This window comes from Melanostigma gelatinosum, assembly GCF_949748355.1.
Source record: "Melanostigma gelatinosum genome assembly, chromosome: 10".
Taxonomy (NCBI): domain Eukaryota; kingdom Metazoa; phylum Chordata; class Actinopteri; order Perciformes; family Zoarcidae; genus Melanostigma; species Melanostigma gelatinosum.
The window spans coordinates 7,434,885-7,579,063 of NC_136643.1; the positions used below are offsets into that span (position 1 = coordinate 7,434,885).

Sequence of the window (144,179 nt, forward strand, 5' to 3'; positions counted from 1 at the left end):
TTCGGAAACAATACCTATGTTAGTCAACGAGGTGAGGTGGAAAAGTTGTTTTTTTGATAAAAGCAAAAATTGACAAAGTGCAACGAAAACAGATTTAAAGAATAAATCATGGAAGGATGGAACATGCACGCAGGAGTCGCTCCCTTATAAGGATAAGGATGTCTATTGTCATTGTAAAAACATACAACGAAATTAAGTTGGCGACTCATCAGTCAGTACAGCAGCAACAGTTAAAAAGTGTATAAAAACATTAAGACAAGACGATTTAAAACAAGACATTAAATAAATATATACAATATAAAACAAGATAAAGCACATGCATCAATGGCTACTAAGTGAAAAATGTGCTAAGTTAAAGTGTCGTGTTATTGACTACATTTGTTTCACCGCAGCACTGTCCGGTGTTAGCTGGGTGGGGGGTGGCGGGTGATGGAGGAAACCGCTCTGGGGAAGAAGCTGTTCCTCAGCCTGTTAGTCCGGGTTTTGATGGTCCTGTATCTCCTTCCTGATGGTCGTGGAACAAAGAGAGACTGACCCAGGTGTGTGATGTCTGTACAGATGTTGCTGGCCTTCTTATGGAGACGGCCAGCATACACGGTGTCCAGGTCAGGCAGGGTAACTCCCACAATCCTCTGTGCTGTTTTAACCACCCAGGCCAGGTCCCTCCTGTTCTCTGCTGTGCAGCTGGCATACCACACAGTAAAGCACTGACAGAGGATGCTTTCAATCACACTTCTGTACAAGTTAACCAGAAGTGCAGGGGGCAGGCCAGCTTGTTTTAGCTTCCTCAGAAAGAAGAGCCTCTGCTGGGCTTTCTTCACCAGTTATTAATTTAACCCAAACCACAATAGTTTCCTAAACCTAGCCAAGTAGTTTTGTCATCATGTTATCCTGGATTAGCTAAACCACAGTTGTTTGACTTGTTTTCTTGTGCTGTATAATAAAACAGTGGCAGTTTGATTCACTACATGTACACTGAGTGGAAAGTAGGGGTGTGGACTTCCTTCATTTTAAAATACAGTGTATGTAACATTTAAGAAAATAGTTGACACCTACTTTTTAATGAAATGACATGTGCACAGTTTTCTTTATATGTGCTTTCAAAAGTTACACTCTTGTTCTGCATGTAACTTGTGGATTGCATTTCATTTTTTTTAAAAGATGTCTGTCCTTAAACTCCAGTCCCAAGGGAAATCTATTTTTAGTCCCACAGCAGCTGTAGGTTAAATCTCCTAGGTAACAGAAACAGACAGGACACATATTTAAACCAAGCACACAGCTCCTATGCGGGAGTGTCGACTGCGGCCAATTTATGTGACAAATGACCCATCATTTACACCCATTAATCTCTTCCTTAATGTGGCTGGCAGGTGTGCTGTCAACAGGCGCTCTGTGGGGACACGATTTGTGTTGCTCCTCATTATTTTCTCACCCAAGGCATGGTTAATGTAAATATGTACTTTTAGTTGAATCGGGGCAAGTTAAAGAGGACCTGTCCAGAATGTTGTTTGGACCTACCTGCTGTAGGTGTTGTGACCAGGACAGCCGAAGAGCTGCAGAAAATGTGATTTATAGCATTCAACAATCTCATTACCTGGCTGTGGCTGTCAGTGCGCGCGCGCGCGCGCGCGCGCACGCACGCACGCACGCACGCACGCACGCACACACACACACACACACACACACACACACACACACACACACACACACACACACACACACACACACACACACACACACACACACACACACACACACACACACACACACACACACACACACACACACACACACACACACACACACACACACACACACACACACACACACACACACACACACACACACACGTTAGTACAGCTACAGGGGGATTGTGCAGTTTGATTGTGTTTCCTCCAAAACCAGGTATAATAACGGACTGTGTGGGTGACTGGCAGATGTTGGCAGCGTGTGTGTCTGTGTGAATCTTCCTCAGCCAAGTCAAATGGGTGAATGGATGTAAGTTGTTGGATGGACTTTAACATTGTGTGCATGCATGTGGATGTAGCCCACTCCTGGCTAATTATACCCCACTGCTAGGTCAGTGAAGAGCAGAGGGATGGACTGTTACTGTACAGCATAAGTGTAGGCAACACAAGTATATCTATAATTTCCCAAAAGTTAACTGAAAACAATCAGCTGACCACTGAAATAATAAAAGAAATGACAAAAATAATGTATAACTCAAGGTCCACTTACTAGATTTGTTCTGGTGCTTTTAGCCACGGGAAAAGCATGTTCCATAGTTAAGTTTCATATCAGCCTCGCATCACGTTTGCAGTAACACACACTGACACGTGGTTAACATTGGTTGGAAAAAATGAACATGGTTTGTGTCAAAATAATACTGTAACAATGTAACTATCGTAAATAACGACAGCACTTTGTAACAATGTTGCGTAACAAACGTTTAATCCACTTAATGATTGATGGTGAAAATAATTGGCACATTAGTTGGTAATAACAGTTATTTGCAATAATAATTACAACTTAACTGAAACTTCTGTCTCGCAAAAGATCGGTCGCAAAAATACTTAAGTGAATGAAACACACAAGAAGCATTTGTTGTATTTATATTCTCTTTTAATATATCTTAAAAAATGGATATACAATCTGAGAAAGAAACGGTTGAGGATATGAAGAAGAACAAATTGTTAATCTTCTCCTCTGGCCCAAACATGGCATTAGCCCAAGCAGAGATATGGTTGCAATAGCATCCTGGGAGAAATGAACACTGCTAACTGCCAAAGTAAAGGACATATGACAAGTCAGAGTATTAGTAAGGCTAACATTAAGTACAGAGTACAGGACTACCGTATCCTGGAGGCAACTGCTACCACGACAATGAACTGCCATGGTGATAGGCAGTTACATTAGCCTTCCGGGTTTGAGTGATCCAACACCATGCTGGAAAATACCACACAACGCCCACATTCACATTTGCTTTCAACGGACCAGGTTATTTTATCGTATTGTGAGGTCCTTTATTTCAGCAGAGAGTCAGTGTTCCCTGTTATTCTGTTTACTTTCACCTAGAAAACACTAACAATTTGAGCTGCTGAACCCTGGGCCAGAATAACAGGAAGAGCAAGAGGGAACCAGAGCATGCTAACAAGTCACATGATTTCAACACGTCATACTTTAACTGTCCACACACCAAGCGCTCACAAACACGCTCAACAAGCACATGATATCAGTCTTTGCACACACACACATACCTTTGACATAACATTTCAATCTTCAACAACTAGATTTCTGACATCCTTAGTAAATGCACCACTGGTCAGATCACATAGACTTTGCCTCAGACGTGTGAACACGAAGCTGAATGGAGTGAGAACAGTATAGATGTTCAGATATACGACTCAAACTGGAGGCACAACGCTAGCTAGGACCAAGCAAAACACACGCACGCACACACACACCCTAGCATACGTAGAAAGACTAATTTAGTGACAGCCTCTCTTGCTTTCTCTATCTACCACACATACAAAATGAACACGCAGTTTATGGCCAAAATCCACAATGGCAGTGGAATAGCAGCACCTACTCAAGTTCACCAGCAAGCTAACGAGTGAGCTAGCAAGCATTGTAGCAAGCAAGCATGCCAACTGGCTACGAGTGAGCGACTTGTTTACCTTCAGTCCTCCAAACCTGTCCGGAGTGCAACACCTCCAATGTACGTACACCTTGTATGGACATCAAGAACGACACATAACTGAGGAAAAGTCAGTCCTTCACGCCGAGTGAAAGACTCTCACTTGTTAGCTAGCTAGCTAGTAAGCTCACTCTCTGGCGTGTTACCTCACTGGCCTGCTTGCTATCCTACCGCTTTTACTGTATGAACCTCTGCAATTATCTAGAGGTTCACATCCAATGACAGTTAAAACATACAGTTGATACACACACACAGAGAGAAAGGGAGAACACAGTTCTGTCCCTCCAGATGAACACACTCTACACATTAGCTTGGGAAATTCCCACAGCAACCAGAGTGAAAAGGTGCATACAATGCAGTCCCAACAGTCTTGGGATAGTAAATTGTCTTTTATTCCATATTGCAGCACGATGACAATGACATGAAATAATGACTGAGATAAAAGTGCCGGCTTTCAGCTTTAAAGAAATACTTCACCCACAAAATGACCATTTGTATATCAGGAGAAATTAAAAGTTTTCTTCAAGAATTCAAGTCCTAATTTTAGGACCATGATCGTAAATATACAGATCAATGATATCTTGTTCTTTAGCTGCTAAATGCTCCCCAGCTAGTTGCTAACTGTGTCTGTTTGCTGTGAACGGTGAGAATAAACCAAAACAGTAAAGTTTTGGGACTGTGTACAAAAAAAGGTACAATTCCTACACAGTTATCTGTTATGGATTTTAAACTCATAGTCATTGTTTCACATTAAACCCATTGAAGTACAGAGCGACCACACACCAAAAATAGTGCCATTGTCATAGTACTTTCTGATTGCACTGTAGTATGAATGAACCTCTCCATCCTCAACGGAGAGAGGTACATGTGGTTGTGTGTGTGAGAGAGTGAGAGAGACACTAGAGGGACTGAGGGAGGAAAAACAACAAAAGGGCAGCGAGGAGAGGTAACGCTGAACACAGTACAATACATTTGGCTGTGGTTTTATTGGTTGTACTTTATCCCACTGGAGCTGAACACACAAAACAGAGAGTGTGTATGTGAGTGGTGTGCGTGGGTATGCACATGCAAGGAGAATGACAGACCGGACAACGCGGTCATTCACATGCTGTGTAGTGGAGCTGGAGGCCTGTGTACATGTATGTGTTTACCTTTTACTACAGGATGTGATGCTGTGTGTGTTTATGTGAACTCATGCATTTTTCTGTTTAGTGACACAAACATAGCAGGCACTGAAACAGTGAACTGATTGCAACAGATATTCTCTCTCTTAAATTTGTTAATTTTATTTTCTTCAAATAGCTGAACGCAACTTTTTTTTTTTGAGCGCCGTTTCATCCCCACATCCCTTGCTGGTCGTTACCGTGGCTCGTCTCCGGGACTCCTCGGGGGAAGCGGCTTCAATCAGTGATTTCGCCACAATGACCGGACATTGTTGTCAGCGGGACACTCAATCTATTAGGATGATTAAAGCGTAATTTTCGTTTGTATGCAAGTCTTTACTCAAACGCATCGTTTTTGTATTTTCTTATTATGTTCTTGCAATGTGGAGTTTATTGCAATCTTGTGAACAGCAGAGCAGCAAGGGGAGAGTCAAAGAGTCAGCTGTTGATTGACACGTGTGTGTGTGTGTGTGTGGGCGGGGGGGGGGGGGTAGTTGGCCAGGATTAGCCGAGGCAAGGTAGAGCAGTTTGGTTGATTGGTGCAGGCTGACTCAGGAAGCCCATGCTTCTATCATCTGGCGTAGCGCTTGATGTAATCTTGAACCTTATTCCGAAAGTCCTCCTGGATTGGAGAAAGGTAAAGAGAGAGTATGAGAGTTAGATGGAGAAGCCAGATACCACACATTTATAGAAGGCGGATGAGAGTCAAGAGTGGAAAAACTAATATAATCCACCAGGTAAAAAAAAATAAATAAATAAAAAAGACAATAATTCATCGACATAGGCATATAGCGTGATTCATCTTTGGCCAACTCCCCAATTAGTGTGTATGACGCGTTTTGTTGCTTTAATTTAGAATTTTAAAAGCATATATACTTTTGCATATTTGACGACGTTCTTTTTAATTTAATTGCATTTTGATCATTCAGAGAACAGCTCATCTAGTGTAGGTGTCTGGTGTGAAAGAGTAGCACATTACATCTTATTTATGATGTCTGTCATTCGAGTTGACTTTCTCCTTCTGGTCGTGTCTGCCCTCTCTAACCCCCTTTCTAGGTTTTCCTCTCCTATTAATCATGCCCCTGCTGGTCGTGCTTGGCTTCTTTCCATCCCTCCGTCACTCCCTTTGACCCATCCCCCTTGGTTACATCTGGCCTGATGGCGCCCTGTGTGACCTCTCCTGGCAGCCCTCTTTCATTTCCTCGGCTCTGTCCATCATTTCAAGCCTACGTGTATTTCTTCTTCACCCACTGGTTTGTAACTTGGTTTGTTTGTGTCTACATTCTCTTCATATTTCCTGCAAACTATTCTTTGACACATCAGGCGGAATGTTTACAGTACACACACACACACACACACGATGCCATGGATTTGGTCAAAGGCTGCTATTAATTTGAGCTGCGCCACCTTTCCCCTCTGAAAGTATTTACTTTATTCCATCTGTACAGGAAAGTGCACGGCTTAGCAGAACTGCATTGTGGGTCGACACGCTGTACATCATAGGAACTGTCGTAATTGGTTGCACGCTGTCTGCGGCTACATTCTTTTTCCGGGATTAATGATGATGCAGCCGGCATTGTTTCGGCAGTGTCAATGTCAATGTCACACATAGAACTGAATTAGCTATGACTTCCAAGCAAAGACTGCTGAAACAATACACATTGCTTCTGAACGTGGCTCTGATCAGCAGTTTGATCACACTGTGTCCAATCAGATTTCGATTTCGGAAACAAAAAGGTCCCACATCTCAATTTACTCTTAACATCACCAAGATACACTTTAATATTTACCCAGTTTATTTGTGGCTAAACTAACAGTGTGCTGCATGTAGAGATATCATTTAGTTTCTGTGTTTGCATCCTCCTTCCTCAGCCTCTTTCTCGTCCTGTCTTAACTTGTTTGCCCCATCACTTCATCAGCATGAAGCGCACTCCATCAATGCGCTTCATTTTCCGCTTTTATCAATAGTTACGGTTTCTGAATATATGACACACTGCCTGTGGGGAGAATTAACATAGAAGAGTCTGTTCATTCATGCTTGTAAATTATATTCTCTCTGAACACGTTTCTCTTTTTGGAGAACGTCATGTGAGATAACCTCTCTGATTAGCGCAATTTTCCTGCTCTTGTTTCTATTTCCTCGTCTCTCCCCCGTGTGTCACGGTGTGTGTAAACCTCGCTCAGTCAGGAAACTTGTCAGAATACTCACATTTGATTGGAGGAGCTGCATCACGTGATGTGATTTACAACGCATTGGTCGGTGTCTCCTGCGCCACTGAACAAGTACCGTAACGGCTGTGTAAGATGCGCCGCTTAAAAGTAAAAACTCGCTGCCTAATATGTATGCTTCCGAAATATCGATTTTAGGTCCTGGGTCCGGATGCAACTGCGTCTGGGTCCGGATCCGGACCGCGGTCCGCCAGTTAGAGACCCCTGATCTATACCATTCCATGAAATATCCAGTAATCTCTAATACTCAAATCTGCAAATCTAATGAAATACCCATCAGACTCAGCTGTACTTTGTGTTTTTTGCTAATTAGCAAGTGTTAGGATGCTAACACCCTACACTGGTCGACATCATATCAGCTGAGCGTCAGCATAGTCTTTGTGAGCACATTAGCCCGCAGAGCGAGCACAGAAATAGATACTATCAATGTGTTATTATGGTCCAATCCAGTTTAAGTTATTTGTTCGTTGCTTCGAGGACTCTAAAATGAGATATGTTTGAGTAGTCGATCTGCTGCCTTGCACATTGCTCACAGCTTGAATTATACGCTTCGCCTCAGAGCTCTAAATTTAAAAACAATATTGAATCACTGACGTCAAACTGCAACAAATCTGATTATTAGAAGCCTCAACATGAAGGGAGCATCTCTGAGCTCCCAGTCGCATAATAATAGCCAATTTCTGAAATTCCCTTTAAGCCTAGTCGTCCCACACATTGTTTTACCAGAATAAACCAACATAGCACGAGCACGTGGCGATCCCCACGCAGTCCGTGCACCCGTAAACCCCAACCACTTTGCTCTGTTTGCTGCACTTCTGGCATTAAAATAGGGCCTCGAGGGAGAGCTCCCTCAGCGCCAAAAGGGCCAATCCATCATCCTGCTATGGACGGATACTCAAACTGCTGTCATCACTGCTGGAGTTTTTGGCGCTGGCAGCTTTTCAGCATTCCTGTCAGTCATCTGTCATGCGTCTTTTCCCCCGTCTCTCTCTCTCTCTGACTCGGTTTTTCTCACGTTCTCTGAATCTCGCCTCAAGCCCCAGCAGTGTGTGCGTGACCACCCCGCCGGAGCTGTGGTGTAAATCAGTGCACCGAAGTCTGTGTGGGACACTCGCATGAGAAATTTGACACTGGACAGCGGGGACGCGTCACATTATGACCCAGCCGTTGTATGTATATATACGTATATATATATATATATATATATATACATATATGTGATTGGACACAGTGTGATATATATATATATATATGTATATATACACACATATATATATACATACATATATATATACACATATGCATACATATATATACATACATACATATGTATATATATATCTCAAGGATCTCTCAAGAAGGATCACCAAAGGCACTAGTATTCATCGTCTGGGCACCATGAATCTTTCACAGCAATCCATCTGACATCTGACAGTTGTTGCACTTCTAATGCTTTCACATGTTGTTGGTCCTGATGGTACTTTCTGCAATATGAATAACTCATTCAAGCTAGCTTGCATCCATATGCAATATGCAGTTAAAGGAATGGTGTAATATTTCTATTTTAGAAATGCGATATCCATTCTGACTTACATTAGCAGAATGAGCTATATCTCAAGACTGACCTGTGTGGCATCATGATCAATTCAATGTTCAATGCACAGATCAGTGTCCAAAGATGAGAGAACACATTTTGTCCATCTGTCTGTGTAAAATGGACAGCACGAGTAAATATGGGATGCTTGTCACTGCTCATCTACCCGTCTGTCTCTCTGGCATCTTCAGTCGACCCAGCTGTCTCTAACGAGCTTTTGCAAACATTTGCGGGAAAATCCACGATAAACGAAGACTTAAACATAAAATGAGGGAGTAGAAGGTTTACAGGGTGCACAACCCTATTAACGCCATCGCACACAAATTTAGAGAAATTTGACTACTTTCTTACTCACCCATCCTTTTATCTTACAACAGAAATCTGGCTGAGACTGCAAATTACTCTGGCGTTCATTAGTTTGAAGACTCCAAGCACACCCTGCAGTCGATTACAAACTTTGCACAGCTTACTTTTTTTTTCTTGGCTCTATTTCACACTACAGAAGGCAATTAATTCTCCTCTCCAGCGATCTGTGCAGGTACTCAAAATATGTACCGTCATCTGAAGGGAGGGGATGCAAATTAAACCCTGTGGGTGCAAAAAGTGGGTAAATAAGCAACGGAAAGCCCCCGCATGGATCAGGTAAGCAGACTGCAAGAGAGGAAAGATGAAGGTGAGGTGTGAACGGGGAATAGAGAAGAGAGAGATGACCAGGGATGCAGAGGTGTGTGAGAACACTCAACAGTCCTGGGTGTTTTCACACTTCGGCTGGCTGAGGATTTTAGTCAAAATGTCAAAGCCCCCTCGTCACATCTGGTGTGGGTTTCATGTAAGTGAACTCCCAGTGAGGTCCGCTGGGATGTCAAAGCCTTCCGCTCCACACTCAAACGTTGAATGATGGCGTCGACTGAGCGTGTCACATCACGACTTTCTTTTAATTTTATGCAGCACTGAGGATGAAGTATAAAGAGAGGTGTAAGTGTTGAGATTATCCACACACCACTTGTGTTTGATGACGGACTAAGATTTCATGAAAACACAGATGGCATTGAGGGAAAAAAAGGCTCGATGGTGTCTTGACTGTTGACCTCTTTTATTGAAAGTATTTCCATTTTTTTCATGTATTTGCTGCTTTACAAGCCTTCATCAAGAGGACAAGAATCAATCTCAAGGTGGTGCTAACCTTAGCTCTAATGTTATCAGCTCTCTGGCACAGTTTAATACTGAACAATTCCTCAAGTAACATTTCTTTAATGGCCCACCACGTGTTCTTTAAAAGGAATACTTCAGCCACAAAATGACCATGTGTATAGAAATCGCTCGCCCCATGTTACCTTGAATTCTTGAAGAGAAACCTTGTTGCGAGTAAGCGGATTAAAAGTGCTATTGTCTCATTTATCCGGCCCTATGCACACTACTTCCTAAATGCACGCATCATCGCTAAAACCTTACTATTTAACACACTTTTCATACAAATTTGAGTCTGAAGGGTTTTTAATAGTACGTTTTTTTGCAGAGATGCATGTGTTTGGGAAGTAGACAGCATAGGACTGGATAAATATGACTTGGATTATACTGCAGAGTTCGTAAACAAATGTTTTGATATAGTTTTGCTGTTGTTGAACTCGGCCCCAATTCGTTTCAGTTCATCAAGACTTTTCGCCATTGTTTTTTTACTCTTGGTTCACTGTGGAGACATGCCAGAAATGTTTTATTTCAGAATTCAAGGCGACACAGGTTGAGTAATTGATTCACAAATGAACCATTGTGGGCGAATTATCCCTGTGAAGCTTTCAGTGTTCCTTTTTAGATTGCCTGTATATATAATAAGTAGTAGGAAGTTTGGTTTATTAAATGTATTTATAAACTAAACTGAAGAGAGAGCTGGGAAAGTGATATGGTTTGCAGGTGTACGCGTACATAAAACTTCTTTTATGAAAAGTGAGTTTGAAGTTATTCTGAAGAATGAATCCACAGGACTCTTTGGAAGTACGTTTTGGCACTGAGGGTGTTCTTTAAAGTTGTTGGTATTTTTAAAAAGCAAACTCAAGACCTACCTTTTTAGTCTGGTTTTTAAATTGAGCTTTAAATATTTATCATTCTTATTATTTATTGTATGTTATCTTTGTAGTCTGGCTTTTAATTGGGCTTCGTTTATGTATATTTATTATTTATAGTTTTTTACCATTTCAATCTGGGTTTGAATTGGGCGTTATTTCTGTATACTTTTTTCTATTTATTTAGTTTTACCTATTAGTTTGGACTTTGAATTGAGTTTTCTTTTTAAAATCTTTTTAATTATTGTATTACACCTCTTTAGTCTGTATTTCTGAGCTTCATTTATTTAAAATCATACATTTCATACGTTTCCTCACCGTAAATTGATATTTATGCCAGCTTCCTGTTTTTTCAGGGCCAGCAAAGCCTTCTCTGCTGGCCTAGACACTGACAGAATCACAAAATTATAGCTATTTTATAACTTTTCATACACTACATGTATTCTAAATATTTTCCCCATTAGCTTATTATCTCATTGTCTTCCTCAGTTGCTCTGCTTCCAGCCTGCAGCGCTGTTTCCAGCGCAGCTTGTTTTAAGTAGCGCTTTTATCCAATCAGATTTCACCCCTCTCTAGGTAAGAAGAGAGTCCCAATGCCCTCAGACTTACAAGTGAATCCCTTTGCAGTTTAAGTAAATGGGGACGATATTGTTGATTGTCAACAAAACATTTTCAGCCCTCAAACGCATTAAAACGTATTCAGGAAATACAATACTGTCTTCACATGAATCGAGAAGGACCTCTGACTGAAACTGAACCGCACCGATGTACTGTACAACCGTGGCATTGAACTCTTTATTAACACAGAAAGGAGGATGGACTTTGTCTTTAAATAGTGAACAGCAGCTTTGGTAAGTGAACTGCTTTTGTTTTTACATCTGCAGTAGCGTTACTATGTGTTAATTTTTCTATGGTGCCATTTTTATGATACGGTTAATATTGTTTCCTCTGATGCGAATAATATCTGAATGGTGCCCTTGTGTGTGGCGGAATGCATGTTTTAGCGCCGCAGTTTTGCTGGAATGTGCAGAGGCCTGTTGAATTAGGTTTGTTATTCTACCTGCTTTGTTGTCATATAAATATGTGTGACTGGTTCTTGTGAGTTTGTTCTTGTCATTGTCTTAATTACATTGATTTTGACTATATGCATTTTGCGTTAATGACGAAGCATCCCATCATGCTAGCGTCATAATGAGGTTATTAGGAGGTGGTTCAACTATAGTACAACAGCACTGAAGGCCCAGGTATAAAAATACTGCTCGAAGCAGAGAGCGACGGAGAAAGTTGCTGTGACAAGATGTGCCTCACCCTCCTCCTTATTTTGCATTCCCAATACAGTGAGCCTCGTCTTTCCAGGAAATCTATTTGCTTGAATCGTCCTCCACCTCGCAAAGTGTATTTTTGGCGGGTGTATTTTGTACCTCTCTATTCAATTGCCAGGTTCCACCGGCCGACAAGACGAATAACTTTAAATGAATCAATAAAGAAAAGAATATTCCTCTTTCTTAACTTCCACCCTCGCGGTAAGTCTGCAACTCCATCCGCAAACCGAAAGTTAGTGCAGCTGCTTTAGCACACACACGGAGCAGAGATCAGAGCTGTCAGCGTGTCCTCTGAAGACCACAGTCTTTCACTGCCTCGCTGCCACTTTGACACTGAACTGACAGAACAAGTACGCTCCATAATGAGGTGCTGCATTTGACTGTACCTTGTATGTTGACTTAGACATATAAGACAAATAATGATGAAGTAGTTTGTCTTTCTTTTGTTACATTATTTAGATGAGGTGTGTAAAACTGACATCCGAGGGAACGTTAACGGTGAAAACACGTGGTGATATTCAAACGCAACTGGTCATTGAATTTATGCATTTAAAGTAGGGGTGGGGGAAAAAATCGATACAGCATAGTATCGCAATATTTTGCGTGGCGATATTGTATCGATACACCAAGTATCGATCTTTTATTATATAAACTATTAAAACAAAACAAAAAAAAAAATCAAATCAATTGCTTTTTCAGTCCACTAGCTGGTGCCGAGTTGTCTTCTGGTGAGGTCAGCGTGATTGGTAGGAAGTTGGTCAAAACAAAGATACTGTTAGGATCTCGGTCTGACCTAGTGTGTGCTCCTCTGTTTTTCCCCCAGTCAGTGTTGTTGTTTGAAGGCCATGTGCTTATGTTTTGTTTTTGTGTCAGCCTATAGTTTCCACCTGTGAGTTCCATCTCCAACCACGCCCCTCTCCCCAGGCTCAGCTGTGGGGAATTACAGTGATCATCTCCGACGGACTTAAATACCCCAGCTGTCCTCCGGCGCGTTGTCAGTCCGTCTGGTTACCAGTCTGGTCACGTAAGTCTGAACACCGATTCAGTGAAGATCGTTACCTGTTTGTTTTCTGTTCCTTCAGTTTTGAGTGCGGTCGAGTTTCCCTCCCGACTCCGGAGGCTACCTGTCCCGGCCTCGGTTGAGCTTCCCTCCCGACTCCGGTGGAGATTATAGGAGTGACTTTAGTTTGCTGGACAGTTAGTTTTTGTTGGTTCATTCTGTGACTCCTCCTGCACCGTTAAATAAAGTCTTGGCTGGAGTAAACCTGCTGTGTGCGTGCGTTTGGGTCCACTAACTACACTACCACATAACAGATAGACATCTGGCCTCACAACGGGGTTAAATCTGCCAACAGTGGCCAGGCTCATGGGGAGAGTGCAGCGCATAACTGTCTCTCTGCCCTTGACGTCCACGCATCGCAAGTTATACTGAGTTATATAACTATTATATCCTACTTATACAAGTTATAGTTCATATACTGAGTCCACATGTTTGCATTTCGTTAAGTTGGACTTTGTAGTAATACAAACAGTTCAGTTTGTCAGGTTCATGCAACATTTATGACATTGTTAGTCTGTCTGCTTGACAATCCTATTTTGCTGCAATAAAAATGATTGAAGTGAGATGAACAGACTGAAAACATGTTGACACAGTTTTCCTTTGGGGACATAATTTGAAATTGAAAAAAGTAATAAATCGCAATATAGGCCATATGTTATCGCAATACTCAGAATATCGCAGTATCGTGATATCATATCGTGGGACCTCTGGTGATTCCCACCCCTACTTTAAAGATGACTTTTTTTTGTATTCATGAGAATTCTTGGCCACATTTATATCATCAATAAATAGCTTTGTAAATTACCCCCCAAAAAATGTTTTGATTTAATCTATCGAGCTGTTTGGCAGTAACCAAACTAGTTACTCTTCTGCTTTCTGGCAGATGAGCCTGGTGCCATTTTATAGACTTTCGACATTTAAATAATTGCAGCTGTTCGTACAAGGTTTGTTGTGAAACACACCACACACTCAAAACCTGCTTAGAATGAGCGTGTGTACTTATCCCTCCCTTGGTCTGCTCATTTTGTTAAAACATGTCAACAATTTCAAACAATATCTTCCACACATTCTTCTTATGCTACGGAGAAGCTTAATTAGCATTTATAGATTTTTTTTTTAATATAAAGGATTTCAAAGTGGCACAGGTTGTGCACGTTTCACAGTTCAGTACTCGTCAGCAGACAAAGAAGAATCCCTCGACACCACACAGAGGACATGCTCTCACCTCAAACTGACAGTCTGCAATGTCAATTGATATTTCAGGATTCTCTATGAAACACGTAAACACAGCTAATGCCGGAGCTGCAGACTCTTTCAAGCCAACTGGCAGGTTCCATTCTAGTGCCAGCTGTACCAACTGTGTTTGTAATACAGCTGTCTGCGTGCACGCTCGCACACTAAATTGTCCATGAAGATGCTTCCTTTCAGCCACTTTAACCAGCCGATGTATTCAGAGAGGAGCCACAGGAGGAGTTCCACTTCAAAAGCTTCAACACACACGAGCACCAGCATCCGCATTAGTTTGTGCGCACTGACACGCACACACTCCCACGGCTTCACCCACTCGCTGCTGAAGTTGATTACGGCAGGCGGCAACTCAGTGGGAGTGGGTCACGGATGGCCGACTTTGTGTTGTCAGTTGTTGTGACCCTGGAGAACCACAACAGCACACCGAGGCAGCGCTTTGACTCAACGTTAGAAAAAGAAAATATTTGAATTGTCTTTTTATGAGTTGTCTTCCTTTAATTTTGCAAAATGGTCATATTATGAAAACATATATCGATGAGATCTTCTATGAAATCACGGTTCAGTATTCATTTTCCAGTTTTGTGAGTGTGTTGCATTGTTTAAATTAGCAGCTAGATACCTGCCCTGTTGCCTTTGAATGCTGTAAGGCAGCGGTTCCCAAACTTTTTAGGCCGCGCACCCCCTTCTACATCCCGACCGGGTTCGCGCACCCCCCCCTTAATAAAAAAAAAAAAAAAAAGAAGCAACAGAGCCTTTTAAGCCTTCATAGCCGCATAAGAATCGGACCAATGAGAGAACAGTTTGCTCGCGCGTGGCATTTGTTTACAATATTTAGTCCGCTGTTAAATGTTTCAGTGTGAACACAAACCGAACAAAGGAGCAACTGCAACATTATATCATATTAATCCCTGAATCAGAACAAAGCAAACAAACTGAAGGTGTGAAAACGCCCTGAAACACTGCAACAAAGTTTCAATAACTTTCAGTGACACAAGGCATCACTTTTAAAGAGCAATACGGATGCGAGGACACACGCACAGGCTCAGAGGCAGATTATCACATTTCATTTACAATTAATGACCGACTAATGTAGCCAGGATGTCTTCGGACAAAGCATCGATGCGGCGCGACACAGTGTTGTTGGACACCGGGATCATGTCCAACTTTTTTGCATCTTTCTCTCCAATCATACATTCCACCATCTCTCTGACAGCTGGCAAGCACACGTCTTCGGCGATTGTGTGCGGTAGCCCCTTTCTCGCTATTCTGTAACCAGATATGAAGCCCGTAGTGCGTCATTTATAGACCCAACACATGAATGAGACTCCAGTTGTTTTTGGCTGTTTTGTAACTCCTCCAATTTCGATATAAACAATGTAAGGGGCTTTTGACTTGCACTGGCATGCTTGGTGTTCAGGTGGCGACGTAAATAAGAGGGCTTCAGACAGCTGTTAGCCAGAACCTCACTGCACACCACGCACTGTGGCTTTGGGGAATCTGCGTTGCCAATCCAAGTGAAGCCCAGACACAGATACTTTTCATCATATTTCCTCTTTTTTTCCCAGTCTGATGCTCACTCTCGTTTCCTCTTTTTTCACCTTGACTCCGCGATGGGCCGATGTGCTCCCGATTTGTCTGTGCTATCCCTTCCTCCTTTTCGGTCTCCTCCGTCTCATCTTCCTCTGACTCTGGCTCGATTTCTTCTCCCGGTCTCTCCCCAACGCACCTCTCCGTTCCCCTCGCCTCCGATTCCTCTCTCTCTCTCTCCCTCTCCTCTTTTACGACTGATAGCTTCAGATGTCCCACCTGACAGTTTTTAAATTAAAATTACATTTTTTTTTTATATTTAATATTATTACACCATCAGACCGCCAATACACTTTTCCTCTCGCGCACCCCCTAGAGGCAGCTCGCGCACCCCCTGGGGTGCGCGCACCCCACTTTGGAAATCCCTGCTGTAAGGAATTAAATGGGTACTTTCTGGAAAAATGCTACTTCACTTCGGTGACGACATCGTGCTGAAAGACTCACAAAAACTGCACAGTGGATGCATTTCACACTCAAATAAAACGGTGGGCTGTGAACATAGTACACTGTGTTGTAAATGAGGACTGATTTTGCACACGCCCGTGGTCAGAACAGCTTAAGGCACGCTTAAAGAAGGCGGTAGCTCTTGGTAACTGGAATTCACACTTTTCATCGGGGTGGTGGCAAACTGAGAAAAGGAAAGAATGGATGCATCCTAAGTAGGTGCAAAGTTCTGTAGGCATTCAAAAAGAAACTATTGTAGCGCAGAGAAATTTGTAAAAAGCTTTGGCTCACTAACAAATGAATCTGAGTTTCTAAAAACGCCATGAAGGCTCCCATTTGACAATCTTCTCCTTCATCTGGGTCCATTGACTCATCTAAACAATCATGGCCTCAAACCAGAAATGATTTATTGTGCACTCGCTCCCTCCCACAACAACTCTTTCACGTCTAATGGGGGTCACATGGCTACCATTATCACGCACTGCTGGGTGCATCCCAATGCATCATGGGAAAGGGTATGCGCAAAGTGCCAAAGGTCAAACGCTGTACATTTAAAAAAAGGCTTTCAGCTCGCCTCAACTCAGGCTCAACTAACAACTATTACTCCGGTCAGCAGGCTCCCTGCAGAGTCGCGTTAGTTCGGTCGGCAAACCAGGAAAGCAATTACTGCGAGAGAAAGACTGAGAACATCGGTTTCCCCACTTTCTGACACCGATGAAGAGCTGAGCGGAGAAGTGCAAATGGGGAGACATAGAGGGAATAGGTTCAGTATCAATTAGCCGGGTTGCCTATCTTTTTGAAACATCTTGTGTGTTTGCTTTGCTTGGGGGGGCATGTGGCTCAGGAGATGGAGCCGGTCTACCATTCGGAAAGGATCACACATTCGATGCCCGGCCATATGAAAAAAAAATCAAATATATATCACAATTTTTTTTATCAAATACCTCGATATCAATATTGCTACTATCTTATAGGGTTGACCATCGGTGCCGTTACACAATATTTACACAATGACTTGTGGATACAATGACTAAGTGGGTAAAGGCAAATAATAGAACAGATGATCACATCTTTTTACTGTAATGCAGCCTTTAAAACCAGGAAAAGACAACAGTTATGCCATATATTATCATATCCAAAATCGAACCGCATATACAGTATAGCCTCATATCACAATATCAATATAATATTGAAACATTGCCCAGCCCTGCATGTAGTGTACAGCGCTTCGAGTGGTCGGAAGACTAGAAAGGCGCAGGAGAAAGTATAACTGAAGTTACAGTTCATAAAAAACACACACACACAAACTAACAGCTTGAGTGTGCTGATTCGACTCACAGATTGTAGAGTCTGCCGTCTACTGTCGAGGCCCAGAATTAAAGTACTAATGTTAAAAAAAAATATATCTACCACAGTCACAGCCATCCTCTGCTGAGAGGCTGCTGTGTGCTCTTCAGCCCACTATACCGGATTAAAGCACTCTCAAGTGAATATCACATAATCCCACCTAAAAAAGAAAGTAGTGTAGCTTCAGCAGCAGCTGTGCGTCCTGTCCCAATATATTTTCGATGCGGGCTGAAGGTATGAATATGATTATGGAGACTACAACCATATCTGAAACGCGATGGGGAGGCTTCGCAAGTGAACCGTCTGCATGTCAATGACTGCAGTCACCGTTTGGCACTGAATTGGTGCCCGGCGATGAAACAGAATTATAGATACGATCACCCCGATTGTGCCAGTGAAGCCTCACCTTGTCTCTCAGATGATGTTCCGCTGCATCGATGTTCAAAGGGTCATCGAAGTTCAACAGGTCCTGGAGGAGGGGAGGAGAGGAGAGAGAAAAGGTACAGAGTGTGAACCCACAAGTGAACAATCATGAATAGAAGATATTTGCAAAGTTCTATACTTCTATGTGTGGGTCACATTTCCCCCCCCCCAATTTTAACAAAAGAAGAAAAAAAAAAGCTGCTAAAGGAGATATTGCCTGCCTCAGCACTATTTGCTGTCTGCAATGTCACCCCGGCTTCTGCAACTGCGGCAACAAAACAGTATAATTATGCTGAAGTGATGCCACCCACAACTAATCGCGGCAAGATGCGGAGCGCTGTTAGAGCGATAAAAGACTTTTTTTTTTTTTAAAGATGGATGACCTGAGAGGTTGTTTCCTGATTATGAGGTAAGATTTAGGGCACGACCGCACATCAATGCAGATTATCGTCCCCATTATCACCAGACACACTGAGGACCTCAGGGGAAGGGTGGATGCTTTCGAAATGCGCTCGATGATAGACTTATGCAAGCTTGCAATTAGCAGAGTGTGCATATTTTGGAGTAAACTAAATAATGTGTTTACTTTCAGCTGCTTACTCAGCTGCATCCAAAATGTTTAGTTAAACTATTGAAACTAAAACTTATATTATTGTCTAATTTAGCATATCCTCCATTCCATTTAATCAAAAACCCAGCAGCTGGGAGTGAATTTCCACAAGCATAATGTGCAATCAATTTGGTTTTTATTTTCCCTCATCACCTCAAATTGCTCTTCATACTGAGAAAGATAATTTAACTTATTACAGCTGTAAAGAGAGATGAACAACAGCCTTACATAGAGTCAGCATCAGTGTCTGTTAAAAGAGAGCTCCCTGGTCTTTTCATTATTTCCTCATTTAACAACAGGAAACTGTGTGCGCAGACACAACCATTGTTTTTTTTCCTAAAACCTGCACAGACTGTTTGTCCGGTCAGTGTGATGACAAATCAAAATGTATTTGTAGGAAGTTCAGTTTCTAACAACAAAGCAATGTTAATAAAAAACAAGCACAACTTACAGTGAACAAGGAGTTTAATCCCCAGACAATGTCCTGGAAAAAAACAAATGGAAAAATATGAATGATCAAATAGTATCACAGTTTCAATATATTCATGAAAACATACACACTTCACAGAGGAGCCCAGTACAAAGTCTTAATTGTTACTTTATTATATAGTATGGATATAGTATATCTTGTATATTATATGATTACACCAATCTTGTGAATAAACTTGGAATATATAAAGTATGAAAGAAGCGAATAAACCCTCATAATTTTGTGGGAGGGCAATTTAATATATAATATTATTATAAATTCCTTTTAGTCGTATGGTTAAAAGAAATATCTGTTCAAAGCGTAGGCACAGAAGCACCGAAGTTAAAAATCATCAAATCCCTGAATCCTGTCTGCAGGAGCCATGAGACTCTGTAATGTACCGCCATAACATGCAGGCTGTGATTCTACAGGATCTTAGACAGCTATAGGCTGAAGGGTTCTGTGTAAGGAAAAACAAACACGGCAACATAATAGCCTTTTTTTTCTTCTTTTTTTACTGTAGCTTGCGACTTTTATTATCCCCCTGCTTTCTATTTCGAGGAACAAGTGAAATCCCAGCTAAGAACAGCAGTGACATGGTGGCGGAATGTAACAGAGACCAGCTCATAAGGGCCGATGTATTTCACTGGGAGCAGCTATAAACAACAGTCAGCGGGTGCGCCGATGGAGGATTTCAAGATAATGATTTCAGGGATTCTATTCAGTTATGTTTCACTCATTCCACACACAAGTATTTATTTAATTTACATAGTGAAATTAATCTTTGAGGTAGGAAAATGTCTGTTTGCTAAGTGTGATACAAGCAAAGGAAATGTAAAATAACTCCCGACTGAACCCACCACGAAGAACAATGTATTGCTTTTTCTCTGTTCCCGTCTCCTTTGTACATTGTGATATATTTAATGAACAAACGAACAAAACAAAAAAACATTCTATTTGTTACATCCCTTGTGTACTGCAACCAAACTAATCACCAACTTTTATTACAGTCAGCGTGTTATCAGAGGCCTCATTTCTAAAAAGCTGAGGTATAATCTTCAGAAGGTAGTTTGTGAGCAGCAGTGAAACATCTCAGCCCATAAACAATCAAAAGACAACACAAGGGCTGTGAGTAAGGAGAAGTCCGCCAGCCGCCAGGCTAATTCATGCAGTGTAAAAGCGTTGAAGTGGAGGACAGTGGCGACAGGAGCGGGACATCATCACCCACTCGAAAAACTCCCACAATCCTTTCTGACTCGCAGCTTTTTGCACTTGCTATTTTTTTCCACACACTATTTGGTGCGATCACAGGGCCACTCGCTGACACGTGAGCCCGAGTCCGGCCGCTCTCAAGCTCTCAGCAGCAGTAGTAGTTAGAGCATTAATTTTTTTAACAAAAAAGCCTAATTTTGAGCTTGTTTAAATACAGTTAATCCATGAGGCTTTTATTTTGAAAGGGTGGGGCTGGGTGGGGGAGGGAGGGGGAGTGGAGACATAATCATAATGTTTGACACACATAAACAGAGGTTATTAAATGCCTGGCTTCATCACAAGCAGTTCAGTTAGAATTCACTCTCTGGGGCTTTTATTTTGAAATGGGGTGTGTGTGTGTGTGTGTGGGGGGGGGTCCTCTGAAAGTCTCTAAGACCTGAATGATTGTATGAGAGAGAGACAGACAGAGAGAGAGAGAAGAAAGAATTAGAGAGAGAGAGAGAGAGAGAGAGAATTAGTGAGTGAGAGAGAGCGAGAAGAAAGAACTAGAAAAAGCATTTCCTGCTGAAAATGCGTTGGAATGCTGAAAGCTGAAATTAATTGTGAAAAAATTGCTGAAAATTAAGAAATGGGAGACTATCTGTCTGAAAAATGTTGAAGCCCGAAAGCATTTAAACTGCACTGCTGAAAAACCTTCTAGTTGAAATGTCTAACTATGGTGTCTGTAGCTGAACGTATGAGGAAGAAGGCTTTGAAAGTTGAAGAAGTATAACAGGATTTGAAGATTTTCTCCATAGAGATCCCATTCAAAAGAAAATTGCAAAAAGCTTAATTCAAAAAGTTTAAAGATTACAAAAATGAAAAGTCAAAGCACCCCTCTCCTGAAAGAGCTGAACATTTTGATATTTGAACAATTTCTGTAGCTTAAACAAATTTCAGAAGTAGTGACATTTGTAGTAATAGGAGTAGAAGTTGTAGTAAAAGTATTATTAGGAGTAGAAGTATTAGTAGCATTAGAATAAGTAGTAGTAGTAGCAGTAGTGATATTTGTAAGCGTAGTAGTAGAAGTCGTAGTTGTAGTATCATTAGGAGTAGAAGTATTAGTATTTAGAAGTAGTAGCAGCCTAGTATCAGTACTAGTCGTAATAGCTGTAGTAGTGGTCGTAGTATTTAATATAACAGTCGTAGTAGTAGTAGTAAAAGTAATGGCAGTATTTGAAGTAGCAGTAGTAGTAGTACTAGTAGCAGTCGTTCTAATAGCTGTAGTAGTATTAGTACTGGTAGTAGCATGAATAGCAGTAGTAGCAGTTGTAGTATAAGTAATAGTAGTAGTGGTAGTAATAGCAGTAGTGGTAGTAATAATATTGATGGTAGCAGTAATAGCACGAGTAATAGTAGCAACAGCAAAAGTTGTAGTAGAAGTATTAGCAGCAGTAGTAGTAGTAATACTCGAAATATTAGCAGCAGTAGTAGTTGTCGCAGTATTTGTAAGAGCATTCATTATTTCAACAAAAAAGACTAATTTTGAGCTTAATGTTTTCATACAGTTAATCCATGGGGCTTTTATTTGGAAAGGGTGGGGCTGGGTGGGGGAGGGAGGGGAGAGGAGACATAATCATAATATTTGACACACATAAACAGAGGTTATTAAATGACAGGCTTCATCACAAGCAGTTCAGTTAGAATTCACTCTCTGGGGCTTTTATTTTGAAATGGGGTGGGGGAGAAGGGGAGAGGAGACAGAATCATGTTGTTCGATAAACACAAACTGGTTATTAAACGACAGGCTCATCACAAGCATTTCAGTTAGGATTCATTCTGTGGGGCTTTTATTTAAAAATGGCGTGTGTGGGGGGGGGGGGGGGAGGGTGGAAAGACCTCTAAAGATCCCTAAGACCTGAAAGACTGTATGAGAGAGAGACACACACAGAGAGAGAGAGAAGAAAGAATGAGTGAGAAAGAGAGCGAGAAGAAAGAGAGAGAGAGAGAGAGAGAGAAGAAAGAGAGAGCGAGAAGAAAGAATGAGAGAGAGAGAAGAATGAGAGAGAGAGAGAGAGAGAGAGAAGAAAGAATGAGTGAGAGAGAGCGAGAAGAAAGAATGAGTGAGTGAGTGAGTCAGTGAGAGAGAGAGTGAAGAAAGAATGAGAGGGAGAGAGAGAGAGAAGAAAGAGAGAGAGAGCGAGAAGAAAGAATGAGTGAGAGAGAGCGAGAAGAAAGAATAAGTGAGTGAGTGAGTGAGAGAGAGAGAGAGCGAGAGAGAGAAGAATGAGTGAGAGAGTGAGTGAGTGAGAGAGAGAAGAAAGAATGAGTGAGTGAGTGAGAGAGAGAGCGAGAGAGAGAAGAATGAGTGAGTGAGTGAGTGAGAGAGAGAAGAAAGAAAGAATGAGTGAGTGAGTGAGTGAGTGAGAGAGACACCTCTAAAGATCCCTAAGACCTGAATGACTGTATGAGAGACACAGAGAGATAGAGGGAGAGGAGTGTATGTGCACGTGTGTCTGTGAGTCTGTGTGTTTATAAACATCACTAATTGGCTCAATCGCGAACACCTGTGTGCCTGAAGCCATTTGAAAATATTCTCCATAGAGATCCTATTGAAAAAATAAAAAGCTTAATTCAAAAAGTTTAAAGGTTAGAAATATAAAAAGTCATAGCACACCTCTGGTGAAAGAGCTGAACATTTTAATAGTTGAAAGGTTTCTGTAGCTTAAAAAGTGAAGGAGGAGAAGAGGGGCACGGAAGAAATAGAAGAAGTTGAATAAAGAAACAGGATAACAATAGTTGGAATGCTTAACAGCATTCCAACAATTAGTGAGCGAGAGAGAGAGCGAGAAGAAAGAATTAGTGAGTGTTGGGGTCTGACCATATGGCTTCAACATGTGCTGTGAACAAAGAGAATCAGGCCTTCACTTTTTCAAGCAAAGGTTTCATCCTGATTTGTAGTTTGATGAGAGCAAAGGAATTTCACACGAGGGTGTGAATCCCCCCCCCCCAAAAACTATGGTTCCTGAAGTCACCTGAATGCACCGCTGCAATCTCATTGGCCGATGGCCAAGAGACCCCAGGACCCCTGTGGTTCAACCACTGTTCTACAAAACCGCCTGCAGGACACACCTCATTGCTTTTTCCCTTCGACCTCCGTCGAACAGGGAGCACACAACGCTCTCTTCGTCCTGGATACACGAGGAAGCAACGGCATTCTCCCCTCCTCAAACCCAGTCAGGTCACAAAGTCATTTCGTTGGACGAAACAGACAGTGCTCCACTTTGAGTAAGGCTCCACTCAGCCCGCGTAACGAATCCGCATCCGCGATCCGTTCTCCGCTTTTTGCTTTTCCCCCCTTTTTTGTGCACAAACCAGCACAGAGGAGCCCGACGAAGCCTCGCTCCTCTCGTGACCGAGGATTCCCGGTAAGACGTGCAGACACGCCGTCTCATCCGAAGTTAACTGTCCTCCCCGCAGCGAGTACAGATCGGACCTGCGTTTGCTCCAGAGCCACGCCAACGGACCGAAGCCGCACCAGCAAAAACCGTGCGACACACAGCGCCCGCTACAAGGCCGCGCTGCAAGCAGCCTGCTTCCTGACGAGGAAAACGGACAACTTCCCCACGAACACTTCAACGTTGCAACGAAGCATCGACAAGTAAGATTCTTGGTATCTGGGCATAGCTTAGCTTAAATTAACTTAAGTTTAATTCAGGCCATTCATTTATATGTTGATATTCCCGTGGTTTTTGTGTGTTTAGGTTACTGTCACGTGATACGGAGGTATTGCGCAATCATTATGGAGCAGAGAAGCTCCGCTGTATTTGTGTATTAACTACTATGACTGTTTGCTTGGGATTTAATTTGAGTCATTTCATTTCGTTCTGTTTATTTCTCTCTTCATTAAATCGACTCTGAGTGAACTGAGAGTCGTGCTTATCATTGCATAAAGCTGCCGGTAGTTCAACCCGACAACGGCATACTTATGCATGGTAAGGCAAGCGATACTCAGGCTGCCTACAACATCGCACGCCGAAGTGTGATGCACGTCGAGTTCTCGCTCCTTTTTCCTTTTCTTCCTCCTCTCACGTAACACGCACACACAGCTCCTATCTCTGCCCCTGGGGGAAACCCCGTTCAAACGATCGCCTCACAACACGTGTGTGCATCGGCACACGTGATTACATACAGCAGTCTCGCCGCCATTTTGTCCGAGTCACTCGACTCCGCCATCTGGTGGTAGTTTAGCTGTAGTATCTTAAGGCCCCCCCCCTTTTGTCCGCGTCACTCGACGCCGCCATCTTTGTAGTCTTTAGCAATAGCTGTAAGACTCCCCTTCCTTTTCACACACACACATACACACACACACACACAGACATACACCCTCATCCATTTTATTCATTCTTTAGTTTAGGCATATAAAATTGTATGATAACGTTTGTTGGTTGCAATATTAATTGATTTGATCATTTATTATTTTGATTTAATAAACTCTGTTATACTTTAAGGAGCAGTCGTCTGTGATTACTTGTGCATATGTATTTGATGAAACTGTATGTAGTGGCCTGTGCTCGAATTTAACCCTTCACTGTCACTGAATGTGTAGTCGCACCCGACTATTGACATTATGAGTGACTACTAATTATGAGACTTAGTTTTATCGTTTGGTTATTGGTCCCTGTTCGCAGGGTGGTGCCCCGTTGTTATTAATAATCATTAATAATTGTTACATACATTAATAATTCTATTGATGTCAAGAATTCAGTTTCTTAAATGCTGATAACCCAAACACGCTCCTTTACGTTCCCACCATGAGTGAGAGAGAGAGAGAGAAGAAAGAATTTGTGAGTGAGAGCGAGAGAGAAGAAAGAATTAGTGAGTGAGTGAGAGAGAGAGAGAGAGAGAGAGAGAGAGAGAAGAAAGACCTCTAAAGATCCCTAAGACCTGAATGACTATATGAGAGAGAGACACAGAGAGAGAGGGAGAGGAGTGTGTGTGCTCGTGTGTCTGTGAGTCTGTGTGTTTATCAACATCACTAATTGGCTCAATCGCGAACACCTGTGTGCCTGACGCCATTTCATGGAGATAAAACAGGGAAACACCTCTCAAACAAATCATCAAAAATAACCGTAGCTCCTATTGCTCCGATATTAATAATTGAGGCGAAGAATGAGTTGAAGAACAGATCCTGTAAAAATTGTGTCTGTAGTGTAAAAAATGTGGCTTAACTGGCGATCTAGAAATGGGGTACCGTGTTCTGTGGAAGATGTTTTTGAAGCAAAATTTAACATTGGTCTCTATGGAGCAGAAAGTTGGTTTTCCTCTCAATTAACGGCTTCTGTGTCAAATGTGGAAATCTGTGGGATTCTACAGTAATTTTTCTACGACAAGGACAATATTAGCTACTTCTACATCCAGAAATTATGCATGAAGAGTGAAGATTGTGGACACAGTGGCAAAACACAAATGTTTTTTCACAAGAATCTCAAGCTGCTCTTCACTCTAGCAGTTTGAAAGTTGAAATGGTGTCTGTAGCTGAAAGTATGAGGAAGTTGAAGGATTTGAAAGTTGAAGAAGTTGAAGAGGATTTGTAAATATTCTCAATAGAGATCCCATTCAAAAAAAAGTTGCTAAAAGCTTAATAATTCAAAAGGTTTTAAGGTTAGAAATAGAAAAAGTCATAGCAGAGATGAGCTGAAGGAGCTGAACATTTTGATAGTTGAATGGTTTCTGTAGCTTAAAAAATGAAGAAGAAGAAGCGTTGCGACGAAACGGGGGACGGAAGAAATAGTGGAACTAGAAAAAGCATTTCCTGCTGAAAATGCGTTGGAATGCTGAAAACTGAAATTAATGGCAAAAACATTGTTGAAAATAGATATCCAATTCAAAAACAAATTGCAAAAACCTTAATAATTCAAAAAGTTGAAAGATTACAAATATGAAGTTATATCACTCCTCTCCTGAAAGAGCTGAACATTTTGATATTCGAACGGTTTCTGTAGCTTAAAATAAATCCAGCGGAAGTAATATTTGTTGTAGTAGTAGTAGAAGTTGTCGTAGAAGTATTCTTGGCAGTATAAGTATTAGTGGCATTTGAATAAGTACTAGCTGTAGCAGTAGTGATATTTGTGCAATAGTAGTAGAAGTTGTAGTCGAAGTATTAGTAATTAGAAGAAGTAGTAGAAGTAGTAGTATCAGTAGTCATAGTAATAGCTGTAGTAGTGGTCGTAGTATTTTATATAACAGTAGTAGTAGTATAATAAGTAGTAGTAGTAGTAATAGTAAAGTCAGTTTTTGAAGTAGCAGTAGTAGTAGTACTAGTAGCAGTCATACTAATAGCTGTAGTAGTATTAGTACTGGTAGTAGCAGGAATAGCAGTATTAGCAGTTGTGGTATAAGTAATAATAGTAGTGGTAGTAATAGCAGTAGTGGTAGTTATAATATTTATGGTAGCAGTAATAGCAGTAGCAGTAGTAGTAATAGTAGCAACAGCAAAAGTTGAAGTCGTAGTAGTAGTAGCCATAGTAATACTAGAAATATTAGCAGTAGTAGTAGTTGTCACAGTATTACTAAGAGCATTCATTATTTCAACAAAAAAGCCTAATTTTGAGCTAAACGTTTAAATACAGTTAATCCATGGGGCTTTTATTTTGAAAGGGTGGGGCTGGGTGGGGGAGGGAGGGGGAGAGGAGACATAATCATCATGTCTGACACACATAAACAGAGGTTATTAAATGATGAGGGAGGAAAGACCTCTAAAGATCCCTAAGACCTGAATGACTGTATGAGAGACACAGAGCGATAGAGGGAGAGGAGTGTATGTGCGCGTGTGTCTGTGAGTCTGTGTTTATAAACATCACTAATTGGCTCAATCGCGAACACCTGTGTGCCTGAAGCCATTTGAAAATATTCTCCATAGAGATCCTATTGAAAAAATAAAAAGATTAATAATTCAAAAAGTTTAAAGGTTAGAAATATAAAAAGTCATAGCACACCTCTGGTGAAAGAGCTTAACATTTTAATAGTTGAACGGTTTCTGTAGCTTAAAAAGTGAAGGAGGAGAAGAGGGGCACGGAAGAAATAGAAGTTGAATAAAGAAACAGGATAACAATAGTTGGAATGCTTAACAGCATTCCAACAATAAGCGGCACACGGAAGAGGAAGTCTTGGCCCGGATATCCGCTGGATACACCGAAGAACCCTTGAAACATAGCCGAAGAGTTCCTATTGCTTTTTCTTTAATAAAGATACATTCTCTTGAATAAATACAATTCTTTTACCTGTAAAGTTCTAGTGGGGGCCCAGCCTGTGCCATCAATAGAGTGCTCCCGCAATAAGCTGAAATAAAATAAAAAAGAAATAGTGTCAATACTTATTATCAAAGTCACTTTGTGGCAGCTTGTCGTCGTACGTTGTTGCAACGCCAAAGGTTACAAACTGAAAGACCACTGTATGTAAAAGCTGTGACACAGCTGTATCTGGGTGAGAAGGGATGTCTAGCTTAGGGAATACTGTATATTTACGGTTTCCATCCACTTCTTAGCAGGAAGAACAATAACGTAACATAAAATAAAACATGTGTAGGAAGCATTACCTCAAGCAGATCTCTCCAGTCTCTGTGATGTTAGGATGCCATATTCTGGTCAGACATCTCACTTTTGGAGGCTGAAACACGAGCAAGAAATGGGAGCGACATTTTTAATGTATGGATTTTTTCATAGCTTTGCGCCGCCAAAGTCGGATGCGTGTTAGAAAACATGAGCCCACACCTGTGCTCGCTACTGGATTGGTCATTACCAGCCATGACGTCTCTGTCCCTGATTCGTCACACTCACTATCACGTGACCCGTACCCGGAAAAAAACAAACAGGCAGGGCGACCAGTAATTCATTTCAACATGGATAACTAATTTCAAGCATTGCTGCTAGCACAACAGCTAGCAGCTGTTGTGCAGTAAAAGTCTGCATTTCTGTGGAGGAATCAGCTGTTATTGGAGCGATTAGCGAGTGCCGTGACCAGCGGCGTCATCAGCCCTATTAAGCGGCCAAGCCAGTTAGCCGTAAATGCTATTCAGAGCTACGAGTTACAACAACAACAGTTATTGCCTCGTTGCTTTTAGATTCTAATGAGAAGACACGCTGCTTTGTTTTACTTCTTCCGTTTGGTAGCCTTGAGAGACCTTAGTCTGTAAGTATGTCTGTATGAAGCATGAAAAGATGTACGAAGATATATTATATTCGCCAATGCTAATCGCGGTTAGCATTTCCCCATTGGCTGTAATGTTAAAATTTGCTTAGAAGCTAGCGAGTCGGACATGTTATGATGTTCAGAGAAGAAGACAACTTTAGTACTGTTAAAAGCATCTTGCCATTCAACTGGGACACCTGCGGCTTATAGACAAGTGCGGCTTATCTAAGTACACATTGTTTTTTTATTTTGGTGATTGGCAGGCGCGGCCTATATACAGATGCGCTCTATAGCCCGGGAAGTACGGTACACGTTTTCATCATTATGGAAGTATGATGTAGTGATGTATAAAGTTATTTTTCTTCTACTATAACACAGTTATATAATTACCACTTCAATGATTTGGGGTTTTGTGAGCTATTTTGATATGAAACCGAGGTAAGATCCTCAATGACTTTTCTTTTCTAGGTACATAATGTGCAAAATGTTCGCCAAACCAATTGATTGGTATTGTCAACCATGTAGACACACAAATAGACATTTGGCCAAGAAGAGGCAACAAGGCCATAAACTAAAGAAATTAAAGAAACTACAGGAGTTGCCTCTGGTGATGTGGTTTAAATATTTCCTGTAAAAAGTGTATTTTCCCATTTTCTCTGTTTTTGAGAGATTCTTAAATCGTGAGCAGTCAACTAAAGCAGCCTTCAAAACTCAGGCCAGTGTCCACACATGGTGTATCACTGTTGTTGGTCAACATGGACACTTCTGTGCCTTCTGAGTCTGCATACGCTCCATGTCCCACTGTGCTTTTGGGGTTTAAACTTTTAGTTAGACAATTTTCAAATAGGGGAAGGCAGACTTGCATGTTTCAAAATATCTACATTTAGAATAAACTGTACTTTTTGACTTTTTACAAATCTGAGAAGACATCCAGTATGACTGCTCTCATAAGGTTAAACAATAACATCTTTGAATATTAGCGTTGCATACTGCAATAGCAGAAACATAAAAGTAATTTTTCCTGATTAGTATAAGCCACACAAGCTGTTGTAAAATGACTATGTTGGAACTTCACCATGTGGCTGAAACAAAGGAAGAGGCCTGTTATTGTTAATATATGTTAACAATCCTATTGATATTAATACTTGTATTGATATCAATGATTTAGTTTTCATACTTGTTAATAACCACACTTGCCAGATCCCAACAACTACAATCATGGAATGGTTTTTCATTGTCTTGGTCACACTGAAGCTGTGGCAATGATGGCGAAAGGAGGATGCAAATAATAATACCGAGAGAGCTCAGGAAAAGCCGTGAAGAACAGGTCGTATCGATTGCCTCCATACACACCAACGCCTCTTTACTGCAATGTAGTATTTTCTTATTGTTCACACTCAATTACCAGTGGTGGGCCGTCAGGGCCTGCAAGGCCTTCTCTGCTGGCCTAAACAGAATCACAGAGCTATATCTATTTTATAATTTCATAATTTTTCTGAAATACACTACATGCATTATAATTTATAAAAATATTTTTCTCATTATCTTATTTTCTCATTGCACAGCTACGGTCTTAGTCAGTTGCTCTGCTTCCAGTGCAGCTTGTTTTAAGTAGAGCTTTTATCCAATCAGATTTCACCCCTGTGTCTCAAGGTAAGAACAGAGGCCCCAGGCCTGCAGACTCTGAAGTGCATCCCTTTGCAGTCTAAAGGTGCGTTCACACCGCACGCATCGATTTTTTGACGCGCGTCGAGATTACATACAAAGTCTATGCACACGATGCGATGAGACTGGCGCGCCGCGATTTTGCGATGGTGCGGCGCGTCCAGCGCGTCCACCGCGCCGCAAACTCACGCTCGCTTTAACTGGCTCGGGATATAGAGAGCTGCAGGGATGACGTATTGTAGGCCAATCTGGAAGTTAGCATCACAGTGGTTCCCTCGACATAAAGCCGACGGAAAAGCCAATTTCCATTGGATTTTGGATCATTGCAGAAAATTATCTCTGGCAAACACACGTTCACGTCTTGTTCAGCGAGATAATCTCCACAAATATACACTACTTTAATGATTTTTGAAGGGTGAACGCAATTAGTAGAACTAAAAAGCTAACGTTAGGCTATAAATGAACTACACCACAGTCACATGAGCGTAAGTACACAGTACAAGGCTGTAACCAGTGTTTGGTGAGATGCTGTTTAGGAGTCTCCGTTAGCGACTTCAGTTAGCAACAACCGTTTTTAAAGACATGTCAAAGCTTCTCAATTCCCGAGAGAGAGTGGTATTTAGCGGCTGATTTTATTTCGTAAAACAAAGCGTTAAAATCTCTAAACTTGTGTTGCCACAGACCTTATTTCCGGCATCTAACTAAAAACCCATTGACTTCAAGACGAGGGAGCCGAAAGCGCAAAAATGCTGCCTCCTATCCAGGATTTAGGACTCATTCCTTCCACATACTATATTTTTGTGCAGTGTAGCCACATTATTACATCTAACATCATGTTAATAAGCGGTAATAGGCCTACCGATGAGGAATGCTGCTGAACATTTCTGTCTGGGCACATTGCTCTTCCCACAGGAGCAATTCTCCACTTGAATGCCGCTAGGCCTTCCTTCATGAATCAATTAACCTTTCATGATTGAATGCTTATTATTTATCATTCTGTGGCAGGCGCCATAAAACGTCAACAGGTGGCTGCATGTAGAGGAAACAGTGTGTGATGAAAGACAAAGATACAAAGCAGACGTACATGTGCAGGGATACATAGAGATACCAACAAAAGACAGACACGCACACGCACACAGTGAGTTAAGCCTGTGTAGTAAGAATTAACAGGCTAACAGATAAAGAAAAAGGTGAACAGAGGATATTCAACCTGTGAAGGTCAGGTGGAAAAATGATGCAGTATATTCTGCAGAGCTTCCACGAAGAGAATAGAAAAATCTATTGCTCGGTACCCTGATATTCCTGTATGAACTTTAATGAAAGGAAATGGGATTTTTAGAACACCATGCACATATTTTTAGTTCATTATTTGAACTGACTTCATGCCCAAATCAGCATGACAGAACATAACAGACCACATCCGACGGCAAATCTGGAGTCGTTATTTTCATGGGCCAAAACAGGAAGCTGCCGACTGATGCTGATGACACAGATACACAGGTGGGCATGCAGACATACAAACACACAAGCAGACACGCAAATGAGAAATAACTGGAATGCTCACCACCATGTTGTAGGCTTCGGGGACGTCTATTTCAAACTGAAACCTTCCACTTTGGTAGTAACCCTCATCTGGAAGAAGACGGAGGGAGACAGACAGAGGACAAAGGTTTTCAATAATCTATACACATTACAGGTTACGTTTAATGACACTCCAATTTATACATTTCTGTAGAAACAGGGCCTTCAATTGTTGTCATACACTGCTGATCAGGGTTTAAAACATGTGTCGGAGACCTTCTGAAATAAGTATCATGCAGTGAAAAAGAAAAAGATAAAAAAAACCTTAAGAGCTAATCTTTAACACAAAGACCTCAAGCCAAAAGAGAATAGTTGTTCAAAACAGCCTGAGATTTGCTTGTAAAACTGGAAAATAGCCAAAGGAGCAGATGAGTCGATAGATAAGTAGATTTTCATGTTTCCCACACGTTCAAAAACACTGCAGTTTAGAGTGCACAGGTTCTTTTGGCAATGAGGACAACCCAGAAAATGCATCTTTAAATGGCAAAGTATCATATTTTCTTCAATGAGAAGCAAAAGCGGAAATTATGAACCGGTTTGGGTAGAAGATTGAAGTCCATTCTTCAAACGATAAATGACAAAGGGTCTGTGTAGCTGTGCTGCTAAAAGTAACGGTGAGCAGATGAAAAATTATCCTCGAAGTCCAGTTTGAATATTAACAATCCATCTCTACATTTTCAAGATTAATATTAGAATAAAGTCACAAAGTAATCTATTTAGATTGAGAACAAGCTCGTATTTGATTTGCCAAATTGGTCTCCCTGAAATGGAGGTTGCGTCTCTCTCGACCAGCTCAACCAAGATCAAATATGTGTGTGACAGGAGAGTAAATGAGGGCACCTGCAGGTCAAAACACAACGCTGGCTTAATCCTCCGTTTCCATCTCGCAATGGCCGACGACGTTTCACGCAGACACACCTAATACCCTACACTAGTGGACGAGGACAGATGCAGAGAGGGCCACATGCAAGTGGAGAGCATGTACGATCATTCGTGTACGCACCTCGTAAATTTTGATATTTCTTCGTCGATTTGCTGCGACCGTTGTTTGACCAGTTTATATATCTGGCTGCAGCGCTTTCGGGGATCAGAGGACAAGTTGGAGATCAGATTTGGACAGAAAGAAGAAGAAAAAAATAACTGCCTGTTAGAGCTCACACAGGTAGACCGATACTCTTGGCAACTTCTGATTGAACATAAGAAATTGAGAGAGATAATGAGCCGTGTGTAGTCTCTAAATAAGTAGCTTGCTCAGCTGTCGAACATGGACCACATAGCAAAATACACATCTGTGCTATATTTCAAACCGTCTCATTCACATATGTGGAGAGACAAACGTCTGATTTACACCTTAAAATAATATGCAATTCAAATTTACAAAAAGATAAAGATACCACAGTCCTTTCAATGCTGCTGACACGGTATTAGTAACACTTAAAACTGTGTTTCAGAGCAAACGGTTTCAATTCAAAACTGGCATGAAGGCAGCAGGACCCCGCTCTAACCACCCGCCCCCCACCCCTTTCTTACTCAAACACAGGGCAATTTGAGATAAGGCTATCAAAACCTCACCCAGATTCCATTCAGGGCAACAAAGACAGGGGTCCAATTTATTTAGACTGCACAGACAGCCTCCCCTGTATTATAAATGAGACGAGGGAGGACAACACTGTGAGAAATAGAGATACAGCTTCAACAAACTTTCAAGTCCAAAAGAGGATGAAGAAAGAATCAGTGACGCGTCAACAACCAAGCGACGGGCGGACAGAAAAAGGGACAAAAGAGAGCAACAAACTGAAAGAAAGGAGAGCATCTACTGACTAACAGAGGCAGTCAGAGGTCATAAATAATTCACGAGTGTCTTCAGTAAACTGGAACAATCAGTCTTTTCTGTCATAAGACACTGCAAACGGTACACACACACATATTCAAACAACTAAACTCCAACTCTTCAGGGAAAATAGATTCTAGACATAATATGTTCGGGAGCCCAAAGGTTCAAACAGAAAGACGCAACTTAGTTGGTAAAAGGAACTGTGTGTCGCCAGAGTTTACTAACAATAAGAATGTTTTTTTGAGAGTATAATCACCTGAAAATAAGTATGGTTGGTTTTTTGTTACCCTAAAATGAGCTGTTTATATCTAGACACAGAGCGAGTCCTCGACATGGAGCCAGCCGCCACGTTTCTACAGTAGCCCAGAAGGGACAAACCACACGCCGGCTTGCTATCGGAAACGTCACCGCTAGATGGCGCCAAATCCAACACACTTTAATGGAAGGAAACTCTTACAAGATGCTTATAGGCGGCTGTGGCTCAGTGGTAGAGCAGGGTCGTCCTTCACCGATCGGCGGTTCGATCCCCGGCTCCGTTAGTCCGTTTCGATGTGTCCTTGGGCAACAGGTGTGAATGATTAGTTAGCGTCCTGATGGGCAGGTGGCACCTTGAATGGTAGCTCCTGCCATCAGTGTATGAATGGGTGAATGACATGTAGTGTTAGAACGCTTTGAGTGGTCGAAAGACTAGAAAGGTACAGTCCATTTACCCTGAAGGGACAAACCAAACGCTGGCTTGCTATTGGCAAACGCTAGATGGCGCCAAATCTAGAAGGAAACTCTCACAAGATGCTTATTTACTTCTGCTGATGCTTATCGGGTAACAATGGTAATCATGTTAAATGATTTAGCATAACATATGTTATGCTAAATAATCCATCCTTCAACGCAGTCTGAAAACACCCATTCCTTAAAATGTAAACTGAGAACTTGTCCGGATCAACAATTTTGACGACCTAACCGCATCGAAGAAAACCTCCCGTGAGGAAGAAATCAGCCATCATACCCGGATTAATTGGCATAATTGGGATTTACCCCTGTAGGAAGGAAGAGTGAAGCGGAGTTTACAGGTACAGGGGCATGACTGGTGTTGACAGTGTAATGATAAAAAATGTTTTAACCTCCTCATCATATTTTCTGTGAGATATGTTGCTGTTAGGAAGTTCATTTGTCTGGATGTCTGAACACATTGACCTATTTGGTCTAGTACAAGGGTCACTTTTCTATCTTGGTCGGGACAAACAACCGACATGTTCTTTCTCTAATCAACTGCTTCTTGTTAGACTACACATTTCTACCTTAGTCTCCGGTGTGTTATCTGTCTCCTCTGTGCCGGCCGGTATAAATACCTTGTTTTGATTCTGCGTCTCTAGAGCATATTCACAGTTCACTGCAATACGTGTTTGTGTTCTCTGTTTGCAAACATTAAATTTACTTTTTGAAACTTTGATCATTCATCAAGACTCAGTTTTTATGTTAAACACTTTGGATAAAACCAACTTCACTCCTAAACTTTGAAAAGAAATATTCCACAACAATTTGGCGTCACGAACAGGATACGCTGACCGTTGGTCAGGCTCCAGAGGACCGTCCGGAGGAAGGGCCCTTCCCAGGACAACACAACCAGTTTCCTGTCTCATACCTCCTTAGACCAGAGAGAAAGAACCGGCGGAAACCGGGGAGACCTGATTGACGGAACGCGTATCCAACGGAAAGAATTAATTTCTTCAAATCGGGTAAGAAGTTGAAATTCCAATTGTAAACAGTAAACGGTAAATTGTAAAGACGTAAAACGTAGCAGACACAGATGAGTGATCAAGTAGTCATTATTATTTGGGGAATACAGCTGGTTTTGACATTTGTATGGTTGGTTTATGAGTTCTTCATGTGACTCCACCTAGGTTTCTGACGTATTATTTCATGTGATTTTATGAAGAGAACGAAGTGACATTTTACGATAACGATTTTAACTCAAAATAATGAAGCTTTTTGAGATCGTAACATTGATCGTGTCTGTCAAAAGAGAGGGTATTGTGAGTGTTCTAAGAATAAAGAAACTCAAAAAGGTTTTTCTAGAGTTTTTCGCCTAAGGATAAAATAAACTAAAAAGAGGTTTTTCTAAAGTTTTCTCCTATGAATAAAAACAAAGGTTTTACAGTTTTCACCCACGGATAAAAGAAACGAGGGTATTGTGAGCATTCTCCTATGAATAAAGAAACTCACCTTTGCAGTGACGATTGCATTGTACTAAGTAGCGTCGACGTCCACACCAGATGAAAATGGGTGGCAAAACTTCACATTCACCGGAGCCAGAAGGTTGATGGTTGATTTAATGAGACAGAAACACGGGGAGTCATGTCTGGAATGCCTCCCATAATGGTCAAGGGAATTTGGGTTTCCAGCAAATGGATCATTAAGTTCCGCTAAACTTAAAATGTTACGAGGGGATTTAGAAATTAAAATAAAAGGAATGAAGAGTGGCAAAAAGGTTCGAGTTAAAGATTTAGATATGATTGTGAAAAATCGGACTTGCCTGAAAATATGGGAAAGAGTGTCAAAATAGGGAGAGAAAACAGATGATGAAACAAATGACGTGTTTAAAAGAAGAAAAGAAAAGCGTGGACACAAGCGTGGACACTCCACACACACACACGCTCAAATAACCCATTTCTTTTTTCTTCTTCCATGTATCCGAGCCTCACGGGTGCAGGCGGTCCGCTCCTCGACGTGTGTCCTCGACCTTCCCCGCAACCCGTCGTCCAACTCGACCCCAGACCTCAGCCTCCTCCTCCTCCTCCTCCTCATCCAGAACACGGACCCAAAGCCGCCCAGCCCGACACACGCCAGCTCCGCGAACGACAACAAGTGGCTGTATACAGTAACGTGGCCTACCAACAGGACCCAACTTCTCCACCTTCAGACTCTGACCCATTCCCAGACCAGCCACAACATGGCTCTGCAGGACCCCCGAACGTGAAACCTGAGGATGAATTCATTTTCAGTGCCCCGATGATTCAAGTACCAGGAGTGGACGGTACTCCAGGGCTCGTGTTCAGAGCCTGGACACAAACTGACATTCTGCAAGCCTCATCACATCTGCCAAACATCCACAACGGTACAGCGTTTGCAAAAGATTTCCTGATATTCTGTAAAGAATTCATGCCCACAGGTTCAGAGGTCCATAGACTGCTGGTTAAACATGTTGGCCCGACTGACTTCAGCAAAATCAGAACTGTCGTCACAGGAAATGGCTGCGATTCCAGATTGATAAAACTCGACTGGAGCGACAACGAGAACGGACCCTACAGAACCTTCATCGAGGCTGTCTGCGCTGAGATCGCCCTCAGATTTCCATCCAAAGTCAACATGGCTCTCATAAACTCCACCAAACAAGGTAAAACCGAAGATGTTACTTCCTATCATCAACGTTTGATGTCTGCATTCCAAACGCACAGCGGTCTTGAGGAGCCAGGGGACAAAGCCATCATGACTGTATGGGAGACACATCTCAAAAACGCCTTGGTCAACGGACTGCTGCCCGACATCAAAGCCGCCACCGAACGCTCTGTGATCGGCCTAGAAGACGCCCGACTCGACGAAGTGGTAAAACATTCACGCCACAATTACAAAATGTTTAATGACAATCAGACACGCCAGGACAAGCACAACAAACAAGCTGGAGAAAAGGCTCAACTTGCCATGCTTCAAGCTGTCCAGCAGATGACGCTAGGCGCAGAGGGACGGAAACCAACTCCTCCTTTCCAGCCACGTAATAACTATAGGAGGGGCAGACAGAGAAACAGAGGAAGGGGGATGAACCGTGGTGGAGGGCGTTTCCAAAATGGCCGCCAAAGTGGAGTTTTTCGGCAGACTCAACCAAACGAATGTTTCCGCTGTGGCGAAACTGGTCACTGGTATAATGACTGTCCTCACCACGTCAACCAGGGAGATCCTCGTTTTCAAAGCACAGGAGAGGAGGGGGGACGTGACTCATTCGGCACCTACTGACGTGATGCGGGGGAGGGAGACGACGCCCGGACGGGGGGAGCGGCTTCCGGCCCCAGGCCTCCGATGCAGGGAAGTGATATACACACACACATGCACGACACACTCAAACATACATGAGCTCGCAATGAAGATCTGCTTCGCACGCTCAGTGACACATGCACACACACATGCACGACACACTCAAACAATCATTCCTCCTTTCCCCTGACACACACACACACACACACACACATACTGCAGAACAGGCTGCTCTCCTATGCGCCATTTCACATTTGGAGCAACAGCGCTTGCTCTCATCCCAACGACACACGAAACACATATATGCAATGTTTTCATCACAATCATTCAAAAACATGCCGACTACTGTTGTTGTTGTTGAGGGAAAGGAGTTAGAGTTTTTGGTAGATTCAGGGGCCACTCACTCAGTAATTCAACAGAAACATTTTCCTCATCAGAAGATGAGCGGGCGGTATGTTTATTCACAAGGGGCTTCTGGTTTAACAGTAACTGAGAAATTTAGCAGTCCGATGAAGAGTGTGCACACTGACCTGACTGACGAAAAACCTGACATTAGAGTGAAACATTCGTTTTTACTTTCGCCACTCTGTCCCATTAATCTGATGGGCAGAGACCTGATGTGCGCTTATGGCATCTGTTTGACATCATCCCCTGACGGACTGAAAGTGACTAGACACAGAGCCATACAACACATGATGCAGATGGCTGCTCCTGTTCCACTTCATGTTTATCAGTGGTGGATTCCTGTGAAGGAAGCCACACGACTGGTTCAAGAAGTTGACACTCGTGTCTCGCCTCATGCAGAACGCATGAATCCAGAACATCTCCACTGCACCTCCTATGTCTCTGAGGGTGCAGATGAATCCTATGAGGATACGTTTTTTGAAGGCATCAATGATGCGATTGTTTGTACTACCTTATTTTGGTCAACATACAAATCTGCTGTTTCTGTGTCTCTCTCTCCCACACAGAAAGAACTATTTCGAGTGGCAGAATCGTCTCCTCACATCTCGCTGTCCAAGGGTCGAAATGACCAATGGCGAGATCTGGGACCGTTCGTGGCACAATGCGAAGCGCTCACTGACTGGGAATCAACAAATGATCCACTCGTGTTACGCTCAAAGTCGACTGGGTACCATCGTGGTTTTTGTGTTCTCCTGACGGCAGCTTCACGTTCTGTCTGTTTTTTATGAACATAACAACAAAGCTAAAACGTTAGTCTCTAACGCTGTCTCTATTTCTCCCGCTCTTGCCTCTGTTCCACAGACACTCTGGGCGGCGCACAAATATGACGTGGGTTTGATCAACAACTGCCAACCGGTCGTCATTACTCCACGCTCTGACTTCAGACCCCACAAACACCAATATCCTCTGCGATAGGAGGCCATTGACGGTATTACACCAGTGTTTGAATCATTCCTGAAAGCGGGAGTGATCGTTCCATGTCCGGATTCGCCAGTAAGAACACCGATTTTTTCCTGTGAAAAAGATCAGAGACAAAGACAAACCCACTGAGTGGCGTTTTTGTGCAGGATCTGAAAGCGGTAAACGCTTCAGTGTGCATAATCCATATACTATTCTAGCTCAGATTCCACCTGACGCTAAATGGTTTTCTGTTGTTGACCTGTCAAATGCTTTTTTCAGTGTCCCAGTCGACAAAGATTCTCAATTTTGGTTCGCCTTTAACTTCAATGGGAAACCTTACACCTTCACATGGCTGTGTCAGGGGTATACAGAATCACCAACAATCTACAATGACGCTCTTAGGGAAAGTTTAGAAAGTCTAACTCTCTCACCAGGCTCTGCCCTACTTCAGTATGTCGACGACTGCCTTATCGCAGCTCCTACTCAGGCACAGTGTCAGAAAGATACATTAAAGCTGCTACAGGCACAGGAAGGCCACAAGGCCAGTCTCTCAAAGTTACAGTTTGTAACACAAAACGTTCATTTTCTTGGCCATGACATTTCAGGAGAAGGTAAGACTCTCTCCCCCAAAAGAATCGCTTCAATTGTTCCTACTAAAATATCAAGTGACAACGGTTCTCATTTTGTAAACCAGGCCATTACAGAACTAAGCGCCTATTTGGGTATCGACTTAAGAACACACTGTGCTTACCATCCTGCCAGTGGTGGCGCTGTTGAACGAGAGAATGGTACCCTCAAAACAAAGTTAGCTAAATGTTGTGCTGACACTGGGTTACCATGGACAAAAGCCCTGCCTCTAGTGCTGATGTACATGCGTATGAGGAAACGAACACGCAGCAATCTGAGTCCTTTTGAGATATTGTTTGGTTTTCCTCCTCATGTAGGCACGGAAGCACCCAAGGCACCGCTCCCATCAACCGCCTTATGCGAACATGAAATGTTAAGATATTGTGCACAACTGTCCTCTGCTCTATCTAACATACGACAACAGGTGGCAGCTGCCCTCCCGAGGCCAGGGGAGGGGCCGCTCCACAAGCTGAAACCCGGTGACTTCGTAGTGGTGAAAGATTTCAGACGAAAGAACTGGAGAGCACAACGCTGGTTGGGCCCGTTCCAGATCCTCCTCATCACCCACACGGCAGTAAAGGTAGCTGAGAGAGCAACTTGGGTCCACGCGTCACACTGCAAAAAGGTTCCAGACCCAGGAGAAGCTTCAGGTGAGCAAACACCTGCATCAAGTGTCAGCCAACGGGCACCACCGAAAGAACCATCGCAGGAGGACAAGCAGTGATTCGCGGACGGGATCACAACGGGCAGTGGCCGACAGACACGTCATGATCTGTGCTAACTGTCTACAACTCATCAATACCACGAGGGAAAAGACAAGGACAACCTCAACGTGTTCCTGAGAAGTAGGGGCTCGTAACGGAGCACACCCAGGGCCCCTTCATCAGGAAGCATGATCTAGCTAGGAACAGACCTCTCAAGACAGAGGCAGAATAATCCTCTGGGGTCTGTTGAGACAAAGGCAGTCCACCCTTTGTTCTCTAGTTAGTATTTTAACATTTTTTTATTATGTTTAATTGTGGTTATGGTATAACCAAAAGAGTGGAGTGTACTGATAAAAAATGTTTTAACCTCCTCATCATATTTTCTGTGAGATATGTTGCTGTTAGGAAGTTCATTTGTCTGGATGTCTGAACACATTGACCTATTTGGTCTAGTACAAAGGTCACTTTTCTATCTTGGTCGGGACAAACAACCGACGTGTTCTTTCTCTAATCAACTGCTTCTTGTTAGACTAAACATTTCTGCCTTAGTCTCCGGTGTGTTATCTGTCTCCTCTGTGCCGGCCGGTATAAATACCTTGTTTTGATTCTGCGTCTCTAGAGCATATTCACAGTTCACTGCAATACGTGGTTGTGTTTGTGTTCTCTGTTTGCAAACATTAAATTTACTTTTTGAAACTTTGATCATTCATCAAGACTCTGTTTTTATGTTAAACACTTTGGATAAAACCAACTTCACTCCTAAACTTTGAAAAGAAATATTCCACAACAACAGATAATTACACGTCCATTAAATGTGAGCACAATAAAGAGTGACAGCTTATCTGAAAGAACGTTTTACGGTTAAAAGGGGACACTGAAAACATATGAGGCGACGCAGTAACAAGAATGTTGATTCACATTTGATCGGGGGCTTCGCTAGCAGTGATTCACAGCTGCGGAAGAGACTCCTCTGATTTGTTTGTTTTTCTTTGGGGTCGAGTTGGTGTTTAATGCCATTAGGAACACCAAGAGGAGGCGGAAGGACTTGATTTTATTTTTTTTTTACAGATTACCAAGTGTTGCTTTGACAGAAGATTGATTCCCACCAGATATGCATGTATATACTGTATATGTTGTACATATTATTTGTCTCAATAATAAAAAAAGGTTGAACGTGACTAAACTATACTTTTTGCTATTATGTACTTTTTTTTCAACACACACACACAAGGACCTGTTGCTGACCCTTACATATGGCTGCTCTCCAAAAGAGTATTGCTAATGTATCAAACTTTGCAGGTTTCTGTAGGAATGTGCACAATACGTCAATTATTCGTACGCAAATGGAGCAGGAAAAAAAGTTCCCATGTGAAACACAAAGACGACGCAATTTTCCTTCATTATTGCATTTCTAATAATCCAAACAGTGACATGCGAGGATGTGTTCACCCCAGAGTGTTGCTGCTGTCCCCATTCCTCAGAGACACAGGGGTCCGGCGCAGCGGTTGCATGGGAAAAGGAAAGGAAACTAAAGAGGCATTCCAACTGGTCAGAGCTCGAAAAACATCACTGATTCCCCCACACATTTTCAGTTGTTTTTTTGTAGCAAAATAAAAAATTGAGTAATGATTCATGACTACTGTTCATCCAAAGTAAACAGAGGAACTGCAGTTCTCGTGAGAAACGTGGAGAACGAAAAGAGAAGGAAACACAAAAGAAAAAAGGAAGAAGCACTTACGTGAGCCTTGAGCTGTAAACTCTCCCCGTGAGTCGAGATGACTTTACCTTACATTACATGGTTTGGATATGAGAGATATTTGACAATCTGCATCCTGAGGGCAAGTTCCCTTTGCAATTGTTATTTTCCTGACCACTTCCCCGCAGTGCAAATGAATGCTTCTGTGTGTGTAATGCCTAGTTACCAAACTGCAAATGAAATTTGACAGCACAGTATGAAGACGGCAGAAAAAACGAGACACCTTGCACATTGCATCTACTACAACTACAGAGACACACCGAGATGACTTGAGGTGCTATTTTTCTTCTATTAATATACTTCCATTACATTTATTTTGTTTCTCCTGTAAAATATATAAAATGTACTTGATGGATTTGTGTTAATACTTTACTACCAGCTGGTAGAAAAGGGGAGAAATCAGACAGGTCTACCGAAAAATATATTCAGACTTTCCCTCTCACGGGTCACACTGAGGCCTCTACGTGAGCATTGTTGTCCTGTATTTGGTCTGAGAAAAGAGCAAGAGAAAGGAAGTAAAGGGTAGGAAGAGGGGAGGGGGGGAGACGGAGGTCATGAATAATTGAGGAAGACTTTCTCTGAGAACTCAATCTCCTTATCAACTCCCCTTCAAGAACATGACACCAAAATCTTCTCTCTAATTGCTGAAATTTTCTCTGCTAGATTTTGCTGACAAAGACCTTTGTGAAAACTTAGCTGGCGACGCAGAGCCTATTGGGGTGGCAGGGAGACAGATGACAAACACACACACACGGCCAGAAAGCATTCAATTAATTCACCACTGACTTAAACATCAAGATATCCTAACATCTTAGTGTCCAGAAAATGGATGCAGTGACGTCTGTAAACTCTCTTGTTACAAATGTAATAGACAAAATAAGACGCACCAGATAAAAAAGACCAATGACAAAATTCGGTGACCAGATCTCTTCAACCACACAGAACATTTTGTAATATTAGCCTAGTCATCTTACGAAAAGTGATTCTTCATATTTTCTTGCATCTTTTTATGAATGTCCAGCAACACGTGTCAATTTATGCTCGTCAATGTGCACAAAGTCTTTTCAGAATACACTTCCTTCGTCTCAGGGAACAACTTAGTTTTTAGGTTTAGGCGACAAAACTACTCTTTTAGGTTTCAGAAAAGATCGTGGCCTGGGTTCAAAATAACTGCAGAAGTGGCATTACAAATGAATCGACGTTGTGACTGCTGGTCTCCTGGACTAAAGTGCAGCGTTTTGTTGCGTTTTGACACTTCCTTGTTTTGTGATTAAGTGGAATAAATTTAAAAAATGTATTTTGTGGGATATGTACAAACAGTGCATTACTTTTATTGCTGAATTAGACTGAATTTAATGGTAAATGGACTCGTACTTTTATAGCTCCTTTCTAGTCTTACGACCACTCAAAGCGCTCCTACGGGAGCAATTTGGGGTCAAGTGTCTCGCCCAAGGACACATCAACATGAACTGGAGGAGCCGGGGGTCTGACCGCCGATCTTCTAATTGAAGGATAACCCCCCCACACACACACACAGTTGTGTGCACACATTTCTGTTGTTACAAGGGATTACTAACAGGATTATTACTTTCAGTTGTAACCTCCAAATAAAGTAGTTCAGATAGTCTGGTACAACGTTGCCAAAACCTACAAACTAGATTTAGATGAATTCATTTGAGATTAGTCAACAATGTGTCAGGTGTCTGATTCTGAATATGGTCCAAAAAGTGTTTGACAATAACGTGTGACTCTATTACCGGTCTCTTTCTAAGTCCCTCTCTTTCCATTGCTCACGTCGCTCACACACAAACACAGAGCCATGTTTGTCTCAGTCTCTTGTGCGGCTTGTGTCCTCGTTGAAGTGAGAAGGTGACATTGGGCTCGAGGACGGAGAGAGAGAGTGTGTCTGACGAACACAGAGCAGGTAAGAGGAGACTCGTGGTAATCCCACACCAGCATGCTGAGTGTGTCCAGTATTTCACAGGTGGCCCATTTTGCGTGGAACACTGCTGAGCAAGCAGGCTGCACTCGAGGAATAACGACGGTGCGGCAGTCGAAGTACAGAGAGGACTGGAGTGCCCGTTTCAAGAGAAGACTTCAAGACACACATGGACCAACCAACATGTGTGGTCTCCCACCACATCGCACACAACATACTTCCCCCAAAACCACTCAAACCCTGCATCATGTACGAAATGAGAAAGCAGTGGATATGGCTGTTGGCGGCTCAGAGTGCTTTCACATTTAAACTTTTCGGTTTGGTAAATAAAGAAACTCAGGTTAGTACGGTTCGTTTTGGCTGATGGGAAAGCTGTCGATCCAACACCGGTGCGTCCCAAAACAACCGCGACCGAGGCAGCTTGAAAAAGTTTTATTATTAACAGACCACAGGATTCTTCAATCGCTAGAATACTAACGAATCCATCTGCTGGTCATGAAATCCATTCAGGAAGCGATCTTATAATTGATCTACAATTAATGAATGCTAATCAGCGCAGGTGTTTTTTCCTCATTAATAGGTCGAAAGCTATTAAAACTGATGTGCTTGTATCTGACTCAGTGTACCTTTTCAGTTCATTAAGTCCAGACAGTGATCCCGCAGCAATAAGCCGGCCATCTGAGAGCGCTCAAAGGGGGCTTTTGTACACTCCTGTCTCAGCCTGTTATGAGTCATTATTCATGACATGCAGTCGATTTGCAGTCTAATAATACACGGCAAGTTTAAGGGGGTTTTCTGGACCTGTTTGCATCCTGCACTTTTCCTGAGCTTTGATACGGGGGTTAATTCAATTGCAACCCTAATTAAAAACGCTACACCAGCAGACTTGATCGGTGCTCGCCTTTTACTTCAGATATTTGAGTCTGATTGAAAATGCGTTTGATTCTGAGACAAGATCAAATTCAGAGCCCGCCAATATAATGAGCAACCAACAACGCTGCTGCATGACGTCAACAGAGCAGTTATGAAATGATTGCAGCAGTTAAAAAAATAGTTGATTTTTCTCTTACCGGGAGACACTGCCAGCTGAAAATGATGCAGCTTGTCCTCATCTGGGAAACTGGCTTTGCATGTACCTGGACGAGAACAAATAAGGGGGGGGGGTTAGTTATTAGGGTCAAAGGTGAAAGCCAGGAGCAGCTGTGTGACGGTCTATCATTAGTTTTGATTATTTGACTGTGTGTCAAATAGAGGCATTAACATCAGTGATATATTGTATCTGTATTAAATCCTTCCTGAGCCTCAGTGTGTTCACACAGACTGCAGGATTTATGCCTTGGGACTCCGTGTGGCACCACATTCCCCCCTGGTGTTCAAGGACGTGTACTGTACCGTGTACCGTGTGTGTAAAACATATTGTTTGTGCCGATGAGTGTAATGAATGCGCAGGAAACACTGAATGAAAAAGTGAATCCGCTTTTTAGTCTGGCAGTAAAACACAGCACTCTACAAGCAGCTGAAGATAATTTTATCACAGCTGAAAGATTATCATGTTCCCCAGCAATCATCAGCCGTATCAAATAGCATTATGCAGGATTTAAAGCATGAATTAAAAATCAAAGGAAAATAATGTGTATGTGTTGATGTGTCAAGGTCTGTGGTAACGTAGGAGGGATGATATTATCGCAGAATATCAATGTTTATTTGATTTATATACAGTTTTTTCTGCAACATAGACATGCTTAAACTCCAAACTCATTTAGCTTAAGGCGTCTTCTTCTGCAGTGGAAAAGGACCGACTATCTGTACATGACTCCTATGACAGGTCTGTAACATTCGTCCAGTCTTAGTGTCCATATAGAGTGAACCCTGATTTGCATCCTGCACCTTTCTGAAAGGTTCAGAGACGTTCAACTTGCAGCCACTCAAAGAAGTTGGTGGCTCTGAGAAAAGAGGCTGGGTGCAGAGCTTTTTCTCTATGCGAGCTCGAGCGGCCGCATACTCTCCTCATTTGGAACAATTGTAAACAAAAGACCCTGGTACAGAGAAGAAAAAACGCTATATGCGTAAAATCTTCTCAAAATCGATTGGACAAATATGTTCAGACGAGTCGTTGGTTTCTTCTCTGTGTTTTGAAAGCACCACTGCTCACTCAGAGAACTCGAGAAAACAGCTTCTCTCTTTTCTTTTTCCTGAGCTCCTGTCTGCCCAGAACGGTGAAAGTCCTTCAGTGTCGTACGGCAAGTCCACATCCACGGCACAAAGCACGAGCGTTGAAGCCTCATGAAAATCAATACTTTCCACAGGACCATATTTCATCACTATTGCTGGTAATGGAGAACAAATCGGGATGAGCATTACAGTCAAGGAGAGCAGGATCAACATTCAGCGCTCACGCATGACAATAAACAGATAAGTGAGGAATGAAGATCTGATATACTGTCATTTAAATTCCAAATAATAGCCAGAACTAAATAGTAGTTTAGGGGGTTGGAGTCTGTCTGTAGAAATAAATCCTGAGGCCAGAACGTATAACAAGCATGAAACACGTCCAAGGCTCACAACGCATTTGATTATATACACACAAGCGTGGCTCATTTCACTCATTTATGTGGGTGTGCTAGACGATCTGGTTTAATAAATACTTTATTAAATACTTTTGATTTCAAAAACAGTATCAGACCTATTCATTCATAAACAGAATTAACTGTTTTGAGACATTTACGGTGAAAAAAATAATCGTAGTCTGACTGAATAGCTTCATGCCACTGCAATGCAGTTGAAAGTATTGTTAGAAATGACCTACACCTAGAAGCATTAAAGCAAAATGTTAGAAAATTGAGTGCATCTTTGGGGTTGGTTTTGTCTTCGTGCCTTATCTGAAACATTTGCAGAATTGTTTTAATATCCCAAAACACAAAATGTATTAATAATGATCAACCAAGTCTGAAACAATAAATCAAGCCACCTTAATCGCCATTAATTGACATCGTAACATAAAGAATTTTTTTTTTTTTCCTGAGTTGAGAAGATTTAATAACCTGGAGGACACTATTTACTTTACGTCAGCTGTTTATTTTATATTTCTGTCCCTTTTAGTCAGTTATTCAGCTCTCACATTCAGATGTGGGGCTGCTGAACAAACACAAATGCAAACATGGGGAGGAATGCAAAGTCAGAGGGAGTCTGACTGAACTGAGAGCGTTGTGGGTGTGGAAGTGGAAAGCATACTCACGCGGGAGATTGGCTTCAAGTTCTGCAACTTCTATTGAGAGAAAAGAAAAAGAGTCATGAACTAGAAAATGCATTTCCTGCTGAAAATGCGTTTGAATGCTGAAAGCTGAAATGAATCTCAAAAACATTGCTGAAAATAGATATCCAATTTTAAAAAAATTGCAAAAAGCTTAATAATTCAAAAAGTTGAAAGATTACAAATATGAAGTCATATCACCCCTCTCCTGAAAGAGCTGAACATTTTGATATTCGAACGGTTTCTGTAGCTTAAAAGAATTCCAGCGGTAGTGATATTTGTTGTAGTAGTAGTAGAAGTTGTAGTATAAGTATTATTAGCAGTATAAGTATTAGTAGCATTTGAATAAGTACTAGCTGTAGCAGTAGTGATATTTGTAGTAGCAGTAGTAGTAGAAGTTTTAGTCGAAGTATTCGTAATTAGAAGAAGTAGTAGAAGTAGTAGTATCAGCAGTCGTAGTAATAGCTGTAGTAGTGGTCGTAGTATTTTATATAACAGTAGTAGTAGTATAGTAAGTAGTAGTAGTAGTAATAGTAAAGTCAGTTTTTGAAGTAGCAGTAGTAGTACTAGTAGCAGTCGTACTAATAGCTGTAGTAGTATTAGTACTGGTTATTAGTACTGGTAGTAGCAGGAATAGCAGTATTAGCAGTTGTGGTATAAGTAATAATAGTAGTGGTAGTGGTAGTAATAATATTTATGGTAGCAGTAATAGCAGTAGCAGTAGTAGTAATAGTAGCAACAGCAAAAGTTGAAGTAGTAGTAGTAGTAGTAATACTAGAAATATTAGCAGTAGTCGCAGTATTAGTAAAAGCATTCATTATTTCAACAAAAAAGCCAAATTTTGAGCTTAATGTTTAAATACAGTTTATCCATGAGGCTTTTATTTTGAAAGGGTGGGGCTGGGTGGGGGAGGGAGGGGGAGAGGAGACATAATCATAATGTTTGACACACAAACAGAGGTTATTAAATGACAGGCTTCATCACAAGCAGTTCAGTTAGAATTCACTCTCTGGGGCTTTTATTTTGAAATGGGGTGTGGGGGAGAAGGGGAGAGGAGACAGAATCATATGTTAGATAAACACAAACCGGTTATTAAATGACAGGCTCATCACAAGCATTTCAGTTAGGATTCATTCTGTGGGGCTTTTATTTTAAAATGGCGTGTGTGTGTGGGGGGGGGGGGTGGAAGAGGGTGTAAAGACCTCTAAAGATCCCTAAGACCTGAATGACTGTATGAGAGAGACACACAGAGAGAGAGAGAGGGAGAGGAGTGTATGTGCGCGTGTCTGTGAGTCTGTGTGTTTATCAACATCACTAATTGGCTCAATCGCGAACACCTGTGTGCCTGAAGCCATTTGAAAATATTCTCCATAGAGATCCCATTGAAAATAAAAAGCTTAATAATTCAAAACGTTTAAAGGTTAGAAATATGAAAAGTCATAGCACCCCTCTGGTGAAAGAGCTGAACATTTTGATAGTTGAATGGTTTCTGTAGCTTAAAAAATGAAGGAGAAGAGGTGCGACGGAAGAAATAGAAGAAGTTGAATAAAGATTTGAAGAACAATTGTTGGAATGCTGTTAAGCATTCCAACAATAAAGAAACAGGATAACAATAGTTGGAATGCTTCACAGCATTCCAACAATAAGGGAGGAGAGAAGAGGGTAAAGACAGAGAGCCACGCGCACACCTGCACGCACACACACACACACAGATTTGAGATCCTCACACGACAGCCGACAGTGTCAGGAAATTTGCTCTGCATAAAAGCATAATGTCTAATATGCAAGTTGTAAAATGCGTGACACAACACAATGCTACAGAGGAACAACAGTGATTGGCTGGTAACAGAAGGGAGGAGGAAAAAACTAAAAGAGAGGAAGGAAACGACAAGTGAGGAGCAGAGGGAGCAGGGACGTGCTTGGTCTCTCTGTTGTTGCTTGCATGAATGCTGAGGATTTACCAATGTTATTTTTCCAAACATTGTCATGCATTCAGATCATTAACAGATTGTTTCAGTGGTTCTCAGCTGTGTAGCGTTAACACTGGTGTGCCTCACAGTGATATCGACCGCTTTAGTTTTTGTCTGTAAACTCCCAGTAATAGATGTGTTGTTAGACAATCACTGAACTACTTTTCTCACATTTAGTTATTTTGCATGGCCACTGAAGCTCTTTGAAGAGTAATGATCGGTACCGGGGCTGCACCAATAGCGACATCGGGCCGATACTGACTCAAACAGCTGGATGGGGTGTCGATGACAACGGGGCTAATCTATTCAGTTCAACTCCATGTACTACATACATTAATAGTACACTATACGGATACTATACGGAATTTTAATTTCTGTTTTGACCAATTTGTTGCTACATTAAAAAGGTTGGTGTAAGATATATTATTTTAATAATAAATAATTAAATAAATTTATATGCATCTATTTATTTGCTGCATTTTGTTTTACAAAGTTAAGCTAAGAGAGCCAGAAAAGCAAGTCCCTCTGATGTCGCACTGGAGGGCATTAGACAGGTGCTTGTGAGATTACATCCACCCACACAAGGGTAGGAATTTGACATATTTTTAGGGGGCAATTTTTGCCCCACTAACTGAAATCCAGGGGCATTTAAAAAAAAAATGGGGGCACTTTTTGAATCTTGTAAAATAACATTTAACCTTTGTTCAAAATAATAAATATACTTATTTAGGCTTACAGTATATGAGCAATTGTCATCAAATGGCAATAATAAGACTATTAGGTCGTAGTCTACAGATTCAAAGTGTTTTCTTAGATTTTTTGAACAAAAACCAAACGGAAAACATAAATCAGCCAATCATATTCAATTTTATTCTTATTTCTTTGTGGTTATTTATTGTTTTTATTACATTTTTTTAAAGAACTATTAACAATTATTAAGTCAACGATGCCTTGATTACATCAGTCATTCTATGGAATTATTGAGAAAAATATGTTTGTAGGGCCTCAAATATTGTGATATTACCCATTTTTGTCCTGAATATACCGTCATTGTGTGGAAAATGTGCCATTAGAAGTAAATTCATAATAATCCAACTCTCATCAATACATTCAGTTCAGAGTTTTTACTGAGTAAAATATCTTAATTGACTGTATTATTCATTTCCAGCAACCCTCAAATCAAAGAATAAAGACACTTTACGCACAATGTAGGTGTATTTTCCCTTTAACTCACGAGATGCAGGTAGCATGTTTTATACTTAATGTGAATATAATTTATTTAATCTAATTTACATTATGCAATATGTATACTTTGTTGTCATCTTATTCTGAAAACCGGATGTTGTCTCACGCTAATCTTTCCGCTAACTTTCAAAGTCCTTCGCTCGCTCCCGATCTGTGCCGTTTGAATGAGTTTACTGTAAATTTCAGCATATAGGTGCACTACAATTTAAGTGTCTGCTGAGTTGACCGCAGTCTCGCAGTCACAGGTCTGATTAAGAAGCTCTCCATTTATTTATTTGTTTAGAACGTTCGGTTCTTCACGCACAAGCAACATCAGTCAAGGCGAAAATCTAAAACATTCTATGGCAACTAGACCGGGTCATATAGGCCACGATGTTTTTGACAAGTTCATTAAATTATCATTATTATTAGAGGAAATTATGGGGGCATTTTTTGCCCTCTCTCTAGTGATATCAGGGGCAAAATTATATTTCTTAGGGGCAGTTTTGCCCTTTGCCCTCGTGTATTTCCGACGCTGACCCACACTTATATAGTACTATATACTATATGATATTGGACGAACACTGGACAAACCACTTTTGAATCTACTCTACACGAAATGATAGCCTTTGTTTCACCGGTCATAGTGATTGGGTATAATAATACCATCAAGTATATGTATGGACTAAAGCAAAGACAGGTGAGAACCCAGAGAGGTAAAAACATGATGGGAAATGGTAGGACACAAGGAGGACAGCCGCTTGAAATTTAGAGGAGGAGAGAGGAGACAGGTGCCTGGAAGCTGCATCTCAAGGCAGCGAGAGAGGTACCCATAAATAAAACCCAGGCAGAGACATGGTCAGAGAGAAAGAAGAGGAATAAAGAGACAGAGGTAGAAACAGAAAAAAGAAACAGAAGGAGAAGCCCAAACATCCGTGGAGGAAGCGGAGCATGAATTTATATTTCTGTATTGAAATAAACCAGAAAACAGTCAAGAAACAACTTTGTTAGGGCCTACAGTGTCTGTCTATAAGTATTTAGCTCGTCATGAGTCTGTATAAAAGAAAACGATGCGACAAAGTGATGGACAAAGCGGATGGCGACCTGGGTACCTTTGGTAAGGAGGCGGTCCCTGATGGAGACCCTGTGGGCGGAGTCGGAGGCTCCCGAGGCACGGCCCGTCTTTCCCCCGTCGTCCCTCTTCAGCTTACTGGCCAACGTAAGCATGGCTGCTGTGATCTGCCTCGGTCTGCCCCACGCCTGCACCGCTACGCTGCTCAATAAGCCTGACAATCACACAGACCGTGAAGAAGAAATGAGACAATATAGAATTGAGGAGGGAGAAAAAAAGTGCTTAAAATATTCAACTATAAAGTCACACTGGTTTTCTCTCACAGGACAAAAGACGCGCACGCGAGGTGAACTGGCAACTTTAAAATCGCTTGCCGGTTGTGAATGTGAATGGCAGTCTGTCTAGATGTTTCAGTCCTGTGATAGACCGGCGACCTGTTCAGGTCCAATGAGTTGGAATAGGCTCCACCCCCGCACACAACACTCCACAACAAGTGGATATACGTAATAAATAGGCTGAATAAGTCAAAAACAATACCGATGAGGACCTTTCAAGTTACTTTCTATCCAAGGCCAAAGCTCAGTTCTGCTCAGAAATGACAGACCTTGAGATCTTTTCACATCATGCGAGTGCTAGTTAAGTCAAGTGCCTCCTATAGTTCCTATAGAAATAAACTAACAACTATGACACCATTCCCTTCCAGTTGAATAATGGAGTTTAGACTCTCTGTTGTGATAAGACATGTGGGGCCACAAGCTGTCAAACACAAGTGTTGAGTCTTGTTGTAGGAGAATGCCTGAAACTGGCGTAAATCTCTTGAACGTTTCTAAACACAAATACCTACTCTCTACAAGAAATTAAACATATGCCGTATAATCCGAAGGAGTGGAATCCTGTCTATCTGCTCTTAACATTCATGACTATACCTTTACTGCTGTGGTATCCGTGGTTATTCAGTAATAGGACCGTTGCACGCCAACGTGGAACTCAGAAGTTCATATCAACATGATAAGAAGTAACTTATCGATGGCACACTGTTTTAATTATCTAAGAAAAGGTGATTGTACCAGACAGAGGGGAGCCTACAGAGACGAGCATCACCAATCAGCTGATAGCACGACGGCCTTTTGACTTGCTGAATGATATTTAACAGACTCACTTCAACGTCATGCTCCTGCCAACGTCTCTATGAATGCCGCAGCAGGAAGCCGATATCTATGGCACGACGGTGTTAAACTCAGAGGTTAAAGCATTCGCTCTTTGTAAACACGTCTCACTGTAACTAGTGACGCATGAGTCGGTCTCTGCCTTTGCTGTTGTTTACTTATTCCCCTGTGAGTGTTTTCTTCTTGTGCATTCATTGTGTATATGCACTTGTAAAAGGAAAAATATCTGTAATGGATTAACATATTTCAAATCATGAAAAAGGCAGCTTAGTCCTGGCAAAGAGAACATTTCAAAATACGTATCCATATATTATCAAATTACCTAAAAACTGAATTACTCTAAAATGTTTACAAGTAGGAAGTGATGTTTTGCACACTTTAAGAAACAAACAGAATACATTATGACATCTGAAACGATTCTAAGCAACTTCCCAAAAAAAAAGTCAAACTTTCAAAAGACATCTGCAGTCACCTCTCCCGGTAAAGTATCATCCACACAGCCCACCCTTGATAACACACTCGCATCGCTGACTAAAGGGAACAGAACTCAGTCTCAGCTGATCCCTTCTGTTGTTTTGGAAATTGTTCTGCTCCCACTAGTTTTCTGCTGAAGCCCACTGTTACTCCTTTACTAGTAGTACAACTCTGCAGGGGGTGCAGAGGATTGTTAACCTCTCTAGGGAGCGTGTTCAGTCTGAGCTCATTTGGGGAGCAGCAATAGCAGAGGGTATCAGGTATCAGTGTCACCCAGTCGGACTCAGTGCCCACCTGCCTCGGCTGTCAGTCACTGCACCCTAAGGCTGCTCACTCACATGGACTACCTGGATGTTAGTCGAAGAGCTGCATGGGGTGGATTCATAATAACGCAGTAGGGAGTGGGGGGGGGGGGGGGGACTGCACACAGGTTAACACAACTAACGTTAGCTAGCAGAAAAACACACACCTGCACTGATGGAAAATGTATCGTCTTTACTTTAAATTGGTAGATTATGGAGTAAGTTCACAGAAAGGTGTGTAGTCTCAGTCTGTCTTTGATGTTAGGGACTAAATGAGTCCAGCTAACTTGGTATCAAACACAAGGAAGTGAGTCTCCCTCGAGACAAAACCTCTCGAACTGAAACCAAGATTAATGCTAATGTAACGTAAACACTTTTAGAAGTTAAGTTACCGCCTCGTCACTGTACTTTTAGCTTGTTAACTAGTGGTCATAACAAGCGGCTAACACCGCTAATCACAGCTAGCTAGATGCAATGTTCGAGCTTAAAACCAGTCTCAGCTCTGGCTTATTCCTCGCGCATGTGCTTGAGTGCAAGAATAAATGTCACTCGTTTTAATTAGTGAAAGGCGCATGCAAGTTGTTAATGAACTATCTCTGCTAGCAAGTGTTAGCTTGTGTGTTGCCTTTTTTTACCTGCTTTCTCAGAGCTAGCGCTCCGTGCTACACCATAATCAGCCGCCCTCCTCTGTTGAAGGCGCTGTCTGCAACCCCAGCCGGAGGTTATAGGAGGCACGTCCGACGGTAAATAACTTCAAAAGTGATTATTTCGGGGGCTCGTAGTGGATATAAACTGATTGGAGAATCAGCTGTCAGAACTTCGCTCCGGTGTCATGGGCAACGGAAGCGCAGTACGGGCCGTTTGTTATTGTTGTCCGTGTAGACATGGCGGCAGATAAACAGTTCCGCAAGATCAGAGGACGAGTTCGACTCGGTTCTTGTAGGTATGAAAATGGAAATACAGTCGCTGAACCTGCCGGTACTGAATGGAATTTTTTGCTGTCGTGATATATAATGCATAAATATGATTATTTAAGGTATTCATTTCTTATTAATACGCTAGAAAACACTGTTCATTAGCCCAGAATAGATAGATCCCCTTCCCTTCCCATCTTTTTCTCATATAGCCAACTGTTTGGTTTTTTAACCAAAGTTCAAAATGAGCTCGCTATAATCAGATGAGATGAGAGAATATATTTACGGAATAAGAAGCAGCATCTATATTATAACAGTCTTATTATTTGTGGGTGTTATATTCTGACCAACTGTTAGGGTTCAAGATGATACTAGCTTGCAGCATTTTTATACTTTATATTCATTTTCTTTACTATTGGATATTATTTAATTATTTATTCATTGATGTATTTTTGCTGTGTTAATTACCCCCAAATTGAACTGGTTGATGACATCTTCTAAACTTCACAATAACAGCACATTTGAAAAACATAAAACATACACACACACACACACACACACACACACACACACACACAGTACACATGCCCTGAGCAGAGCACCATTTGCAAAATGGAAAGCTGAGACTCACTGTTTGACAGAACAGCTCATTCGCTTTGGAGCGAACCCATTTCACCCTAAAGTATTTGGACAAAGCTGTGATTCACTCAGCCAGTTGTTACGGACCCAGGGACAAGAGGGCTGTCACTGTAAACAAGAACATGCTCTCGACTGAGCTGCCTGGTTCGATAAAGCTTTTTAAAGAAAGGAGTCTATTAATCTTGGAGCAGATGATTATATTGTATTTCACCTAAATCTGTTTGGACAGATGTTGGCCATCAGGCTTTCTGCGATGCAGATACCAAAGTAAGTATACTCACCCCTCTTCGCATGGTGTGCTTCACACAATGCTTTTGTTATTCAATGGTGCCGACTGAGGACAAAGCATACATCTGTAGTTATTCATGAGAGTGATATTACTATGTTGTAGAGTTGTAACAAAATGGAAGAAAACTACTAAAAAACACTTTTATCACCTGAATACTGAAAAACATGATGCAGATTGACATCCAAACAATGAAAAGATACAAATCAGCACAAAAGCTACAGTTGGTAACCTTGATAAAAATAAGTTTTTGTTCGTGTTTGCTCAAATTTGTGAGGATTTATGTCGATCTCTGCTGGAGGAATTAAAGGACAGGCTTGCTGTTCTGGAGGAGGCGAGGACGCTGGAAGACCTGATCACTCTCACCATCCGACTGGATACTCGGATGCAGGAACGTCGGAGAGCGCGTAACAACAGGTTCCCAGCTCCGGTTCGTCAGCCAGTAACCACTTCCGGTCACTGGGTCCCAGCTCCTCCTCGCCACCGCATCCCAGGCCACCAGCACTCGCCTGCTCCGGCACCTCCCGAGGATCGGGATGAACCCATGCAGTTGGGACGGTTCCATCTGTCTCAGGGAGAGAGGGAGCGACGAATCCGTTCAGGAGCCTGCCTCTACTGCGGCGAGCCGGGTCACCGTATCCCTGTCTGTCCGGTGCGACCAAAAGAGAGGGCTCGCCAGTAGGAGTGGGAGTGCTGGCGAGCGACTCCACCCGATTTCCCCGGTCCAAGTCCAGTCTCACACTACCAGCTAAGTTATGCCTGCCGTCCGGTGCTCTACCAGTCTTGGCCCTCATTGACTCTGGAGCAGAACAGAGTTTCTTGGACTCCTCCTTGGCCTTCGCTCATGGGATTCCCTTGGAGGAGTTGGAATGCCCTCTTCCGGCGACCGCCCTGGATGGAAGTCGTTTGACCAATGTCACGCACCGGACTTGCCCTGTTACCCTGCTTGTATCAGGAAACCATCAACATGAGATCTGTTTCTACATCTTCTCTACGCCCCTGACACCTCTGGTTCTGGGCCATCCTTGGCTCCGGGACCACAACCCACAGATAGACTGGGCAGGAAACAGAATCATCGGGTGGAGCCCTAGATGTCTTTCGAGGTGCCTCAAGTCCGCCATTCCCCGGCAGACCTCTTCTCTCCACACCCCTACAACTGGAACTGATCTCAACTCGGTCCCCTTGGAGTATGCAGATCTCGGCGAGGCATTCAACAAGGAACGAGCCCTTTCTCTGCCACCCCACCGACCCTACGATTGCGCCATTGAACTATTCCCCGGCGCCACCCTGCCCTCCAGCGGACTATACAACCTTTCCCGACCGGAACGCGAGGCAATGGAGACATATCACAGACTCCCTCGCTGCTGGAATTATCCGCCCATCATCCTCCCCGGTGGGAGCGGGGTCCTTCTTCGTGGCCAAGAAGGACAAGAGTCTCCGTCCTTGCATCGACTACCGAGGGTTAAACCAGATCACCACGCGGAACAAGTATCCGCTACCTCTACTCGACTCTGCTTTTGAGTCCCTACCCGGAGCCACGATCTTCACCAAGCTAGACCTCCGCAATGCCTACCACTTGGTTCGGATACGGGAGGGGGACGAGTGGAAGACCGCTTTCAACACTCCCCTGGGACATACCCTGGAGTACCTGGTCATGCCATTCGGACTTACAAATGCACCAGCTGTTTTCCAGGCTTTGGTGAATGACTTGCTCAGGGATTTTCTCAACCGGTTTGTGTTTGTCTACATCGACGACATTCTGATTTGCTCCTCGAACCTACAAGAACATTGCCACCATGTCCGTCAGGTCCTTCAGCGCTTACTGGAGAACCAACTCTTCATCAAGGCCGAGAAGTGTGAATTCCATGTCACCTCCGTACAGTTTCTTGGGTTCATCATTGAGGAGGGTCAGATTCGCAAGGACCCGGAGAAGGTTAAGGCGGTCACCGAGTGGCCGGTCCCCTCTATCCGGAAGTAGCTCCAACAGTTCCTGGGGTTTGCAAACTTCTACCGCCGGTTCATTCGGAACTACAGTCAGACGGCGTCACCCCTAACCAAACTCACCTCCTCTAAGGTGGATTTTTCCTGGTCCCCTGAGGCCAACCGAGCGTTTAACATCCTCAAGGAACGATTCACCTCAGCCCCCATCCTAGTGCAGCCAGATGAGAGCCGCCAGTTCGTGGTCGAGGTGGACGCCTCCGACACCGGAGTAGGCGCAGTATTGTCTCAGCGCTCAACCACTGACTCTAAGCTCCGCCCGTGTGCTTTTTTCTCTCGCCGCCTTTCCCCGGCCGAGTGTAACTATGACGTGGGCAACCGGGAGTTACTGGCCGTCAAGCTGGCTCTGGAGGAGTGGAGACATTGGTTGGAAGGGTCAGTCCACCCGTTCATTGTATGGACCGACCACCGAAATCTGGAATACATCCATTCTGCCCGGCGACTGAACTCCCGCCAAGCCCGCTGGGCTTTGTTCTTTGCCCGTTTCCACTTCACCATCACCTTCCGCCCAGGGAGTAGGAACATCAAGCCCGATGCCCTCTCTCGTCAGTTTTCCCCAGACGGGGCTGACCCAGCGCTAGACACAATTGTTCCACCCGCCTGTGTCCTAGGGGTCCTCACCTGGGCGATAGAGTCTGCAGTGCGGGAGGCTCAGCAGACCCAGCCAGACCCAGGAGGTGGTCCTCCAGGGCGCCTGTTCGTTCCCCTTTCTGTCCGTTCCCGGGTCCTACAATGGGCTCATGACTCCCGTCTCTCCGGCCACCCTGGGATAAGACGTACGATCAACTGGCTCCGGCGCTCCTTCTGGTGGCCATCTTTGGACAATGACACCCGAGCTTACGTTTTAGCCTGTACCACCTGTGCGCGCAACAAGGCCTCGCACAGACCCCCTGTCGGACTATTACGACCTCTGCCGGTGCCCCACAGGCCTTGGTCGCATATGGCATTGGACTTTGTCACCGGATTTACCCCCTCCGAGAGCAACACGGTCATCCTGACCATCGTGGACCGGTTTTCCAAGTCGGCTCACTTTATTCCCCTTCCCAAGCTCCCGTCGGCCCGCGAGACCGCAGACTTGTTGGTTCAACATGTCTTTAGACTCCACGGCATCCCTATGGATATTGTGTCTGATCGGGGTCCTCAGTTCTCCTCCCAAGTTTGGAAGGCGTTCTGCGCAGCCTTGGTGCCACTGCTAGCCTCTCCTCCGGCTTTCACCCCCAGACCAATGGGCAGACCGAGAGGCTGAACCAGGAGCTAGAAGCCATGCTCCGATGTGTAGCGGCGGCAAATCCATCTTCCTGGAGTCGTCACTTGGCCTGGATAGAGTACGCACACAACAGCCATACCTCCACGGCATCAGGTCTCTCCCCCTTCAAGGCCTCCATTGGCTACCAACCTCCCCTTCTACCCAGCCAAGAGGTCGAGATTTCCGTCCCGTCTGTCCAAATCAACCAGCGCCGATGCAGAAGAGTCTGGAGAGAGACTCGTGCCGCCCTACTCCGTTCTTCCGAACACAACAAGCGTCCGGCTGATCGCCGCCGCACACCCGCCCCCACCTATCTTCCCGGCCAACAGGTCTGGCTTTCCACCAAGGACATACCCCTACGCACTGAATCCAAGAAGCTATCTCCCAGCTTCATTGGCCCGTTCCCCATTGTCTCCGTTATCAACCCGGTCACGGTCAAGCTCAAGCTCCCGCAATCCATGAGGATCCACCCTGTTTTCCATGTGTCTCTGCTCAAGCCCGTTCACTCCAGTCCTCTGAACCCTCTGTCCGAACCCCCTCCACCCCCCGACTCATCGAAGGCGGTCCGGTTTACACGGTCAACCGTCTCCTGGATGTCCGCCGACGAGGTAGGGGTTACCAATACCTCATGGATTGGGAGGGGTATGGTGTGGAGGAACGATGCTGGGTTCCTCGCTCCCAGATTATGGATCCAGAGCTACTCCGCACATACCATCGCCTGCACCCCGATAAGCCTGGCGGTTCGCCGGGAGGCTCCCGTTGAGGGGGGGGTACTGTGAGGATTTATGTCGATCTCTGCTGTGTTTCCCTCAGTAGTGTCCTCCTAAGAGTCCCGCCCACTGCCGCGCCTCTCTCCGTAGGCACAGCTGTGCCTCATCTCCGGTGATCGCCTCCAGCTGACATAAATACTCCTGTCACTCTCAACCCAGTTGTCAGTCCGTCCGTTTACCTACCTGGTATTCCGACCCGTGAGTAGTCCATTTGTTACTCTCTGAAGATCTGAAACTAACATTGCCTCTCGTTTTTTCGACCTGCCTGCCGTACAGTGTCGAGCCTCGGGTTTTCACCTGTACGAGGAAGCCTTCCAGTTCGTTCCTCGGAGATCAACTGTTTAGTCTTGGCGTTCCTGTGTCGAGCCTCGGGTGTCACACAGACGATCCAGCCTGTCTGCCAGCCGCGGACGCGGACCGGCCACTTCCCGGCTAAGATCCGAGCGGAGCGCGAGGACGCGCCTCCGTATTGACGTTGACAGTATTCCTGTCTACTTCGTCTGCCGCTCCGCAGGATTAGCCACTTTCCGGCTTGGAATCGGCCGGAGGCGTGAAGACGCCTCCTATTGACTTTGTCCATTTCCTGTTTTTTCCCTTGACTGAGAGAAATAAACGAACCTTGGTTTTGAAATAGAACTTTGCTGTCTGAGTCTGCATTTGGGTCCGTGAAACACCCCACATCATAACAAAATTGTCACTATATCCTGACAGTATTACACAAGGCTGTGAAAAATCTGGTTTCTCTGCCTCCTTTTAGTGCTCCTAATTTGCAAGATTCCACGGCGTCTTAAGGAAAACAACCAATCAGAGCTGAGAAGTCTCTAACGCAGCTGTCAATCACTGCTCTGAAACTCATGAACTCCAATCAAACTGTCAAAGGCAGCACTGATCAAATATGAATTTAGATTTTTGCTACGGCATTGGCTTTTTCTCACCTCAAATGTTTTCAAAAAACACATTTTAGTGCACCGTTTAGCTGTTTAGCTGGGAGGTGCTTTGTTTTGGCTCTAGTGTCTTACACATGATGTCCGGGTCACAGTTTTATAAAAGTTACCAACTGTAGCTTTAAGCGAGGAGAGGTGAAGCCTTGTCAGGAGGAAGAGATTGAGAACAGAAGGTCGGAGATGGGATCAAGAATTCTAAAGAGGGAGGTCTCTTTTCTGAACTCACTGAAGATTCCAACAAATGAAACTCTCTACCCTCTCCTCAGACGACCCATTGAAGAGACAATTCAGTCCAGAAGATGAAGGCATTCACTTTGAAATAAAATATTTCTGTCACTTCTAACTCTTCGAGCTCAACAACGACGTAAAGAGGGGGATAAGAAAAGTTTGTTGTGCTTCTCTAACCGAAGGGCGTAATTAAGTGATGCGGATGCCCCCTAAGTAATTCCAGAATTCTGTTTATTTTTTACGACAGTTTTTGAAAACTGAAATGTTAACTGAGCTTCAGACTTTATTTTTTTCAACATTATCTTTACTGGTTTCATAACACAACAGCCCTCAGAATAATGCAACAACGTACAGGAATGTAATCTCATAACTGCCAAATCAGCCCACCTCTCCCTCCCTTCATAGCCCACACAAATCCAACCCATCCCTTCAGGTCCTACCGCTAATTTAGCTTTTAACTTTGATGTCTGCAGAACAACGTTCCGCTCAACTAAAAAAAGACATCTGTTGTTTGCGTGCCGGATACAAAAATATTAGGATTCGTCTCCTGCTGCTCTGTTGCGAACAATCCAGGGTTTGGGTCATCTCGAGGGCAATAAACTGGTCTCACCTCACGCCCATGACTGAGATTAGTTTATTTCAGTGATGTTTCAGTTATGCACTGAACAGGTCATGCAATATTTATTGTACAACACAAAAACAATCTGGGGTTGATGGGAATGTCATCAAGTTTGCAGGTATTTTGTCAAACCAAAGTACTGGACAAATTAAAATTTCAACCTAAAGATGGCCCTGGATTAAAGTTACTGTGAGGAATTTAACTGATTATGAAATTGTCTCAATTTTAAAGTGATGCCTCTACATGACCTACATAAGTATCATAAGACCATCAGCAAGAGGTCTGGCTATTTAAATATAGCTCCTTTTAATGCCTGTCATCTGTGCCACCGGGTTGGATTCCGCCCAAAGTCGGATGAAATCATGCAGGTTCATCAAAAACTCCTTTAGCTCAGACTCCAGCACGGCCTCAGCCAGCGACCAGCCTGTCGAGGACAGACCCGGATCCAGCTTCGCTGCCGCCTTTGACCTGAAGCTGGAGTCCAAGCGAGAGGTGGAGAGCTCAGCACCCGGCAGCAATGTCTTCTTGCCTCGCCGGAAAACACTGCTCGAAACCAAGGCCGTATTGCTGGGAGGAACGGGAGAACCAGAACCAGCAATTCGTGGGGCAGACTCTCAGACCACGCTGAAGTCAAATTAAAGGTGTTCTAAAGGGAATCTGGTGCTCGGAAACACTACAACTTTCATCCACAGGGACCGCACTACCAATTGCATTGTGAGGGACCGCACTACAACTTTCATCCACAGGGACCGCACTACAACTTTCATCCACAGGGACCGCACTACCAATTTCATCCACAGGGGCCGCACTACCAATTTCATCCACAGGGACCGCACTACCAATTTCATCGTCAGGGACCGCACTACCACTTTCATCCACAGGGGCTGCCAGATTCAACACAAAATTAAAGTTTATTGTAGTAACTTTAAAGCTCAGGGGAACACCAACATCAGGAGGATTCATCCTCAGGGCACCATCAATCTTCATACAAACTTTCAAGACAATCCATCCAAAGGATTCCGGGACCTATAGCTCAACTGAGAATTTTTTTCTTTTAACTTCCACAAAGAATTGAGCTGTCACCTTTTTCACTTACAACGCTCCTATTTTCATAAATAATCAGTGTTATAGCCACCAGTTTCTCTGCTTGTACATTAAACTGAGATCTGCCCGTCATTTAAATCCGACTGTGACTGCAGTGGCAGTAGCCCCAGTGGCTCTGATCTTAATCATGTAAAAACAAAGTGTTACACCGGGGGCTTTGCTCTCCCTGCTGGACCACATGACCCAGATGTGAGTGTAGTGTCTACTCAGTTTAAGGGGAAAACAAAACTCTGCAACAACATGACAAATGCACATGTCACAAATCCTATTTTATGCTGCGTGCAGCAGACACCCCAGACGTGCTCACCGTTTGACAGAACAGCTCTGAAGTCGATCTGACTCACGCTGCACGTGTTTGCAACACGTTCTCGTTCCCACTCGTCACATGCTGCCGCTTTGTCAGACAACTTGGCGTCATTTTCTAACGCACTGGGTAGCCACGAGCACGGTCGCAGTAAACACATGGTTAACGTCGTGAAGTCAAGCAAAAACACTCGCTTATGTTCAGGCGGCAAAACCACTTAGTTAGGAGAAACATCATAGTTGGGCTTAAAATAAGTAAGTCAATCAAGTAACGCGAAAACAATGAAACATAAGCACGGAAAATGCATCACAAACACTGAAACACGCACACAGGTCTCCTGGTTTAGATGTCCTGTGTCTGGACTTTACACTTCGTCATAACAATCCTGAAGCCTTTTCTCTGCAACGTCTAATGATAACGCAAATGATTTTACGTTGTAGTTTCCTCAAAGCCTGGTGCATGTCATACAGAAGCTAATGGCTACCTTGTGAGTCTCCTGTCACAGAAACAAATTATGGAAATTCTTTCTCTCTCTCTTAGACACACACACTAGGACACCTTGATTTGAATATGGGAGGATGAAGAAAGGTGTTTCTCATGACTAATACAAATGAGTATGCAAATAAGATATAACTCATATTTGAATATTCAAACATGAGGCTTGAAAAGTAGTTTTGTTTGATAGTCCTTTGGGGTGGACTTTAGGTTGTGATTGACTCCTGAAGTATCCCTTTCATAACATTGCATGTCATGAATACTCTATTTAAACCTATAAGGATGATGGCCAAAGGTGTGTGTGTGTGTGTGTGTGTGTGTGTGTGTGTGTGTGTGTGTGTGTGTGTGTGTGTGTGTGTGTGTGTGTGTGTGTGTGTGTGTGTGTGTGTGTGTAAAAGCGAAGTCTGTGGCAGACACTGATGCCCTGTATTATAGAAGGGAGGATGATATGATGAAAAGACATATTTCAAAAATAGATCAACAAAAACATTTCACTTAAAGCTGAGCGTGTGGGGAGAAAAGATCGTATTTCACAGGATGGAGAGGTTTTCCATCAATAATAGCACCATGTTCGTAAGAGATCTGAGAGGAACTTTGTGCTCATACAGCTGCAACAACAGATAGAGAAGAAGTCTCAGATTCACCAGATGGTGCCATGTTTTTTTTTGGGCCTGTTGCATGATGCTGGGGTGCCTGACGTTAGCTTTTCACATCTGCCGAATGCAAATACTTGAGTTTGCCACAGAGCTTATTTTCTGCAATAATTTAGTAATAGTTTTTGTTGAACCACTGGAACCAGTGTGACGCTAACTTCCGGGGCTGCCCTACAACAATATATCATCCCTGCAGCACTCTACAGTATATACTCACTTTCCCTTTGTTATGACTCAAGAATCAAACACAGAGTGATTAACATTGTGATTCACCTTCTTTTGATCAATGATACTTTCTATTTCACAAAGAAATAAACTCACACATACACACGCTTACAGTAGGACTGTGTGGTGTGACTACAAATGCTTTACGGCAGAGGGAGGCCAAAGTCAGATGCTGAAATAGCTCAAGGCTAGAATATAAAAAACGTACAACTTGCCGTCACTGTGGTACCAGGTGCAGACCATTCAAATGTGTCCGCTCACAAAACCTGCATCGATCAGTCGGACCACGGCCTCAAGTCACGCCGGCGGCTACCGGCATAGCACAACTGAAGGCTGAACACTTCTGCACTGTGCTACACTTTCTGTCTGTAACAAATGTCTTCAGTACAGATTCAAACACCTAAATAAGGCCAGCCCTCACAAGTTAGGGCATCTGGGATGTTTGGTGTTTGTAGGAATGTGAGTAAAGAAAAAAAACAAGTGCAGGATTCTGTCAGAGCAGATCTGCCAGTGGTGGAAAAAAGTTGCTGAGAGCGTTTTCCACAGTTTCCACGGTTGGCAGAGCGCTTCCGCTCCAGTTAATAGAGTGGCGCGCTAACGAGAGCGTAGAATTACGCTGTCGGCCCGCCCTTCACAGTGTTACGGCTATCACAGTTAGCGTGTTCCTGCTCAGGCAAACTTGGTGAGACACTAGTTCGACTAGATCAGCATTGGCGTTGTGTCCATTGAGATTTAATCTTTACATCTGACGTAATTCGCAGTTAGCAGTGTCTTCACTCAGGCTAACTTGGTGAGATGCTAGCTACCCCGCTCAGGTTAACTCAGTGGGAAGCTAGCTAAACAAAGCTGATACTGGGGCTGTGTCCATCAACTTTGTAGCCTCACGGCTGTCACAGTTAACACAGCGTCCCCGCTCAGGTTACCTCAGTGGGAAACTAGCTAAACAAAGCTGATACTGGGGCTGTGGCCATCAACTTTGTAGCATTACAACTATCACAGTTAGCAGAGTGTTTTCGCTCAGGCTAACTCGGTGAATGCTATATATACTAAATCAACATTGATGTTGTGCCCATTGATGCTTTTACGCATTACGGCTGTCGCAGCTGGCAGTGGCCTCACTCAGGCTAACCTGGTGGGACACTAACTAGACTAAGTTAATGCTGGATTGTGTCCATTGATTGCTGTAAACTTTACGCCATATCAGTTAGCAGAGCGTTCGCTCCGGCTAACTAGACTAAGCTAATGCTCGGATTGTGTCCATTGATTGTTGTAAACATTATGGCCATATCAGCAGCGGATATCAGTGAGCAGAGTGCCCTCGCTCAGGCTAACTGGTAGCACATCAAGAGTTACAGCAACTGTCCAAGTGAAGAGAGTGTCCTCGCTCCCCTCTCACTGTAAGGACTGTGTTCTTTTTGTGCATTATTCACAGTAGCAGAGTGCTCTCGCTCAAGCTAACTGGTGGGACACCAATATCTGCAGCAACTATCCTAGTGAAGAGAGTGTCCTCACTCCCCTCTCACTGTAAGGACTGTGTTCTTTTTGTCCGTTTTTCACAGTAGCAGAGTGCTCTCGCTCAAGCTAACTGGTGGGACACCAATATCTGCAGCAACTATCCTAGTGAAGAGAGTGTCCTCACTCCCCTCTCACTGTAAGGACTGTGTTCTTTTTGTCCGTTTTTCACAGTAGCAGAGTGCTCTCGCTCAAGCTAACTGGTGGGACACCAATATCTGCAGCAACTATCCTAGTGAAGAGAGTGTCCTCGCTCCCCTCTCACTATAAGGACTGTTTTCCTGACCTGTTTCCACAGTGGCAGAGTGCTCTCGCTCAGGCTAACTGGTAGCACACCAAGAGTTACAGCAACTGTCCAAGTGAAGAGAGTGTCCTCGCTCCCCTCTCACTGTAAGGACTGTGTTCTTTTTGTCCGTTTTTCACAGTGGCAGAGTGCTCTCGCTCAAGCTAACTGGTGGGACACCAATATCTGCAGCAACTATCCAAGTGAAGAGAGTGTCCTCGCTCCCCTCTCACTGTAAGGACTGTGTTCTTTTTGTCCGTTTTTCACAGTAGCAGAGTGCTCTCGCTCAAGCTAACTGGTGGGACACCAATATCTGCAGCAACTATCCTAGTGAAGAGAGTGTCCTCGCTCCCCTCTCACGACCAGGACTTTGCCTGACCTGTTTCCACAGTGGCAGAGTGCTCTCGCTCAAGCTAACTGGTGGGACACCAATATCTGCAGCAACTATCTTAGCGCTCCCCTCTCACTGTAAGGACTGTTTTCTTTGGATCTGTTTCCACAGTAGCCAATATCCGTAGCGGCTGTCCAAGTGAAGAGTGTCTGAAGGATCACTCTCCTCTGACTGCCCCCTGCCTGTTCTCTCAACATTCAGCAGAGCGCTCCCGCTCAGACTGATTTGGAATTCCGCATCAACTAGTGGGACAAGGGTTCCACCTGAATCGCGGCCATGTTAAACTCTCCCGGCTGTAGGACCTGTATAGCTCTGACCTCTTGCCTTAGCCTCGAGCTTCTGAGGCAGGGCCTCTCGGAGAACCCAGGCAGGACCTGCGGCATCACGCTTTGAGCAGTAAATCCAGCCCAACCTACCCTGGTCATTTGTATGGCGCTGGCACGCCTGGCATACACAGCAGCTGGAACATCCACCTGTGAGTGCCTTCTTCAGGTGCCTTCCCGCCCTCACCACCTTTTCTGTTCCTCCCTCCGAGGAATATCTGAGGGAGTTGCATGCATGCTGGAGACACCAGGGCTCTCTCCCGCCTTACATCAGACCATGCAGGAGGTGGCAAATCTGGCCTTGCACGTATGCCAGCCAGTTAGACGACTATTGCGTCCATCATAGTTTCCCCTGAGGAGACTCTGAGGCCCGATGCCAGGTGCCGTCGACCCAATGTCGGGTCAAGGATGACCTGCTATCCAGGGCTTATGACACAGCAGCGCTGTGCACCGTAGCGACAACTCCCTCTCCCACCTCATGCTTTCCCTCGCAGATTCTCTGCAGCAGGCTACTTTGACGCTTCCGCTCAGTGATGCTTCATTGCAGGCGTTTGCGCTCATGGCGAGGGAACTTGGATGTATGATGTCCACCCTGGTTCAGACTCGCTGCCAGGTTTGGCTGGCGCAGTCACCCCTATCTGAGACATGTAGGAGGACCCTCCGTACTGTCCCAGTGGAACCTGGTGAGCTGTTCGAGTCAGCTGCTATACAGGCGCTTCAGCGAACTGTTAGAGCTAGCCAGACCAGGCAGCAGCTCTCTGGTCTTTGCAGGGACATGCCTGCACCCCCAGACCTAGGGGTCCCACTTTGGCCCCACAAGGCCGTTTTCTCAGCCTCCAGCTTACCCTAGTAGCCACCACAGGCCTCGGCGTCCTGCTGAGAGGCCTGACCGCTACCTATACAACCCTACCTACGTCCCCGTCCCCCCGGCAGGGGTGCCAGGAGATGATATGTCTCCAGGCCGGCTGTCGGGGTTCTTTCTCCCAGCAGCGGATTTCCAAGGGTTCATGTCTATCGACGCCTATTCCCATGTTCCCATGGTGCATCACCACAGCTTTCAGTCCTGGGTGCTTCCATTCGGACTCTCCCATCTCCCTATGGGTGTTCATAGGGTGTGTTACTGCTGTCCTTTCCCCTGCAATCGCAGGGCGTGAACATACTGCCGTACTTAGACCACTGGCTGACCTAGGCGCCATCCCGGCTTCAGGCGCCACAGGACACTGCTCGCCTTCTCTTACGTGGCCCGGTGGGCCTCAAGGTGAACATGGAGAGGAGCTACCTGAGCCCTTCTCAGAGCATAACCTTCATTAGTGTGGCCCTATGAGGGCCTGTCTGTCGCCCCAGCATGTGGACAACAACCCCCACAACCTCTCCCCCTTCCGAGGGGGTAGACGGTTGCCCTACATCCTTTTCTCCGACTATTGGGTAAACTGACAGCTGCCTCAACTGTCGTTCCCTTGGGTTTGCGGATGGCTGAACAGCCTTCACTTGGATGCCAAGTGGCACAGATACAGGGCAATAATATTATCGAAACAGTGCCTATTCACTATCCCCATGGAGGGAGTGCATATCTGGCAAACAGTGTCCCAGGAACCGAGCCCCAGGGGCTCGGTTGCATTCCACCAGGAGATTGTCACAACAGATACCTGCCTCTCAAGGTGGGGTGCAGTGTGACAGAACAGGACAGCCTGGGGGCAGTTGTATGTTGAAAGACCGCAGGGGCAGGTCCAGGTTCTAGAGCTAGCGCTCAAGCACATCCTTCCATATTTGAAGGGAGAGCATGTGCTTGTCCGGTTGGACAACACCTCTGCTGTGATTTCCCATAAACTATCAAGGGGGCAACAGATCTGCAGAAGTTGCTACGGGGATCACCGTGGCCTTCTGACTTGGGAGGCCCCTCGCCTGACCAGCCTGTGGGCAATGTACCCACCAGGAGAACGAAACCAGGTTGTGGTTTTCCTGTTCCGTCACAAGCCTCCACTGTGAGAGTGGCGGCTGCATCCAGACGTGTCGACCCACTGCCCCCACTGGGTCTCCCTGACGGAGAGGACCAGCCCTCTGGGTCAAGATGCCCTGGCTCACACGTAGCCAGAGGATCTTCTTTATGCCTTTCCACCATTCTCTTTGATTTTGCTACAAGCTTGTCAGAGTTCTTCCCCGACAGGGGGGATCTCCTGTCGCAACTAGAAGGTCGGATTTGGCATTCCAATCCCTGCCGCCTTCAACTATGGGTCACGGGAGGGCCTGACCGGATGCTGAGTGGCTGCATAGAACCAGTCTGACTGACTATTCTGAATGCCAGTGCACGGTATACCTGCCTGCAGTACAAAAAATAGGTGGAAGCTGTTCTCCGACTGGTGTGCGGCTCAGAACAAGGTCCCAGTACAGCGCCCCGTGCCTACTGTACTGAGTTTCTACAGTCCCTCCTGGATAAGGCCCAGTCTTCCCTGCATGGGACCTACCCTTGGTACTGGACACCTTATGCTTGTCTCCTTTTGAACCCCTGGCACAGGCGGAGCTGAGATGCTATCGGCAAGACGGTTTTCTCCTTGCCGTCAATTCAGCTCAATGTGGGGGCGAGCTGCATGCCCTGTCAGTGGGAAAATCATGTCTGAGGTGGAACTCAGATGGCTTGGGTGTCACTTTGTGGCCTAATACAGTGTTTCTCCCAAGGGTGTTGATACGTTCACATATAAACCGGCCTATCCAGCTGGCAAAGTTGACCCCCCCCCCCTCCCCCATCGGGAGAGGAGAGGTCAAGGCTGCTGTGCCCAGTGTGGGCCCTCAGAGCTTATGTGGAAGCTACCGCCTGCATACGGCGTCGGAGCAGCTCTTTGTCGGTTATGGTGAGCCTAAGAAGGGCTGTGCTCCTTTTAAAAAAAAAAAACAGCACCTGTCCCACTGGATAGTGGAGGCCATTGCCTATACATACAAGGTGAGCGGCTGCGCTCGGCCATCCGGGGTGAAGGGTCACTACCAAGAGTGTCTCCACACCAAGGGCAGGCCTGAGAGGTGTGCCTGTGGAGGATATATGTGCTGCGGCCTCATGGGCATCACCGAGCACATTCACCAAACACTACAGAGTTAACGTTGCCACGTTCTTTGGCCAATTTTGCCACGTTCTTTGGCCAATTTTCTCTGCCGGAGCTATATGAGGTAGTTACTGTGCTTCCTCGTGACTCTTTTGGTATAAGTCATCCAGTGTGAAGCACTGCCTCTGGCGGTCAGTAAGGATGAAATAGAACGAAAGTTACGAATGTAACTACGGTTCTATGAATCCTGGATGACCGCCAGAGTTCTTGGTCACTCGGAATCCCGTGAACTCGCGAGAAGATTCCATAGGACTGAACTCAGGATGACACCGGAACGTATAGACGACGGGGGTCATCCGAGGTCACACGTGACTTTGTTGATATAAATATTCGACCTGCGCATGCGCGAGACGGAAGATATCCAGTGTGAAGCACTGCCTCTGGTGGTCATCCAGGATTCATAGAACCGTAGTTACATTCGTAACTTTCGTTTGTCATACTTTCTACATATATTATTTCCTGAAAGAGATGCAAACAGTTAAATAGTTATATCCAGTTTGTATGTATGAAGAAAAACTATTGCCATCGGGTAAGTGCCTTCTCAAAATCACAGCCAAGTAGTCCAAAATGACGCGGTGCCGGCTGTCATATCAGTTCAAAATGTATCAGGTAAGAGGTTGTGCATAAGCGAAAACTACAAATAATCACGGGCACGGCACATAGTCACGATTCAAATTGTACCCGCATTCGCAAGCTTTTTTGTTCGGAAAGATGCAACGCGGGAGCTGCAGGCAGCTGACCCTCCAGTCTATTGGTGTCATTTGGTGATGGTGGCTTCTCTGTGCTCCGGTTAGCCTTGTGTATAATGCGAATGCACAGGCAGGCTACTTTGACGAAGCACAGTAATTAAATACGGTTCCCTTTCGAGAGCAGATTAACATAGATTGATCGGCAAACATTTAGACTACTGGTGCAAAGGGAGTCTCAGTCAGGTGTTTCAAGATGGCAAGACTCTTAGGAATCAGCCTTAAAAAATATAAACTCAAGGCTGACTATAAAGCAGCTCAGGTTCAAGGAGACCTTCAAGCCTGGCACGAGAGTCTGAAGATGTCTCAGAATGATGACAATTCATTCTCTGTCTGACTTTTCACTTGTGCAGAAAGGAGCAGACTTGTCTCAGCTCTGACACTATATCTATAACTATATATGTATATAAAATATATATATATATAGAGAGTTATATATATATATTATGGTGTCTCACATGAAGACAGTGCCAATCATCACTTTTGATCCCATGTCTCCCTCTAGTGGTACATGGTACAACCTCTGAAATACTTGTCTTCTATACTTGGTTCACAGGGGGTGAGCCATAGAAAGTGCACTGTTGTGCACTGAGTAGATCGTTTACAAGATCCAAGTGTTGCTAATGCATAAGAAGGCTTCACACAAAGATCATCTGTGTACTTTCGCAAATCACAAAATGTTCAAATAAAATGTGTGTGCATGTTGTTTTTTTTAAGAAACAGCTGATCATCTGTACAACTTCCTTGGTGAAATTCAAAAGCAATATTTCAGAAAGCTGAGAGTTAGATGACAAAATGTATTTCACTCTCATGAAAGTGAATAGTAGTATTACCAAAACTTTCAAGCAATTCCTTTAAAATAATTGGTAGGGGTGTCACGGATCACAAACCTCACGGTTCGGTTCGGATCACGGTTCAGGAGTCACGGTTCGGATCATTTTTCGGATCAACAAAGAAAAGGGGAGGAGACAAATATAACTTTGCCTTCCATTTATTAAAGAACTTCAAGAACACTTAAAGCAAAGAACTTTGGGCGATAGTCTTACATGAAAACAAAAATATTGAAGATGTCCAATTTGAAACAAAATGAAATAAATAAATAAAAATAATACATTCAAGAATTCTAAGAAAGAAGTTTAAGTGCAACATGAGTTATGTTGATATCTTCGTCCTTTGATCAATACTGAAAGAAAGAAACAGCCAGTGAGCTAGCGTCCACCATTTACACTGAACTGAACTGCTCGGCAACAACTTGGGTCTGTTTACTCAGGTCAGGTCATTCAAATACACAATAATGTTACATTACTGTGACCTTATTTTCAAAAAGATGAGAATATCTCCATTGTCTGGGGAGAGGGTCGACCTTTCTGTGGTGACTGGAATATTATTGGGCCTGTCTAGCTTCACTCTGACACTTCTGTCAGCACCTGAACCAGGTGTGTGTGTGTGTGACTCTCACAGAGGGGGCGTGTCTACAGCACCTGCCCCAGGTGTGTGTGTGTGTGACTCTCACAGAGGGGGCGTGTCTGCAGCACCGGACTAAGAATCACTCCGCTGTGGTGAAAGCAGTCTCTGCAGTCTTTTCCTTTTCATAGAGGTCTGGAACAGCTTCACACTGAAGTGGGTGCGTAAGTGGATTTCATAGCGTGGCTCAAGCATTTTAACCAGATTTAGAAATCCTTTGTTTTCTACACCGGAGTGTCCCCGTCGCTCTTCATATGTGTGGACATGCCGATGTTTTGCCGTTGTCGTGTGTCTTTCTCTTTAAATAACGCCTACATACCGTAACGCTTTGTCCACCGCTTTGTCCATCCGTCATTATACGTTACAGGGAAGACAAAATGTTCCCAAACTTGCGATTTAAATGACGCCGCGGCTTCTGACGTTCCTCCGTGTTAAGAATGAAGATCGAGTGAACAGACTGAGATCGAGGCGTTTAGCTCAATTCAAGCAATAACATTTATTTGTGACAGAAGTATTATGTCCAGCAGTTAAATGTGCACGGACCAAAAGGTGCAAAAGTGAAACCTAAGAGCGCTTATACAGAGTATGCAGGCGTGTCATCTGGTTCTCCTTGTGGAGCCATTGGTCAAAATCAAAGCAGAGGCGGATTTGTTTCTAGCATTCAAATGGCCTGATGGAGCACTGGGCAACGTCACCCACAATGGCTCACGTCCGGGACCCGCCTTCTCTGGAACGTCAGTGTGTGTGAAATGTTGATGTACAGCATATTGTTAACACTTAAGGTGCAGAAAAAGGGTGCAGTTCTAAACTATTTCGAAGTCTCTGTGTGAATAGATAAAAAGAGCTCTTCTCCTACTCTAAGATGGCAGTTTCCGCCCTAATCTGGTGGTTTAAGCAAGTGTTACTTTCAGGGCCACTGTATCTGTTTCTATCGTACGAACGGGTGACGGAATGCCCCATTCGGCGTTTTTGACCTACTTACAGTGACCTCACAACTCCGCAATATAAGCTTTACAAGTATAGCGCATATTATTTAACAGTGAATGAATATATTTTATTTACATCCGCTCGCCACGACTTCACCGTTAAATGCTTCTAAGCTGCTCCGTTCACGTGAACACACTACTGCTTTATATCTGTTCACTGACACTCTGCAGTCTGCATTGATATTCGGGGACTTGTTACTTGAAAAGGAACAGCAGCAGTAGAACTTTATTACACACTATGATGATTACAATGTAAAAAAAAAAAAAAATACTCTATTGATCCGCGGTTCACAAGTGATCCGAACCGTGAGGGGTGATCCGAACCGTGAGGGGTGATCCGAACCGTGAGGGGTGATCCCTGACACCACTAATAATTGGCATTTGTGGGCAAAAACAGAGCTTTTACATATGTAGCAAACATCTAACAAACTAACTTGTCCTGTATATAGATGTCTAGGAGAAAACATTCACTCAGAAAAGTTGAGAAAAGACTGGGGGGTAGCGTAAGGTTCTTCATGACTTCGTTGAAACTGCGAGCACTGGCAGGAGTCAGGCTTCCTGCGGTTTGCAGGCCAGGAGGTAAAAATACTTCACAGCCACCACCACCTCCGTCTCCACAGAGGTCACCCTCATTATGGACATCAACCTGGGGAGACAAGGTGTCATCATTCAGTCAGCGGGTGTAGTTTCACTTACCTCTCCAATATGCCAGTTTTTACGGACCAATTAAACATCCGTGTAATAATGTCATCTGTTGAAAGGATGTTTTGCTCCAGAATGTAGATAAATGTAAAAAAATGAATTCATAGGTCAGCAATGCTTATCATTTTTATAGAGCATTGTCAAACGTGTGTGATACTGTGTGTGTATACTGTACTGTATGGATGATTATGCATTTTACCTTTGACGGATGTCTTGAGAGAGTGCGGTGGCTTTCTGTGTGTCGTCTTTTAGCAGCGCCTGATAGCTGGAGAAAGACTCCACCAACCCCATGTAACTGGACAGAGGCATAGGCCTTTCCACCCATACGCACTCGTGCCTGTAACACATAAAACAACACAGTCAATGTGTGTACTGCACATTCACATACATATCCCTCACTGACATTTTTTTTCTTCTAAACCAGCCATGGTATTTGCAGAAATTGACCAAATGGAAAGCATGCTCTCACCACTCCTTGTCAGGGTAAGGGATGGATTCATAGGCCTCCCGGTAAATCTCAATAGAGCTGGGACCGAGGTGGGCACTGCGGTAAGGCTGCAAGGCTGCATAAAACTGGTGAAACCAAGAGACAGGGAGTCATGAGGTTGTTCACCACTGTAATAATAACGATATATATATATATGTATATATATATATATATATATATATATATATATATATATATATATATATATATATGTATGTATGTATGTATGTATGTATGTATGTATATATATATATATATATATATGTATGTATGTATGTATGTATGTATGTATGTATGTATGTATGTATGTATGTATGTATGTATGTATGTATATATATATATATATATATATATATATATACATACCATGAACCGGATATGTTTTCCTCTCTGATGTGTTTTAAGCTATTTAACAATAACTTTAGTACACAGCTATATGTGTTTGATAGATAGTGTATATTTTTGCTCGTTATTATTAATATTTTAATGGTGTCTGACACCAATTTATATTCCACATTGCAATTAACTGCTAACTGTGCCCCTCAGGAAAGCTTCATTGACTAAAAACATCCACAAGATGATGCTGTTGTTCATTTTTGATTAAGACACCTCAGAAGCATAGGGGGAAACCTTTTTTTAGATACCACCACTGAACTTCTATCATCCAAGTATTTATAACCCTATTATACCCTTTCAGAATCAACTGTCAATTCAACTGATTCCTTCATCAAGTAAAATAATAAAAGAAAGCACAGGCTGTTTTATGAGATCATGTTTCTCAGATAGCAAGCTGTAATAATAAACATAAGTATTACACAGAAATGTCACTTTCGTAGTTCTACGGGAGGAAAACAGTCAGACAAACAAGTCTGATGTGCAGGATCGGCTTTTTAGAAGAACAACATGCGTTGTGCCGGGTGCCTTGTGATTCAAAGCAGTCAGTGAAATTGAGGTTATTTGGAACGTCAAGGTCTGTCAGAGGGATGACGTCTGGTGTACTTATATATATATATATATATATATATATATATATATATATATATATATATATATCTTCATGGTGCAAGACATATTTCCAGGAAATGTAATCTTTGAACACCTTAGTGTAGGACAAGTTGGTGTACCACATTAAACAGTGGGATAGTGTAATGTCGAAGATGTTTTGGATCTTTGGCACACTCTGCTGATGTGTGTCATTGGTACAAGCATGGACTGTGGTCGTGTTTTAAGCACATCACAAAAAAGTAGTTGTGCAGCTGGACTGTGAGCTTAGCATAGTGTTTTCTAAAATTATAACCTAATAAAATATAAATAATATTTGTTGTTGCAGTTCTTACATTCCCTAATGTCAGTTAAAAACGAATTCAAATACTGTATTTAAATGATCTAATATCGAGGGCCAGCTCATCACATCATCATGTTGTCACAGGAATTCAATTTTGTGTAAAAGAGATAAAATGTTCAAAATATTCATACTAATTGTATTTAAGTGGTGTTATTATTTGCTTTGATGATCCATCAAGATTGTTATGACCAGCTAAAGAAAGTATGGCTAATTTAGTGGGCTAATTTAGCTTAACAATAGAAGAATTGAAGTGGCAGTTGTCTGGGCTCATAATACATTTTAATAATAACAATAATCCATTATCCATTCATCATGTTTAAATTGCACCAGATTAGGCCCAACACTTTCTCTGCAGAGGTCGCTAATGTCTGCAATACTTGAACATCATAAGTGAGGGATATTTCTGTTGATAAATAAATAAACAGCAGCCTGAAAAATCTGCTTGCTCAGTCGCAGCATCAGCTGCAGCATTTCCTGTTGAAATGGGATCAGAAGCGTCAGAGTGAGCATCACATTTCATAACACAAACATTTTTAAGGAGCAATATGGCTTCTAGCAAGTCGGCCACGAGACGGTGGTGAGAAATGGCTTTGCAGGATGATTTCCAAAAGCTCCTGTGTTTCCACAAGGTGCCAAAGTGGTGCACTACACCAAAGGCATAGCAGGAGTCTGTGTAGATGTTAACTATTTTGTCAGCAGTAAGCTTACAGGCTTCTGTAAGAGCCACCGTATCTGCAGCTTGAGCAGAAAAGTGTGCTGGCAACTTATCATATGATGTGTCATATGAGTATCATATGATGAGACTACAGCAAACCCAACCAACCCTTCTCCCGTGTCCGGCGAGCGGGATGCCAAACCGTCCACTAACAGTTGTAAATCAGCATTCGGTGGGCGTGTCTGTGAGGTCAGGTCTCGGTGTGCAGACCTGTTCAGGAGAAACAACAGTTATGTGGCTCTCCATCTGCTGCAGTAGGAAAAAGAGTAGCAGGATTAAAATCTTTGTCATTAAAGGCATCAGTTGAGCGGTCGGTCCAGGTCAGTTTGTCATGCGCATAAAGATCTTTACCATGAACCATGGATTGGAGAAAGCCTCTGTTTCTGAGGGGTTTGGGATCCACTGTCATACTGTGACGTCATTCCTAAAGAGCTCATCATTTGTTTCTCAGTTTGTGGTTTAGGCACAGTTTAATTGCCTGTGTTTTCTTGGGAGGGAGGGTTCTGCCCTCTGCTGTGATCACATGTCCCAGATATGAAACTTTATCGAGAGCAAATTGCAATTTGGACAGTTAGCCTTGTGACCTTATGCAGCCAAAGTTTGAGGTGCTCGTGGATGCACCGATACATTAACTGCTTGTAAATCTTAGACAATCATCACTCAGGTGGTTCCCTCAAGTCTCGAATTTTCTTTACCAGGAAAAATTTAGTGCGTGCACCGGTGTATCATCACATTAGATTATTATACCAACCTTCATTAAAGACTCAAGAATGGGTGTAATATCATTAATATCTCGATTGAGTAGATATTGCTTCTTGCATGGGTGGAAATAAAATTTTGAAATTGGGCAGATCACGATTTTGGGTGAACACTAGCACCCCTCACCTGTCTTACATCACACATTTGAAACCATGGTGTGTGTTTTCTTATCAAACATAAGTACAATTTTTCCTTTCACTGTTGACATTGATGTACTTCTTGTTTTGTATACGTCACCCTTATTACTGTAGAGTTTACCAGGATCCTCTGTGTTTCTGAAGTCAGTGAGTGTGGGTCTGACTGTGCAGCCAGTCAGACATTCTCTCCATTCCTGGGCATCATGCCAAGGACACCCATGTGATCTCCCCGTTAAACACTCGTACTGCTTGGGAGACAGAGAAACAGATACAGCAGCAGTATTTTCTGTCCAACAAATGTCCTTTATACCATTATACGTAACTTCTCCACTTCTCTCCCTTCTCTAAATAGTACTTCCTCAAATATTTTATCTAATCCATGTAATCAGCCTGCATGTGACATTCTGAACATTTTTACCTTTAATGGTGTTTGTCTTGTGGTAACTTTCTAAAACCTTAATTTGTTTTTAAACAAACAAAACAGAGTTCGGCAGTATATTTTCCTTTTTATTTAATCAATTTTATCTGTTATTGGTCCCTGTTTTTTCTAATTTGTCTTTCTGACCTTTATTTCTTAATCTCTCTCTTTCTCCCTTAGACATTATTACATATATTTCTGCTTCCTCTTTCTCCTTTTGCTTTAAACAAGTTTTGAGTTAATAACATTTTTGTAGGCTGAAACTGCCTTTTTCAGGGAACCCATTTGATCCATTCTTTCAATTGTTTGGCAGTCTGATTATCTTTGTCCCGCATATATTTTATTATTGAAGGTAAGACCTTGGCATCAAGCTGCTCAGGCTCACTGACTTTTACCCATTTTATCTAATTTGTCGTTTACAGTATCTTTAAAACACTCGTGTCAAGACTTAGGTCAACTTGAATGGATACACCAAACCTTTCAATACTACACGTTAACCAGGACACATCTGTCCAACACCCTTACGGAACTTAAGTGCGAGATTACAAGTTTATCACTTCAAAGTGTCTGTTATATCAAAAATTATTTTTCACGAGTGGAATTCTTTTTTCCAGTTCCAGGATCAGAGCGGCAATCTGGAACCCCGTCTGAGGACAGCCTCTCACCTTCTGGGAGGAATCAGCTATTATTTGCACGCTTCTGTCGTCCAACAGAGTTCAGATTACTCGTCTAATCTAAGTTACAATTGTGCTGTTACTTCTGATACATTATTGGATAGTTTTTATTATCCTTGAAATGGTATTGTATGATAAATATTTTAACCATGTCTACGTAGTTCATGACTAAGTGTTTGAACGGCTCTTTTGGGACCGGGATGTGTCCCACTGGTGTTTTGATTTTCCGCACATTGTTCTGAGCACAGGTAATTTTTAACCGAGTGTTGAGAAGAAAACTCGGTTTAATGCAGCTGCATATTGTTATGTCCGACCGACTAGATATGCTGGGTGCCTTCTCTTTATCTCTAAGACGGCACAGGCAGTTGAATCTAGTTTTCTGTAGACTATGTGGCATTTAACTGTTGCATAAGCTATCTCTCGGAGTCTAGTACTTTTCCACTGTGTTCAGGCGAGCGCTAGAGTGCCCCGCCCGGAGTATTTGACCTTCGTGTACTAGAGCTCGCATATCCGCATATAAGCTGTGTTTAACATTGAATGTACATATTTTATTTACACTAGAACACAATAATTAGCTTATCCAAATACCTATACTGAATATCTCTCTCTGAGATACACGAGAAAAGTTAGATGACAGAAGAACTACAGTTCACCACTCAATCCCCCTCTCTTAGACAGAGAAAAAGGAAGAATTGCCTTAAGCTGTACAACTACACAACACTGTGACACTAATGCTACAAACTCTATATGCTTTAAGTGACAATTTTAACTGCAATGTTTGGACGTTTGTGTACTGCCAAAGATTCTCTTTGTACTAGAACAAATTAATAAACTCACGAAGAACTGCCAAGACCACAACTCACTTATTTGCTATACGCACTTTGTACAATGATGTATATTTCTGATGAGGGATTTCACATAGGCTCGATTGAACATTTGCAAAAGCGTTATCACTGGAAGAGCATGCCAAAAACAAGCCAATAGCTCATACTCATGCAAAGCCACCCGGGTGTATATCGCATCAAAAGTCAGCGGTCTCAAGTCTGTCAGTCAGCTTTTTGTTCAGGTGGTTGTTTTTTTATCTTCTTTTTCTAATGTCAGACTTTGACTATGTGTAAGCTTTATTTTTAATTGCTTGGACTCTTTTTGTCTCGTTTTGTCTCTTCCCTTTGTCACATAAGGATCTCTCCTTTATAGTATTACTTTATCAGTAATGTCAATAAGTTACAGTCGTGTGCACACCTTTTCAAACTGTACTATTCATTTTATTGTCTAGTTAAGATATTACTTTTCCTGCTCACCTAGATTTCTGCACAAGATTTCTGAGTCTCGTCAGCGTAGTGTCCTGCCATAAACAGAAACCACTCTTAACAGACCCACATTATAGTTATACTATGTAAATCTAAGCCAGACGACTCCCCTGTACTGCTTTTCACAGATCACTCTTATAGTCAAAATTCACGCCTCTTTTGCTGTGCTCACCTCTCAAGAATGTTGTTTGGTTGGTGCCCCCGTGTCTGCTCCTAATCTCTTCTTAAGAATGTTGTTTGATTGGCGCCCCTGTGTCTGCCCCTAATCTCTTCTCAAGAATGTTGTTTGGTACCAGAATATGTGTTACATATTAACTGTTTACTTGTGATATGAGGTTTTACGTCTCAAATGATTCTGGATATTTTGACATAAGAGGAACACTCATGTTTACTGCAATCATGGAAGTTAAGATTGTAACAACAGTTGGATTCACAAGTTATATGATGGTTTTCTTCAACATTTTCTTCCCACTAGTTTGAAAGAACACGTTATATTAGCAAAATATCCCAAAATCTCAAAATTGACCAGTGCGTGTCCTGCCTGGTTTTTGCCTTCCCCTTGAAGGCCATTAATTGTTCTGGAAAGACATGTCTAATAAAGATGACTGAGAGTATGTCTCCTACACCTGCAGAACTGCAAAAAATAGGCAGGCATATGAGCCAGGTGGTGATTCTGGTACAACACCCCAGCTAAGCCAAAGGGGAGAAACAATAACGGTATAGGCATGCTTTTGTCTCTGTGTTTTCCACTAAAAAGTGTCCTGTTATACTTCTCTGCAATATATAAAAATATAATACCTGTTTTTTTCATATTTTCTACAATAAATAATACATCTCAATTGCAAGCATTTTCCACAGCAGACATGTCACAGTAGAAAACACACAGGTGTAAGTAATAAAATGAATGATGGCAGTTTCAGGGTCCTGGTATTGCTAACACTAGCTCACATTCACTGAGACACTCGGGACCAGGGCAGAGCCATCGTTGATATTATTAGCGACACCTGTGCTGTATTTACAAACAGCCTTACATGCACATTTACAATAACTTCTCTCAGGTGAATGTTCTTGTTAGCACCTCTTTGCAGACTTGGTTGAGTGTATATGAGCAGCAGTCATTGTAGCTGAGCTGCATGTCAATGGTGTAGTTGAGCAGAGCCAAGCAGCCACAGGGCTTCAAGACTCTGTGGGCCTCCTGGAGAAACCGAGGTCGGTCAAACCAGTGGAAGGCAGACATGGCCGTCATCAAGTCCACTGAGCTGTCAGCCAACGGCTGCTCCTCGGCCACACACTGTCTAAAGACAGAACAGTATAGCCGAATGAAACTTCTGACCACTGCCGATAGGATGAAAGGGAGAAGGTTTGCAGGTAACAGCTCTTGAATTGTCAAACCACTTTTTAAATTATTTTTAATCCAATTCCTATTCCTATTCATATCTTGTATCAAATGACATATCAATTACAAATCAATCATTTGATCTAGCTCTGTGACAGCCAACAAAGCTCATTTTACGGCACCTCGCATATCGACACAAGACCTTTTTTTTAATCCTCTTTAAAATTCTGTCAGTGATGAGCCTATTTTGGCATTGCAATTGACTGCTAAGATAACTGTGCGCCTCAGGAAAGCTTCATTGACTGAAAACATCCACAAGATGATGCTGTTTCACTTGCTGCCTTCACATTATAATCTGCACAAAGGATCCAATTTATGTGTGGCAGCAATACAATTTTCAGCAACAAAATGTAAAGCATTACTATTGAAATGTTAAATAACGTTGTAAATTGCATTAGGAAGTTGGTCTTTCATTTAGTTAAAAAAAATATATATATATATATGTATATATATATATATGCAAAATAGTTATAAAATCAATTAAAAGGAAGATTTTTTCTCCATATACTGTACCCACCAACCTTGTGTGACAAGCCACATATCTTGAGAGGATTTCACTGTCCTGTGCTGACAGCACATTTCTTCTATTGTCTGGGCCTTACTGCATGACCGACTTTCACCAGACAAGGGTCACATTGTTCTTGCTTTGGCTTAGATTCAATGAAATAGCTTACAAGATTTTCAGAGCTGCAACTAATGATGTGATGTTAATGTTACAGTTGTTGATTTTAACTTAACATGATTTACATTATTAGGCTTGCTTGATTTCACACTCTTTAGCCAGGGAAACAATTATGGCAAAGATACATTATCTACAGGAGACACAAGTTGCATTCAGAGTGCATTGATGTAATTTGAGTTATACGAAAAGGTGATTTGGTCCATACTTACCTATAAGTGATGTTTGGCTCTTTGGCATACTGCAAAGCCATTTCCAGCTGGGCAGGACTAACATCTGTCCCCACCACGGAGGCAAAGTGTTTGGCCAGCAGCAGTGTTCCCTGACCTGAGCCGCAACCGACATCCACTGCCAGCTCAAAGGGATGATCCATCTGACGAAATACTTTGCAAGTTATATGAAATTCCTGTAATGTTAGTTTTGCTATTATTCAATGACAGTGGTAATGATCCTTCTTCAAATACATTTTTCCATGTGCACTACCTGTTTTTCCAGGAAGTTAAGCACTTTTTGTATCAGATGATCTGATGGAGAGATCCTGTACTTCCAGTAGGATGAAGCATGTTCCCTTCCTTCATACAGACGGTAAGCCATAGCTAGGTGATCCCCTCTCTCAACAGCTAATCCAGCATACGTTTAAAAAAGAGAATAAAGTTATGTATTTTGTCTTGTGTTTTGTTATTGGATAAGAGGAACAAACTTCCACATTGAAAATACTGTTTAGTCCCTTCTGCCGGCAGCCACACTCTCTTTCTCTCTCTCTCTCTCTCTCTCTCTCTCTCACACACACACACACACACACACACACAAAAGGGGGAAACGGGTGCATGGGAAAGGGAGGTCCCCCTACTTTCACTGGTATGTGGCATGTTTGACAATGAACTCCATTAAAGGGACAGTTCCAAGACTTTTTTTTTCATGATGTGGCATCAGTGTTTTACATTTTTTTCTGTGCATGATCCTTAAACAATGATATGTTTTGAATGTAATCCATGATAATTATGTTATAATGGAAATCAAAGTCAAGCACAAAGGTCTGTTGGAGTGTAGATCAGATCATGTGATAGTATTAATTTCTGTCAGCAGCAATCAAAACCACTTGGAGATGATGAGGGTGATGTACGAGTGGTATGTGGAAGAGTGTTACAATAACATCCTGTGTGCAACTCTCATCTGTCTGAATCTCTCAGAATCAGAAACGATTTATTACCAAGTTTGTCTACTTGAAAAAGGGAACTTGACTCTGTGATTAGTGCATAACAATAGACAGAGTAAAGACATCATTAAAAATACAAATGTGCAAATTTCTCATCAACATACAAATATGTCTTTTATTAAAGTGTCTGTTTTAAACATGTATAGTTGTGCAAGGATGTGTAAATGATTGTCCAGAGGGTGTAAGAGTCCGAGCAGCCTGGTCAATGTGGACTGTATTCTTGTATTTCATAATGTCAAGTTGCTATTTAACGAGGGCTCTTCGTTATTCATTGTCAGTGTTGTAGAAATGTGACACCCTGGTGTAGTTGTCAACAGAATTCAAGTCAGTCTGTTTCTTAGGTGTAAAAAGCAGTAAACTCAAAGACATTCCGACAATGGTTTTATTGTTCAACCATATGCATCTCCATGCAATTTACCTTTTTCTAAGCCCCATCCCCCGCTCCAACTCTGTCAATCTGTCAGAGCTACCATGGAGCCCACACTGTCACAAACTGCACTCCCTGAAGAAATATTTTAAATATCTAATTCATGTAAAAACAAAAATGCAATTTCAGAGAGAAGCAGACAGAAGGGTATACAGGGTCTACAATATGAGTTTGAAGAATGTATCCAGGATGTCAAACTGATTCAGCCGTGAAAACAGGTTAAAAAGATAAAGATAGAAGCTAAAGCCTACAGATCACAGTGTGAAAGCCTTTTCCCTTTATTTAGTGTTTCAACCATGAAAAAACAAAAGCAGCATGTGCATTAATATAACAACATTTTCAGTTAGCTTAGAATAGATGTACTAAAGATGTGCTAAAGCACTCTGCTAATGTTAGCTCCACAGATTTTTTCATAGAAATGTAATGTATTGGAAACATATCTTTTTCCAACCTCTCCGGGTGACCAGTATCCCAGTTACATAACGTTTTACCATGACTAGCTCCAAATACACGAAACCAGCCAAGCCCGATAGATGTTGGCCCCTGGACAGAGCTGGCCAAAGCTACGCTATGATTGGCCTGCAGTCCATGGGTGGGTCATAGTGAAAGGTCAATTGTGATCCGTAATCATTATAAAGGTCAGTTACTTTTAAAGGTTAACATTAGCTTCAGTTAGACTCACAATCTCACTCTGGTCAAAACTTTAATTATATGACTATATCGCAATTATTTTCCTATTGCAAGTTAACTTACTTAGAGTGAGAATATATAACTTTTGCTAAACTGTCATAGTGTCTCTTTAAAATGTGTATAACTCACCCCTTATGGTGTAAGGAACAATGGGTTCATGCACAAGCCATTATAGGTGGTTTTTGTTACCATTACCCTTTTTAAGTCACTTTTGGACACTGAATCTTTACTATTGCACATGTTATGCTAATTTATACGCTCGATAATATACCCGTACTATCCAATGATGCCGATAATCTTGCTGTTTTATTTTAACACCACAACTTGGATTTGGTGAATGCCATTAGTTTCCCAAGGACAACTATTGCTGTTTGCGTACAGTATATACATTCATGTGCACGTTCTATCTCTCATTACTTGTTATTAAAAAGATAATTACTGTACATTTTTAGGACAGATTTGTTTGCATTCTGTTTGTTTGTGAAAAGCTGTAGCATGAACCCAAGTTACTTCAGCTTCATTCGCAGTGCACAAAGCAGGTACAACCTCTCCAAGCTGTCTTCTACCCCTCTGTGAAAGAACAGAGAATAAAGAGAGCACCAAAGTAGTAACAACAAATGAATGGACCACCAACCATGCCATGTTGTCAAGAGCTTTACAAAAAAAAACTTGACGAAGCACCCCGTCTGTGAAACAACAGTGGTATGTTATGCTTCTAAATAATCTCCAGTTGTGTAACCTCTCACTTTGCTTCAAGGGATCAGTTGTTTCCTTTGGGAAACTATTTGAGAGGTGCAAAATGAAACTTTAAGAGAAGCAAAATACAGTTTGTCATATGTAAACTGGTCTAAACAGTGTGAAGGATTATATAGCATAAATCTGGTCAAAGGTATTCATCAGCTGATTGATTTTTCACTTGCGTTACACAATCACTGGGAAAACAAGAGTTGTACTCAGAAAAAAAGGGTTTATTTAGAAATGTCCCCGTTCAACAAATGCAGTCAATAATTGGACAGTTTTCAAGTTAATAAATTGCAGATTGCGAAGACTAAGACTCACAAACTCACTCTCAAAACACACGCAATGCCATGCTGTTGATTATCCCGCTTTTGATGCCAGGACGCAGAAATATTCCATTTCCTGCTCTATTTCAGTGTCAGGAGACATGACTCCCATCTCCTCCAGAAACCTGTGAAGCAGTGCAGTGATTGATTATTCACCTCAGTACTCAGTGGAGCTCCACAGAAAAACATTCAGACAGTTGAAGTTTACAAAAAAAGGATCATTATAATAGCAGACATGTACAATTCATGTATGTGTGTGTGTGTGTGTGTGTGTGTGTGTGTGTGTGTGTGTGTGTGTGTGTGTGTGTGTGTGTGTGTGTGTGTGTGTGTGTGTGTGTGTGGATAGATGACCTCTTTTGAGTCTTAAGCAGCAGTTCGTCAGCAGCCTTTGGATCTTTTTTCTTGTAAATTTGGAACATGGACCAGGTCTCAATGAAACCCACCAGGTTCCTCACCGAGATTGACGACTTCACCTGAACACTCTCAATCCTGTTGTATCATTATTTTTGATGTATTATTACATATAAAGACAATTAAACAATACTGGGACATAAAAACACTTATTTTTCATTTAACTGTGCATTTAGCATTAATTCTAGGCAACAATAATAACTGCATTTCTGTGTCACGGATTAAGTTAAGATCGTGATTTCAGTGCTGAACCAGTTTGTTAACAACTTAAATCTGTCAGCAGAAAATGGTATTGTATTTAGCTGTTGCAGAGGTGTGTTTAGGTTTGTGTGGCGATTACCTCTCTTTGTCAGGAAAAGGGATGGCAGAGTAGAGCTCTTCCAGCTTACCCTCACTTACAGTTACTCGATTGCTAGTGTATGGCAACAGCACCTGCCTCACCTGGAAGTGGATGCATATGAATGTTTAACCATCCCATTTTGTATTGAATTTGTGTAGCATGAATACTGTGTCTGTCTCCCTGTATGAATAACCAATAAACAAAGTAATAATACATTTAATAATATGATGGAAAATTAGTTTGTGGTCTGACTACTGGACTGTCGACACAGAAAAAAACTGACTCAGACCACTGGGTTGGACTGCAATCAGGACAAGCAAACGGAGAGCATAGTTTTCTTTTCATTCGCTTCTTTCATTATTGTAGATGACGAATACAAGTCAAACAGGTGGTAGAAGGCTACAGTAATTGCAATCGTAATCTTTGCAGATGTTGTGCTACTGTTTCATTCATTTATTTGTCAAAAAAGACTAGAACGTACTTTTGAAAGAGTATTGAAAGTGTGCTGGTACCGAGAACTGACACTATTCGTGACATAATTTCCCTCAGAAATGTTTAACACGACTCCCATGATAGAGTCTTCACCCACCTCTTCATATATCTGATTGAGTCTTTCTCCACAGTCCTGGTAGTGAAGTCTAGTGTTAAGGTCGCTGAAGCCCAGCAGAGCCACGCAACCCCGGGGTTTCAAAACCCGACTTGCCTCGGCCAGGAACCTCGACTGATCGAACCAGTGGGCCGCCGACGCTGCCGTCAGCAAGTCTACAGAGCAGTCTGGAAAAGGAAGATCCTCTGCTGTCCCCCTCCTGCAAGTGCAGGAGACAGGTCACACTAAGTAATACTTCTGAAACATTAGCATTTCAACATCATTCTTTATTGCCAAAGATTAACTACGTCCACATGAATAGAGCGACTCACACACTCCTACCTGTATGTGATGTTAGGGTACCCTGGCACGGCCCTGGCCTCCTCCAGTTGACACTCACTGATGTCGATACCCACCACTTCCTGGAAGTGCGGCGCCAGTGGATGCGAGTTTTGACCCGTACCACATCCCAGATCCACTGCCAGCACATGTGGCTGTCCCTTCTGAGGATGTTAACAGATGTGCAGAATTTGTTGAACAGTGGCGGCTGGTGGAAAATTTTCTAGGTAGGTCTGTGCCACATCCAATCAATTTCAGCAAACATCCCAGTATGATTTAATGCAAAAAAAATGAAGGTATCAAACTACTAATTTGCAGTTAAATATTTGACCTTTATTCCAACATGAAAAAAAGCAGTAAATAACACTTCAGGACAAACACGTCAGGACATCTCATTTTTGTCACCCTCACAGGCAATTCAGTATCATATAATAATATATATATCATATAATAATATTCTGTACAATATAATAATATATATATCATATAACAATATATATCATATAATAATATTCACTATAATATAAAACACACACACATATCAGTATTCATTTATATTATTTATATTATCTGTCCCGGTTGTTTTAAAAAGCTAAATAAGTTATTAGCATGACTGCATCCAGCTAGCCAAACCTGTCTGGTGTACAGCTAACAGAGAAGCTTCGTATGTACTGCTTCCTAATCTGCTGTCTGATTGTGAGGTCAGGCTGATCTGGGATCAGCTCTTTGGCCTGCAGAATCTCCGCCAAATTTCTCCTCTCAAACGCTGGCGCTCACCTGTAGAGACTAGTCCGGACGGGAACGCGCAGATTCTGCCCCAAACTGAATCTATTTGAGGACGCTGATTGGCTAAATTGTATGTCACACATTTATATCTTGAATCAGCAATTGGCTAAACTGCTTCATAGACCCGCCACTTTTGGGCAGTTTAGCCAGCGCCCCAGCCAGCTGAGACGTGCACACGCGGAGAGGACGTGCAGGAAAAGCATATATTGACCGCAGATATCATATTTTACACATATTACTGGGTGATCCCATATTTCAAAACCACAAATATTGACAGTTTGTATAGTTTATGATTATTATTATTTATTTTATTTGTTGTGGCTCAAGGTGGGGCGGCGCCCTAGCGCCCCCTATTGACCAGCCGCCTCTGTTGTTGAATATCGCAAAATAGAAAAACTACTCTTGTTTTGTGGATCAAGTGGGCAGAATAAATGCACTATGATACCCGAACGGATCTTATGATCAGTTTATTTGGCCATGGCATACCTTTTTAGAGAGGTATTGAAGAATGATGTTGTTGAGCTCCTCTGGAGGTGTAAAGCGATACTTTTGGTAGGCGGAGGCATGATCCTTCCCCTCAAACAGCCGGTGTGTCATTGTGTTTTTTTACTCTTCTCTTTCTGTGCTGTTGCCAATTTTGCCCTCTCTGACCTCTGCTCCGAAAAAGTCTCCTTTGTTCGTTCTTCCCGTCTTCTTTGCCTTTGTTTCGTTTCCTTGCTTTCAGCCTCTTTAACCTGTCATGTACCTCTATTCCTGCTGCTGTTCTCTGTCTACACTTTCACACGCTCTGCACTACTTCACCCACTGAAGCTGCTGATTAGAAAACAATGCCTAACAGAGACAACCCCTTTGTCTTAACCCTTTACTGGCCAGAGCATTTCTGTAGATTGTATATTGACAGCTGCATATTGATACAATGAGTGGAAAACACATCGGATCTTAGTTGCCACACTTCTGCAAGCGCACCAATGTATCTGCATCTGCTCACATGTACTTTTTGCAAGTGAAAACTCAGTCTCTGTCTTTTGCTTCGATACACACTTTTATAAAACTGCTTAGTTTCTTATCTAAGTGCATGCATTTTAGGCAACAGACCGGTGTGGAAGTTGCATTCACAATCTCTCATGTGCGCTCCTCAAGATAGATCCTTATCTAAGTATTTAAACTTGAACTATATTTTTTATTATCATTTATAGATACGTACATAAAATGTTGACCCTGCATTTAACCCATCCTAACTTTTAAGAGTAATGGTCTGCTGTGAGGTGCCAAGGGAGCTACTTGGGAATCAGTGTCTCCCTCAAGGACATGCGGAAGGAAAATGCATTTAAAGAGAGGTAATGAAGGAGAATATTGTTGAATTAATCTTGCACGACCTGCCCATATATGTTGCAGTGTTTGACTAGGTTTTTTAATCTGCCAGTTCATTCATCACAATTGCCGCATGGTGCCGGCAGTGTGTCTAGAAAATCATGTCACTTTTAGTACAAAGTACATTGAATGAAAGTACCATAAAAAGTGTGACTTCTGTCATAACCCACATGATCTCCCACGAATGCGGGAAATGACGGGTTGAATGTCCTGTGCCTCCTCTCCCACCTGACGTAGTCTTTCTCACAGTTCGTACTAAGTCACAAGCTCTGAGGCTTGTACATTCACGTGGATACGTTTTTATTCGTGTGTCCACCACGAAAAAAGAATCCTAATTTTCATTGCTTTCATCGTTTCTCACCACCATGTAACGTGCTGTTAAGAGATCCTGGTCATTTCACATACTTCTGTGTGGTCAGGCTGGTCATCAGAGTCAAACATGTGCGAGGTCACAAGGTCAGTCATTTCTGTTTTTCCAAAACCAAGGTTACACTTGTGTGTTCGTTCTCTTGACCATTTGCCAAACTGAAAAACACATTTGTTTTGGTTTGGTTACCCAGGGTGGCACTCCAGGGTAGCCAGGCATGTTTTAATTGCTCTCCAGGGATATTGGAGATAATGGCCTGTTGGCCATTTCCAATTTACCGTAGTCACTCTACATTAATAACCTTTGAAAAATAAAACATACAGTGTACCGTCCCATGGGCTCTCATTAATGTTGACATCATCAAACCCATTATTCATCATATCATATCTTGTTGGACTGCATTATACAAAACATAATCAACAGATTACATCACATGTGTTCCATAATAATTTGGTTCCCTCTGATCCTTAGTAACTCAGATTGGTACACTTGTTTGTTTACAGGTCTAAGCAATTATTTGACAATCATTTCTAAAGATAAATCGTTCTAAATACAATCCTTGCACACTACTATAAATCATAAAGTTCAAAAGTACTTGCTGAAAACCTCAGAGCTAGTTTGGCTCAATGAGACATTTTTATCAGTATTTGTTTATCTGTGTTTAAAGCATTTAAATATCAGAGATTAATGCACAACCAACTGGACTTGTACATTTGTTTCCTCATTTATTTGCTTTTGTTAGGGTTTGAACAAAGGATGAGAGACTGCAGGCCGCAGGGAGATTTCTGCTGCGAGCTTCTTACTGCGCACGCGCATCAGAAAAACGGACTGGATCCTGTTCAGAATTAAAGCAATATTTAATGTACTACACAAAGTTCACTTACAAACTGAATTAACTATCAATCGTAATGTTCTCGAGAACAGAGACCACATGCACGCGTCCTCCTCACAGGTCTGAATTCAGGTACTGAAAAAGAGGGGCGGAAGTGGTCTGAGGAATGCTCTCTAAACAGTCTTTTATATGCCTTTTTACCCCGAAGAAGAAGAGACACAGGAAGAAGGAGCGATCCCCCATTCCCGCTGGGCTGCAGCAATCCCCCGTTCCCGCTGGGCCACAGCTAACTCCAGCTCCCCGTGTCCTGTCGGCGGTCCGGCCGACTCTCCGTGTCCTGTCGGCGGTCCGGCCGACTCCAGCCGCCGCCTCAGAGCTGCAGCTATCCCCTGACCCGGCTGCCGTCGCCTCAGAGCCACTCCCAGTCCCTGCCGCCGCCGTCTCCGAGCCGCAGCCGTTCCCAGTCCCTGCCGCCGCAGTCTGCAAGCCGCTCCAAGTCCCTGCCGCTGCCAAACGCCAGCGATCTCCTGCTGCCGCTGCCTCCGAGCCGCTGCGACCCCGAGCCCCTTACTCCACTGGGCCGTCACTCCATTCCCCTGAGCCCCAGTTTATGGACTTCTGTCCTCCAAAGCCCCAGTGTCCCTGGTCCGGTGTCCCCCAGATCCCGTGTTCCCAGTCCGGTCCCCCCAAGATCCCGGGTCCTGAGCAACTTCGGCAGTCCGGTCCCCCTAAGATCCCGGGTCCTGAGCAACTTCGGCAGTCCGGCTGCCCCAAGATCCCGGGTCCTGAGCAACTTCTGCAGTCCGGCCGTCCCCCCGAGCTCCTGTGCCCGGAGCAACTCCGGCAGTCCGGCCGTCCCACCGGGCTCCTGGGCTCGGAGCAACTCCGACAGTCCGGCCGTCCCCCCGAGCTCCTGGGCTCGGAGGCAGTCCGGCCCCGAGGTCCCGTGTCCAGATCCCTCCTTCCCGTCCGACCACCCTCCTGCCCGTCCCCCAGAGCCCTGTGGCAGGTTGAATCCAGCCACATAATACTGAATACTGAAACAAGAAACATTGAGGAAAGAAATTTTTTAAGTATATATTCTCTGGCCAGAGAAGGCTTCACCGTCATACTGACTGCAACACAGTATGCAGAGGAATAAGCCAAGAGTTCAGTTTGTCTCCTGCTCTTAACCATCTCAGCACACAGTAGGGGGAACATCAGGTATTTACATTACAACAATTGATCAGCAGTTTCAAGCTCCCCATTGCAGTCACCCCTTCATCTTCTGAGCCTTGTCACACAAAGACATGTGTCTTTATTACCTTTAATTATCCCTGGGAATCTTCACACCTAAACATTCTCTGGTTAAACTGCAACCCCCATTTGGTTACTTCCCCTTACCAAAGCAAAGGCAGAGATAACCCATATGGTCCTATCACCACTCTCCTCAGTACACACTAATATGTCACATATAGTTTTGTTCGTGAGTAAGGCACATAAACTAAATCACAGTAGAAATGTACTAGCACACTAAAATGTTCTATCACAGTACTGCCTCAGTAATATCAAAACGAAAAAAGAATCCTAATTTTCATTGCTTTCATCGTTTCCCACCACCACGTAACGTGCTGTTAAGAGATCCTGGTCATTTCACATACTTCTGTGTGGTCAGGCTGGTCATCACAGTCAAACATGTGCGAGGTCACAAGGTCAGTCATTTCTGTTTTGACAGTAATGTCAAAACCAACCCTTAACTAAACAGGTAACAAGGAGTTTCAGCTGCATTGTAACTGTCGAAAGGATCCAGCTGTAGAATTATCTTTATTCATCAAATCGATCTCTGCTGCTGTCTACAGGCTAAATAGAACAGTACTTTCCCCCTGTATTTTAACCTTACCATGATCTACATTACATAAAAGGTGACCGGAAATAAAGCCAGTTATTATGAATAGATACAATATCAAATAAATAACATTTAAAAAATATATATTGTTGAGAGTTTTAAAGTTGTTTATGATTTTCTAACAAGTTAATCGTTATATTAATGAATGAATGCAACTTTATTATAGTCGTCATATACATTCGGTACATATGAAATGTAACTTCTGGGTCTCGAAATATTTTTTCCCATAAGTTTTGCATGAGTAGACTGTGCCACTTTGCATGCAAGTAATACTTTGAAGGGATAGGGGAACAAAATGAAGTGTAAATAACTGAAGAAAATAACAGCCATGTACACTTTTTATGATTACTATTTAAACTATTATTCTGCTGCTGTAAACTTCTGGCCAAATCCCACAACTTTGGTGTCCTCAAACAAACCTCATGACAGAATATCAGGTGATACATTGTTTATACAGACAGTGAAGTCAGTTGGGTCTTCCTCCATGTGACCACGTACTCGGGGACTGGGAGGACATCGTCCATCTGACGTGCGGTGAGGTTCGTGGCTGATGAGGCACTGACTCTTTAAGAGTCAGATTTAGAAATATATGAACCCAATAGAGTAGCTTAAATCACCATTCAATTGGCAGATTGCACATTGACTACTGGTTGTTTTTCATATGTATAACAAGCAAGAACGTTCAATTTATAGCGGCTCAGAGAAAGAGCGCATTTCCTCTGCACCCTCCGTGTGCTTTTAATTTGCCATCACAATTCCACAATTCATACTGTTAGATCCTGGGATACTTCTGGCCCGATACGGGGCTACTTACTGACTCAGCTCTCTATTAAAAGATTGTCGAGCTGGTGTTCTGGCGAGGGAACTCGCCTGGCTCCGCTGACTGCCGTTACTCCCGACGTCTACCCTGCTTCCTCCGGTCTGAGCGCGCTCGGCCGAGAGACCAGTCCTGGCCCCGGGCGCTCCCACCAGTCGCGTCGGTTATGGCAGCTTCCCTCTTATGGATCCGTGGTCTTGGTAAATGCCAGGTTAGGTTTTAACGGCTAGGATTACTTCTTTCTAAAACCGTAAGGGGTTGTTAAGTGGATTCGGTCTCTAGGATAACCTTTCAGAACTCAGTTGTTAGACATACAATGGCTTTAACTTTTTACTACTTGAGCAAATGAATGCACTTGAGAAATTTACTTTAAATGCAGATTAGATATTTATTGCAGGTTATATTTTAGTTAGTTTGCAAGGGTTAAGCTACAGCTCACATAAAACGTTACTACACTTGATTCGTTACTTTAATTTTCTTCTTCGATTATATTCATTAGTTTTAGATGCCGAGACGGCTCGGTTGGAGCTGGATGTCCAATGGTGCGATGAAAAGGTTATTTTGGAGTTGTTAGGAGCGAAGGTCGGGCCAGACCCTCGGACTCCTCCTGCTCTCGCAGCGAAGTCCGTTCAACAGTCCTCAAAACTCAGTACAAAGTCTTTCTAGGGCTGCTGCGTCTTCTCCGTTGTCCAGTTGTTAAGAATCGAGCAGTGGGGAGAAGAAAACCTCCGTCTTTGAATCTTATTGTCCACGAACAGCGGTCTTCTTTCCGTGAACAGAGACGAAGTCCTCAATACATCAGTTGCGATCGTCCGTATCTCCTCATCAGCGCACTTGGACGGCGCCCGTGTCGAAATCCCAGTTTGCTGTTTGCAAGTCACTCCTTTTATCCATCATTTGGGCTGTCGGCCCCCTCCTGTCCAATACATGATCTCATCTCCCCACCCACTTGAGTGGGCGTTTGGTCCTGAACATGTCCGGACAAGTCCAGGCTTTATCCTATATTATGCCTCTATGACTCATCTCTTGCAACAGTCTTTTCCTAACCCCACCCAATAACATCTGTTCCTATTTCACTCTTTTTGCTAACTCATCCTGACAAAACACTTTTCTTACATCTCGGCTCCGGTCACACAGAACATTTGTTAATCAGCTTTTACATTTGTTAAATCACTCTATGCATTAAACATTCGTTACATATTGATTAAACATTTTGTTATATAATGATCATACACTTTATCTCTTGATTACACTTTATTCTGAGTATATACTTTGTGCTTTTATATCCTAACTCCCCCTTGAATGTGCAAGCATGTTACCGAGGCAGCTCTGTGGGCTCAACTCTTCTTGACAATACTCATTCAATACAAATAAAAAATAAGTTAGTGCAGCGTATGCATGGTCTTACCTTTACTTGTAAATGAAGTCCATTCATCTATCCTTCTGGACAAAAATCTCTGTGACTTTGTTGTAAAAGTCCTCCTTATCTTCTTTCAGTTTTAGAAGTCTCTCCGTCTCAATGGAGATCATTGCCAGGGATGAAAGTCGTCCTTGGTCAGTCCGATTCCGACTGTATGTTTTGAGTCTTTTCAAAGCAGAGAATGACCTTTCCACAGACATTGTTGTAGCCGGTATAGTGAGCACCAGCTGGAGTAACTTTGTTGCCGCAGAAACAGTCTGCATCAGATCGTTGTGGGCCAAAAAGCTGAGAAGCTGTCCAGGGGATTTACATCCATCCCTCACTGTTTGTGAGCTATATAGTCTGATGAGATCAGCCTTTAGTCTCACAAAGTCAAAGAACCTGGCATATTTTGACAGGCTCTGCAGTTTGGTGTCATCAAAATGTTGTGACATTTTATTAAATTTTGTACAATCGACCAAACCAAGGAAAGCTAGCTCACCAAAATGATCAAACCTAGCTTTCAGTTGAACACTTACATTGTCCAGAATGTTATAAAACATTAGTTTCCTCTCATCTCTGACTGAGTTTTGACTTCGGACAATATCTGTCGTCCCGAGAGCGGCGCATTTCTGCTCAAATCGCTCATAGAAACTGTTAAACTCTTGTCTCTGGCATTCCACAAATCCAATTGTGTCGCGGATTCGTGCACAACAAAATCCAATGTCCATGACTTTGTTTTGCAGCACTCTGAAGAGTGCATCGGTTGCACTGAAAATGTCCTCATATGCCATAATGAAAAAGCACGTTGATGCCTTTGACAGCCACCGCTCATATCCAGCGGCCATCATTAGGGTGTCATTATCCCAACTATCTGGATTTTCTCTCACAATACGGAATACAGCACGCAGCTCAGTTTGGTACATGCTTATTGTCTGCAACAGTCTTGAATTTGAGCTCCATAACGTGGGTGCTGCTCTTGGTAAACGTCGCTTCCCAACATCATCCAAAAAGTGGGTGCGCTTCGTGGACTTACTGAAAAATGCCGCTCGTCCCTCAATGGTTTTAAAAAAAGTTATACACTCAGGCATGCATTTTGCTGAATGCAAGAGCACCAGGTTCAATTTGTGTGCGTAACAGTGAGTAAACATGGCCTCCGGCAGCTTTTCTTTAACCCTGGCCTGCACTCCATTAAGCTCCGATGACATCACAGCTGCTCCGTTATAGGTCTGAGCTACCAGCTTTTCGACACACTTGTATTTCTCCAACACTCCCAAGACATACTCGGCTATAGCAGGGGCTCGTCTGTCATCACTCATCACTCACATCATCAAATCCCAAAAACACCTCCCTCAGTTCACAGGCCACCTCACTTTTAGCCACATAGCGCAAAAAGACAGAGATCTCGGCTTTGCTTGTGACATCCGTTGTGTCGTCTACTTCTACAGCAACAAATGTGGCTGCATTAATCTCCTTTTTGATATAATTTCTAATCACCTCACCAACTGCTTCGATTAAATCGTTCTGTATTCAGTTTGACAAGCCAGAAAACATTGGATGTCTCCAAATGTCAAGCTAATCTTTCATCTTTCTCAGCAAAGGCATGTAATAGTTCTACATAGTTGCCTCGATTAGAAGAGCTTGAACTCTCATCGTTACCACGAAATGCCAGTTCCTGTTTGGCTAGGAAGCAGGTTGCATTAATGAGGTCTTTTAAAATCTCTCGGTTTTCCTTTACCTTAGCGTTGTGGATGCTAATATTTAGTCTCTGCTGTTCATCCAAAGCCAAATCTATTCTCGAGGTTCCAAAAGTTTTCAAAGCAATTTGGCTTTGAATGTGAGTGGTTGATCTTTCATGTTTGCTGAGGCTTCTTGTTAGATTTTTCAAGTCACAAAATCCTGATTTAGTCCAGACATTGTCACACGTTGAGAACAGAAGACAGGGAAAGCAGTAAAGGCGGTTTGTTGTAGCACAGCCACACAGCCAGTCTTTTCGATCATACCACTCCATTTGAAAAGAGCGAGTTATCTTCTGTTCCGTCGTTTGAAGCAAATCTTTTAGCTCCGGTATTGGTCTCCCATCATTTATCACTTCACGTTTCGATTGAAAGTCCAGTTTAAAAATGTTTAAGCTAAGCTATAGATTCTTCCATTATTGCGGTCAAAGCTAAATATACGACGAAGAAGAAGAGTGTGTGGGCTCTTGCACGCCCACTTCATTGAGGCAGAGGTACTGTGCCTCCCCTCTGTGCTTTTTCACTGCGGTTTCTGTCAGATCAGCAAGACTAAATATGTTCTACACATTCGTGAAATTCATGAATACATGACCTATTCTATGGAAAGAAATGACATATAATAAAAGTGCATACAAAACAAACAATGAAAAGCAAAAGGCACGCGCTCAACCCAGTTTGTCTCCTCTCTGTTTGAACAGGAAATGCACAAATTCAGAGATTTTGATTATAAAAATGCTTGAAATTATGGGAATCATACAGAAATTACATTTATAGCACAGATCAGTAGATAAATATACATTTTCATTTTATTCTATCATTTGTTTTTTACTTTTATTTTTTTTATGTTACACTGAACACAAAATGCGACAAAACATCGTTAATGACACAAAAAAACATACAAACAAATAGACATAAAAGTGGAAAAAAGGAAAAAAAGAAAAGAAAAGTAAAGTAAGAAAAAATAGAAAAAAAATAAAATAGAGGGGGGGGCGTCACCATTCATTATTAACAGACATTGATCTAATCTTTTCAGATCACCTGAGAACACTACTCATCTTTACTCTTGTAAACAGTCCATTTCCTGCAGCGTTGTTCATGGGTCCCTGGTTTGATCCTTAGAGAAAAAGTAAATTTCTCCAGAGAGTATATTTCCTCCACTATGTCCAGCCACTGTCCTGGGCTTGGAGGGTCACTTTTCAACCAGCTCCTTGTGATGGCCTTTTAACTGGCGAGTGTCAGGATTTTAAAGAGGTAGAAGTCCTTTTTTGAATTATGTCGCCAGGTATCAATCCCATGAACACAATCAGGGGGTCCCTGGGAATCTTGTAACATAGAATCTCCTCCAGAGTCTGAATAACCCTGTCCCAGAATGCTTGTATTTTTATACATGTCCAGAAAATGTGTGAGTGGTTAGCATTCATCTGCCCACACTGTCTCCAGCATGGCTGCTCTTTATCCAACTGTTTATATTTTATGTGGGGTGTAATAAAAAAGCGGATTAAGTTCTTCCAACCGAATTCCCTCCATCTTCTAGAGCTAGTGGATATTTGTTGCGTTCTACACATGGAGTGCCAATCACTCCTCGACAGTTCAACCTTCAGTTCTACTTCCCATTTCAGTTTTACATAGTGTGTTTCTTCTGTTTCGTTTTTGTAAACTGCTGTACAGTTTGGAAACCAACTTTGAGGGGGTTTCTTTGTACGCACCTGTCAGCACTTCAATCACTTCATTACCTTCTGATGAAATTCCTTTTTCAATTTCTGTATCATAGAAATGTCTTAGCTGTAAATATCTGAACAGGTCCCCATTTTCTAAATTAAATTCTCTTTTGAGTTTTTGAAAAGTTTTGAAAGTTTTTCCTTTTATGGAGTGTACATATCACTATTATCCCTTTTTCTCTCCAGCGTACAAAAGTATTATCTATCTGTCCAGTTCTAAAGTTGGGGGTCTGAGAAGGCCAAATCAGTAGTTTGCTGTCTCCTTCCAGTTTCTATTTTTAATTTTTAATTTTTTATGGAAAGACACGAGACAATATTAAGACAATACATAGACATAACAACAAGAGGATGACAAGAACAGTGGGATAAAAGCCAGCAAATATCATATAGTCAGTGTGTGTGTATGTGTATGTGTGCGTGTGTGTGTGTGTGTGTGAGAATGTCCTTGAGCCTTTTGAGATGGAGGGAAATAAATATAAAAAAAATAAATAAATAAATAAAAGAAAACCAAAACAAAATGAAAAAATGAAAAACAGATAAGTATGTGTGCATATGGATGTTCATGTATGCATGTACGTGGGTTTCAATTGGTTGTCCGGCAAGAAAAACAAAACAGAAATCAACAATCGTAAAAAATACACAAAAAATATATATATATCCCGGTATATATACTATACAAATTTCAATATTAATAGAATGGGTTGTGTCACGTTTGCAGAAACATAGTGAGGGATGACCAGGTGGAATGGTGTTCTGTTGTATTGTATATGATGGATGAGGTTAGATTTTCCATTGAAATATACTTATATATTATATATTATATTATATATATATATATATATATAATATATTATATATTGAAATATATAATATTGCTCCTGCCCAGATAAACCGGGATATCTGTTTGTCCCATGCTGCTGTAAACTGAGATTCTGGGATTTTGACTGGTAATGATAAGAAGAGGTAAAGCAACCTTGGCAGTACATTCATTTTCACCACCTCAATTCTTGAACTAAAATCCAGTACTAGTGTTGACCATTTTGTTAAATCTTTCTGTATCCTATCGTTTATTATATTGTACTTTGTTTCATATATTTTGTTCATTTCCTGAGTGAGTAGCACTCCCAAGTATTTTATTGATTTTTCTTCCCACTTCAGTTTATATTTCTGCCTAATTACATTACTTGGTATGTAGTTAAGAGAGAGTACCTGTGTTTTTGTGATGTTCAGTTTATAGCCCGACATCTGACCATATTCTGCCAAAATTGTCATAAATTTGGGAATTGTTGAGTTGGGATGTTGGAGATAGGTAATAATGTCATCTGCAAACAGTCCTATTATATGTTCCTCCTTTGCTATATTGATCCCTTTCAGCTCTTTGTTTTGTCTGATAGCCTGAGCCAGAGGCTCTATAAATATTGCAAAAAGGGAGGGGATAAGGCAGCAACCCTGGCAAGTGCCTCTAAACAGCGTAAAACTACCTGTCAGATGGCCATTGATCTTTATTCTAGCAGTTGGGTCTCTATATAAATATTGTATGCACCTAATGAATTGGTTATTAAAAACCAGCCTCTCTAGCACTCTGTACAGAAAAGACCAGCTGACTCTATCAAACGCCTTTTCCGCATCGAGACTGACCAGAGCTGCACTTAGATGTTGTTTATTAGCCTGTTCTATAATATGTAAGGTTCGTCTGATGTTATCCTGTGTTTGTCGACCTTTTATAAACCCTGTCTGATCTTCATTTATTAATTTGGGGAGAAAGTATTCAATTATTTTTGAGATTATATATGTAAACAGTTTATAATCTACATTCAATACAGAAATTGAACGGTAAGATGCACAACAGTCTTTATTTTTACCTTCTTTTGGGATGACTGATATCACGGCCTCTTTCCATGATGGTGGTGCTTCAGCTTTACTGAGTGTCCAATTTAAGGATTCTAGCAATAAAGGGGCGAGGTCTTCTTTAAAGATTTTGTACCATTCATTCGGAAAACCGTCACTCCCTGGGCATTTATTTGTTTTCAATTTACTAATTGCCAAGTCCAATTATTTTTTGTGATGGGGGCAGTTAATTTGTTGTTTTGTATTTTTCCTATGGAAGGCAGATATAAAGATAACAAGTATTGTTTAATGTTATCTTCATTAACAATCTTAGGCTGTAAGTATAGGGTTTCGTAGTAATCTTTAAAAGTTTGATGAATTTCTTCTGGTTCGCAGGTTATCTTATTAGTTAAAGGGTCTGTGATCTTGTGTATTAATTAATAAATCATTTTAATGAATAATTTGTTGTTTCTTGAGGCGTGCTGCTAAAATTTTTGTTGCTTTCAGGCCCGATTCATAAAAAGTTTGTTTTGTGAATCTCAATTTCTTTTCTAGTTCATCATTCAAGATGTTCTCTATTTGTTTTTTTAGTTCTTTTATCTGGTTTGGCAATCCTTTGTCCCCATCTTTTTGTTGTTGTTTCTCTAGTTTTCTCAATGTTTTCTCTAATTCATCGTATTTTGTCCTCTTCATCTTATTTAAGTATGCCGTTCTTGAAATTAGTCTCCCTCTCATTATTGCTTTAACCGTGTCCCATACAATGGTTGGGCCTACCAAGCCATTCTTGTTATCTTTTATGTAGTCACTCATTTCTTTCTTAATCTCATTTAGAGCAGTCTCATTATTTAAAATGCTAATATTTAGTCTCCATAATGTACTCTTCGGTCTGTTGTTCAAGTAAATAGTTAAATAGATTGCATTATGATCTGATACAGCTGCTGATCCTATTGAGCACTCCTTCACCCTGTGTCTATCTGTAGTGTTCATTCGGAAATATTCTAATCTGGAGTGCACCTGATGAGTCGCTGAATAGTGAGTGAAGTCTTTTTCTAGTGCGTGAAGGTTCCTCCAAACGTCGAACATACCTATCTCTTTAATTATAATATTGAGGTCTTTTGACCGATGGGATTTATGTCTTTTTGTACTTGTCGTATCGATAGAGTAGTTTAGAATTGTGTTCCAATCTCCAGCACAGACTAAAATTCCTTCACTTTCAGCAATGATTGTATCAAATAGTAATTTAAAGAATTGTCGATCACTTTCTGGAGGGGCATATATATTAACAAATGTGACCCGAACGTTATCCATCCTTCCTTTGACAATTATATATCTGCCCTCTTTGTCTCCCTTTTTCTTAATCAGTTCAAAGTTAAGAGAGTTGGAAATCAGACTAGCTACTCCTCTTCTTTGACTATTTTTACAAGAGCTGAAATACGAGTTTAAATACCCAAACCTTTTTAGCTTATTATGTTCTTGTTTCGACATGTGTGTCTCTTGTAGAAATATGACTTGTGTATTATCCTTTTTCATTTTTGCTAGCACTCTACTCCTCTTGACTGGATTACTCAGACCATTCACATTTAAGGAGATAATTCTTAAGTTATGTGATCCTATCATTCCTATACCAAATAATAAATGAGATTGTTGCCCCACAAAACAAAATACGAAAGAAAATATCAACTATGAAACACGAAAGTAAACAAACCTCCAAACGAAAAGGAGGCTCATTCTCCTCCTCAACTGTGTTGGTGGGTCGAGGGTGATGCCTCTCATTAAGAGAGGGCCCTGCATTAGGGATGGCTAGCGAGTCAAAAAGCGGTAACTCTACCATCCTGTGAGTCCAACGTAACCCATGAAAAAAAATGAACCCGTCACTCCCAGACACAGTGATCAATATAAAGCCAAAGTGCAAGTCTATCATAATCCTGTTAAGAGTCTCAGAATTGTAACAGTCATACCGGGTCGTGCAGCTTGCGTCTCTGTTCATGTTTGCTCGATGCCTCCCCTCTGGAACTCCTGGAGTTTATCCCTTGCTCTCTGGGCCGCAGCTGGTCCTCTCTCCCGACGACCCGATGCCTGCTGCCATCCCAATAGATCAGCGGTTCCCAAACTTTTTAGGCCGCGCACCCCCTTCTACATCCCGACCGGGTTCGCGCACCCCCCCCCCCCCCCCCTTAATAAAAAAAAAAAGAAAGAAGCAACAGAGCCTTTTAAGCCTTCATAGCCGCATAAGAATCGGTCCAATGAGAGAACAGTTTGCTCACGCGTGGCATTTGTTTACAAGATTTAGTCCGCTGTTAAATGTTGCAGTGTGAACACAAACCGAACAAAGGAGCAACTGCAACAAAGCAAACGAACTGAAGGTGTGAAAACGCCCTGAAACACTGCAACAAAGTTTCAATAACTTTCAGTTACACAAGGCGTCACTTTTAAAGAGCAATACGGATGCGAGGACACACGCACAGGCTCAGAGGCAGATTATCACATTTAATTTACAATTAATGAGCGACTAATGTAGCCAGGATGTCTTCGGACAAAGCATCGATGCGGCGCGACACAGTGTTGTTGGACACCGGGATCATGTCCAACTTTTTTGCTTCTTTCTCCCCAACCATACATTCCACCATCTCTCTGGCAGCTGGCAAGCTCACGTCTTCGGCGATTGTGTGCGGTAGCCCCTTTCTCGCTATTCTGGAACCAGATATGAAGCCCGTAGTCATTTATAGACCAACACATGAATGACACTCCAGTTGTTTTTGGCTGTTTTGTAACTCCTCCAATTTCGATATAAACAATGTAAGGGGCTTTTGACTTGCACTGGCATGCTTGGTGTTCAGGTGGCGACGTAAATAAGAGCTTCAGACTGTTAGCCAGAACCTCACTGCACACCACGCACTGTGGCTTTGGGGAATCTGCGTTGCCAATCCAAGTGAAGCCCAGACACAGATACTTTTCATCATATTCCCTCTTTTTTTTCACAGTCTGATGCTCTCTCTCATTTCTTCTTTTTTCACCTTGACTCCGCGATGGGCCGATGTGCTCCCAATTTGTCTGTGCTATCCCTTCCTCCTTTTCGGTCTCCTCCGCCTCATCTTCCTCTGACTCTGGCTCGATTTCTTCTCCCGGTCTCTCCCCAACGCACCTCTCCGTTCCCCTCGCCTCCGATTCCTCTCTCTCTCTCTCTCTCTCGCTCTCGCTCTGTCTCTCTCTCTCTCTGTCCCTCTCTGTCCCTCTCTCTCTCTCTGTCCCTCTCTCTCTCTCTCTCTCTCTGTCCCTCTCCTCTTTTACGACTGATAGCTTCAGATGTCCCACCTGACAGTTTTTAAATTAAAATTACATTTTTTTTAATATTTAATATTATTACACCATCAGACCGGCATTACACTTTTCCTCTCGCGCACCCCCTAGAGGCAGCTCGCGCACCCCCAGGGGTGCGCGCACCCCACTTTGGGAATCCCTGCAATAGATCATGAAGCCGTGTTTCCTGGTTGCTCTCTCCTTTGGTGGTCTCCCGCTCTTCCACGGGAAAACCGCGTCTCTTCAGCTCCCGCTGCGCTTCTTGTGCACTAGTGTATGTTCGGGTCCCCGTGTCCCAGTGAATCCGTAAATTCGTGTATGGTGTTTGGAAACGAATCCCCTTTTCCTTTAACGCTTTTTTTATCCCATTGTATTCCCTGCGTTTCTTGACTATCTCAGTCGCATAGTCGTGGTCGAAATATAGAGTTCTGTTGCCCAATTGCATTTTTCCCTTTTTCCAAGCTTCTCTCAGTACCGTGTCCTTGGTTGTGAACTCCTGGAAATTGATAATAATAGGTCTCGGTGAGGCTTCGGGACGGAGTTTCTGCGCCCCGGACCGATGAGCCCTCTGTATTTTCAAATCCAATTATTGTGGTAATGGCAGCTCGCTTCTGAGGAGTTTAACAATGAACTGTGGTACAGAGTTTCCCTCCTCTCCCTCTGCCACTCCAAAGAGGCGCATGTTGTTTCTCCTGGACCGGGACTCTAAGTCCGTTAGTTTTTGCGGCAGGATTCTTTGCTGTTCCAGGCAGGTGCGGATCGCCTCCAACGCCCAACCCTCCACCTGTTCCACACAGGTCTCCACTTCCCCAACTCGGTTGGACAGACTCTGCATTTCCGTCATCAGATTGTCAAGTTTGCTGTTAATTTCTTGTCCCATGTGATTCATTTTCTGTCTCAGGCAGTCATTGTCCCCCTTGAGATCAGTTTTTAGCTCCTTAATCGCACTAAGTATGTCACCGTAATCTATGCTCGTTCCGGGGTTCCTCCGGCCTTCAGCTGCTTCACTTTGATTGCCAGCTTGATCTGCTTCGATGTTGATAGCTTTCGCCGCCGAGGAGCCTTTATCTTGAGTTTTTGGCATTTTTTCTTCTCTTTTATGGCTTCTGGTGATTATTTTCTCATCTACAACTTTCACTGATGAATATAGAATATTTGAGTTTATCCATGGATATATTTAGATATATCTGGGAGCGCGGTTTCACTCTGCGTCTAACTACTCCATGGGCATGCCGGAAGAATTTTTTACTTTTCATGATGACAGGTGAGGCTCTGCCTCCCCTGACCGCACGTCCCTGTCCATCTGTTTGCCCTGCTCTGCTCTCCTCTCATAGTGTAAGGATTTTGCAGAAAAGAAACGGCTGGACCCAAATGCAGGGAGACTCGGGAAACGGAGGGTTGGATAATTGTGGGTTTAATTGTAACAAAAAAGTATTCAACACAAAAACGTGTGAATCACAAGTCCATGAAAATAAAACATCCAAAGAAACAGGGAACACGGCAACGGGGAGCAGACACTAAACGTACGAGGGGGCAATGGCAGGCAGATAGTGATGTGACCTTTCGTGACGAGGCTTCGAAGCTTGTGTCGAGTAATCCAGGAAGATTGTTACGAAGCGCGTATCGAGGCTTATGTGGTGACGTTCGAAGCCTCGCGAACCAGCCGTACCACGTGACTGATTCAGGAATGTTAAAACCTTCGGAACCCGCCATCCGAACTTCATATGAACTTTATTAATTTCATTTCCAATGTTCCTTTAGGTTTTATGTATTTTATGCATTGCTCATACAGTAGATTGCAGCACGCTGGAACAAGGAGGAAACCTATTTCTAAACGTTGATTGGCTGGTTTGAATTCCCAGCTCATGTGTGACTGCAGTAAGACAAGATATTACTAACTGTAAGATGAGGGAGCAAACACTCTGTTAAGGATGGATGTACACAACACAGGGCAAAAAGCAATTTTCTAACCATGATGCATAATGTTTCTCATGTAAGGTTGTTTTTTCTTTCAGGTTTAAGTGAAACAATGAACTACAGAGTTGCTCTCTTCTCTCTCACTTTACTGTGTTACTGTTTCATTGTGCTGGTAAATGTTGCTCTTATTGTGACCATCATCTTGGATAAGAACATGCATGAACCAATGTATATTCTATTGTGCACTTTCTGCATGAATGGACTTTATGGGACAACAGGTTTCTTCCCCAAGATTCTGTGGGATCTGTTGTCTCCCGTTCATGTTATCTCTTATACTGGATGCCTTGTTCAGACTCTAGTGATATACTCGTTTGTCTGCAGTGATATGTCTATTCTTGCAGTCATGGCATATGACAGATATGTGGCTATATGTCGACCCCTGGTGTACCATTCTATCATGTCAAAGTCAAGACTCTTACTGTTGGTGTGTTTCTCCTGGTTGACACCTTTTTGCATTATAGGCACAAATATTATCCTCACATCTAGATTAAAGCTATGCAGCCCATATATGGAGTGGTCTCACCTACGTCACGATCTCCTTAGTTACGAGGTCGGTCGGCCATGTTGGAGTACATACAGATCCTACATGGCGGCGCGTAAACAAGGAAGTACGGCGAAAATACAATACTTTGAATCACTGGATAGTGCATCAAAGGTTCGCTACCTGGCCAAATTGAAGGTTATTGGTAACTTGGATCCCTATACGATGAGTGCAGATCGTTTCAGTGCCGAGCCTACTTATCTTCCATCGGTAAACTACGCCAACATCTACACGTATCTCGTGAACACCCCCAGTCCTTACACGAAAGACGAGTTGGAGTGCTACAAAGGGCTCGACGCTTATAATCAGTTTGTCAGTGGATGGGTCCGAGACGTCAAAGCAACGGTCGTCGAGAATTCTCATCTCGTCATTGGAAGAGTAAATATATACAGATCTGGTCCGATATTTAGCAATATTCAATGTTTACTCAGCGCAAACAGACACGTGTGTTTGTTTACATTGTACGTGCACGTCATTGTGTGCGTGTGTGTAGGAATTCACTTTCAACTAACTCCTAACTTCACCCCCCCCCCACACATATATATATATATATACATATATATATACATATATATATATATGATCTGACGTTAAACTCATATCAAGCAATGCTGAGGCTGCATCTATGTGTTCCGCCTGTTGTACACGCTCGACACGTCTCTGGTACCGACTGCTGTCACGGGCCGATGAAGCTTCGGTAACCTTCTCATGTCCAAGTTTAATTTATATTTCCTTTATTAAAAACTGTTCACAAACGAATTTGTAAATAAAATCACTGACCACTTATAAAGTGATCCGCACATACTCTAGTGTACGCCAAATTCCATTCCTTTATATCTCGAGAGATGCGTGACAGCCATTTCTCGCGACGTCGCTTGGATAGCTCCTTCGTGTCATTTCCTTGATGTGTAATGGCCGCTGGCAAACGAAAGAATGATTTCTTGTCTCTATCAGCTCTGCTGCCACAACCAAAGACAGCACAAAAGTTCACCACCGATAGGTTATGCGACTCAGCCGTGCATGCCAGTGGCTTTGTGTGTACTCCAACATGGCCGACAGCTAAACTGTGACGTCACACGAGACCACTCCATTGACAGACTTTGTTGTGTGAATTGGATTATTGTGAAACTTGCTTGTTTCCCAGCTGACACTATTGTGAACAGCATAGTTGCATACATTACAATAATCATTTACGTATGTCATGGTTTTTTCATATTTTGGTCCTACGTGTGTTGTGAAAAAATGTTGTAGCTGTCTTTCACACTTAGAGCAGGTTTAAGAATGAAACAGAAGCTCTCAGAGGCGTATAGTTAAATCAAAGCAATAGATTTATTTATCAACAGAGTCATTCAGCCCAGCTATCAAAAACAAGCTTGGGTGCTAATGGATGAACTTCGCAGAGATTCACCATGAGACACGCTTAAACACATCAGCGTGAAACTTAATATAGGGGTTCCGCCCCTTGATACACATTGGCCAAAGTCAAAGATGCAGGCGTGGCACGTTTTTACGTTATGACACCTGGTTGGAAGCCGTGAATGTCCATTCACCTTGGCCCCTCCCAATAGGCGTTGGTTTCCATCAGTGTGAGTGAGGTGTTCCATGCGAGAGGTCCTAAGAAAGAGTGTGTGAAGAAGCCGGGCTCAGCTGGGGCGTTGGCCCTCGCTTGAATCTCACTGTCTTATCTATCTGAAAGATGGCTGCCTGTTCCTTGTGACGCAGTTAAATAAGTAACCTTTCACCTGCTTCTCTCTGGCCTTAGTGTATGCTGTGAGCACTGTATAAGTGGTTAATAGAGCTGCATAAGCTAATGGTTATTAAAACTTACAAATATGCTAGTGATTAATTAAACTGTATATAAGTCAATTGCTACTTAAAGCTGTATATAAGCTAGCTGTTAATTAAACTGTATATAAGCTAGTTGCTACTTAAAGCTGCATATAAACTAGCTGCTGATTAAGCTGTATATAAGCTAATTGCTGATTAAAGCTGTATATAAGCTAATTTTCTCAACAAATCCCTCTCTTGACGTCTGAAGGACGTCACTTTCTTTACCTTTCTGCCCTGTTCACACGCTGGTGTCTTCCTCTGCCTCTCCTGACCCTACCAGGCTGTTCTGCTCTTCCCCTATTGGGTAAGCTCCATAAGGAGGGGGTGGTAATGGTTCCTTGGAGAGGGCAGTGGTGATAGGACGGCCAACCAAAGAACGAATACAGGGTATTATACAACATCCACATGAGACCAGTATTGCAATGAACACACCCACTGACACTGCTATTGACAAGATCAGGTGCTTCCATTTTCCAAACATGTTTTCCATCCAATCTCCAAATGGATTATTCACACCTGATGCTTCCTGCATTTCTTTTGACAGTGCCTTCAGACTATTCAGTGCTTTTGTGACTGAACCGTCCGGCGCAGTGTTGTTGGGGACGACAGTGCAACACAGGTCTCCAAACATTGAGCAAACGCTCCAAAGCCATTTTGTTTTGCATAGAAATCAAAGAAGTGGGGCCAGCTGCTCAGCCAGACCCTCTATTGCATCCCTAGTATGATTAGCCAAACGAAGAACATTGTAATGCACATAATTGATACGATCAACATTTTTATTCACAGTTATCCATGGAATAATACTTGCGATACTCTCAAAACCTACTGCAATTTGATATACCAATTTGTATTGATTAGGCACTCCTCTGGTTCACTCCGATTGTATCTATGTAGGTTGGACCTTTGTCCAGACTGAACTATCCTACTGCAGTTGCGTTATCAATTGGTGGAAATATGGATGCCAGAGTCATGCAATTTGATGGAGTAGCCATTTTAGTCATATTTGTCATGCATGCGTATCCTGTTGGGTCAGATTCAGGATATAGTGGTGCTGGTTCGGTGAACCTAGCTGGTCTAGCTGCAGCACAAGCTATACAGCCACCCATTTTGTTTTTTATAGCATTATCAACAATTCAATTTAACCAAACATTGTCGTTTCCATGTCCTGTAGCTAATTGGATCACCTGTTGGTGGTTGCTGAAAAGTCAAATTACAAATTACAAAACAAATTATGCATTTTGCGTCAGATTACCTCGGACCTCTGCTAGAGGTCTGGACGGCTCAGATGCTGGGGCACAGTGTGACAGGTGGTGCCAAGGTGCTCCTGCTTTACCTATGACTTGGACCGAGTGTGAAGTAACCTCCTTCACTTCGTACGGCCCTGTCCACCTGGGGTCAGTCCACTTTTCTTATGAACTTTGACCCTGACCCAGTCACCCTCTCGGATGAGATTTTTTACCTTTTCCTGGTCAGCTGCACTGGTTCGCTGGACCTGTTTGGAGAGAGCCTCCGTGAGAATGATTAATGCAGTCACATATGCCTTCATTTCAACTTGCTGCACATCTAGGTATATGTACATCTATGTATCTATGTATATCTATGTATATGACTACCGTCTCTTGGAGGACCAGGCATTTGCCTCCCTGTCATTAACTCATGTGGTGAAAGATGCGTCTTATTTCCTTGTGCGCTCCTCATTGCCATTAGAGCTAATGGTAAAATTTTAACCCATGTCAGCTTTGATGCTACACATGTCTTTGCTATTTTTGATTTTAGCGTCTGATTTTCCCTCTCTACCAGTCCTTGTGACTGTGGATGATACACTGATCCAGATCTACTTCCTGCAAATGCTTATTACTGAAATGTGAACCATTATCGGAGTATCAGCTCTGTCTGCAGCCACTTCATTACTGTCTCTGCGTCTTCTCTTTTAGTTGGGATTGCCTCCACCCACTTTGAGAATCTGTCCACCATTACCAAGATGAGTAAAGTCCATGCTGATGTCTTGGAAGCAGGCTGATGGTACAGGATAAGAGCCCATAGGTGTTTTGTACGGTTTCTTCACATTGTGATCCCCACAGGTGGTGCATTCGTCGCAGAAGAGGCACAGTGCTTGCATTCTTTTTGAATTTTCGATTTTCTTGCAGCTCCGAATGTGAATTTTTCGCTTAGGAAGATTCTTTGATGCAGCTCCTTCTCCCCCTTTTTTCTGATACAAAACTGCATTAACATCCCTCTTTTTGTTCAGAAACATCTAGGTGGAAAAGGGAATGAATAGTCAATTCTTGAAGTGCCGATGCATGTGACAGAGTCTGCGTGAGAATGGTGAACACATCTTCTGCTTCTTGTGTTCAAACTAGGGGCTGAGGTGTTTCATGATGGAGGATGCTTTGTCTGTGGGCTGTGGGCTGCGGGTTGTTAAGGGAATATGTGGATCTGGAACTGGATATGACACAGGTATTGTGGCTAATAGTTGCAGCAGTGTCTCTGTTGTTGCCAGATATGTGAAAGATATTGCTGTTCAGCTTGATTCTGGCTTCTTGGATGCTGATTGCCTGTCTCTCTCTGATAATTTCCTCTTCTTCCATGTGGTGAGCCTTGTTGTTGTTGACCACGCGTGCGGCAGTCACGTGAATAGTGTCCTGGTTTTCCACAGTTGTAGCAGTAGAAAGTTCTTCCGTGCTGTTTCTTTTTGTCTTTAGCAGGCTTAGGAGCCACGTCAAGCTTTGCCAGCTGTATTGACACTTTTAGTGCTTCGAGCTCCATATCTGTTCTTTCCACAGCAGCTCTGTATTCATCATAAGTGTGTTCTTCGCTTATTTGTTGCAGATTCTCTTCAGTGAGAGGACAGTTCAGCAGTTCCCCATCCCAAATGTCTTTATCTTTCCATCTCTTTATCATTCTTTTGTACGCTTGTTGTTCCACCGGCCAATGTTTGATTCTTCCATTCATCCTGCTCTGATCCTGGACATCATTCTCCAAGTTGCACAGACAAGAGGAGTATTTCTCAGCCATGATGTGTGTTTCTGTAATATGCAATAAAAGTCTGAAATCAGTATTCCCAAATGTCCACACGATGGAGCCAAAGCTCCTATCCACTGTTCCTGTTGCAGTTCTTTAAGAGGCCACAGAAAAGCCAAATTGCATGTCAAATGTTTTTTTTTTTTTTTTTTTTTCTTCCCAGGTTGTGAAGTGCCAGCAGAGGGAGCCAAACCTCCTCTTATGCCTTCAATTGACATGTTTGCTCTCTGAATTCACACTGGCCCACGTTCACAACCGTGCTTTCTCTGGAATGTGTGTGTGTGAAATGCTGATCTATTTTATTATTAACACTTATGGTGAAGAGGACGAAATCAGTAATGTTCTAAACATATTTCGAAGTCTCTGTGTGGATAGATAAGCAGAACACTCTGTTCCTGCGTTAAGATGGCAGTTTTCTGCCCTAATCTGATGGGTTTAAGCAAGCGTTACTTTCAGGGTTACTGTTATCTGTTCCTGTCGTACGAAAGGATGACGGAATGCTCCTTTCGGCGTTTTTGACCTTCATACAGTGACCTCACAACTCCGCAATATAGCTTTACAAGTATAACGCATATTATTTAACATTGTATGAATATATATTATTTACAAATCCCCCTTTTTACCCCTGCTAGGTGTGAACGTCTATGTTTTAATTACACATGCAATGGATGTAACTAAATGTTTTATAAGGCCTCTAGTGTGCACCAAGCCCCCACCTTTTTAATTGTCTTCTCTCTGTCCTTGCAGTGGACACAATCTAAGGCCGCACTGTTCTTTCTTATCAGGAAAGCTTTTTCCTCCCTTATTTTCTCAGCGTCTGTTTGACTGAATGAATAGAAGCTTTGTTTCAGCTTTAAACCTTGGACATTCCTAATTTTTAGCGTCTGTCTGGCTGGATGAATAGAAGCTGTGTATCAGCTTTAAAACTTTTTTTTTTTTTTTCTGGTTGCATGAGTGACTGCTGTGTTTCCGCATTGCACTTTGCTAACAGTCCCTGGGGAACCCAATTTTCCAATAAATCAGTAGTTTTTTAACTACGCCAGTAAAACTGACACTTATATTAACCCTCAGCTGTCTCTCAGCATATTCTAGTGATTTATGTGTGTGTGTGAGTGCAACGTCTGTGTCTAATGCGTGTTTTTTTCTGCTCAACTGACCATCAACTTTGAAATCACACACGAACATCTGCAGCACCACAACTCAAAACCTCAGCATATGGTGTGATAAGCACACGAACATCTGAAACAACTTGACTGTAGCTTTCAGCTCTCTCTCTCTCTCATATGTACGCTTCAAACATTCACTTACATTCAAACAAAATTGCAACACACTGCCATTTTTAAATGCGCACAGATCACAAATACGGTAAAGGAATATTTTTAGAAATACAGTCAACCAAATAAACAAAAGTTAAAACGTACTCCTCAGCGGCTCAGCTGTCAGCTCGCTCATGTATGCGCCAAATAGTTCCACTCATTCAAACAAACTTGAATCAATACTCTGCCGTCACAACACGGTCTCAGAATGAAGTGAAGAGTTTTACAAACGCTGTTAAATGATGAACAAAAGTGAAAACGTACAGCTCAGCAAATAGTCACACGCATTCATACTAAATAATCAAAGTCACACGCTGCCGTCTCTTTAAGCATAAATCAGTCACAAGCTCTTTTTACACACTCATCACATTCCATCAGCAAGTTTCTTTTTTCTCAAACTAAACAAACAGACACCTCTTGGCCCGCACAAATGACAAACTGCTTCTCAGCAAACAAACACAGTCAAATGATAAACACAAATTAAAACCAAATCTGAAATGCGCACACTTCACAATTACGGTCTAAAAGGAAATTAATATCTTTACAAATGCAGTGAAACAATGAACACAAATTAGAACATACACGGCTGTCTCTTTAAATATAAATCAGTCAAATTATAAAGGATTCTTTCCCTCTCTTGCACACAAAAGAAAACAGCGCTATATTAATGCATCACAGCGACCGCTGCGTATCATAAAACACAAGTACAATATCTGCTTTGGCTGGGCCGCGATCACGGCCCTTCCGCATGGAAGTCCGCGGTGCTACCAACCACACCACCAACGCAATACATCAAACAACACAATTTAATACACTTTTAAGTAACCTAGGACTCTGCGGGTCCTTTTCGCTTTAGGTTACTTTATTACACAACGTCCGTTATCAACGACACATCAATTAACGTAAATTTTGTGCTCTCGCCCAGAAACTCCGTCGAGGATACTCTAAGCAGAGATATCATGGTTTTCCACTAAACGCCGCACACAAATCTAGATCCGGAGATTTGATGATCTCAATAAGGTAATTTTCTCTTGGTCCGCTATCAATGATACATCGGTTAACTTAAAACTTGTGCTCCCGTGCAGAAACTATCTAAGAGTTACTCTAAGCAGAGTTAACTTGGTTTTTACACCACACGTAACACACTCGATGCCTTGATACGAATATTTCACGGTCAATTCTCTCAATACAATTTACCAATGACATCAATAACATATACATATATCCCCGTCATATTATACAATTTCTTCGTAGCCCAAGACGTCCCATAATTACGTTAAAGATTACGCTTTATTTGTGGCAGGATTTGAGCGCCGCGTCTCACACTACTTCACTCTACGCTGCCACAAAAAACATAATTTTTCGCCTTTTATCTAACGTCTTCTGCTGGACTCATTCACACATATGTACAAAAACCCCAAATGCTGGGCTGAACAACCCTGCCGCTGTGTGATTACTCTCTACAATACTTTTATGACTACGCAATACTTACAGTTCGGACAGTCGGATCTAATTTAGTTCATGTCTATCATACAATATGCAGAATTCAGTTAAATAGGCGTCTGCTCACCTTGAGATGTGCCGGCACAATCAGACTGTCTCCCGAACTGCAAGCTCGCTCCGATGGCAATTATCGGTTCCCAGCCTCAGGGAGAGATGTGCCGTTATCTGGAATCAAAAGGAGAGGTCTGTTAACATTCCAACCCGAAGCTCTGTATCATATAAATCACGTCGGGGTCACCAAATTGTTGTGAAAAAATGTTGTAGCTGTCTTTCACACTTAGAGCAGGTTTAAGAATGAAACAGAAGCTCTCAGAGGCGTATATTTAAATCAAAGCAATAGATTTATTTATCAACAGAGTCATTCAGCCCAGCTATCAAAAACAAGCTTGGGTGCTAATGGATGAACTTCGCAGAGATTCACCATGAGACACGCTTAAACACATCAGCGTGAAACTTAATATAGGGGTTCCGCCCCTTGATACACATTGGCCAAAGTCAAAGATGCAGGCGTGGCACGTTTTTACGTTATGACACCTGGTTGGAAGCCGTGAATGTCCATTCACCTTGGCCCCTCCCAATAGGCGTTGGTTTCCATCAGTGTGAGTGAGGTGTTCCATGCGAGAGGTCCTAAGAAAGAGTGTGTGAAGAAGCCGGGCTCAGCTGGGGCGTTGGCCCTCGCTTGAATCTCACTGTCTTATCTATCTGAAAGATGGCTGCCTGTTCCTTGTGACGCAGTTAAATAAGTAACCTTTCACCTGCTTCTCTCTGGCCTTAGTGTATGCTGTGAGCACTGTATAAGTGGTTAATAGAGCTGCATAAGCTAATGGTTATTAAAACTTACAAATATGCTAGTGATTAATTAAACTGTATATAAGTCAATTGCTACTTAAAGCTGTATATAAGCTAGCTGTTAATTAAACTGTATATAAGCTAGTTGCTACTTAAAGCTGCATATAAACTAGCTGCTGATTAAGCTGTATATAAGCTAATTGCTGATTAAAGCTGTATATAAGCTAATTTTCTCAACACGTGTATGTCATCAAAACTTGTGTGAATTCTTTAGAAAACAGAGCCAAGTTCATGCAGACATGTGTGCCACATTTAACCTCCTTGCTCATTTTCCTTGTGACTATACTGTTTGATATCATGCATATAAGATTCGGGTCAACAGAATTACCTCAAGCACTTGACAACTTTATTGCATTAGAATATCTTGTCATACCTCCAATTATGAATCCTCTCATTTATGGTTTTAAATTGACAAAAATTCGGAACAGAATTCTGGGTGGTTTTACTTTTAAAATGAAACTACTTAGATGATAAGGAAACTGATGAGGCCTACAATAATGCATTCTTTATACATAAATTATTGTACTTTGTCACATTATCTGCTTTTAGCTAATGGGTTACTGTACAGTGTTTTAAAATTATTTGTCGTGACTTGTGTGAATTCCATAGAAAACAGGGCAACATTCATGTAAACACGTTTGCCAAATTGAACCTCCTTACTTACTTTTCTTGTCACAATAGTTTTTGATGTCATGAATATGCACTTTTTGGCTCAAAATATTTTCCTCAAACCTTTCAAAATGTTGTCTCAATAGAACTTCTTGTCATTCTCAAATATGGTTTTAATGTAACCAAAATGTGAAACAGAAATTTCAGTTTTTACTTTTGAAAAACAATGCTAGGATTCATCTAAAAATAATTATAATTTAAACATGCACTGCTTAACCGGCTGTTGCCTGCATGTTTTCCTGGAATAATATTATTAGACTGCAGGTTTTGCACAGTTAGCAAATATTAGCTCAGTATTTCTTGAAAGATTACTTTTTTTAATGAAAATTTGCATTTTATTACCTTGGATTGCATTCATTTGTATAGAATGTTGTTGTTTCTCATGATTTAGGGTGCTGAATCTTATGCCTTTTTTAATCAGCTAGTAATTTTAAAATAATGATGATACAGTAAAATATCTACTTTCTATATGTATTATCTTTTGTTTATCTACATTGATCTCATTTAGCTGAGTCTAGTCATTTGTTCAGTGCTTTATATTGTTGAACATGTGTGTGCACAGATAAAGAAAATGCTTTGCTCTATTAATTCACAAGATCCAGTGGCCATTTCACTGTTTGTCTTATTTGTATTTCGGAATAAAATGAAATAGAATAAAATCTGAAATATATATGATTTCTTTACATAAATGTAAATGCTTGTTATTTAACATTCACAACTGAAACACAATGAAATAAAAGACAAAATGAGGCAAATATTACAAAAAGTTTGTCAGAACTTTTAAACAACAAATGACCACTGAACCGGTCTAACTAAGACCCAGATTAACGGGGAATATTAATGAATGAACTTGTTTTTTGATAAATAACAGGTAACTATATCAGTCTTGAGCAGTCTAATTATCTGTTGAACGAACAGAGCAAATCATGCCCAAGATGTGAATAATTCTGCTTCTGGCGGGATTCTGCATGTATCCCCCTTTTTTTAAGAATCCCAACAGATCTGATGTTCAGAAAAAAATGTAGCTGTCAAATCATTATAAATTGTCACTCACTGAAAAATATTGCAAATTTCACTGTAACGTGCATGAGCTTTCTACTGTAACAATTACATTTTTTCCAATAAACCATGTTCAACAAAACACACACTATCTGCAATTACTTTCTAAGTATTAGGACTGATATGTTCAGTTTCATTGTCAGCAAGGGCATCATTTCATCCAAATTATCCAAATAACAAAATAGTTGTACAAACATAAAAATAATAGTAGATCAAACTTAAAGTGCACTCTCAAATGTTTTGAGAGTGACGTATAAATGAATTCCATTGCCCTCCATAATTAATTAAAAATAAATATATATTTTTAAATAAATTATTAAATTCATATTTTAATAATTGGATTTCAAGAAAAACTTGATTAAACTTTCGGGCTCAGATATTCCAATACTAACTGTAACCAATGGTATCAAAAATGTAATCACTGCCATGACCTGAATGTTCCAATTTTCATTGAGAACCACACAATGGTGGCTTACAACAGTTTCTATGTCCCATAATGGTTTTATTATTGAGATATATTATTGTTGTTTCCTCTTTGGCTGAGTTTCCGTCTAGCATTTTTTTTAATCAGCGCCAGCGTCTTTTATAATTGTAGTCAATAAGGTGAGGTTTTATGCTGCCGTCAGAAGAACTCCGATTTTTTTTGTGCAGACGCTCAAAGCACTTGTCGTTGAAAATCTCTGAACTTTTCAGAAAGGCACTGGAGTCACCAATTGAAACTCTACAAACCCCAGCACCAATGCAGGTTGATTCTGGTAAGAAATCAAGCCTCTGTGGCCCATTCTTTCTTAAGGTAGAATATTTTCAATCTCCAGCCTTTGTTTGCTGTGACTGAACTGTGTGACAAGATTGGGATAGACCTGCTGTGCATGAGGTAAAAAGTTGTACTGTGACACACAAGTGTTGAAGATAAAGAGTGTGCTGTGTGGATAAGTGGCCTTAATGTTAAGAATATTAGCCTTGGTGTTGTGTGTGCAGAGCTTGTATAGCCTAGGTGATTGCCTTGGCTTGCATCCATGAAACCTTGTAGGGTATATTGGTACTGAGTGTGGGTAACACTACACGCTGTAGAGTATGCACTGTATACACTGTGCGGCTTTGTTTGGTGGACTGAGTGTTGAGGATATATTTATGGCGGCAGTGTGGTAGACGCCTTGTCCATTTCTAGAGTTTTACCTCTTGGACATGATGGGCTCCTTTACAGGGTCTTTGTTCACTGGAATGACGCAGGACTGGTGAAAAGGTTGGGTGTGTGTCGGTTATGTAGCACCTGACCCTCCCTTTGGACTTGATTCACCTAGATGTCCCTATGCTTGTTGAAGACCCAGGGAATGTGGTGTGCCGGGTGTCTACCGCTTGTCTTTTTTCACCTCTCTAGGGTTAGGCCTTGGCTTTACCCAGTTCTGTTGCACACAACCTGGATTGGCTGGGCCCCCCTACTTTTCTACTGTAGCATAGTTTACAACAAAGTAGGTGGGCAAACTAACTTTTATTGGGTCTCAATCAGTTTGGTTGGGTCGATGATGTGTCGTGGCAGGGAATGCATTTACCGGGGTCCACCTGATGTTTTATTGGAGGCAAACCATTTAGAAAGCTACAACAGATATATTATTGTGAGGTAGCATTGGTATGGGGTATTTGGAAACTAAGTAAATTAAAGACCTGTCTATCCACTTCACGATCTTGATTGTGTTTGGACAAAGCACTGTCAAAATATGATTCAGACAAACCCAGAAATGCTTTGTTTCATATAATGTATAAGAATAGACCTCGTCAGATTTTCAAATATAGAGTATACCCCTTACTTTAATTCAAGTAAAGATGTTGTTAGCACAGAAACACGAAATGCCCCAATGTTACTGCTGAACTATCAAGAAAAGATAAGTGGAATAAGATTTTAAAAATTCATCTCATCAGTGTTCTGCAGGCAACATACAGTTGTGACAGAATGGAGGTTTAATCAGCTAAGATTCGGTAGAGTAACTGGGCTAAAGTCTCGGTTGTACTCCCAAATCAAGGTGTACTTGGACAACTGCGGACACCACGGATGTGTAGTAATTCTGCTTGAACTGTTCATTTGGAGGACGTGTTAAACATATGCGTAGTAGATTGCTATGCTACCACTTGTAGCATAGTGTGACGACCCCTCCCTCCCACTAGGGGTCTGTGTCCTGGTTGCTGCCTTCTGTCTTTCAGGATGTTGATCAGCAGCTAATGAGCCACACCTGAGCCTGATGGGGTGATGGATATATAAATCCACAGCTCAACAAGGATCGACCGCTCCTCTCCTCCCTGCCTCCTGTTTGGAGGACTTGCAGTGGCAGTCAGCTCCTGTCGGATCATTGCGCAACCCCCATACGGACATCTCAACACGGGGAAGCGGGAGTCGCTATGGAGCCGGACTGAGAGTAAAAATGAAACAGTAAAACCCACAGTAGTATGCCTCAACCTAACAAAACTAAAGTTAACACCTACCAAAGAATTGCATGTGACGGGCACAACCTGTCGCACCAGGTATCAGAGGGGAAAGACACAGCTCGTCGATACGGCTTATATAGTCAACCAAACAACTTGGGAACAAGGAAGTATGAATGAAATTGAAAGTTGCAGGCAGAGCATTCCAGAGCCTCGGCGCCACTGCCTCAAAGGCTGAGTCACCACGTGTCTTAAATCGTGTGCGTGGGACTGACAGAAGACCTAGAGCGTTTGACCTGAGAGTGCGGGCGGGTGAATATGGGTGAAGTAGATCAGCTACACAAGTAGGGGCCTGACCGTGAAGTGCTCTGTAAGTGATGGTGAGAATTTTGAAGTGTATCCTAAATGCTACAGGGAGCCAGTGGAGAGATCGGAGTACGGGGGTGATGTGAGACCGTCGATTTGTCCTGGTGAGCAATCTGGCGGCAGCGTTTTGGATAAGACGGTTAAGATAAGATAAGATAAGATAATCCTTTATTAGTCCCTCAGTGGGGAAATTACAGGATTACAGCAGCATCACAAGTAAAAAATAAAGATAAAAATCAAGTAATATAATAAACTAAACAGTAAACAGTAAACAGTAAAACAGTACTGCTGGCCTTCCTCACCAGTTTGTCCAGTCTCCTCCTGTCAGCTGCCGCGATGCTGCTGCTCCAGAAGACCACTCCATAGAAGATGGCTGATGCCACCACGGAGTCGAAGAAGGTCTTCAGGAGTGCTCCCTGCACCCCAAAAGACCTCAGTCTCCTCAGCAGAAAGAGTCTGCTCTGTCCTTTTTTATAAAGAGCGTGAGCGTGGTCAGTCCAGTCCAGTTTATTGTTCAATTGAACACCCAGGTACTTATACGACTTCACGACCTCAATGTCCAGTCCCTGGATGCTCACCGGTGTCGGAGGAGGGCGTTTGCCCTGGCGGAAGTCCACCACCAGCTCCTTGGTCTTGCTGGAGTTGATGTGGAGGCGGTTCCACTGGCACCATCCTAAAAAGTCCTGGTTTAGTTCCCTGTATTCTCTGTCATCATTGGCGGAGATGAGACCGACAGAGTCATCAGAGAACTTTTGCAGGTGGCAGTTGGCAGAGTTATGTTTGAAGTCCGAGGTGTAAATGGAGAAGAGGAATGGAGCCAGAACGGTTCCCTGTGGGGCCCCTGTGCTGCAGGACACCCGATCTGACTCACACTCTCGTATCCGCACATACTGTGGACGGTTGGTGAGGTAGTCCAGGATCCATGCAGTGAGGTGGTGGTCCACCCCGGTCTGCTCCAGCTTGTCCCTCAGAAGCAAAGGCTGGATGGTGTTGAAGGCACTGGAGAAGTCGTAGAACATGACTCTCACAGTGCTTCCAGCCTTTTCCAGGTGAGAGAGGCATCTCTGCAGCAGGAAGAAGGAAGAATAGAGCAGCTACACTGAGTGATGTGAAAAGTGAGTTACAGTAGTCAATGCGAGAAGAGATAAATGTGTGTATGATCATCTCTAAATCAGGTGTTGATACTACAGATCTTAGTTTACTGATATTTCTTAGATGGAAGAAACATGATCTGGACAGCTGCTTAACATGGGGGTCAAACGACATGGATCGATCAAAGAAAATCCCTATCTTGCGCAGGTTGAAATGGGCAGCAGAGGAGAGTGGACCACTCCATAGAAGATGGAGTGGTCTGCCTGATCATGGGGACAAACTCATCTGGAGCAATAACTAGGACCTCCGTCTTAGTGTCGTTGAGTTGTAAGCAGTTTTCTGCCGTCCAGTCTCTGATGGCATTGACACAGTGCAGGAGCCTAGTTAATGTGAAGGCCTCGCTGGGTTTGAATGACAGATGGAGTTGGATATCATCTGCATATAAATGATAGGACACATTATAACTTTTTATAATCAGTCCCAAAGGCAAAAGATAAAGGGAAAATAACAGAGGCCCCAGAACCGAGCCCTGCGGTACGCCACATGACAGTGGAGAGGTAACAGACACAAAATCACCCACAGAGACATTGAAACTTCTGTCATTGATATGCCAACCCAATCACGTAGCCTCTTAATCAGGATGTTATGGTCAACTGTGTCAAATGCAGAACTGAGGTCCAGAAGAACTAACACAGAGCAGTCACCTGCATCAGAACACATGAGAATGTCATTTGAAACCCTTAGGAGAGCGGTTTCAGTGGAGTGTTGTCTGTGAAACCCAGACTGGAACTTGTCATACATGTGCCTCTCCAGTGCAGCAGTAAGTTGTTTGGCCACCACTTTCTCTAAAATTTTGGACAGGAAAGGCAGTTTTGATATGGGCTTGTAGTTCATGGGCAAAGCTGGATCTAAGTTTGGTTTCTTTAATATGGGCTGGATCGTGGCATGTTTGAAATAGGAAGGGACAATTCCTGTAGACAATGAGGAACTGATAATGGATGTTACTGCAGGGCCAATAATTAGCAGAACTTCCTTCAACAGAGATGTTGGTATTATATCCAGAGGGCAAGATGATGGTTTTGTTAATTAAGTCCATCAGGTCTTGAAGGCTGATAGGCTGGAAAGAGTCCAGAACAGCAGGAGATTGCGAGGAGCTACATGTAGATGAACAAATCCCAGGCTGAATGCCAGACCTAATACCTGTTACCTTGTCATTAAATAGGTAAGGAATTAGTTGCAATTGTCAACAGAACAGCATAGCAATGTAGAGACGGACGGTGAAACAATTCTCTTAATTGTGTCAAACAAAATCTTGGGATTTCTCTTTGAGGAAGAGATTAAGTTGGCAAAATAAGTAGTTCTAGCTTCCTTTACTCCAGTATTAAAGGAAACTCTGAGGTCTTTGAGATATGAGCGATGCACTTCTAGCCCAGTGGCTTTCCAGAGCCGCACTGTCCTGCGACACTTCCGTCTCAGGCTGCAGACAGCATCTGTCATCCACGGAGAAGTGTTGTAGGCAGCCCTGGTCCTTTCCTTAAGAGGTGCCACTTTATCCAGCAAAGTGGTGCAATGTTCATTGCACCACATTTCAAACATCATTGAGATTTGTGTTAATATCACAGAAAACGTGCATAGAGAACTGATCAGCTGTACTCTGAGTAATAATGCGGTTGAGGAATGTTTGTTTCAGACACAAGGGGTCAGCATTGACAGAAAGATCAAAGAAAATACATTTATGGTCACTGATCAGTAGGTCCTCACAATGGGTATTATCAATAGCAAGACCCAGAGAGAACACAAGGTCCAAGGTGTGACCACCCCTGTGAGTGGCCCCAGAAACATGTTGAAATTAAAATATTCAGGGATATTGAGAAACTCAGTGGCACTGCAGTCTGTGGTATCATTGATATGCAGATTAAAATCACCAACCTGAAGCACTTTGTCGAGCTTGATAATAGAGGTCAGAAAGTCTGTGAACTCTGATAAAAACTGACCTGCAGGACCTGGAATTCGGTAAATAAAAAAACAGTAAAGCGGCTTTAGCCGGCCCACTTCAGTCTGCTGTAGTTCAAAAGTAGCATAGGATTCTGTGCTCCCCAAGTGGCAGGAAAACTGATTCTTCCAGACCACGGCGAGACCTCCACCGCAGCCTGTCAGACGCGGTGTCCCCACATAAGAACAGTCCACAGGGCAGAGTTCATTGAAATGGATGCATTCCATATTCTGTTGCCAGGTCTCGGTCAGAAATAAAAAAGCCAAATTATGACTTGTGAACAAGTCATTTAAAATGTGAGCCTTGTTTGTTACAGAGCATGCATTAATCAGACACATTTTGATGGGGGAAGATACTGTGTCGTCATCAGCACAGGAAGCTTTGGGGGTATGTGCAATAGGACGGATCACTCGTGCAGCACCTCGAACCCGACCATAACTAGGGTGTGAGCGCGAATCTGTGATTCTCACGGGAATGTTCATGGGTCGTGGAGTAGAGGTTACGGTAGAGGCAAGGGAAAGAGTAGTAGGAGACCCTCCATGCCGCCAGGGGGAGCTGGTGTTTCTTGTAGGGGATGAATGTGGCTGATGAATGAACGTAGAGGAAGAGTGACAGCGGACAGGGGATCCAGGATCATGCGTGCCAGGTGTAAACAGTCAATCGTGTGGATAGGAGTGAACAGGGTATTGAATATTGGCTGTTCGTACTTCAGCGCTAGTTTTGTTCAAGTGTAAACCGTCTCTTGCGTAGAGGCTGGGACGATTCCAAAAGAAGTTAAAGTTATCAATTAAACCCACATTGTGAGCCCTGCAAGCGGCCTGGAGCCAGGTGTTGAGTGTGCGGATCCTGCTAAAACGAACGGACCTGCGGCCAAGAGTCGGAATGGGGCCAGATAGAAACACTTCCTTTCCTGATTTTCCAAGAAACTCCAGAAGATGGTTAAAGTCCTTTTTTGTCAGTTCAGAGTGTTGTCTGGTTGTGTCATTAGTTCCAATGTGCACGGTGAGTCTGTTTACTGAAGAGGGGAGCTTTGCCAGAAGTGATTGGAGATTCGCCAGAATGTCTGGAACAGTCGAACCGGGAAAGCAGCAAGTGTCCGCGTTAAAAAAGCAAACGCCTCTAATCACAGAGTCACCAACAATGAGGGTTGCAGGAGGGAAGAGCGGGCAAATGGATGGTAACTGAGGGCAGAGGTGAAGGGGCAACGAATGTTGTATTTGTGGCCCGGTCTGCGGTGCTTCAGTCCGGGTAGTTGTTGGCTTGGACCGGGAAGTGGGACTTGACCCACTGGGTGCCTTCTCTGCCGAAAAACAATGGACACCACTGGACCGTCGCAAAACTGCCTCTTTTAGAAGTTGTATCCTGGAGGAAGAGGATGAGGACTGGAACCGCATGTCAAGCAAAGCAGGTTTGTCTGGGTGTTTCTCACCGCCACGGACCACTTCAGCCCAGCTTCTCCTAGATGGCGTAGAACTGTGCACCGGCTCCTGAAATCCGGCTCCCCCGTCCACCCACCTGGTATCAAGCTGGAGAGGTAAGGGCTCCAGCGTATTGGCACCAGTCACCGATATCACAGCCGTATTCGTTGCACCGGGGCCGGGAGGAATCACATCAAGTCCGGGTTCCTCCGACTGGGTGTATTCAGCGGCAGCGGTGCACAGAGAGCCAACCCCAGACCAAGGGAGCGTGGTTGCAGTGTCAGATATTGCGGCCTGTGACCCGATCTCTGAGGCAGATGACTGGATGTGGGAAATGTGTTTTGCCTGAGTTGATGCCACCGACATAAGATCCACAAGGAGCTTGTTCTTATTTTGGAGCTCAGATTTCAGGCTACGGATGGAATCCTCCAGACGTGAATAAGTCATTTTGCAGTCCTTACATACAGCCATGTTCACTGCTGCTCTGCTCTGCTCACTGTTGCGCTGTGTTGTTCGGCTACTTCCTGCTCACATGCTAAATTAGCTCCGTAGGACACCAGGAGACAATCCGGACGTTTTAAATGAAGCGAGACAACACAGAGTTGAGGTGGACTTTGTGAGTCGATGAAAAACACAGTTTAGTTCCTGTCGAACAGAGACTCCGACTAGCGCTGTGTAGATCCGTCTCCGTCTATTTCCTGCTAGCACGCTACGCTGGCTTCATGACGTGTTCAAGGACTGTCGGATCACTCAGCTCCAAAATATGATCTCATAGAACAGTAACATAGATGTGAGTGAAGCTCTGCTGCTGGATGTAACTGACATTTCTGTAGTGAGAGGGCTTCATGGGTGTTAGCCACTGTCACTTCCAATGACCGCCATGCAGAAACTGGAGTTTGTGGTAGCTGCAAAGGTGGATGTTACAAGTGAGGCTTGGTTACCATTTGCCCCTCACTGACGGGGTGGGGATCCTTCTTGGTAGAGTTGTCGGTGATGTGTGGCCCCCAACAGGCAGTGTTCTTGGTCCTCCAACACTTTTGGCCCCTGATACAGTGAAGGTATATGTTGGTGAGGACCGACAACCACACCATGGTGGCTCACACCAACAGTTTCCATGTCCTGTTGTAATGATCGCCAAAGTCTGCCTTTGTGTACGGCAATTGTGAATGGGGAACCTATTGGTTATTATTTTCCTTCACATATTTAAAGTGCTGTACTTATGAATGTTATCAGTTGACTATATAGGGTCTGTTATTGTTATTATTTTATTTTGCCTGGCTTGTATAAATTGGTACGGGGGGAAGTGACAAGAGAGGAGATTGTGCGCGTAGACAGGGGGAAGCAGTCGGTGTTTAGTGCACTCAGAGAGCACGATTTTTCCGGCGACTGCTCAGCAAAAGAATCCGAAGAAAACATTTCATGGATTACAAGCGAGAGACTTCAATGGAAAATGGCACAGAGGACCACCAGCTAAACAGGTTGTGGTAAGGTAGTGCGAGTTCTGTGGGCTAAGGAATGGCGGCATCTCACCACGCTTCCACCTGTTGTTGACTTTGTTTTGGGTATTTATTTGTCATCGGACTCTTTTGTGTTACATTAAGGACCTTTGGAACTGTTGGGACACGGGGTTTAAGCGATAATTTGTAAATGTTTCGTTTATTGTGCCGGAGTACAGCGGGAGCCTCACGGTTATTGTTTGCTTGATGCAACCCGTATTCCGACTGAATTTGATTTATATTAACAGATTATATTTAACTGGTGGTGTGGTTTCATTTGGGTCTGATTTGGTCTTTCAGCATGTTTTGTGTTTTCAACCATATTATGCAGTCAGATTGATGTGTCTGTATACCACCAATTCAGAACCGACCGTGCCCTTACATTTTCCCTTTTTAGGTCTACATAATAAGGTGAATTGTTAGAGAGTGGTGGCCAGTATGGGGACGTGAAGGATTAAATAATAATTTTGATATTGGTGGTATTAACCTGGAGGGCAAGATTTCTTTTGAGTTTTTCGTTTCACACTGAAACAGCCCAGGCAATATTTGAGTTGGAAACTTATCCCAGTTGTAGTTAGTTGTATTGTGGCCATGGGTCATGTGGTACCGGGCCGCACAGAAAGAATAAAGATTATATTATTTCCGTTTTATTGATTATCAGATTCTGAAAGAAGTTTTATTTTGAAAAATGACCGGGATTCTCTCGTAATTTCATCCATCTGTGGCTCTTGACACGTCAAGACGCTTGTCTCGGTCACGTGATACATTACCTCAAAAAGTCAGCCTGCAAACTAGCAAAATTTGTAATAACTTTTGGAGAGCTTCTTTGCAAAGGGGAAAGGCCCACTAAGGAGACAGAAGAAGAGCCGACAACTTCCAAGAAAATGAAAGCTTCATTTAACAGACAATATCAGGAGTCTGATTAAATATCAGGAGTAATTCTGACGCGCCAAACCCGCTCTGCAGAATATGTAGCGACAGAAGATCAGCTGCTGGAGATTGTAAATGACGGTGGCCTTAAAAGTATGTTTGAGACAACAACTCTGCTGGTTTTTGGATTCAAATCAAGGCTGAATATCCTGAGATCGCCACTAAAGCACTGAAAACCCTGCTTCCATTTCACAAATCCTCTTTGTGAGGCGGGATGTTCTGCAGTGACAGCAATCGAAACAAAATTACGGAGTAGACTGGACATAAGGAACACACTTACCTCCCATTACCCTCAAATGGGACAGTCTCGTTGCAGAGACACAAGCTCAGGGCTCCCACTGATTCAGCGTTATTGTGAGTTGTATTTATTTATGCATTTTATATTTGTTTTCATGCCGATCGTATCATTTTATTTAGTCGTGTTTATCCACCACACCTTGAAGGCCGGTCCGCGAAAATATTGTCTTACATGAAACCGGTCTGTGGTGCAAAAAAGGTTGGGGACCTTGCTGTAGGTGATGGTAGCTAGGTGGTACAGTTTTCACAGCCAACACACAACATACACCCTCAGGCCTACATTGCATACATATTCCCATATTGCATAACTATACCTGCACACCAAAATGTCAACCATAAACCAGCAGAGGGCAGCCGTGGATAATGGAACATATTGAGTTTTATAAACTTAGTTCAGGAACGGGGACCACACCCCGGACACACCTAATTTCCTCTGCACAAGTATTTAAGCACAACAAACCTGTTCACTTCCTCTTTCGACTCAGTTTCAACATGACGTGCAATTCCCGAGCCCTCAACCGTACTTCACAACATGGACCCGTACAGTACATTATCTGCTTTTAGCTAATGGTTGAATGTATATTTTTAAATTAAATGTGTGCATAACTTATGATCCTTGTACAGGAGATCAATCTGCTTGCCCTTAATATCCATGCACTTTTCATTAAATGCATTTTGGACATTTACTTGCCTGTTTAAAAGTTCTTCAGTGTATCATTTCATCAGTGAAACTCATGTCCTAATGAGCAGGAAAATAGAGGAATACAGGAAAGGGCATTTCTACCTTTCAAATCTAAGCTGACTTTTCTTTGTAAAACTTTGTTGACTCACTTAAGGCGGTCATTTTTCAATATTGAAATTGATGTTGATATTTTAAATTTGCATTACTTATTTTCAGCACAATTAAAAGAAGCAACACATTGTATTGTCTACTTTACAAAACACAACTATAAGCATTATTGTATCTTTAATTGGGATTATTTACCATAACTCCCATGCTTTAAAATCTTTTAATGTTTATTTTACATTTTCAAAAACGGCTCTGTTACACGCCTTGCTTGTGTTCGTGAGGCCTTGTTAAATTCAACTTTCAGTGAATTCAGAAGGATTGTGTGACATAATTGTGGCACATATACAACTCGATAATGTTTTCACAACATTGACAGTGACACCTTTCTCTTTATTTCTTTAACATAAAAATACAATAATAGAAATATTTTTGTCAAAAGGTTAATACATCCTTCTTTTGCTAACCACCTAACCTTAAGTAGTCTTCCAGTTCAGTATTTGTAGTTTGGTCTCTTATGTGCAGCAGAGTTGAAGAAAAGTAAATTGTGATTTGGAGGGGAACGACCCTTCTTCCTCGTGTTAATGGCCGGCACTGTTGGTGGACAAGGAGGTTTAATATTGCTCTACATCAGCAGTTACAACACATACTATCTAACACTCTCTGAATCAGCTGATAGGGTGTCTTCATCCCCCTCAGTGGGGAAATTCAGCCCAGTTTTTTTAACTGGTGCATTTGATGTTGCTGAGCTGTGAGGTGGAAGTGTAAAGTCTGCCCCTAGCACTTCATTTTCAATCACCAATATCACCATGCTAGTTTTTAAGAAGGAAAGCTTGGATTGGTTGAGGTCCACTGTGTAGTCTGCCATGTCCGTAGGCCAAGAATCTTTGACACTATGATCATCAAATATTACACAGTGATCAACGCAAAAAGCAAAACATATTGTGGACAGTATTCTGACAGTAGTCTCACAGTAACCAAATGTTTGCCAAAATTAGGCTTACTGCAATGGCCTAGGAGGCATAAATCATAGGCTTATAGGCAAAATATGTCTTACCTGTTTGAAATACGTTTTTGTTTGTTATCTTCACTTAATGCCATATTCATTTTGTCTTTGTCAAATTATAGATACAAAACATATCGGCTAAATATATATATATATATATATATATATATATATATATGGAACCCAATTGCAACACACAGGAGACCAGAAAGAGTCGGGAATGAATTTTAATGCCAAACTCAGTAGAGCATCGCAGCGTCTGAGTTGTCCATCTTTGCCTCCTCCTCAGCATCATGGGGTGATTCATCCTTGCCTTCCTCGCTGTCGAAGCCACGGAGGAAAGAGAGAAAAGAGCTTCCAGGATGGCGCCCCATTGGGTATGGAGGTCTTGGATGGCTGGTCAGAATGGCGGTGGAACTCCCTGATGAGTCGGGCGAAACCCAGCACCTCTCTTCTGGACCATACCCTTCGCAGTCAACCAATTATTACTTCTATGGTGGCGGGAATGTAGCAGGCAGAAAACAATGTAGGCAAGGACGTCCATCAATGAACCGGGGTGGTAGTGGAGGCGGAGTAGAAGGAACCAGTGTTCTTTGTTGAACCGGCCTGAAGTATTTGACTTGCAGCAGCTGCTGTTTTGCTAGACCTGGTGTGATGGTTACATACAGGGCAGGAGTTGACAAACTCTCTAGTGTCCTCCTCTAGGGATGGCCACCTGAACCGTCGCTGCAGAACCTCCCTGGTGCACTGGAGTCCTCCTTCACCACCAAGTGGGAAAGGGTGTCAGGCTTGACGTTTAGGGAACCGGGCCTGTAAAAGAGGGGAAAATTAAACTTCGTAAAGAATAGCGACTATCTGGCTTGTCGTTAGTTCGGTCTTTTGGTGTACTGGATATATTCAACATTTTTGTGATCTGTCCCCTTCTTTTCCCCCAACGTCGGAGGCATCCACCTCCATAACAAACTGTCTCTAAGAGTCAGGAACTTGAAGAATGGGGGCCTTGAGGTTCTGAAAGACCTCCTCGGCCAAGCAAGACCACTGGAACGGCACCTTAAAGGATGTAAGGGCCGTAAGTGACACGGCCACAGGGCTGTAGCTCTAGAGCAGGGGTCATCAACCTTTTTTAAACTGAGAGCTACTTCAAGGGTACCGAGTAGTACGAAGGGCTACTTATTTGATACAAACTTCCTGAATAACAAAGTTGCACAGATCACCTTTTAATAATAATAATATATGTGAAGAGATTGTTTGATCACATGTCAGTTAATTATTCCTCACAATAATTATTAATAATGATTTCCACAACAATGATGGTGTAGCTACACATATATATTTAAACATGCAACTTTTATTTCTGTTAATCTATTTCAACATTTGAAAGTCAGAGGTGTCACATCTCTGATATTTTTGTATCATCACATGATAAAAGCCGGTTACTTTTGCACATAGTGCCTGCTGGTGAATGATCCAGTGGTAATGTAGAAATTTTGCGAAGTCTGGGTCACCTTTGCATTGCGCAATGAAGCCTGCATGCCGGCCCGTCATCGCGGGAGCCCCGTCTGTTATCACCGACACCAGCTTTTCCAATGGTACCTTTTTCTCCATGAAGAAACTAGCAAAACGTCTCGTCTATAGCCGAGCGGGGGATCCAACCCTCCCATGCGCGCGAGCGTCTTTGGGCGCCCGCGTTCAAACCTCTAGTCTGGGCCTTTTCGGTCGGATTGTGTTGCCTCGCCTCTACCCCCGCCACCCCTGAGTTGTTGCCCCACGGCCTGCTCCGAGGATTTACGGACCTGACGACGGGGTGAGCTTGCCGCACGCGTCTGGCGCCAACGGGAAGCGCCCGCCATTCGGAACCTGAAAACGTAGTGCGGCGGCCTCGTCCTGGCTGTCCACCATGCGCCTCTGGGTACCCAACTCTCTTATGACAAGAAATATTGTCATTTTAAAATCTACACTAATGCAAAATGCAAGCGTTTTTGATTAAAAAAGAACAGCAACTACAATTTTAGACGGAGCTCCATGGTGACTAGTGCTATTTTTAGAACATGCCTTGCGGGTGATTCACGTGGTCCCTGCGGGTGACAGGGTGCCCGCGGGCACTGTGTTGGCTACCTCTGCCCTAGAGGAACCTCTGGTAAAAGTTGGCGAACCCCAGGAACCGTTGCAACCATTTCCGTGACTCAGGAAGAGGCCAGGAATTGACAGGCTATACCAAATACTCATAATGTCCAATGGGCTTGTTGAAAGCCTTCTACCACTCGTCGCCCTCACAGATCCGGTGATAGGCATTGTCACAGACATGTTCAGGGCAAGGAAGAACTGCAGTGTAGGATTTTTTAAAAGACGATATGTCCGGCAGGGGACCCTCCAGATGGGACCCTTAACCTCCGATGCCATCAGAAATGAAATCATTGTGACGTAATGAATTTCAGCATGGGCACTTTTTCTTGGATGCTGTCGCTGACGACAACCCTGAGAAAGGGCACCGTATGTCTGTTACTATGCATGGATGTTTTCTTCCACACTTCGAGCTAGGTGTGCTGGAGAGAGGCCTTCCACCTAAGATAAACTGGAAAAGACAAACAAGACCAGCTGGGTGATTTTGGGGAGATGTTACATTGCAATCTTTCTAATTCAATGATCTGCCTCTAAACAAGAAGTGAGAGCTGCCAATGAGCCGCTGTAGCAGGATAGCTGCTCAGCAGGCAGCCAGCACAGCAGAGAAATACAGTGAGGAAAACAGCGTGCAATGCCGGAAGAGTGGAAAGTGTGGAAGTTTGAGTCTGTTCCACAGCGAGGAGGCCAGAGCACGTGTCCGGCTGCTTTGTACAGTCGACACACTGCAACAATAAATCTACCAAAACTGGTTTAGCATGCACTGGGGAATGTATTCCTTCAGGGGATTACATTTACTATCAGAAGTGATTGGACATCCACAAAAATGAAGGCAAATTTCCCTTTTAAAATGGTGGAGGGGTTTGCGCACCATCATGACCCTGGGAGCTTTGTTGTTGGGGACAATACTGGCAGGGTTGCCCAATGCGAATTGGTCCTCGGCGCATCATGATCTATTCTGCTCTGAGTTTATGTTTTTTTTGTATCTCATCATTATTTCATAGTTTCCTGTATCATTTTGATACAGTTACCTTTTTCTAATTTCCGAGAACTTTTGCTTCCTGCCTCAATTTGTTTCACGTCTGTGTGAATTCCCCACCCTAATGGTGTTCTGTGTTAGCGGTTTGCCTGCTACCTGCCTGTGTGTGGTAAACCTGCATGGTTTCATCTGATTCTTCACAGAACCTGACCCAGTGGCCCTGATGACAAGCATTGAGAATCTATATAGAAATAGACATTCATCTGTGCATGGGCTCTTCCGGGATGCTCTGACCTTGATGAGAGAGTGTAGTTGCTTTGCTGCTTGCTCTTGCCTCTGCTTGCATTTGCTTGCTTCAATTTGCCAGATATATCACATATATCACTCTTCAACATTTGAGTGAAGACAAATCCAGAAATTCGTCGCGCTATTTGGGTTGTTAGCTAATGCTAACTAGCAGCTAAGCTGAAGCTAAGTAGCAGCAAGATGCCTCCCTTCTCCACGGATGACTCATACAAACTCCTGCAGAAGATTGCAGTCTTGGAAACAAAAATCCACGACTAGACGTAAACGTGGAGGTAAATGGACTGTGTGGGAATGATACCACTTTACCATGGACTCAAAACACTGGACACTTTACCATGGACTCAAAACACTGGACAAACGCAAGCTAAGACACAGCTAACTAGCACCACCACCACATGCTGCTTCCTGTCCGACAGGTGTCCATCTGGTGGAGATGAGTCTGCCTACAGGTGGGAGACTGACCATCTGGTGACCTGGTGCGGCCTGAACAACCTAGAGCTCAACGCTCTAAAGACAGTGGAGATGGTTGTGGATTTCAGGAAGAACGTAGCCCCACCTGCCCCAATCATCCTGTGTGAATCCCCCGTCAACGTGGTAGACTCATTCCGTTTCCTGGGCTCCATCATTACCCAGGACCTCAAGTGGGAGCTTGATCACCAAGAAGGCTCAGCAGAGGATGTACTTCTTGAGGCAGCTGAAGAAATTCAACCTGCCAAAGACAATGATGGTGCATTTCTACACTGCCATCATCGAGTCCATCCCCTGCTCCTCCATCACAGTCTGGCACGCTGCAGCCACCGCCAAGGACAAGGGCAGGCTGCAGCGCATCATCCGCTCTGCTGAGAGGGTGATTGGCTGCAATCTGCCGTCCCTCCAGGACCTGTTCGCCTCAAGGACCCTGAAGCGAACATTAAAGATTGTAGCCGACCCCTCTCACCCTGGACATGATCTGTTTGTGCCCCTTCCATCTGGCAGGAGGCTGCGGTCCATCAGAACCAAGACCTCACGCCACACAAACAGTTTATTCCCGTCCGCAGTCGGCTCATTAACAGAGCCCGGGACCCCCACTGACTCTGTCATCCCCAGGACATTTCCTTCTGGTCTCTCCCCTGCACATCCCTGTTTCTTTATTTAAACACACTCATCACTTTTAACTTTCCACAACACTTCACTTGTTTTACAGTCCTGTTATCTGTTTTGTTGTGCACTTTATTCTAGATTTTATATTTTATTGTAAATTTTAATATGTTTCTATTTCGTGCACTGTGCTGATTGTGATAGTTTAATGTTATTGTTTACTGTTAAATGTTATGCACCACCCCGCCACGACAAATTCCTTGTAGTTGCAAACTTGCTTGGCAATAAACGATTCTGATTCTGAAGAAACAGGAGGAGAGAGCAGATTATAAATCTTCAAATGGTAGTCCTCCCTGGAACTCTCTCGGTGCAAAGCCGAAGAGCGAATCATACCCTCAGGATGTGGGAGGACGACTGGCAGGCAGAGCCCAGCACCCTGAGATTTGTGATGCGACTGGCTGGCCTGCACTACCACACAGCCAGAGCTCCTCCTCAACCCCTGCACTCTGACGGACAAAGCCAAGGACAGCTGAGAAAAGTAAAACCTGCAAAAAACCTCCACAACAACCAAGCCTACAACTTCAATACAGATTTGCTCTATTGTCGCAGGATCCTAAATCTCCATCTGATGACCTGGATAAGCAGCTATCTCCTCAAAGCAGGGTAAGAACTGAGAGTAAATGTGAGAGTAAAAGGCCGCAGGCAAAGCTAATGACTGGGCCTCAGACTCTGATTGTTGGTGACTATGCTGTAAGATGTCAGAACACTGTGCAGCAAGAATACCAAAATACTCTGCTTTCCGAAAGATATGGTCTCTAACATGAGAGACAAAATCAGTGGCTGACTATCCCACGGTGAAAAACATCATCGTGCATACAGGAAGCTGTGATATTGTGAAACAACAGTCTGAAGTTCTGAAGCGAGACTTTATTGATCTGTTAAACACAGTCAGCTCTGTCAAGGCTGAGGTGTTTATCAGTGGCCCTCTTCCACCAGTCAGAGGAGGAGATGAAGGATTCAGCAGGCTGTTTGCACTGAACGAATGGCTGTCAACTGTATTTACTGACCATTCAGTACATTTTTTTCAACAAGTTCTACCTTTTCTGGGAGCTCAGACATCTTTTAAGGTACATGGAGTTTGCTTGAACAAGTCAGGGGTAAAACTGTTTACCTCGAACCTATTTTTCTCCCTGCATCACCCGTCTGTCCCTACTGCCAAGGACAAGACACAAGAGGAGTCTAAACAAGAGATAACCACACAACATCGCCATGGAGACCTTACGGGAAGGATGCCCCCGCCTAACGACAGCCAAAAGGAGGAGTCTCCAACCTCATCATCAGGGACCGCCTCTGATCTCCCACTTTCCCCACCCTTCCGAGACGAGGAGTCTTTACCTCCCTCCCCAGCACCTACTTCCACCCCCCAAACTCCATCCAGGTCCCTTTCCTCTCTCACACTCTCCCCATCCTCCCCCCACCTGGAGTTCACTGACCACATGAAAGAGCTGGTCATTGCTGGAACCAAACACACTCCTCGCCCCACTCCTCGACGTACAGCTCCAGCCCCACCCCCGAAACTGGCTCCAAGTCCTCAGCCAGTTTTGACACAATCGGCGAAGTTAAAGTGCCCTGCCCTTCCACCACCTCCACCTCCAGCTCGGCTCCACAACCATCCTCTGTCTCCCCTACCTGATAAAGGGAGGGCAAGGCAGGCCGGTGCAGAGGACTCGGAGCTGGAGTGATGTGATCCACTATCTTGGAGGCTATAATTGATATCTTCTGGGTCCAGGCTACAAGGCTGATGACACCAATGACACTCTCCAGGAAAAGTCGGGGCCCTGTATGCAGCTAGCCTTCTCAATTCCTGTCCTGATAGTTTATAGAAAAAGAAAGGTGAGGCTGCGAAGAAATAATAGTAAACCTGCAAACTTATCAAACTTAACATTCATTCCTCGTCAGCCTGTCCAAATAAATTGGGCAAAGAAAGCTTTAACCACATTAAACTTAGCTTTATTAAATGTCAGGTCTCGGTCAGGAAAAACATTTTTAATCAATGATTTTATTGTTCGGCACAAACTGGACATTTTGTTTTTAACTGAAACTTGGTTAAATCAAGATAACAGTGCAGCTGTTCTTATTGAATCAACACCTCCCAACTTCAGTTTCATGAGCGAAACAAGAGCGCATAAGAAAGGAGGTGGAGTTGCTATTTTATTTAATGATTCTCTTCAATGCAAGCAGATGTCCTTTGGTCATTTTAGTTATTTTGAATATGTGGCTCTGAATTCCACTCAAGCCTTATTCCTAAACATTTACAGACCGCCTAAATACTGTGCAACCTTCTTTGATGAATCTGTATTTATTTTGACTGTGTTGTTCTTGTTGGTGATTTTAATATCCATGTTGACAATCCCCAGGACAGAGAGTCTATAGAACTATGTGGTGTCCTTGATAACTATGATCTGACTCAGCATGTGACAGGACCCACCCACAACAGGGGTCACACTTTGGACCTAATCATCACCAAAGGTGTAAACATTTCCAAGGTTGCTGTGACTTTTATTTATTTTATTTATTTAAAAGGGACCATGTACAGTTTAAACATAAATGTCTCCATTCGATGCACTGTACCAGATTGTAGTTTAAGCTAATTTGCATCTGCAGTCCCTTGGCAGGTCAAACAAGGACAAGACAACAACACAGTAAAAGGAAAAGACATAATACAGAGATATACCACAAAAAAACATACAAGACACCCAATACAACGCTACACACAAATAGCACATCAAAAATGAATGTGTGTCAATAAAATCAAGTCATAAAAGACCACAAGAATTGAGGTCAGTGTGTGCAGTGTTGTGCAGTTTTTAAAAGACTTTTCAAGTTGGCTTTAATCGAATGATCTAATCGAAGTTGCTGAGCGAGTATATACAAAGTCACGGAGTGGAGGAGGGGCCAAACCATTTAAAAGTCTATGGAACAGGCACAAATTTGAGAACAATCTAAAATTGTTAAAGCTCAGTAAATGATGCTTCTCCAATACCTACAATGGTGAAAGTGCAACGGCCTTTTGTCCAGAATTTTTATTGTTTGCTTATATAAAGACTCGAGAGGTCTTATGGCTGTTTCACCAGCCTGCCCCCAACATGAAATGCAGTAGGACATATGTGAAAGGATCATGGCATGCATAAATATCTTTGCTGCATTTGGAGAGAGACAGTTTCTGATGCGTCTGCGACTGATGTTGCACTCTCTGATCATTTATGTGTTTTCTTTGAGAGTGCAATCTCCTTGCACACAAATGTCCAAACCGAGGTTGTGACAAAGCGTTACATCTCTGAAGACACCAGTTAACTATTTATTCAGAAGTTCTCCTCCACACCAGCCCTCTCTTGCATCTCAGTCAATGAGCTTGTAGATGGCTTCAATTCTAAAGTAAAAAATATTATTATAAAATATATATCGCAGGTGGCGAAAAACTAATCTCCAGGTTCACTGTGACATCTATAAAGACAGACTTCGCAATTATAATTTGGAACTTAGAAATGCAAGGCAGTCATTCTTCTCTGACATCATAACCAAAAACAATAACAATACATGCGCCTTATTTGCTACCGTCGACAGGCTAACAAACCCTCCAGTGTCGGTAGCTGCTGAGCTCCAATCCACCTGGGCATGCGATCAATTTGCCTCCTTTTTTACTGACAAAATTCAGAAAATTAGACAAGCAGTCAGTGCCTCCACACCAACCACAGGATATGTGTTGTCCCCTTCTCTGAATAAAATCCATTCAAATATCATGACACAATTTCATTCAATCGACTGTAGAAGCCTATAATACATTATACAACATCTGAAGTCATCCTCCTGCTGCTTGGATATTGTACCAATACACTTTTTCTAAATTATTTCAAACTGCATGACCACTGATCTTTTACAAATTGTCAACACATCCCTTCTCTCAGGTGTCACAAGCCCAAAAAACTGCAGTTATTAAACCACTCCTAAAGAAGGCTAGTTTAGACTCCGCAACAATGAAAAATGATAGGCCAATATCAAACCTCCCATTTTTAAGTAAAATAATTGAAAAAGTGGTTTTTCGACAGCTCAACAACTTCTTGGCCGAAAAGAACTGCTTTGATGTCTTCCAGTCAGGCTTTTGACAGCACCACAGTGCTGAAACTGCTCTTGTTAAGGTTTTCAATGACATCCACTTAAACACAGGCAATGGCAGAAGTTCAGTCTTAGTATTACTGGATCTCAGTGCTGCATTCGACACGGTTGACCATGCCATAGTCCTAGAAAGACTAAAAATCTGGGTGGGACTTTCTGGCACAGCACTTAACTGGTTTGAATCCTACTTGAAGGACAGAGAATACTTTGTGTCTGTAGCTGATTACACATCAGAGCTGACTAAAATGACATGTGGTGTTCCTCAAGTTCAATACTGGGGCCTCTTCTGTTCAACATCTACATGCTTCCACTAGCTCAGATTATGGAAAACAACAAAGTGTGTTATCATAATTATGCAGACGACACACAAATCTACATAACTATGTCACCAGGGGACTAGAACCCCATACAAGGGCTGGGTAAATGCATTGAACAAATCAACAACTGGATGTGCCAGAATTGTCTTCAATTAAACAAAGATAAAACAGAAGTAATTGTTTTTGGTACCAAGGATGAACCATTGAAAATCACCGCTCAGCTTCAATCACTGATGTTACAACCCACAAACCAAGCCAGAAATCTAGGTGTAGTTATGGATTCAGACCTCAACCTGAACAGCCATATCAAGACAATTACAAAATCAGCCTACTATCACCTGAAGAATATATCAAGGATTAGAGGACTTATGTCTCAACAGGATTTGGAAAAACCTGTCCATGCATTTATCTTCAGCAGACTGGACTACTGTAACGGTGTGTTTACAGGTCTCTGTAAAAAATCCGTCAGAAAGCTGCAGCTGATTCAGAACGCTGCAGCTCGAGTCCTCACTAAGACCATGAGGGTGGATCACATCACTCCAGTTCTGAGGTCTTTGCACTGGCTTCCTGTCCAACAAAGAATTGACTTTAAAATCCTGCTGTTGGTTTACAAAGCACTGAATGGTTTAGGGCCAAAATACATCTCTGATCTGCTGCTACCTTATGAACCATCCCGACCCCTCAGGTCGTCTGGGACCGGTCTACTTTCTGTTCCCAGAGTCAGAACTAAACATGGAGAAGCAGCGTTCAGTTTTTCTGCTCCACATATCTGGAACAAAGTCCCAGAAAGCTGCAGGTCTGCTGAGACCCTCCGCTCCTTTAAATCAAGATTGAAGACTTTTCTGTTTGATGCTGCCTTTAATTGAACCAGATTCAATTCATATATTAATCAATTTCCTGCATTTCTGCATTTTACTACTCTATTTTATTTCTTACACTGCTTTTTAGTGTTTTAATGACTGTTGTTATTGTTTCAATTAATGTTCTTAATTGTTTTTAAATCTCCTTTTATTTTGCCTTATGTTTTGATGCTTTTAATGGTTTTATGTGAAGCACATTGAATTACCTTGTTGTTCAAATGTGCTATACAAATAAACTTGCCTTGCCTGCTAATTAACAGTAGCATCATCAGATTGTCTTTATACTTGCATAAAAACACGATGTAAGCATTCAAATTACTGCTTAAAAAAAGGGTGCGAGGCACCAGAAGGGCCCCCAGACATACAGGGCTGGCCCTGGCACTGGGTGTACTTTAAACTCTGGGAAACTCAAGGTGTTGTAAAGTAACCCACTACTATCTGATGGATCATCTTTTTGTTGTAAAATAGTTTGTTCCCAATTGACTGGTAAAATAAAAAAGAGCTTATTAAATTTGACCATATAGTGTGGTACATACTTTTTTACAGAAGAAAATACATGTCATTGCATCAAACCAATGATCTGTTGATCATAACAAATCAAGACACCATTATGTTACGATGGTGTTGCCATCAGTGCTGAAAACAATAATTGAAAATGGAATCATGACTTTTAAAAATAAAAGTCAAATGGAATTGTGTATTTGGTGGATTGTGACACTTCTTTAATATAGTTTTGTTTTTTGCCAATGGCCAAGCCATCTGCAGTTATTCCTGCGATCTACATTTGTGTGAGTGGAGAATATGATGCAATGCAAATGGTTTGTATACGTTATGTCCAACATGGAATTGTTAGTGTGAGTCATGAAGGTAAAAGTCAAGATTAAAACAGGCAGGTGAAGCAATGAGGAAAGGTTCTGGTGTGAAACACTTACACAAATCCTTTCTAATGTCTCAATGTTACGGCTGAAATTAACATGTAATAATTAGTGAGAACATGCTACAGTCATCTAACCAGTTTGAAACTTTTCATTCTGTTGGTTTTTATTCTAAAAATCATGAGCAGAAGTACATTTAACCGGCGGTACCTTCAAACTCCTCCTTAATAATTGAGGCAGACGGCTGAAGGGAACATCTCAGAATCAAGTATACATCAATAATAATTATTATAACTATATGCAGATTTATACAGATGGATCTAAAGATGACGGGAATGGACACGTAGGATCAGGGGTATTCATACCAGAATTTAGTGTGACAATATGCAAACTAATTAATGACAGATTGTCTGTCTTTACAGCTGAAATTATTGCCATAATCTTGGGACTGCAATGGGTAGAAGAGGTCAGGCCTGAGAGAGTGGTCATCTGTTCAGATTCTGCTGCAGCTTTAAACAGCCTGAAGACAAAACAAACAATTAGAGAGGATTTAGGGATGGAAATATCTCTGATTGAGACTTCAAAGACTGGGAATAAATGTTCAATTTTGCTGGGTTCCTGCTCATATAGGTGTGGAGGGCAATGAGAGAGCAGATATGATTGCAAAGAGAGCACTAAAACTAAAAGAAGAGGAGATATTGAAAATTCCTTTTGGAAAGGGGGAAGCTAAAGCATTAATAAGAGAGGCAGGACGGGAGTTATGGCAGAAGAAGTGGGACAACGACAACAAAGGAAGACATTATTATAACATTCAGAAATCCATAAATGTGAAGACATACAAAGGGAAGTATAGAAGAGAGGAGGTCATAATATCAAGGTTAAGGTTCGGACATACAGGACTTAACTCAACTCTATATTTAATGGCAAAAATGGACTCAGATAAGTGCACTATTTGTAATGTTACTGAAGATGTGGAGCATGTTATCCTGAAATGTCAAAGATACAATTCAGACAGGAACATCTTGAAGCAAAAAATATGTCAGTTGGGACGGAAGTGGAGTTTGGAAGGAGTTCTGGCAGCGGACGGAGAATGGCGAGAGTGCTGCAGGGCACTGTTGCGATTTCTTAAAGAAACGGGATTAGACCGTAGGATTTAGTTGGTAGTAGGTGTTTAGGTTTATTTATCTAGTTATGTGTATCTATATGTATATATATATTTTTATTGTTATTTATTTTTTTTGGTTTATCAGAACAGTGAAGAAAAGGTTACCCTGAAACTGCACCCTCCGGTACAGGAGGTGGCGGTATGCACCTATACAAGTTGGTTGCGACCCGCCAATCAAATTTAAAGAAGAAGAAGAAGAAGAAGGGCACATCCCTTAGCGCCTCCACACCGCTCAGCGGCGCTAGTGCACCATCTCCTCTGCCGACCGCGACAAAAATATCAAGACGAAGGAGAATACCGATAGCAGGCTGTGAACACTGCAGTACATGCGAGCGTACAACAGCCCTCATCCTCTGTTCGGGTTTTTTTCTCCTTCTCTACAACGCCAGCGACGACACGGAGGAAAACAGTCACCTTTGTTTTGAAGTGAAGTGGCGGAGAAGATCACCAACGTATCCGGAAATCCGAACTTTCCGTTGCATTACCAAAACCGTGAGTAGGCTTTCGGCGTGTTATTTCGTTTTGTTTTGCGGAGGATGAAACGAACGGGGTTTGCTAATGTGATTTGAGGTTCCAGTTGTATTTCTGTAATATTAAGGCTGGCGATCCTCTTGAATGGCGCGGATGTGGTGACTCGCCGGTCAAAATGACAACAGTGGTTCGCCATAATATGTACTTCTACCTCTGTGCGCGTTGCGAAATTACCTCGTGTTTGTGTGCGCGCAGCGCGACAGCGGGATTTATGGCTGTCATCTTACCTCAGCTTTGCCCTGTCAGTGGTGCCTGTGAAGGTCTCGCCGGGAGACCGCATCATGTAGCCACAATCCGCAGGGATACAGTCATATGGATGATATGCTAGCTGCTGCTGCTGCAGCAACGTATTGGAAGTGTTATGCAGGTATGCGTCTCAGTGTACGGATGTGCTCGCGTGGTTTGCATAACCCCGGCGAGTAGGTTAAAACAGATTGAACGACGTGGACTGACGTACGTATACATAGTGCGGTTCTAACCTGGACGGTATTTGGCAGTGCCTCTTTTCCTGTCTAAAAAGTGTAACAACTGGATAATTGAAAGTCGGTAACACTCAATCTGATTCCCCTGTTGCTTTTACTTAAAGGGAAGCACGGGGCAATCGAAGATGAAATCAGATTTTCCTGCAACTGTGCATGTCATCTCTGCAAGTACTGAATCCAGACAGTGGAGTTTCCCCACGATGCACCCGTGGATGCTTTGGCAGTGTTGCATGTCTGCGTCATGTGGGAGAAGTGGTTACTTGGCCAGCCATCCACGCTGTGTGGCTCACTTTCTGAAAGCAGTTTTAGCGCGAAAAGCATGGTGGGTAAAGGCAAGCTAGCAAGCGAACTAGCCAACCACTGAATGAGTGGACTTGAAAACTTCTCCGATGTCTGACCAGCTCTGCATAAAAGTCTGTTCGTCTGCGCATTGGCACATTGCTATCGCCAGATGAGTGACACAATTTCTGTAGCCGGCGTAGCATGAAGGCATGGTGGAATTCGCAAGCAAGCTAGCTATGGAGCCATCCGTCAGTCTCTGTCTCACTAGCTAGCGGTGGTTGACACTCCATTTGAGTCTCCTCCAGGCTCTGGTTGGTTGTTTTCATTCTGTTTTTTTTTTTTTTCATTGAATGAAAGTTACCTATTGCATCTTTTGAGCATTAAACAAGGTGGCACCCTCCGATGCTGACAAATGCAGCCAACACGGATGTGATGAAAACATCAGTTCTTCAAATGGCCACTAGAGGCTGGTCCAAAAGCGAGTCAAACACCATAGACTCCCCCCCCCCCCCCCCCCCCCATATTTAAATGTCAAACCTCACAGCAGAGTTAAACATTTATGTTTACAGCCTGGTGCAGAATAAGGTTTTGGTCTCTGTAGCTAAATGCCCGTGTTTTTTTGCATTTTCAGTAATTGGATGGCGCACACTTTTTGTTCTGCTCAGAAGACCCCTCATTGTCAGTACACCTAGGAAAGCCATACATCCTCTAACTAGGTCTGTAGTTTGTGGCTGTAAATGTTTGGCTGAGGCTGTGATTATCTTAGAGGTCACAGCAGGTCATTTAATGCATCAACATCAAGTTTCAGAAAAACCGGTCTCGCTTTGTGATACGTATTTAGGTTTTTCCCTCCGACAGACGCATGCTGCCAGGTTCCCAGTAAATCTCCTAGTTTAGCTGCAAGTTGTCAGCTGTTTGACAATGTATGCCAGGTAGACAGTTTGCCGCCAGCGTATCGCAAGCCTGCCGTTACCTTATCGATTGTCCGGTAAAGTGTGTGTGCGTGCCTGCGATGAGTAATGATGAACGAAATGATGAACGTGAGACTCCTAACTTCGGTGACGTGATGAGCAGATGGTTGACAGAAGACTGTTGGAGCAGTTGGAACTACAAAAACACACAAGTGGAGTGACAGAGTGATGCTTCTTTTAGCGTACAAACAATCTTTGGCTGAGCTAGGGCTGCACAATTAATCGAATTTTAATCGCGATCACAATTTTTTGGCTGCCACGATTCAATGAGTATGATCGTCTGCGATATTTACATTTAAAATGCGTGCTCTGCTACATATCAAATCAAGCTCCTCCTCACCTAACAGTCAGCCGACCACCAGGGGGCGAAAGAGATGGGAGGTGTCATGCGCGCACCCTGCAGACTCCGCTATTGGTAGAAGAACAGAGACGGACAACAGAACAGAGAGCAGACGGCCGTGACCGTGTGTCGTGTCGCTGAATCAAATATCAAATATATAGGAGCAGAAGGCGAGGAGCTAGCCCCTCAAAGGATCATCATTCGTTGTCTGGAAGAAATGCACAGAGTGCATTCGAGTTGTGTCTGCATGGTAATCGCTAATCTAATGCTAATGCTCATTGCTATGCGCCGCATAGCGATTAGCTGGAATGTTGCACAACATGGAAGTGAAAGCAGTGCTCTATTGATTTAATTTTGGGTAAAAAGTGTTGATACTATTTTATTTATATTTTCCTTCTATGAGATGCACTGTGATCAGGACCAGTCTGATGCAAAGAGTTGTACATTAGCCTGAATGTAGCACAACAATGGAAGTGGAAGCAGTGTTCTTGTTCATTTAAACGTGACAGTGCAATAAATAGATGTCCCTAAAATTAATGAATGATCGCAATATTGATCAAAATAATCTCAATTATGATTTTGGCCATAATCGTGCAGCCCTAGGCTGAGCACAGAAGGTGGATGGGGGGGGGGGGGGAAAGGGCAACTTCATGCTTGTTGAACAGTTACTCGTATCACCTTCTACTTGCAAAGGTTTTAATGCCTGCACAGTAACTGTTGCTCACGCTGTAGAGCTCCGTCTGTGTTGATATTTTCGTCTCACTTATCGACTGACACGATATATCTGAAAAAGCGATTTGTAGGTTTCACTCTGGCTGGAGCGAAAGCTGCAATGTTCGGCGATAAAGTGCTCAAAAGGTTATAATGTTCTTCTCTGTGATGGTTTCACAAAAGCAACTGCACCTCTGGTGTTACACAGGGATTCTGTAGGCTGCTGGCAGCAATACATTCAAAGGCACCAAACAGCCAGACGGCAGATATAAAAACTTGAAATCTGCCTCTTGACAGTGCTTCTTGGTTTTTTTCATGATTGTTATATTGGCATCAACAATTTCAACTTATTACGGTCAAGAACAATGAATAAAAGTAATGGCAATAAAATGTAACTGCTAACTGCTGTTCAATGAGAATGGTGGGGACGTGTCTTTACCTCAACAGGCTTTTAGGCTTTCACATATTACACAAGTCTCAATGATTCTTCTTGAAACCGCTGACAAGATCCAGTTCATTTTCAACACCCATAGTGTTTCCTAAGGAGTGCTATGGGATGCGCAGGCTGGAACTTGAGGTCTTAAATGAGGGCGATCCCTGGAACTCGAAGGGTTAAAAGTAGAGGTGGACCAATAAGTGGAATCTTAAAGGCTGATACATTAACGATAGTTTGGAGCAGGAAAAGGCCGATAGCCGATTAATCGGCCGACGCATACCGAGAGCTGAGAGAAGACGATTTTCAGGGGAAATACAATGTAAAATCAGCTGGTCCCCGGAAACGTAAGGTTTTAGCTCACATTTTCTAACCTTATCGCTAAATTAATGCGTTGAAGGTTTTTACACCAAGTAGTGCTGGGCGGTATACCGGTTCTAATTTCACATATGATAGACATTTTTCACACACCGTCATACCGTGTAGCCGAAACAACTGCTGTCACAGGCACCGGCAAACGGCATGCTGGGTACAGCTCGCTAGCTAGCTAGCCCGGTAGCACAACAGTCTGTTAACAGCTGGGAGAGGCTCCGTCGCTACAGTAACGTTACATTAAAGAACAGAAAGGAGCGATGCAGGATGAACAAAGACAGACCGGAGATGCACCGACAGAGTCTGTGCCCAAGAGAGGAGCTGTGTCTGCTGTTTGGAAGTGTTTTGTTTTTAAAAAGTCAGACGTCCAAAAGACTATATATTAGGGCTGGGTGGTATACCGGTTCAACCGGTATACCGGTTTCAATTTCCCGTACGATATGAATTTTTCATATACCGTCATACTACACAGCTGAAACAACTTCTGTTGCTCTTCAACAGGCAGCAAAATATATTGTTCGCCGCTGGGGGTGCTACGATCGGAGCTAGTTCGATTAGCTGTATTGAGAGGGCGTCATGGTCATAACCTTTTAACAACCCACAACTAACGCTCTTTAACAAGGCAAAACACCACGACACAACAGTTTGTGACAGATAAACAATTTGTAGCACTAATAATTGTACATTTATAAAATATCTCCGCCGAACTGCATTCTGGGTAAACCTAGCTAACAACAGTCTGCTAACCGCTGGGAGCTAACAGCTCTGTTGCGCCAGTAACGTTACATTAAAGAACAGAAAAGAGCGATGCAGGATGAACAAAGACTGAACAACAAAAGGTATTTAGGTCAGACACATATGCAACGCTGATTACTGTAATATGAGTGGTATTTGTTATAAATGTACGTTGTTACATAGATGGTGATAAGAAGCTGGGGGCTTCTTCTTCTTCTTCTTTGAATTCCATTGGTGGCTCGCTACTTGCATAGGTGCATACTGCCACCTACTGTACCGGAGTGCATTTTCAGGGTAACTTTTTCTTCACTGTTCTGTTAATATAATAAAATTTTATATGTATGTGTAT

The 144,179-nt window shown here is 42.8% G+C and overlaps 4 protein-coding genes and 1 pseudogene across 5 annotated transcripts in view; 2 read left to right on the forward strand and 3 right to left on the reverse strand.

Annotated features, from left to right (window-relative positions):
- Window positions 1–2,621: 2,621 nt before the first annotated feature.
- On the reverse strand, window positions 2,622–54,414 carry ube2f (ubiquitin-conjugating enzyme E2F (putative)). The gene is made up of 10 exons (XM_079277491.1): window positions 54,222–54,414; window positions 51,685–51,858; window positions 47,364–47,393; window positions 45,199–45,264; window positions 31,861–31,928; window positions 28,039–28,109; window positions 27,725–27,782; window positions 19,233–19,265; window positions 18,155–18,217; window positions 2,622–5,482 (listed from the first exon to the last, which is right to left on the reverse strand). The coding sequence occupies exons 2-10, from the start codon at window positions 51,797–51,799 to the stop codon at window positions 5,432–5,434; spliced, it is 555 nt and encodes a 184-aa protein (XP_079133617.1). The 5' UTR covers window positions 51,800–51,858; window positions 54,222–54,414; the 3' UTR covers window positions 2,622–5,431.
- Window positions 54,415–72,461: 18,047 nt separating this feature from the next.
- Window positions 72,462–82,046, reverse strand: LOC306783163 (putative methyltransferase). Its single transcript, XM_079276701.1, has 6 exons — window positions 81,914–82,046; window positions 81,643–81,803; window positions 80,434–80,650; window positions 73,980–74,083; window positions 73,710–73,847; window positions 72,462–73,454 (listed from the first exon to the last, which is right to left on the reverse strand). Exons 1-6 carry the CDS (start codon window positions 82,022–82,024, stop codon window positions 73,358–73,360), a joined length of 828 nt encoding a protein of 275 aa, XP_079132827.1. The 5' UTR covers window positions 82,025–82,046; the 3' UTR covers window positions 72,462–73,357.
- Window positions 82,047–84,861: 2,815 nt separating this feature from the next.
- Window positions 84,862–87,886, reverse strand: LOC306783064 (putative methyltransferase; the record flags this gene model as incomplete). Its single annotated transcript, XM_079276595.1, has 6 exons — window positions 84,862–84,952; window positions 85,179–85,316; window positions 85,579–85,679; window positions 86,168–86,384; window positions 86,507–86,667; window positions 87,776–87,886. 6 exons carry the CDS (start codon window positions 87,884–87,886, stop codon window positions 84,862–84,864), a joined length of 819 nt encoding a protein of 272 aa, XP_079132721.1.
- A 16,624-nt stretch (window positions 87,887–104,510) lies between these two features.
- Window positions 104,511–114,046, forward strand: LOC306783065 (olfactory receptor 4B13-like; annotated as a pseudogene). Its single transcript has 3 exons — window positions 104,511–105,031; window positions 106,154–106,290; window positions 113,763–114,046. The product of its transcript is annotated as an olfactory receptor 4B13-like (transcript).
- Window positions 114,047–139,277: 25,231 nt separating this feature from the next.
- adarb1b (adenosine deaminase RNA specific B1b) overlaps window positions 139,278–144,179 on the forward strand; it is a 138,725-nt gene continuing 133,823 nt past the window's right edge. Inside the window, exon 1 of the mRNA XM_079276983.1 lies at window positions 139,278–139,465. The gene's annotated coding sequence lies outside the window, so the exon portion shown is untranslated. The remainder of the gene's footprint in view (window positions 139,466–144,179) is intronic.

What these genes read in the sequence shown, in the direction of transcription:
- LOC306783163 (XM_079276701.1), bottom strand. Translation starts at nt 82,024, where the DNA reads ATGGCTTACCGTCTGTATGAAGGAAGGGAACATGCTTCATCCTACTGG. An exon ending in TTAACTTCCTGGAAAAACAG is followed by an intron (nt 81,804 to 81,913) that starts GTAGTGCACATG and finishes GTATTTCGTCAG; the next exon opens with ATGGATCATCCCTTTGAGCT. An exon ending in TCAACCAAGTCTGCAAAGAG is followed by an intron (nt 74,084 to 80,433) that starts GTGCTAACAAGA and finishes TGGTTTCACCAG; the next exon opens with TTTTATGCAGCCTTGCAGCC.
- ube2f (XM_079277491.1), bottom strand. Translation starts at nt 51,799, where the DNA reads ATGCTTACGTTGGCCAGTAAGCTGAAGAGGGACGACGGGGGAAAGACG. An exon ending in TCAGCTGGCAGTGTCTCCCG is followed by an intron (nt 31,929 to 45,198) that starts GTAAGAGAAAAA and finishes GTCTTCTTCCAG; the next exon opens with ATGAGGGTTACTACCAAAGT. An exon ending in GATTAAACTCCTTGTTCACT is followed by an intron (nt 18,218 to 19,232) that starts GTAAGTTGTGCT and finishes CCCCTCCTCCAG; the next exon opens with GACCTGTTGAACTTCGATGA.